The 142,902-nt window shown below is 48.0% G+C and overlaps 4 protein-coding genes across 7 annotated transcripts; 1 reads left to right on the top strand and 3 right to left on the bottom strand.

Annotated features, from left to right (window-relative positions):
- Positions 1–4,325: 4,325 nt before the first annotated feature.
- SCD5 (stearoyl-CoA desaturase 5) lies at positions 4,326–19,707 on the bottom strand. The gene is given in 6 exon segments (XM_059826856.1): positions 4,326–6,058; positions 6,609–6,841; positions 10,390–10,595; positions 16,538–16,668; positions 19,532–19,664; positions 19,666–19,707. Coding segments are annotated over 6 exon segments (936 nt in total). The 3' UTR covers positions 4,326–5,867.
- Positions 19,708–50,512: 30,805 nt separating this feature from the next.
- On the bottom strand, positions 50,513–95,554 carry SEC31A (SEC31 homolog A, COPII coat complex component). Its single transcript, XM_059826841.1, has 28 exons — positions 95,528–95,554; positions 94,771–94,853; positions 94,105–94,228; positions 90,912–91,110; positions 89,479–89,574; positions 87,378–87,518; positions 85,911–86,053; positions 84,855–84,954; positions 83,429–83,590; positions 83,092–83,244; positions 81,409–81,645; positions 80,744–80,818; positions 78,762–78,812; positions 77,887–77,964; positions 75,271–75,346; positions 74,443–74,621; positions 72,402–72,528; positions 71,347–71,492; positions 69,360–69,533; positions 68,623–68,796; positions 65,861–65,953; positions 65,075–65,204; positions 63,720–64,031; positions 58,322–58,380; positions 55,885–56,157; positions 55,366–55,485; positions 52,070–52,141; positions 50,513–51,114 (listed from the first exon to the last, which is right to left on the bottom strand). The coding sequence occupies exons 2-28, from the start codon at positions 94,847–94,849 to the stop codon at positions 50,935–50,937; spliced, it is 3,753 nt and encodes a 1,250-aa protein (XP_059682824.1). The 5' UTR covers positions 94,850–94,853; positions 95,528–95,554; the 3' UTR covers positions 50,513–50,934.
- A 1,100-nt stretch (positions 95,555–96,654) lies between these two features.
- Positions 96,655–102,719, top strand: THAP9 (THAP domain containing 9). Its single transcript, XM_059826742.1, has 5 exons — positions 96,655–96,734; positions 96,830–97,025; positions 97,987–98,248; positions 99,029–99,179; positions 100,722–102,719. The coding sequence occupies exons 1-5, from the start codon at positions 96,655–96,657 to the stop codon at positions 102,682–102,684; spliced, it is 2,652 nt and encodes an 883-aa protein (XP_059682725.1). The 3' UTR covers positions 102,685–102,719.
- A 3,341-nt stretch (positions 102,720–106,060) lies between these two features.
- LIN54 (lin-54 DREAM MuvB core complex component) lies at positions 106,061–131,928 on the bottom strand. Of its 4 annotated transcripts, XM_009817934.2 has the most exons (13): positions 131,200–131,928; positions 125,193–125,313; positions 122,141–122,286; positions 120,458–120,613; positions 117,866–118,082; positions 117,033–117,106; positions 116,681–116,878; positions 114,472–114,563; positions 113,175–113,246; positions 110,660–110,762; positions 110,330–110,467; positions 109,426–109,628; positions 106,061–108,856 (listed from the first exon to the last, which is right to left on the bottom strand). In XM_009817934.2, the coding sequence occupies exons 1-13, from the start codon at positions 131,890–131,892 to the stop codon at positions 108,655–108,657; spliced, it is 2,415 nt and encodes an 804-aa protein (XP_009816236.2). In that variant the 5' UTR covers positions 131,893–131,928; the 3' UTR covers positions 106,061–108,654. The 4 variants fall into 4 exon arrangements, with proteins under 4 accessions (XP_009816236.2, XP_009816237.2, XP_009816239.2 ...); XM_009817935.2 differs by lacking the exon at positions 120,458–120,613 and having other exon boundaries at positions 131,200–131,922; XM_009817937.2 differs by lacking the exon at positions 120,458–120,613 and having other exon boundaries at positions 131,872–131,922.
- Positions 131,929–142,902: the final 10,974 nt, after the last annotated feature.

Below are 142,902 nucleotides of genomic sequence, written 5' to 3'. Positions count from 1 at the left end.
TGAACATCCCCTGGCGCAACTGGAGGCCGTTTCCTCTTGTCCTGTCGCTTGTCACTTGGGAGAAGAGACCAACACCCACCTCCCCACAACCCCCTTTCAGGGAGCTGTAGAGAGCGATGAGGTCTCCCCTCAGCCTCCTCTTCTCCAGACTGAACAACCCCAGCTCCCTCAGCCGCTCCTCATCAGACTTGTGCTCCAGACCCCTCACCAGCTCCGTCGCCCTTCTCTGGACACGCTCCAGCACCTCAATATCCTTTACCTGCTCTGGAGCCCTACTTTTGCTCCCTGCCCTTTTGGCTTTCACCCCGGCTGGGCCATGGCTGGCGCAGGAAGCAGTGGAGCAGCGGCGCAGCTCATGGCGCGAGGCTGCAAACCGTTCCCCTTCCTGGGGCTCGCGTCGGCGGTACCAAAGCCAGCAGGAGGGGATGGGTAGGGTGGCAGCCGGGGCGCAGAGCGGCTGGACAGGCCTGCCAGGGTCAGCTGGCTGCAGATTCACAAAATCAGGGTGGGAATTCTGCTATCATTTTCTCAGAAACAGCCTAAATTAGGGTTTAACTCTCCGGGAAGCGGGACAGCGGGAGGATGTACTCGGTGAACGCAATGCGCTCTATGTGTGAGGGTTGATTTAAACAGCGAAAGCCTCCAAACCATCCTGTGGGCAGCTCTGCCCATGCAGGGGCACCCCTGGCTCCTCCACAAACACAGCGCTTTGCTAGGTTTCAGGGGGTTTGGGGTTTTTTTCCCCCCTATTCCCCCCTGTCTAGTGGGGCTGGCGTTGCTGGGTGTGCGCCCCGGGATGCCGGAGGTTTCGGTTCCCCAGCTGGGCGCCGCTGAGCCAGAGCCATTGCGGGAGCCGGGGCCCGTGTTAGCAAATATCGCCTTTCCCGCTGGGCTCTGCTTTTGGTTTTTCTTTTCATTCTTCTTTTAAAAGAAGTTCTTAAGGGAAATTGCACCTTGATTCCCAGAAGCACCCCAGAAGGTGGTAAAAAGGAGCCCCATAACTCCCTGAGACACCCTTTCTACATAAGGGTACAGCGACAAAACAGTCCAAAATATCGAGGTAATACAAGTCCAGCCTGGCCATGCCTTTGGGGCCACAGTCTGTGAGCTGATACGTCATCAACCCTTAAAAATCCCTCCAAACTGAGAGCCCTCCCAGCTGCAACTACCCCAAACATCGGCTGACCAGAGCCCGTAGGTCCATCACCACGTTTCTAGCCTGGCATGGACTCCCAGGCTCACGTGGACACGGGAGACCTTCCAGAAGACCTTTTTCTTTCCTAGGAGCCTCCCACCCCAAGAGCTGGATGCGATACCTGAAGTCAGGCTGCGTTTCCCATCTGCTGGGCTTATTTCCAGAAAGCCATGTACTGGCTGCCGATTTCCGGGCCCGAAAATTCAGCGACGCCGGCCAGAGGACAGCAGTCGCCTTGCACTTGCAAGCTGCGGAGGGAAATAGGGTTGCAGACATCACCCGGCGTTACGAGGGAAGAGCAGAAGCGGAGGGAGTGGGCAAAAAGCCGCCTCCCACGCCCCAAGCAGCCGCCTCTGCATCCCTGCATCCCCCCAGCAATCCCCCACTTTCACCAGGTATTTTTAAACTGGCTCAGGGATACGGCCACCGGCCCAGGGTGGGCCACGCACCCTTTTCCCACCCCAGGCCCCCCGCGCTAAAGCTCTGCATCCAAGTGCCGAAGGGCTAGGTGAAGTTTTGGTGCTGCCGCGCCGGACCCTGGCACAGCACCTGGCCCGATGGCGCGGAGCAGGACTGCCGCCAGCTCGCCCGCATGCGGTGGCGGGGCTGCCGGGCGGGAGATGGCCCGGCAGGCGTCTGCTCCGCTCGGCTGCTTTTCAGAGACTGCGAACCCTGACGCGTTTCTTCAGTGCCAGCACTCACCCTCTCACCGCAGCCCCTTTCTCCAGGCGTTAAGTCCAGCACCAGCAGGTTTTGCTCATGCTTGTCTCCCACACTGGGAGATTACCCGCGCGCAGCCCAGCCCGTGCGCCTGGCCGTGGCAGAGACGGGGTTAGACGGAGCCTGGAAGCTCCTCTGGAGTCAGCTATCGCAACCCTGGCCTCACGCCACACCCTGACAGCCGTGTTTGTACACAGCCGTGACAATATTTGCATAGCCGAGTACAGGCTGTAAGTCACAGCCGAAATCCTCCTTTAGTGCTTGTGCCAAGTCCCAGGGCAGGTGGAGTGTTGCCTTGAGCCACCCCACGACAGAAAGCGGGTGACCCACTCGGGGGTTTTCTGCCGTGGAAGGAGCACACAACTCCTGAGCCACCACGGCGTTTCCTAAGAGCCCCGCCGGTTCTGGGAAAGAAAAAAAAAAAGTAAAACCGATCCAGCGCCTGCTGCGTGCCAAAGCCGAGAGCCTGGAAACACTCAGCGCAACACTGCGTGGGACAGCGTACAAATAGCTCTTGTTTTCAGTCCTACGTGGTGTTATTCCAGATGGTTCAACATGCCGAGGACAGAGTTAGAGACAACAGAAGATCAGGCACTGTCAAACCATCCGGTCTTAGACAAGTTTGAGTCACCGTACTCTTGGTTTAGCCCAGCCTACAGCCAGCCCCCGCATCGACCGGCCGTCCCTCAGCGCTGCCGCGCTGCTCAGAAGGCGGTAACAGGGACCTCGACCACCAGCTTGGCAGGAGAGGTGCCAAAGTCCACAGAAAGGAGCATGGCTCATGCCTCGGTACCCGCTGTACCGTGGCTCCACGACTTCGCTGCGTCACCGCACGCGGCTGCGGGTGGATCCAGTGGCTGGGGCCCTTCCCGCCTTCCAGGGACCCTACATCTTCTTGGGGAAGGGGAGACCACGCTAGAGAACGTGGCCAAAATGATCTCCAAAACAACATCGGAACAAACAAGCAAGAAATTCAGAACAAGCAAGCAAAAAAATTCAAAACAAACACACAAAAAGATCAAAACAAATAAGCAAAAGAGGAAATGCATGGAAGTACTCCTTGTTTTACCAAAATTCAAGGCATTCTCTTCAAAAAAAAAAAAATCTAGTTTTCCTGCAAAGGCTAACTGGCGCTTTTTGATCGACTCCACCACATGGAGAAGTTCATCTACAGAAACAGGCATTCAGGTAGTACAAGCTCCATGACAAGACATTTGATGGGGCTTTTCCTTTTCTGAATGACGTTTCCTTACTTACTTTCAGTTTTTCAAAACCATAGGTAACTTGCCAATGGTTTCAAAATCTCAGATCCCTGAATCCTACCGGAATTGCTGTTGCTGCTGAAGTCTTATACACGCAGGGGAAAAAAAATAAAACATATTACCTTGTTGTAATTTCAGGTAGTCCAGAGAGGTTCAGGACAGCATGTACCTCTTTGCAGGGCCAGTTATTCTTCTTGTACTGTGTACTTGACAGGAATCAGCTTAAGGAAGTCCAAGTAACAGGAATACAAAAGGGAAAAAAAAAAAAAAAGGATCTAAAGTACGACAAAGATCAACAGGAAGACGCGTCTCTGAGCGCTGCAAAGCGCATTCACTGCCGTTCTCCAGCCAGGAAATCACATCCACGAAATGATGGGAGCACCAGTAAGATGAGGCATTTGCGCATCTTCCCGGCTTCTCTCCTACACTCAAACATCAAGCCCAAACCCACGGCCCACATCATTTTGAAGGCGTGTTCCCAATGATTTTTGCTGCTCTCCAACTGCCCGTCGACCACGCGAAGAAGGACGCAACGGTGTTATCTTTTTAATGAGCAGGTCGGAAACCTTCCGACTCGGGGGCCGGTTTCCACCTCCTCCTGCAGGCACTGTGGTGGGTGGTGGGGAGACGTCTCCTACTCGTGTGCCTGTAATCCCCATCTGTCAAACGGCCCCGACTGCGGATGAATGCACACCAGGACATGACTTGTGGCACACCCAGGTCTTCAAGCACATCTCAGCAGAAACAAGGAGAACTTACAGCAAAATCTAAATAAAATACTTACTATTTTTGGCCAAAGCATTGTCCTGCAGTCACATTGGGCTGATATTTTGCTAGTAAAGTGGGATTTTCACCTGCAGGAACTTGCCACGGTCTGCTTGCAAGCTTAAGTCAGCTTGAATTTTCTTTCCCCCCCCCTCTATCAGCTTGTCCACTAAGCCCAAAGTAATCAAATCTCTTGGTGCCCTTCCGTTTGACAACACTCCTCTTCCACTGACGAAGAAACCACCAATGCTGAGGGGGTAGGTATTTCGGAAACGCTGCACCGCGTGAAGAGCTGGGAATGCCAAGCGCCACACCGCTGGAATTCGGATGTGTGATGCACAAAGCGCTTTGGGAGACGTTTCAAAATAAAACACAGCGGCCAGTCTAACTCGTAACTGTTTATTGTAAATCACTCAAGAGTTTACACATCATTAATGGCAAAGTAACACTGTTAAAACACCTGCTGGATGAAATACAGAATAAAGACAACTTTTATATCATATGGCATCATTTGAAAAAACCAGAAACAGAACAAAAAAGAAACCATTTTAGTATTTTTTTTTTTTTCCAGTTCTAACATCTTTCCTGAAAATATCTGGGCCTGAGCCTCAGTTATCTCGAGATCCCTGCCTTGCCCAGGGCGTGGGGCTGCACAGCTGGGAAATCCGCACTCCCTCTCCCAGGGGCAAGGCGGTGACCTTCTTCATAAATGAAAATCATGCCCTGTATCTTCAAAAGTGCTCCAGTGCCGACAGTACAAAGCCTCTCTCCTGCACTGGCTAACATCTAACACAAAGGGCTACATGTCCCCATTAAGTCCACATGCCTTTTTTTTTTTTTTAAATCTTTTTTCTTTTTTTTTTTTTCTGTTTTTTATTTTTAAACAAGGCAACTGTTAAAATTCAGAAGCTACGTTAACTGTCTTTATATTTTGCTCAGAAACCAATGGATGTTGCATGCAGCTGAAATATCAGTAGACACTCTGACTTAGATAACGGTCGGTTTTCCAAGACCCGCTAGTCAAAGGCAGAAAAAGAAATTAAGAGGCCTCTTGTGCAAAAGGAGCTAAAATATGCATGCATCAATGGCCATGACCAATTAGAATATAACTTAGGTCTCCAAACATTGAAACCGAAGCTTTATTTGGCTTAAGACATGGTTGAGCTTTACCTTTACAAATTACAATGTATATGCGACAACAAAGGAATTATCCCAACATAGCATCAGTTGGTATTTTGGCCCGTAGAGAGACTAATCTTCAACACAAAAGCCTGCTCAGCGATAAATGGTTTTCATATTTAGCAAAGACAGCAGCGCACCGGGTGGCTAACAGGGCTAACGAAAAGAAGAAAGCAGGTTTTCAAGCTAAAGGCTAACTAAAACTAAATTTAGGCCAATTTTTTTCCCTTGGACATGCTGTTTTTCCATCGGTGCTGTTACTGTCCTTTCCATTAGTCTGTAACTGAAACAGCACATTGGGCCCTGCCCCATCGCCTCCGAGAGATGTGTCTCAAAAGCATATCTGATTAATAGCAGAAACAAAAATCTCCCCTAACTGCACTTGGAAAGGGTAGTTAGTTCCTCCAACCTGCCAACGTTTACCACGAACAAGCAAATTACAATGTATTTCAGACATGAACTACAGTGACTAAAATCAAATCTCTCTCCTGTTTAACTAGAATATTAAATAATAGATAACATTTTTATACTTAATAGTCTGAAGTTTGGACATAAGACAGCTAATAAGGAAAAAAAGCTGGGGCTGAATCTGTTCCTGGGGAATTAATTTGGCCCAACCGATCTGAAAAAACTGATTTTACCCAGAGGAAAATAAACCCACCTCAGGCACGGGGGTGCGCACACACCCACCCACCCAGCCACCCACCCACGTGTACGACAGCGCTGGCAGCGCGGAGCGTTACTTCTCAAGCGCTGCCATCTCCAGTCCTTTCCTTGCGAGCCTGGATCATCTCCTTCGGAGCCTGCTTGCGGTCAGTGACCAACCCCAACCAAAACATGAAGTCAATGAACCAGGTGGTGGGGTTGAACTTCAGGCCCAGCTCACTGGCTGAGTAGTCGAACGGGAAGGTGTGGTGGTAGTTGTGGAAACCCTCACCTGAAAAACAGAGAGGGAGTTTAAAGACCACGTGGCCGGCCCGTTTATGAACTTAGGAACACGCTCGAGTGGGACATCCCAACGCCCGTTTCCCAAGTCCTGAACCCAATGCAGGTTGTGCTCCACCCCCGGCTATGGGTGACCTTTGGGGCAGACCCGTAACGGACTCCATTTCAGGGCTTTCCTCCCCGGTAGGAAGGGGAACGTCCCAGCCCTTACGCTCAGGGAAGAAAACCTGCTTCCTTCAAGAGGGGCGATGCACAACCAAGTAAGAAGCAGAGTCGCTTACTTCTGCTGCGCTGTCCCCAGCCGACTGCTGAGAAGAGAGGATTGCTACTGCGAACACATCTCTGCCCAGAGACCACGTAGCATTATTTCAACGTGGGCACCACCAGCAGAACACGGGAGCCTTCCACTAGGATGCGCAAGCTCCAGCCTCCTCCAAGCCCTGGCTCCAAGTGGTGTCCAGTTGCAGGTGCCCAAAGCCCCGACCAGGGTGCAAAAGGATGGGATGTCGCTCTGAGTTTGCAAAGCTCTACCCAGCACTTACCAATGGCTCCCAGAGTGACAAAGGTGTTCTGCCTGGGGTTGATGTACTTGTCGTAAGGGCGGTTGCCGTACATGTGAGCGGCGCTGTTGACCAGCCAGGTGACGTTGAGGGAGATGGTGTACCGGAGGATGGAGGCAAGGAAGTAGGCGTTCCACAAACTCTCGCCCCAGAGGTACCACGGCACAAAGGTTGGGATCACAAAGCACATCAGCACAACCGAACTCTTGTAATACCTGCGGGGAAAGAAAAGGACCCACCATTAGCGTGGTGGGATTGACAGCTGGGGTGAAATGGGGTTGGATCTCTGGAGACATGGCTCTGCCAGAAACCCCTGGCATAAACTGGGCCAGCCCCATAACCGGGGCAGCAGGGAACATTTCAGACATCCACAATCACGACGTAATTCTCCCAAGTGCAATTCAAGATGCCAAGAGAACCTGAAACCCCAAAGCAGCAGGTAACACTGGAGCTAAACAGTAGAGATCCAGTCCCAAAGCAAACCTCCCAATTTGAGCACTTTAAACCCGGGGAAGCACAGAGTTGGCTGCACACCCTGCGCCTACGGTCCGGCTCCGGGACTAGAAAAGCCCAGGGCTTGGCGTGGCATCGGCGGAGCTGTGCGGAAACACCTTCACTGCTGAGAGCCGGCAAAGACTTCCCCCGTGCTCAGATCAGAAGGGAACCTACAGCACAGGGCAGAAGCAGCTCCGTTCTATACCACTGCTGCTGCGCGAGCTCCAGCAGCGACGACAGACCCAAAGCAGCCGCCAAGACACCACGGGCACCCCGCCAAGGGCGAGGAGAAAGATGCATCTTGGCCTGAGGGCCAGGATTTCTGCTGCTTTCCCAGCCCACTGACTGGCACAAGCCCTGCCACTCCTCCCTATGTTGGACAAAATCAGTGTGCAGTGTAAAACGGGGATGAAGCCAAACAGTCGGAGAACAAACGGGAAAGCTTTATAGTACAGCTAAAGCCACATGCCCAGGCAAAGCAGGGAAGAGAGAGCAGAGGATGCAGGGAGCACAGAAGTGAAGAGCAGAAACCATGGCGGGAGAAACAAAGAGAAAAATCATGCTGGGGGAATTAATCCAAGGCACTCCTTGGATTCTCTCCAAGTGGAGAAAGGGAGCAGCTCAGCAAGAAGCGGGGAGGCAAAGCCAAAAGCAACATAGGAAATAATTGACTCTAAATGGAGAACAGGCTAACGGCACTCAGAAGCAGAGAGCAACAAGACAGTGCAGCTTGGGAGCCAGCACAGCGCGTCCCCAGCTCGAGAGGAAACAAGGCCCCGTCTTCCCCGTTGAGCCCCTCCACCTCCCTGGAGCCCAGATTTACTACAGCCCACAGTGACCCCGGGCTATCATCATCAAAGCAAACTCCGACACGGAACCGGAGCGGTAGGCTGAGGTGACAGGATTTTGAAGGGCGCGAAGAGAAAAGAAACACAAAGTAAGACTCATCTTATTTGTGCCCGTATGGCAGGTTTACAACAGACCCCTGCTTTTGTTGAGTTTTCTGGAAGGGATGAGGAAGAACAGAGTTTGGATTTATTAAACAGTTATTAAAACCTTCCATTTGCTGTAAGTTTTTCAGATAGGAAGAACTGTCAATTTGGTTTGACAAAACCAACCAACCAATTTTCAATTAAAATGCACAGAGGATTGGAAAAATGTTAATATTAGCAGTATTTTTGGAAGGAAGAAAGTTTCCATGAACATAGCTGTCATCTATAACACACCAGCTAGTTTTGATCATCTTGTGTATAAAATAAATTCACCTCTTGCCTTACAAGTTCTTTGTTTGATATTTTTTGTTGTTGTTTGGAGGTTGTGCCTCACATGCCGGGCTCCAGGAGATCTGCAGCTCTCCAGCAACACCAACCGTGGTGAAAAGAGAGCATGTCCTCAGCTTTCTCACAGGACTCTATCTTCACCCACCTGAGCCAAGGCTCTCCAAAGGAAACAATCCCCGTTCTTTGCTCCACCAAAGATAACAGATAATTTCCCACTCATCTGACTGACTTCTGAACCAGGCTGTGGATAAGGTTTGCAAACCTCATCAGCTCAAGGCCAAGATTTAAGTAGAGCTGGAGGAGAAAAATATTTTCCAGTCCAGAAACTCCTTCAAAGTTCAAAGCCTCTCCCACTCCAGGAAAATAAAATAAAATATGAAAACAGCTTATCAGGCACCAATTAAAACCCTTCTGTGTGATGCAAGAAGCCCAGACTGAAGTCTTTGATGAAGACGTGAGATCTGACATCCGAACGAGCACCCGACTACATTTCCTCTGTCTCCCTTTGACTGAAACATCCACCCTGGAATGAGAAACCTCCTTACCTGGAGTTCAGGGGAACAAATGCCTCAATACGTGCTTGGGGAACAGCGCTGCTTTCACTACGTGAAAACTTTGGCATGAAGACACTTCACCTGTGAGCCTCTCTTTCACATCACGTGGAGGATTATTGCCCCGTTATTCACCGAGGGTAAATTCTGCTGTCAGTCATGCCTGGAGCAGTACTGTGATTTCACCTGAAGTGACGTGGTTTTCAACTGATTGAGTGGCACCTCATTCACAGCTCACCAGCACCACTAAATTCAGTAAAGCTAACGATCTGGCCTTAAAATGAAACGTGACAAAGAAGGGTTTATTATGAGTCTTAGTGATCTGACCTGCCAGGTTTTCCATGCTGTGAAAAAAACCAACGCTTTGACCTTATAGAAAGGAGAAACCTGAATTTTTCTTCCCAGATAAGGGAAGGTAAACTCCAAAGTCCTAAATCAAAATGCAGAGCAGAGACATTTGCTAAGACGTAATTTCCCTGCAGAAAACATACTTCTTCACCACACAACATTTGCAGGATAACCAAAGCAGCAGAGCCTGCTTTTCATGGGATGCTGTTGTTTTGGAAATGGTAATAACACAACCAAGAGGAGCTGCAGCAAACTACAACGGAGCCTTTGCAAACGGGCGCTGCCGGCTGAGGAACCAGTAAAAGCAACAATACGCGGAGGGCAGTGAATTCCTCAGTCCCGGTGCTCTTCTGATGCAGGGGTAGTTCTGCTAGCGCACGGATTTCTCTAATGCAAAACAGAAACTGATTCCTGGACTCAACCGACTGCTCCCCTCACCCGTAAAACACTCAGAAATGAGCTTACGTGGTTTGCCGAAGTACCTGGACCAAATGCTTGCAGGCAGAGACAGTCTTCTTGTGCCTAAAATACAGGGACTCACACAGAGGACAAAGCATGTTGCTGCATTCCCACCTCTCGCAGAGAGCGTAGCAAACTGAACTAGGTCTGTGCTAATTCTCAAGGGAGGTAATTAATCCTGTGAAGAACGACTTGGGCGAGGAAGCGCTTGGTCTGCGCTGGCCCACAGGTGCCAAAGATGAGTTTGCCGACTGAAACGTGCGCTTCTGCATTAAGGCAGTTAGTGATTGCGGCGATTGCGGCATTTGCTCCAATGATCAAAGCAGAAAGCCAAGATCCCAGCAACTTCTGCTGCGGCTGTTTTTACAGGCCAGCCCTGGCTTTTTGGAAAAGCAGAAGGACAAGGACAGGGCTCACCGCTTGTGCAGCAGAGCCTGCAAGGACAGTTAGCAAGCGTCAGTCGCACGGCAGCAGTGGGGGCCAGAGGGACGGCAGTCCGAATGCCTGCAATCGAGGTGGCAGGGCTATCTCGGGGGAGAAAAGGGAAAGATAAAAATAAGGAACGAGCCACAACCAGGCAGAGGGACCTCTCCACCCCGTCTCGCACGAGGGCCCAGCGCTCCCACTTACTTTCTTTGGAACCTGACGACGGGGTCGTCCAGCAGGTCAGTGAAATCCAGTTTCCTCCCCTTCTCTATGACGTCCCGGTGCTTGCGCACAAACAGCCAGCCGATGTGGGAGAAGAAGAAGCCGCGGCGGGCGTTATGCGGGTCTGCGTCCGTCTCAGAGTACTTGTGGTGCACACGGTGGTCTCTGCTCCACTCGTAGATGTCGTTCTGCACAGAAACCATGGCGGGGTGAGAGGAAAGAGGCCGGGCACTGCTCCAGCACTAACCCCTCCAGCTTCTTCTCCACACAGCAACAGCAACAAGCCCCTCTCTAACGCTCCTCAAAAAAGGTTATCGACTAACGACATCCTAAGGGACCCCAGCTTTGCAGCAGCCAGCCCATCACGCTGCTCCAGTCAGTGCCCACACAGAATGGGACATGCTCTGGGAACCGGTGACGCAGACCAGACACGTCCCAGGGCTGGAGGTGGCTGGAAGCCAACAGCCTCTTGGGAGTTACCATCACCAGTCTGTCCTGGCCCTGTCTCCTCCCTGGGTGTTCGCTGTCTGAGGATGGACACTGGGCTGGAGGGACTAGGTACATACACGTTGACATTGTTATTTTATGACCATGCCACGGGGGAGCTTGCATATTAATTTTCAGGGCACTACTGTGCAGATGCACTCAGTTCTGGCATCCTTTTTTCTAAGCTGGTTGCAGCTGGTTACTACTGACGCCCTCCAGGCACAAACGCAGCGCTGAAAATGGGACAGAGCTTGTGGAACACTACATGTGCCTTTTCCTGACCTGAACAGGGGCTGAACTTGCTCAACCTTTTGCAGGGATGCGTCTTCCACAGTAAAACTGGCACCTCCGTTTAAATTACTGCTCTGCCTGCAGGGACGTGTACAAGAGCAACAGCCTTCCAGTACTTAAAAGGGACCTACAGGAAAGATGGGGAGGGACTCTTCATCAGGGACCATAGTGATAGGACGAGGGGTAGTGGTTTTAAACTGAAAGAAGGTAGATTTAGATTAGGTATTAGGAAGAAACTCCTTACTGTGAGGGTGGTGAGGCACTGGCACAGGTTGCCCAGGGAAGTTGTGATGCCTCAACCCTGGCAGTGTTCAAGGCCAGGTTGGACGGGGCTCTGAGCAACCCGGTCTGGTGGAAGGTGTCCCTGCCCATGGCAGGGGGCTTGGAACTAGATGATCTTTAAGGTTCTTTCCAACCCAAACCATTCTATGATTACGGTATCAAAGGAGATGTGCCTATTTTACAGGAAATAAAGCCTTGCATTTCCAGCCAGGCTGGAAAAAAAGTCTCAGACCCGTAACATCAGCTCAGCATTGGATCCAGATCAGATACAAAGCAAGTTCAGTCCTGTTTCTGCTCAAGCTGTCAGCAGATATGGGTCACTGAAATACCTTATGGCTGTTAAAGGGATTATGTGGATTGCAAGGAGGAAGGGATGGATTGCAATTTCACACTTGGACCCGTAAAGTGAGACTTTCTGAGTTTACTCAGCCGAAGGGATTTCAGCCTCCCAGGTTGCTCTGCAGGATGGACTGGCTATTGGATTAAACTGGTGGCTTTTGCAGGCGTGCCGAGCTATTAGTGCAGGGCACTGTAAGCATGTACACCACTTGCAAAACTCAGGCCATTGCACTCCTCTATGAATTGAATTGCCCAACACCAGCACCAAAACATGGAAATGTTAGTTAATGCCCAGATCCACAACAGTGTGAACTTTAATCAGAGAATGCTTAGGGGAGTGTGCTTTCCTCTGCTATTTCCAGCTTTGCACAGCCAGGCAGGCACCCAAAGGCAGGAAGGGCTTCGGTTACTTTTAGGAACAGCAGTAGCACCCGCAACCACCAACCACAGCGGCTTTGCTCGCAGCGGAACTGAGCAAACCATCTGCGGTGTCTGGGAAGTAACCGCAGCGTGGCAGCCATCGTGGCACTGAATACACCGCAGGACACAGTAAGCACGGGCTATGTGTGTGTGTATGTATGTATATGTATGTATCAACTGTATGCGTCTATATTTTGTGAGACAAAAGCCCTATGCTGAAAGCATCGCAGAAATCATTGCTCTTTCTTTCAGCTGCCAACATTTGAGAGGAAGCACTGAGGCCGCCTGCGCTGCTGAGGGGACTCCAGGAACGACTGCAAAGAGCAGCTAAAGAATCCCGCTCAAACGCCTCCGTGCCTAATTTCAGCCTCGCAAAGACGTTCTCTGCCTGCAAGAGCCCACAAGGGACAAGTGAAGAACAAAAGCCCCGGAAAGATCTCAGCTCCGGTGCACTCAGTTGTGCTCAGCCCCGTACTGTTGTCATGCCATGGCCGCAGCGACGCTGGGAGTGGGCTGGGGACGAGGGGAACACTTTTCTGCAGCACTGACTCATCGGAGCCATCGAGAGGATGCAGTAAAGATCAGCCCCTTACCAGCGCTCCAGTATGTCACACCTTAACTATCCCATTGCACAAGAGAACAAAGTAAACTGAGTGAAGCAAAGGAAGTCACCAAACTCCTCAGTGAGAACAAGGGGAGATCTTTACCTTGCTGCTGTCTGATTTTTTCCTGCAGAGAAATCAAAGGGAATGAAAGCCTCTACACTGCTTCAAGTGGCTTCAGCGGGAATATCCAGAAGACTAGAAAATGCCAAGATGAAGTAATTTAAAAATAAAACAGGGTTATGCAAGAAGCACACCTAGGAAAGGTCCTCCTTCTTGACAAGAAATAAGTTTTCAAGTGAGACTATTGATCAGTATGTCACAAGAGCACTTGATAAAATTATTTGTGGGGCAGTAGATAGCCAGGGCAAAGCGATGATGCTGTGAGAAATTAGCCTGGCTTTCCATACCACAACAAACACCTGCAGGGCTAGCAAAAACCACAGTTCCCCAGATGAAAGGGTTAGGAAGCTGTGAAACAACTGAATTGCATGTAATTAGAAACCACAAAGGCTAAGAGGAAATAAAGGCCAGAGGCCAGAACTGTTGGCAATAAATACACCGAGAACTGGAGCACAGCACGTGTAGATACGCTCCGAGAGTATTAACAGCAGCCATTTTTCAGGAACACATCACTCTTGATCAAGTTTCAGGTAAACGCAGGAGTGAAATCCCTTCCAAAGCAGAGAGCGACAGCATCGTGCTGTGACAGTGATGCAGATGTGAGGTTTCATTAGCAGGTGCCTTAATAAACCTGAAGACCGAAACGTTACAACAAACTGGGCTATGTAACAACCTCAGTGTGCTGACATAAATTTCCATACAGCCACTGTTGCTGTGTGCAAATGCGCACCCGAACCTCACCTGAACAAGACAGCTTTGTTTCACAGAGATTGCCAGGAGCAACAGCACATGGCGGTTAGCAGAGACGACACCGGCACTCCCAGCGGAGTCCCCCAGGGCTCAGTTTTGGGACCGGTCTTGTTTAATACATTTATTGATGACTTGGATGAGGGGATTGAGTGCTCCCTCAGCAAGTTTGCAGACGACACCAAGTTGGGTGGGAGTGTTGATCTGCTGGAGGGTGGGAAGGCTCTGCAGAGGGATCTGGACAGGCTGGATCGGTGGGCTGAGGCCAATTGTATGAGGTTCAACAAGGCCAAGTGCTGGGTCCTGCACTTGGGTCACAACAACCCCCTGCAACGCTGCAGGCTTGGGGACGAGTGGCTGGAAAGCTGCCCAGTGGAAAAGGACCTGGGGGTGTTGATTGACAGCCGGCTGAAGATGAGCCAGCAGTGTGCCCAGGTGGCCAAGAAGGCCAACAGCATCCTGGCCTGGATCAGAAAGAGTGTGGCCAGCAGGAGTAGGGAGGGGATCGTGCCCCTGGACTCGGCGCTGGTGAGGCCGCACCTCGAGTGCTGTGTTCAGTTTTGGGCCCCTCACTCCAAGAAGGACATTGTGGTGCTGGAGCGTGTCCAGAGAAGGGCGACGGAGCTGGTGAGGGGTCTGGAGCCCAAGTCTGATGAGGAGCGGCTGAGGGAGCTGGGGTTGTTCAGTCTGGAGAAGAGGAGGCTGAGGGGAGACCTCATCGCTCTCTACAACTACCTGAAAGGGGGTTGTGGGGAGGTGGGTGTTGGCCTCCTCTCCCAAGTGACAAGTGACAGGACAAGCGGAAACAGCCTCAAGTTGCGCCAGGGGAGGTTCAGGCTGGATATGAGGAAAAATGTCTTTCCTGAGAGAGTGGTGAAGCACTGGACCAGGCTGCCCAGGGAGGTGGTGGAGTCACCATCCCTGGAGGTGTTCAAGGAACGTGTGGACGTGGCACTGTGGGACATGGTTTAGTGGGCATGGTGGGGTTGGGTTGGTGGTTGGACTTGATGATCTTACAGGTCTTTTCCAACCTTAGTGATTCTGATTCAGCTGAAATGCTGAAACCTAAACACTAGTAGATCAAGTAGACCTAAGCCAGGTATTACCTATTTCTGAAACAGAGATGTGACAGCAAGAAGCAGAGTCTTTCAAACTTGTGAGAGCTTCAGTCTAGATGGAGGGAAGAAACACAGCTCAGTGTGCTCCAATCATAAAAAACGCACCAGGGAACAGGGCAAAAACGGCTGCATCTGGTGGGATTTCAGAGAAAGTACAGCATGTCACAGCCCATGCAGCGTCACGTTAGAACTCTTCAGCAGAGTTTCCCCTGCCCTTCAAGAAGTCTAAGTATTTCCTCAATATTCAGCATCCAGGGATACTGTAGGTATCTCCAGTGCTGCCTCTTCCTCCCAAAGCCAGCATGAGGGAGATGGACCTGAAAACTCATTCACTGTCTGCTTGTGGCAGTGAAAACAGCCTTTAGCAGGCAACGGATGTCACGGTAATTAGGAGCAGGCTTCAGACTACTTAAAACTTAGTGTGGGTGATTTGGCCTTTCGTTTTCTTCCCGATACGAAGGGCACAAAGGTGGCATGAAGCTACTTTGAAGTGCTTCCCTGCCTCAGAATCACACCATGTCCTCAGACAGAAGCAGAGATAAGGCCAACGCAGCTGAGAGCAAAATCCATAGCAACAGGGGAGCAGAACGCAATGAAATCCCAACGTGCAGACTCACTGCAACCAGCTCGACACATTCATTTAAATTACTTAAGAAAGATAAGATCGGCTGTAAAACAGGAGGACAGTACCAAGGGTTCTCAAAACGGTTTAACACGCTGAGCAAAGGGCTTGCAAAGCTCTGCAAGGAACTGAGCAGTTGGAATAACGTCCAGAATAAAGGAAGGTTATAGTCAAAATGGACACATTCCTATATTCAAGCGAAAGCATTGTGCTCTTTGTAATGTCTAGAGGGAGTAACAGGATTAATTCTTTCCACCTTAAAAAAAAAGATAAATCAAAGACGATAAATGAACAGTACAGAAGTGGATAAAGGCACTTTTTTCATCTTGTCAAGGTACATGAACAAGAAGTCAACTGAAAGACTGAGGGCAAAAAGCTGAAAACTCAAGGCACAACACACACGCGGTACTCGGTGCCACAAGGGGTTACGGCAGCCAAGCGCGGTAAGTTTAGTGTTAGTACAGGTTCATCTCTCTATTTTGAACAGGCGAAGGAGTAACTAAATTCACACCAAGAAGATCCTGGATCTGGGCTAACTCCCACCACCAGCTGGGTGTTACACAAACATTGTTGAAGTCTAAGTTGCCCATCAGTAAGTACAGAGCTAGTAACACGCTTCTTTGCGAATGTATTTGAATTTTACTGGTGAAAAATGCTGCATAAAGCAGAGATAAATTAAGATTGTGAAAGGATGCCTACTCTCCTCTCGGGGCACGTCAAAATCTCCAGCTGCCTGGATGGACAACGCGACTTGATTACGCAGACGTATTTGCATCAAGTTGGCCCTTGCAAAAAGTTTCCACGTTCTCCTGTGAAGTGTGGGGCCTGACCTGCGCCACAGACAGGCTGCCGGTGTGCTGAGCTCCTGATTTGGGAATGTTCGGCTTGGTTCTTAAGTAATCATTGCTCCTGGACCACCTAATGCATACTGTTGCATGGGTGGTGAGAGGGGCTCTGCATCCCCTGAGCCAGCAAATGTCTATCTGCCAGTATTTTTTTTTTTTTTTTCCCCTCTTGCTGTCTCTAAGCTGAAGGGATCCCTGCACAGGAGAGAAAGCTGCTTGGAGGCCAGGAATCTGGACGGGCAACCACAACCCCACCTGGAAAGCCATGGAGTTAGCTGCAGCCAGAAAGATCCGCAAAGGCAGCTTGGCTTTGTAGGAACGGTGGCTCCACAGGCGATGCGCACCAGCCGTCACGCCCAGGGCCGTCATCAGGAAACAGAAATATGCTGAAAGACACAAAAACAAAACACAGGATGTGCCAGGGGCCAACTGCCATTATTTTTGCTTTCTTTGATGTAAAGATGACCCTCGCCCCTGTCTACCGACGCCTGCAGGGTCACTCAGATGAGGCTGGGCAGCCAGGAGGTGAGGTTCTCAGCCCACCTCTGCCCCGTGGCCCCAGGGACACGTCCTTCCACCTCCCACCCCTCCCTGTTTAGCCAGCGTGTTGCTCAGAAGAGTTCAGCAGCACAGAAGCACCATGCTGTGACGTGTTTACGCAGCGTGCCCCCACCAAGTACAGCGGACTGAAAGTCCATCACTCGTGTCAGAAGAGTAGCAATGACTCTTCTAACAGGACACTGCCAGCCTCCTCCAGACAGGTCTTTGCTCCAGTCCGATCTGTCAGCTAGTTTAAGAGCATCATGTCCCATCCCTAAAGATACGAGCTGTGTCACAGTTTCCACCATAAAAACTTCTCTTATCATCAGGAGCTCATGACTCGGTAAATGTGCCAGGAAGCGGAGCATTCACCATCTCCCTCAGTTTCAGGAGCTGCTTTTCCTTCCCGTAATTAAAAAACCAGCCAAGTAAACTCGTTTTGAGCATTTTTGCAGACTGCCAACACAGCAGGGGAGCAGGCCTGTTCCTTACCACACTGGCTCCAGGCTAGACACGTAGCCCAAGCACGTGCATCCTGCAGTGTAGCCCCCATGCTTAAAATAATACCCCCACCGACCACCAACGGTACATCTCTGGGTCTCCTTTCAGCAGGGGCCATGCTCACGTGTGCTCTGGCCGGTTAACCTCGCCTTTCCAGAGGCGGGGGGAATGGCTGGCTGGGGCAGCTGAACGAGACGGTGGACCCCGGCCGCCTGCTCGAGCCGTGCATCTGTGCACCCATCGCTTCTCCTTCGATGTGCTTGCTGGTTTTGTCTCTAGTGTCTCTGAATTCCTGCATGACGGATGATCCATAGTCTGAGTTGTTTTCACTTGCAACAAAAGAGGAGACTATGGGAAAGGGTTGGAAGAACAGTGCGTTAGAGCTGCTCCTCCTTTTGGAGGAAAATGGGAACAGGTAGAGGAAAGTATTATATACACGACCCAAATAAACTGGACCATTTAGAACTACTCACATTCAAGCTACCCATCTGTCCTGATCTATAGACTCATGTCTCTCTCCCATAGGTGTTGATTTCTCATACTGTGCCTAAAGACTACAGGCTCATTTTACAAGTGGAAAATTAAAACAAAAGTGGATTCAAACAATAAGAATATTACAGGACAACCTCGAATGAGTTTGCGCAATCTGAAGCGATGTGCTGTTTAGCCAGGGCTCCCTGCCACCCTACACACACAGGCATGTTTTGCTTAAAACAGCCTATTTCAAATACCTAAATAGAGTTACTGGAACAAAAAGGGAAAACCCTACCCCTGAAAGGGGGTTTTCTACTTGTGTCTGCACAACAGTCTGTCCAGCGGGGAACCCTGTTAGACATGCAGTGGCTAGAAAGGAATTCACAATCAGCTTTTCCCAGTACGTAAGGTAAACCATCTAGCTTTGCAAAAAGAAAACACAAGTATGTGTATGTAGGTGGCTGTCTGCTGTGTCCCTCTATCAACTCCCAACTCACAGTGCTTGAAATCACAGCATCGAAGAGAAAATAGAATAGAAAAATACTTGGTAAAATAACCGCAACCATATTTCATGTTGATTGTCACCCCTGTGGGCTGAAGGAGTAAATGGACCTTATCCGCTCCACTGGTGGATCCATCGGAAACAGATTTACCCAAACTGTTTCACAGAATCACTAAGGACGGAAAAGACCTGTGAGACCATCAAGGCCAACCGTCAACTAACCCCACCATGCCCACTAAACCATGTCCCGCAGTGCCACGTCCACACGTTCCTTGAACCCCTCCAGGGATGGGGACTCCACCACCTCCCCGGGCAGCCTCTTCCAGTGCTTCACCACTCTCTCAGGAAAGACATTTCTCCTCATATCCAGCCTGAACCTCCCCTGGCGCAACTTGAGGCCATTTCCTCTTGTGCTATCACTTGTCCCTTGGGAGAAGAGACCAACACCCACCTCCCCACAACCCCCTTTCAGGGAGCTGGAGAGAGCGATGAGGTCTCCCCTCAGCCTCCTCTTCTCCAGACTGAACAACCCCAGCTCCCTCAGCCGCTCCTCATCAGACTTGTGCTCCAGACCCCTCACCAGCTTCGCCGCCCTTCTCTGGACACGCTCCAGCACCTCAATGTCCTTCTTGGAGTGAGGGGCCCAAAACTGAACACAGCATTCGAGGTGCGGCCTCACCAGCGCCGAGTCCAGGGGCACGATCCCCTCCCTACTCCTGCTGGCCACACCATTTCTGATCCAGGCCAGGATGCCGTTGGCCTTCTTGGCCACCTGGGCACACTGATGGCTCATCTTCAGCCGGCTGTCGACCAACACCCCCAGGTCCTTTTCCGCCGGGCAGCTTTCCAGCCACTCGTCCCCAAGCCTGCAGTGTTGCAGGGGGTCGTTGTGACCCAAGTGCAGGACCCGGCACTTGGCCTTGTTGAACCTCATACAATTGGCCTGGGCCCATCGATCCAGCCTGTCCAGATCCCTCTGCAGAGCCTTCCGACCCTCCAGCAGATCAACACTCCCACCCAACTTGGTGTCGTCCGCAAACTTACTGAGGGAGCGCTCAATCCCCTCATCCAGATCATCAATAAAGGTATTAAACAAGACCAGCCCCACGTTATGTACACGTCCCAAATTCCTGCCATCTCCTGCACAGCAAACCGAAGCCTTTCTCAAAAAATGCAACAGACAAATGGAGTCAAAAAGATCCTAGTAAAGATGACGCATCTCTAAAACCCGCTTTGGACACCACCACCGAAGAGGCAATTCTCCTTTTCACTAGGCTGCAGTGTTTAAGCTACTCCCAGAAAAGGCTCATCTGTGCAGTTAAGGCCAGTGCGCTGAAGTCTATCGCCAAATTCAGACTTCTGCCTGCTTCCCGACGGGAAGTACAGAAATGAACCGGAAATCACGCATTCTCTCTGCACGTTACTCACAGATTTTGTTGAAGTTGCAGATTACTCTCAGATCAGTAAAAATGCCGACACCACAACTCACACGCCAGCCTCCGCCGCAGCCTTGCGGTTCTTGCACGCGCCTTGTCAGTGCAAGGACTCGGACTTTTGTGAAATTAGGGAAAACCTATCCTGTCATTTTCTGTACGTGACGTTGAGCTGTGCAGAAACAACACTAAATAAGGCCTTCCAAATTGCTCAAATGACTGTAATTGTGGGAACAGATCTGTGACACCCGGAATACTGACATTATCCAGCTAACATAAAAATACTAAGGTTATAGTCCTGAATCATTACAAGAACATATTGTCTGTGGGCTTTATGACTGGTTAACCTCATGCTAGTCACAGGGGCTGAAATCTTCAGCAGTCTCTTTGCTTCCTTAAAGGACAAAGAAGGGCTTTTCTCCCACTTCAAAGCAACAGATCATTGAGTTGACCAAGTGCTTCTCAAGGCATCCATCCATCTTAATCCTGATCGACCGCTTAAAACCAGAATTAAAGGTAAGTGGGTAGAACAAGACACATGCAACATTAAGGTTGATTTTGCTTCCCTTCTCTGTCCAGTGCAAGAAAGAAGCGGAGTGGTAGGTAACATACAGACCACAGGAAATAGCGGCACTGAATACAAGGGATTTATTCCACTTGATGATCCAGCTCTTGCAGAGCTCAGCTTAACAGAGACCCTTTCATTCAGCCTGCTGCACACCACCAGCATTGCAGCAGAACGGACAACAGTATTTTGGGAGTCTGGTGGCTGCCCTAGGGACTACGTGCCACCCTGCGTCCGTACTTTTGAACCGCACCTCCCAGCCCAGGCCCCCTCCCAGCATCATTCCCGATTCACGCTTCCCGGGAAGCCCTGGGTGACAAATAGGAGGAGGATTTATCCGAAACGCTTCTGCAGGAGTCCTGGTGCTGCATAGGCGGCCTCGCAGGCAGCACGTCTCCAGCCATCGACCCAGAGCAGGCAAGCTCAGCCATACTTCAGGACAGGGACCGACTGGTGGTGTGCCCCCACAAAAGGAGGGGGACATTCCTTTTCCAAGGGGCAGCCGGCATGCCGGGCTCTCCCAACGGCCGCAGCCGGGAACAAGCCGGCTCTCGCCTGTGTGGCTCGGCAAGCGGAGAGGCAGAAAGGCCAACCGAGAATGAGCGCCAGACTGAGGAAATGCTCTCAGAGCCCGCCCCGAAACATGCTGACCTGATCAAGTGGGGCTTTGCCGGGGCTTCCTGGGGCCACGACCGCAAGCTCTCTCCATCCTCGGACGCTCTCCAGCCCTCCAGGCACTTGCCAGCCCCGGCCACTACCACAGTGATCCAGTTAGCATGGCTGGGGCTTATACCCACGCAACATGCCTATTTTTTGGCTTTGCAGAGGAGGAGTCGTAACAGCAGGAACTTTCCCGATATAAATCCTGAGGGCTGAAACATCCTCAGAAACAAACAAACAAAATTACTCAGGAGTTTGGTGACCAGAGCAGAAACAAATCCCGTCAGACAAATGCGCTGTACAATGATAGCAGATTTCTGTGGTTCTTAAAGGAATTAGGGCGCCTGAAAATATGACTCAGCCACTAATTCCCAATGTATAAATGGCCACGATGACAAATATTTGCCATGCAAAGATAAGTCTCAAGCTTTCCTTTGCAGAACAAATTATGAACTCAAACCAAAAATCAGTCTATAAACCATTTGGGTTTACATTCATTATGCACAGCTACAGTAACCACCTGAGAAGAGAGCCACTACTTAACTCCCTGGCTCATTTTTGGGGCGTGAGGAGCGCGTGTGTGGGGTGAACATCTCCATGAAACTCAAAAGGATTACACTGGGGAGCAAAGCAGCTCAGTTAATAGCAATTTCCCCTTAGACTGAAAAGTCCCTCTTAGACCTGTAACTAAATGGGTCTCCAAAATAAAGAGTAAAAACCACAGTTACTGCAGAAAAAGGGAAAAAAAAAAAGAAAACCACAAGAAAAATACCAATAAACCACCTGGAATCCAAACAGTTAACGACACAGTTCTTTCTAATTTAGCGAGGTACTTAATGTACAAAGAGGAAGCTGCTAAAATAGCTGGATTCATCTTCTGCATGTTTTAGTGAGCTAACTCTGCGACCGGGCTGACTTCCCAAAGCAAAATCACGCTCGCAAGGAAACGGCGGCAGTTCAAACTCAACCTATAGACTGAAGACGGAGCTGCGCTCTCCATATATATTGGCGTCACACATGGTCCCACACACAAGTACCGGAGACTCGGAATTCAGAGCAGAGATGACCATCTTGTCGAGGAGGAATAAGACACTGCTTTTCCTCCCCTCAACCGGTGCTGCAGGGCTGGCAGGAGCGCAGCTCGGGAGAGGGCTGTGTTGGAGCGTGGCGGAGGAGGTCGTCAGCAACCGTTGATGCTGGATGAGAAGGAAAACCATCAAGCCGGCAGCATCCCCACCTCCCCGAGACGCCCAGCTATGAGGCCAAGAGGCTTTTCCATGGGGCTGTCCTCACCGGGAGGCCAAGCCGACCCCAGCACTGACTGCACAGAGAGGGCTGCTTGTGAAACCAGAGATGCTTGAGGGATAAGGAAGATGGAGCTAGGAGAGGGCTGGGTGAGGACTCGCTAGCCACAAGCCTGGGGATGGAGTACGCAGAGCGGCCGGGCGGGCAGGGCCAGCGTCTAAGAGAGCCAGGGCATGGGATTTCCACCAACGGTACAGGAACCTGAGCAGGAGCTCTGAAGCTCTGACATAAGGTTGTGTCACGCTAATACTAAAGTAAAAGAAAGAAGAAAAAAAAATAGAAAAAAAAATAGTGGAATGAGGACTTCAAGAGGAAAAAAAAGAGAAAGCAAAAGCTAACACAACAGAAAAAGCTGTCTGGAGAGACCTGAGAAACAGAGCAGCCAACGGACAGATCTATGAAAGACAGCGGGTTTAAGGCTGGTACTTCTGGTGTTGTGAAAAGCAAGCTAGAGCTGTGCAGCTCCCAGTTTCACACTAAAGCCAGAGGGAGAGGAGGAAGAACCTTTCAAGCCATTTTCTGGTCGTTTATTCAGTTCTGCCTCACTCATGGGCTGAAGGCAGCACAGAGCGTCCGCTTCACTGAGCCGCTGGCAGGGAGCCACCTGCCTGGCACGGAGCCGAAGGGTGCCGCTGGGCCGGGAACGCATCCCAGCGCCGACTCCACGGCTCTGCGGTCCGCCTTACACCTGCAGTAGGGTTCTCCCGCCTCACACGGACCCAGAAGCAGCTCCTTCTCAGCATCAGCTCCCAATTACCATGTGCAGCATGAGAGTTCAGATCGACTCCGTTAATGCAGACACCCGTATTAGGCACGTGCCATCCTCACGTAGCTCTGCACCTTCTGGGTACTGTGGCATTGCATGATTGCACGACAAAGAGCTCCACAGGTCTGCAGGGCCCTCCTGAGCCTTTACTCCTGCTTCTGCTACTGTAAAATTGTTTCTTTCGAGAATTTACTCAGAACAAGAGCTGAATTATCTTCCCTAGCCCCTAGGATGGCGTGGGAACGCTCCGTGCCGTGCCTGCTGCTCCCCGGAGCAATAGCTAGCTTGGCCTGGATGGGTGGTGGAACCCCAAGTTGACACAGTTTTAGAGGATTTCAGCTGGCTATGGTTTGCCTTGAATCGCTGTCTGCTCAAAGCAATGATTACAGGAGCTTTAAGCTTTGCTCAACCCCACTTTTCTCCCATTTATCTGAACAAGCTGGCTTGGGATGATTCCCTACAAACATAGCCTGCGGACCTCCTTTTACAGTAACGGTCGCAGATGTGCCCGCAGCCGTCCTCAGCTATGCCCATCCAGGTGGCCGCCGCAGCCGGGAGGGTGGCCGCCACAGAGCAGAAAGGCCCAGGAGGTAGCTCTGGTCTCATCATCCCACCAGCCGGATCCTTCAGCACAGGCAACCGGGCTGTAGCGCTGGCAAGAGCCCTCTGCCATGGCCAGAGCTCTACGCCCAACACGCACGGGACAAGCGTCCCCAGCCAACAGCTCTGACTGGCAGCCCAATTAAGACCCAAAACTCGGCAGGGAGGTTTAGGGCTTGCTGCAGGGCTGGGAGAAGTCTGAGACCTGGGTGCAGGTACCTGAAGCAGCAGAGCCTGTGCCAAAAGCTCCGGGCGCCGCACAGCTCAAACACCAAGCCCAGAACTGCCTTGGACTGCACAGTAAACCAGGATGTGTTTCAAAGAAGGATGATTTAATCCGGCAGAGCTGAGGTTTTAAGTGGGTTCCTCCTTGTTTCTCCCTACTCCTTCTCAAGACCTCAAGGCAGAAATTACTCTCAAAGATCGGAATTTTGCTTCCTTCTTCCATTGTCTGGGGCCCCAACAGATCACTGCCCTGGGCAGGGCACACGCTCTCCCCCTGGAGCCCTGCGGAAACGTAAGGGCTGACGAGAGCATTTCCAACCATGAGCTCGCTCGAGGGAGCGCCGTGTAAACAAAACGCATCTGAACGGGAGCAGCGGGAGAGGCGTTTAAGAGAGGGAACAAAGAGGAAGAAGGGGAAGAGAAAACAACAAGTAAGCCTGTGCAAAAGGACAAAAGAGAGAAGCAGTTCACGGGGACAGGGAGAGGATGGGAGAGAAAGAAGAGACACGAGGTTAAACAATGGTGCAAACGGGGAGCCGGCGGGTTGCTAGGCTTCCAAGCACACTGTGCCTGTGCACAGATGCTATTTATGGGAACATGCCAGAATCAATAGGCAGAAGATTTTTATTCAACATCCTTAGTAATGACCTGAAACAAAGGCAAACAGCATATTAATTACAGCTGCGGATGATGCTAAATTTGGAACAGCAGCCAGAGAGCTAAGAAACACAAAAGGATCCATGCAGAAACACGGAAAGTAAGGCTCAAAATAAAGATCCGCCTGGATAGAAAAAGCGAAGTAATGTAGTTCAGGGGGCGATAACTGCAGACAGGGATCCGCAGTGAGGATGAGATGCTTGGGGAAGTGGGAGCCTGCAAGGAGGATCACCAACAGCTCATAAAATATTCTCAGCGTGCAATACGATAAGGCAGCAAGACATCAGTGTGATTTTGAACAGCAGGCACAGAGGTATCATCGCACTGTCAGAGAGAAGCAATGAAAACCTACACCAGGCGAATCATTTAAAAATGGATGGGATGGGAGATCAACAGCATAAAAACATTTGAGCTGTCTTTTTCAGAACAGCTCATTATCCCCATGGCTGGATTTCCAGAAAACCTTTACCACGCCCAGTGCCAAACTCCTCTGAAAACCTGAGTGTCCAAAGGACTGACCTCTTATGAAGATACGGGGAGGTATTGCCACAGTCCGTAGCTACTTCACAGGCATCAGGAAACCATCCTCTGCTCCAAGCGGTTGCTTAAATTGGAGCAGTTCTCTCCCCCAAAAAATTTCAACTCTGTTGTGTGCTGAATATCAAAATTAGAACCTCTTCCGTTTCTGAAACCTGGGACCACATTAGAAACATGACATGTATTTACTGTCTGTGAATCCAGCGGATTCCACATTGCTTTTGACTTTTATCTGGTTATAAAAATAACAAGTCAACCAAAACAAGAAGCTCAACAAGCACTGGGTTCACTCTGCACATCTGAACAGACAATGCTGGCTCCTGAAAGAGAGAAGATGACTGGACATCCTTCTTAGGCACTGATTACAAGGAGACGCTGTGTCAGAGAGCAACTACCCGCATGTTACCAATGTCAAACATAACCTAGTTACACGGAGCAAATCGCAATTATCTCGGAGGGACAAAACACCAGACATAAAAATAGTAGCGGTGAAACAAAATCAACTGCATATTCACAATGGTGCTACTGTCAATACATAAAACATCTTTAAAATACAGAATAATGTCACAGGACCGTTCCCGTGGGGTGGCGACACGCGGAGCCTGGCACCGACTCACGCCCAGTGCCTGCGATCCCTGCCTGCGCAGGGGTGGTGAGGAGAGGAGGGATAGCAGGGCCGGGAGGAGGGAAGGGAATCAGCCCTTGCCGGTCCCACTGCTTGCTCATACATGGCTAAAAACCTCACAGCCCCTTGCAGAAGTAAGGGATTTGGGCACTGCATTCAACCGTAGCAAGGTGACTGCTTTGAATCTGACACAAGCCTGGAGAGCCGTCAACCTCGCAGTTTGGTCTAGGTGAGTTGTACCAAACGCAGATCCCACCACAGCCCCATTTTCCAAACAGACTTTGGGGACTAGGCAAGTTTCGTGATCATTTGAGCTTTTTTGCACGTTACAAAATGCAACAAGTTTTTCTGGTCCTGACGTGGCAAATCACTGACTCAGCTTTAAGTCAAGCGATTGCAAATCTTGGGTCGGCCAGCATGGGGATGTACTGCATCAAGTGCCGGCAGAAACTCCCAGACCACCTCCGTCTCACCAGTACCAACGATGGGGAAAAACACGTCGGGGAAAGTGCTGGTCACTCCAAACAAGACAGATGATGTGCCTTACGAGATCAGAACAGTGGCTCACCTAGCCCAATACTTTTTTCCAACAGGGATAAGAGGAGTTGCTATTCAGAGGAGACAAAAGAAAAAGAAAAAAAAAATTAAAAAAGGGGGAAAAAGACGACACAGCCCAGTTACTGCTGTGCTAGCAGTGCCTGCGCGCTGGTGGACTTCAAGATGTGGCATTTTGCACAGAGTACGTCAAAAGTAATTATCACTGTCCCAGACCTGTTATCACACTCGCTCTTACCAGGAGGGTGACAGATCTTGGATCAAGATAGCCACCAAGGCTCAGGGCCTTGCTTTTATGTCTCGTTCTGAGGACGTCGGCCCCATTTACTCCTGTGCAGGTGCAAAGCGCAGCGCAGCAAGCTCAGAACAAGCTGCACGAGCACCCCTCTCTCCTAGGACTGGCCACCATCACTGACAGCAACAGCCCTAACACGGATTTTGGCAGCTGCTGTTACCGTGGCCTCACGTCAGCAGGTAGGGGACCCCCAGCTGGGGCTGCCAGATCCCTCTTCAGACTGCTGAGCGCTTCCCATCTCCCCACGGCATCCCGCTCAGCAGGGGCTCTGGCAGACAGAAAGATCACAAGCCAGCAAAGAAAGCCAGGAGCACTAACAAGGAAACGTGGACCAGAGAAACATCCAGCGCGCTCACTGCGGTGAATCACAGAATCACTAAGGTTGGAAAAGACCTGTAAGATCATCAAGTCCAACCACTAAAAAAAAAAAAACAAACAAACCACCCACACCACACAACACCATGCCCATCAAGCCATGTCCCACAATGCCATGTCCACACATTCCTTGAATATCTCCAGGGATGGGGACTCCACCACCTCCCTGGGCAGCCTGGTCCAGTGCTTCACCACTCTCTCAGGAAAGACATTTTTCCTCATATCCAGCCTAAACCTCCCCTGGCACAACTTGAGGCCATTTCCTCTTGTCCTGAAACAGAGAAACAGAGTAGAAGAAATCTGCATACTCCAGCCACAAAACTCCACCTCTTGTCGGAGCCCATCTGATCCCTGGTTGCGGTTGCCTTTCTCCCCAGCTCTGTGTCACAGCCTCTGCCCGCGGCCAGCCCCCTGATGCAAAGCCCCGCTCACAACCAACCTGCAAGCGTTATTCTATCACAGAATCACTAAGGTTGGAAAAGACCTGTAAGATCATCAAGCCCAACCACCAACCCAACCCCACCATGCCCACTAAACCATGTCCCACAGTGCCACGTCCACACGTTCCTTGAACCCCTCCAGGGATGGGGACTCCACCACCGCCCTGGGCAGCCTCTTCCAACGCTTCACCACTCTCTCAGGAAAGACATTTTTCCTCATATCCAGCCTGAACCTCCCCTGGCGCAACTTGAGGCCGTTTCCTCTTGTCCTATCACTTGTCCCTTGGGAGAAGAGACCAACACCCCCCTCCCCACAACCCCCTTTCAGGTAGCTGTAGAGAGCGGTAAGGTCTCCCCTCAGCCTCCTCTTCTCCGATACCTCTTATATCCGCCCAGGGAGCCGTTCCTTCAGTGGTGCCTTCGGCCTTCAGTCGCTATCGTGGAAAAACCTTAGCTCTCCTCCTGCCATCGTCTTGAGGACAGCTTCAGAAGCATACAGCACCCTGGTTCTGCTGGAGGTCTCGCTGCTGGGCAATGACGTTCCCAACACCGTTTAGGCTGCGAGCTCCGACGTGCTCCCAGCCTCAGGTGGGAGCGCTTGAAGTTACACTCAGCAAAGGCTTATACATTTTTGCACACACACTTGTGTCTCTAGCAGTTCAAGGATCAGGAGGCAAGATCCCGTGGATACAGGAGGGAGTAATTTCTTAAGACAACGTGAATTCTAGTGACACTAATGGCCGAGAAAGCACATCTTTTGCTTAGGGAAGTAAAATTAACAGACACAAGGGCTGTGCTTCACCTGTAGACATCTGTTACCTCTTCAACAATAGGGCAGCTGAAACCAACTGACCTTAAAAACGCTGTTGCATGATGAAGGTATCTTCTGACATGACGCCGTTTGGTGGAAATACTCTCTCCACAGCTGGAGTAGCCAGCAAAGTCTCAGGCAAACCTCTGTGTGACAAAGCCTGGCAAGAAATTGTCAGCACAGGGCATTTTTTTTTCATCCCTGTATATAAAGGGACACCACAACTTGACTTACTTGTATAACTAACTATTTGAGGATTAAAAATAACAGGGATCGACATGCAACATTTGTCCATTTCCACACCTGCGTTTTACCTCTGCTTATTCATCCAGATCAAAATTGCTTGCTAGGGAATTTTAATAACCGAACGCATAAAACCCAAGGTCTTCCATCAGCCTACAGAAACTGCATGAGAAACACAAACAGCGAGTTGCTCAAGCACAAAGCGAGCATCGCAAAGCTGACAGATCGCCAAAAATATGCAACACTTCTGTATCTTACGGTTAGGAGTTTTTCCTTTCTAAAAATTAAATTATTTCTGCATATCCTGCATCTGCCTTCTCTTCCTCACTTTTGCTGGTTTTGCTGTTATTCAGTGGCAGATTCAGGACTAATGAACCACATCAGCTAGTCTGACCAAACCAGGGAAAGCACTTCCAGTAGCATTGAGTCCATTCCCACCGAAATTCAGGGTAGCGCTGCCATCCATTTCAGTTGCTGCACCATGCTTGGCCTCTCCTGAACGCCTCAGAGATCCTCCACTTCACTACGCACACAGACAGCGGTAGAAGATTCTCTCCTGACTCAACATCAGGGCTCAGACCAAAAATGCAGCCAATAATTTCATGGTGCCTGGTACCACAATGCTTTTTTGTGCTATCATTAGGTAACACCACGTCTTGGGATCTATTTTCTTAAAACGCCGTGTCTGCCCTCAGAAAGGAAAGTTTTCCTACACCAACACTTGGTCCATCCAAACATCTCATTTAAAAATGCCGGATGATGTCACACACCGCATTGGTGGGAGGGCCAGGGCCAACATGCAGCGTTGTTAGATCTGGATTAGATATCAAGTCTCCGGTACACATCTCTACGGCTGTCACCCTCCAGGGCAACCCTGGAGATCTCTTCCTCCACAGTGGAGAGACGTGAGGAGCAGCGACACAGCACTTAACCCACAACATCCTACCAAACGAGCCTCATTTCCTGACCTGGAACTACATTTACTGAAGAGGGTGAAATATTCCACCTTAGTCCCTATATTGCCGCCAAGAAGAAATGCCGAATTAGCGCTCTGGCCCTGGGGTCTCTGGGAAGGAAACACTTCTCTGCTCGCAGACGGAGTCAGTTGGTCAACCCACTGTTCGCTGAGCCCCGCTAACTATCAAAGGCTGGCATCAAAAGCACCTTGGGCTGGATTCAAACTAGCAACTGAGAATTAAAAAGCACCGGCGTGCAGCAGCACCAATTCCCCGAGCCGCCCACCGCGCAGCGCGTGCCAGCTCTCATGGGGAGCCGCGCATCCTGTGAAGACCAAACGTGTGAAATCTCAGGCCAGAAGCGCGTTCATCTAAAATTAGATCTACGCATTCTCTGAGCTACTCTAAATTGAACCAAGAGAGAAAGAGATAAGAGGAAGCACATCAAAGGCAAAGGGGAAGCAGAGTTTTAGAGCTGCAGAGAAGATGAGTTCAGACGAGGACCTTCTCCTGCCCCTCTGTACGGCGGTAGAGGAGCTCCAGGAGAAGCCATCTGTCTCATCCTCTTGGCCCTACCATCACCAGCTCATGAAATCCAGGCTGTCTCTGCCTGGATGCAAATGCCTGCGTACGCATTTTCAGGAACATTCCCCAGAGCCAGCCCTTTTGGCTGAGTATACAAAAGACTTTATTCCGGTTGGAATAGCAGAAACGTTCACATTGACAACTGCAGCCAACATGACATAAATAAAGCCAACAGAGCAATGGAAATCGTGGCTGACAGCAAGTATTCCAGCGAATGCTAAAACTCCCCTAGGAAGCAAATACAGATTCCCAGAACTCACCAGCAACTGAAGATTACCTAAAGGTGCCGAACAATTTATACGTATTTTTAGATCAAAAGAGAAGGCTGGAAGATGCTCTGCTTTCTCTGAAATTTTTGATGCTTGTGTGTAGCCTCTCTCAGCTCAGCCGAATCCTGCGTCATTGCAAAACCATGGGCAGATTTCACTTCTCTCCCAGTGACCTCACTGCTGTCCTCAATCCGCTTGCCGGCTAGGGCTCTGGTGGTTTTTAAGTGCTCTATAAATGCCAAGAAAGAATTACTGCCAATTTTATATCTTTTTTTCAAGGACAGAGCAAAGGAATAGTACAGTTAAGCCGTTAGCACAGCACTCCAGACCCCTGCATTCAGCAGGCAGCTCTGCCTCAAGGAAGAAGGATTAGTTATTTAGCACCCTTGCCCATCACCGGCCAAAGCTCGCCCTGTACGCAGCTGGGTACGGGGCGGAGGAATGGCTTCATCCCGCCGCTCACGCTGTGCACGCTGGCAAGACCACCCCCAAGCACAGAGCCAGGGAACAGCAGCTTCTCGGCTATTAGAAACAAAGACGTGGCATGCTACGTACTTGTGATTTGGGCCAACTGAAAGCTTCCACCTTTGACGACCTCTAGGCCTGGGGCAGAGGAAAGGGCTCAGCAGGGAGCGATCCCCTTCTGAACTGCTGGGCCTCCAGGCACGATCCTCTGAGGAGGCAGCAGCACCTCTGCCCCAGCTCCCCGCTGAGTGGGATGCGTTGCGCAGGACAGACCCTGCTCCGAGCCGGTGCCCTGCCAGGCCAGCCAGCGGCTGCTGAAGCAGAGCTCTGATGGTTTTGACTTCTCAGGACTTCAGACTCTGGACGACGTTGCCATCCCTCTGTATCACTGCATCTCGCCTAGATGCTTTGTGCCTGCTTCACTTGTATGCCGTCAGCTCCTACACCTTTTCCTCCCCTTTCCAAAACCAAACGGAGCTCAGAGAAAAACCTGTTGCAAAAAATGGTCTCTCCCAGTTTTCTCTGCTTCTGGCAGTTTGAGCCTCAGAGCTGGGCTGCAAGCGCTACACCTCATTAAAATTAGAAGGCACAAGCCTCTTGCATCCAGCCGAACATGCGGTAGGCAGGTCGGCTGCCCAAAGCCGTCGGGTTAGAGGACGGTGCCAGGGGAGAGAAGGACACCTTTGTCTCCAGCACAGCGGGCAGGCTGATGCTCTCAGCTCTCTGGGAGCACTCACCGGATGATTGCTCACCATGCTCCCTGAACGACTGCTCACTGCGCCCCTCCAGCCCAAACAGCCCTAGCCCAGCCCGGCTCTGCTCCCGCAGTGAGCTCTGGCACAGGGAGAAGGCCCACACACCCCGTCTCTGCCTCCACCTACCCAGCAAGATGTTTTTCATGTTTCCCCCACCACCACCTGTATATACACTGCATAAGGAGGCTGGCTTTTATCTGCCTGCGCAATAGTGGCCAGGCAGTTTTTGGCCAACTCAAGCACACGAGTCTATCCCTCTGCATCAAAGGTAGGAGTCAAAGCCAACGGAAAGCAAGGAGAGCCTTGCCATGGCTCCTGTGAGGAGGTCTGGCCACACTTGCAGGCCAGCGCCACTGCAGCCCAGTCCAACCGACTGAGCAGCTCAGAATGAAAACGATCATCTGCGACCACCCTTACAACTGATTGCTTCAGTTGACTATAAAGGTCCTATTTTCCATACCTACAGCCACATGCATAACCTCATGGTGCCAGCCAAAAAATTTATTGAAAGGCAAAACCCCTTTTTATACCCTCAATCCCCTATAAAATACAGAGTTTCTGACATTTTTGTAAGACATGCTGCTATTTCCAACCTGCACTGTTAACCAACACCCGTACATCTCCTTTCTCCAGTGCCCTGGTAGTGGCCTTGCCTGAAGGATCACCCAAAGAGAGCAACAGGCACCAAGTGGGAGCCCAGGCCGGCTCTCCCTCCACCCCACATCCCGCCAGGGCTCAGAGAACCTATTTCCAGTCTTTCCCATCAGGGCCCGCTTTTGCTGCTCTGCCCAAGCACTTCTTTACGTGAGCTGCAGCTTTTCTGCATCCCAACTCCTCCCCCTACGTTTACGAAGAACGTGATTAAGCCTCAGAAACACCTCGTCCCACCCTGGCCTCCAGCTTCTCCCCGAGCTCTTGGGTGCCCAGGAGGGCGCAGCGAGCTTGCATGTCCACCCTAGCCCCAGACTGCAGCAGCTGCTGATTAGAGCACAGAATCACTAAGGTTGGAAAAGACCTCTAAGACCATCAAGGCCAACCACCAACCCAACCCCACCATGCCCACTAAACCATGTCCTGCAGTGCCACGTCCACACGTTCCTTGAACACCTCCAGGGATGGGGACTCCACCACCTCCCTGGGCAGCCTCTTCCAATGCTTCACCACTCTCTCAGGAAAGACATTTTTCCTAATATCCAGCCTGAACCTCCCCTGGAGCAACTTGAGGCCATTCCCTCTTGTCCTATCACTTGTCCCTTGGGAGAAGAGACCAACACCCACCTCCCCACAACCCCCTTTCAGGGAGCTGTAGGGAGCGATGAGGTCTTCCCTCAGCCTCCTCTTCTCCAGACTGAACAACCCCAGCTCCCGCAGCCGCTCCTCATCAGACTTGTGCTCCAGACCCCTCACCAGCTCCGTCGCCCTTCTCTGGACACGCTCCAGCACCTCAATGTCCTTCTTGGAGTGAGGGGCCCAAAACTGAACACAGCACTCGAGGTGCGGCCTCACCAGCGCCGAGTCCAGGGGCACGATCCCCTCCCTACTCTTGCTGGCCACACTCTTTCTGATCCAGGCCAGGATGCCGTTGGCCTTCTTGGCCACCTGGGCACACTGCTGGCTCACATTCAGCTGGCTGTTGACCTGCACCCCCAGGTCCTTTTCCGCCAGGCAGCTTTCCAGCCACTTGTCCCCAAGCCTGTAACATTGCATGGGGTTGTTTTGCAGTGCAAACCCCTTCCAGGAGCCTTCTCCCTTGATTCTGAAATGCCACCTAAGGGCCCGGGCAGAAGTCCCTTCACAGATCCAGCTCTTTGGTCAGGACAGGATACGTCCTGTGAACTACTCCAAATGTGGAAGGCAGGGTAGGAGCAGCCAAACGGCTGCAGCTCCTTCCACTGACACAGTGGGATCCCAGGGGAACGTAGGGCATGGCAGTGAGGCTGGGTTGGGGAGGATATGAAACACTCAAAAACACAAAGTCAGCCAAAGAACAGAGCCGAAGAGCCAGGCAAAGAAAGAGTCCAGTCAAAGAAAGAGTCCAGTCAAGAGGAGCTCCCCCATTTGCCAAGGCCAGGTTGTTTTATTCTGAGCCGCTCACAACATCATCTGAGAAGCCAGTGGCCAAAAACGGATTGAAAAAGACCCTCATTTCAGTCTCCCTCCAGAAATCCCCCTCCTCCTGGTGCTGAGGTCCCTGCACAAGAGGGATGGCACGCAGGATCCCTGATGCCAGCATCTGACAAACAGCCCTCCCCTCTCTTTCATATCAGCCTTGCTTTACTTAGCACAGTAATTGCTAATGTTTCAGCTCTCCAGTGGGGCAGCACGTTTTATTGTTAGCCTACACGATAAAAATAAAATCTGATTGCAAGAAATTGCTTGGCTTCGATTATAACATCAGCGTTAATTACAAGTGCAACTGTAATTGCAGGGAGGGAAGGCTGAGTGGCAGCGATGAGGATGCATACTGAGTTCTGGTGGGCGAGCTGATGTTTTCCAGCCCAGCCCTCCCGGGAAAAGAGCAACGCTTTTACCTCCCTCACCGCAGTTGCAGCAATCCCAGACAAGCAAGTCTGCATGGCTCACACTGCTCTGCCTGGTGGCATCTCCTGGAGAAGAGGCATCCGATCTGCTCCCAGCCCCTTGAGACTTCCTCTGATGCTGACACAACTCTCACTGATACGTTCCCGCTACTTGGAGTGAAGTCCGTCCCGACTCATCCATGGAAACTCCTCAGAGCCTGTACACTGCCGTCCCCACCTCCGCACGTAACCCAAGACAAAAAGCTAGAGCCACAAATCTGTTGCCTCCCCAGAGCCGGCCTGCACCAGCCCGGGAGCTGGTGGGCCAGGGCCGGAGGAGGCATCTCATGCTTCTGCGGCCCTTGGCTGGGTTTCGGTGTGTTTGACACAGCCAGCTCTGGGGGTGCCAACAAACCTCCCCTGCTTGTTCCTTCACGGGACTGCTTCAGAGGGTTGCTTCTCCCGACCCCCTGACATTGGGGGGCAGCCCGGACGCCAACAACCCCTGTCAAATTCAGTAGGAGCAGAGACAGGGATTGCTGCCTTTGCTGGATCCAGCTTTTATCTCTGTCCTCATCCCACAGGTCAAAGGGAAAGAGTATTTGAGGTTCTTCTGGTTTGCCTGGAGCGCGGCTCAGAGCAGCCAAGGGCCCAGCAACGATTCGTGCTGGGTGACCGTGTTGGTGTCTGAACAGGAACAGCTTCACTGCTCACCCATTCATGCTGCCCAACCACAAGAACTCGCTGGGAGTGCCTTGAAACCACCTCCCGAAGAGCAGGACCGAAGGGCCATCGCATGCAGCCAGGGCTCAGCACACAGGTGCTCCGTGCCCGCACAGGCATTAGATCTTTTTCTCCGTTCCTTTATCGTGTTGACGGTGATGACGTGACGTGCAGCACGCAAAACAGAGGGAAGCAAACCAGAGCCCACCAATGCATTGGGGACGAGATCGAGACGGGGAACAAAAATACGTACTTACACCTGAACATCGTGAAGTTCACGGAAAAAACCTTCAGGAATCATCTCCAGCAACAGTTAGAACAAGAGAGGAAGGGAAGGGAAAACATCTGACGGGCAGGAGTGTCCTCCACAGCAGAGCATCTCAGAGCGGGATCTGGAAGAGGCGCAGGACCACTCCCCCGTCTGTGCATTGCTAGGTGGAGGGCACGTTCCCCAGGTCTACAGTGGACACAGAGCTCAGACGGTTCCCGAAAGGCTAAGGAACAGCACGTTACAGCTACCCCCAGCTCCAGGGCACTTGTCGTTTTTAAGGCGAGAAGTACTGTTTGAGAAAAGACTCTGTTCCCGTCAGCGATGATGGGAGTTCAGCTCTTGATGCTAGCGGGGAAGGAACAAGTCAAGAACTCGACTATTAGGGGAGACAGCTGTAAAACAACGCTTTCAAACGGGGCAGGGGAAGAAAAGCCAGTCCAAACCCACTCTGGAGATAAGCAGGGCTATTCCCCGGTGCTGACGTGCACCTCAGAGATGCAATTCCCATTCTCAATGTCCACCCCTTCTCCACTCATCTAGTGGACCAGATGCTGTCTTGAACTGCTGAAAGCACGATGGAGCTAGGGGCTGACGGACAAGGCTGGCCTCCTGTACGCCACAGAAACTTCCCAGAGCCGCTCGCGGCCGGGACCGTTCTGTGAGCCGGCAGACAGAAGACTTTTCCTGGGAATCAGGTGAGGTAGGGTCCTTCTGTTCATAAAGCCCTTCCAGCCAAGGTGGCCGCAGCCACCTCCACAGAGGTATGGAAGAGGAAAGCATTCGCTACCTGTTTCCTGATCCAAAACCACACCTACAGAAATCACCTGAGCATAACCACTTTGCAGGACCCGGAGGGTGCTCGTGCCAAAGCAGCAGCGGGAGTGACAGTACGAGAAGTTTTAATCAAATGTCTCCATTTCACACCTATGAAACGGAGACAATATTTCCACTATCCTTCATCTGCAGAGGTCTCAGGTACCGAGTGGAACTTCCTCGGAGCTAAGATTTTTTACTTACAGCCGTCTGTGCGGAGTTTCTAACTCTGTGCATAGAAATCGTTAACTAAAACCAGTTAATAACCAAAAAGCCAGTAGATGGCACTCAAGAATATGCAAGACTTCTGAAATGTGCAAGACCAATAAAACTTGCATCTGCAGTGCACAACAGCAACATGTGTCTCATTACATAGACACGCTACCGGAAGGGCTGAGAAAGAGGTGACGATCTCGGCCGCACAGTAACCCAAAATGCCAAGACCACAAATGGCTTTAATCTCTCTTATCGAAGGGATCCAGGCAGCAGGATTTGGATCCAGAGCCATGCCTGGGAGCAGTTTGCGTTTTGGCGGGGATGCAGCTGGGCAGCATTGCCGCTCCGTCTGCGCTCTCGGCCAGCCAGCGCTGGAGCGCAGGGGAAAGCTGTGGGTAAGCATGGCACAGGGCCCGCCACGGCTGAACACGATCGATCCGGCATTCTCAAGAGCACTAAAACGTCTCCTGAACACTGCTAAAATACCAGCAACAAGCCTCCCCTCCCATATGAGCACCATCAGAGCAAGGCCACCCTCCTCCAGGATCCCAAGCTCTGGCGAGGCGTATCAGCGTGTGAACCACCACCCACTCGGCTATCAGGCAGCTCTGCGAAACACACCCAGACCATCCAGGGTTTCTGGGTGGCCGTGCCTGTGCCAGTTTTTAAAGTTGTTAAAGTACTAGTAATGCTCAGCAGCCTGAAAGAAAAGGTTTTACAGCAGGTAAACGGCTTAATCTTTTGTGGGGTCTTTCTATTTCCTATAACGCATTTGGCTACTTTAAGTGCTTCCTCACTAGCCCTCTGCGAAGGCTAAACAGAACCGTTTTCCAAACAAAATCTGAGACCCTTACAGAACGGAGTCTTTAAGCAGCTATCACGAGCCCATCAGAAAAGACCTGTTAGCAGCAGAAACATCGGGCCCTGCAGCGAAACGTGCCCGTAATTTTCTCTGTCCAGGGATTTCGGAGGTTTTTTTTGCTTTGCTTTCCTAACCCAAACATAACCTCACTGGGACTGCAACAGGATGGAGCCGGCTGGAGCAAAGAGGTTCCTGGTTAAGAAGCATTATTTAATGGCACGTTACAAACTTAGGGGATGAGGCGTGCACAGTTGCCTACCGAGTGGCCTGGGGAAGGAGATGCAGCATGTCCAGCCCGAAAGAAGCCATCGGCAAACCACAGCCGCAGCCCCAGCTGGCCACAAGGACCCCTCGGCACCAGTTTGTTACTGGGGAACCTGCGTGCCTGGCCCGGCCGGCAGCCCCATTATGCCACTCCCTGGTTGCCGGCCCTGCTAACAGCGAGGTGCTCCCCCCCGCCCCGGCTTCGGTTCCCGACGCGAGTCTGCGGAGAATGGCGATCCCTCCCTTCCAAACCTCACTACGGCGGGTGCTAAGCTCCAGGAGCCCAAAGCCCTGCAAAAGCACGTGGACAAAGAGAGGTCTGCAGGGGAAGATCCACGTGCCAGCACCCTGGGGCCTGGGCTGCACCCATGCTCCGGGCTTTGCAGGATGGCTGGTGAACCCTACCAAACCTGCCAGCCGTGCCCTGACAAGACTCAAGGCACGTTTCCTCAACGGTTCCCACCCCTTTCCAAGGCTGGGAACCCAGGGATGCCCCAAAGCAGCAGCTGCCAGCTATGAAACAGCACGGACGCGGACAGCAGAGCACCGAAAGGAAGGAGGGACCATGTTCCGCAAGCCGCCTGACTCTGGATCGAGAGGGAAAGGGCAAGGCAACAGGGTCTTCTCCACATACCCCTGCACCAAACCACAAGCCAGGTTGGAAAAAAGCAAGGCGAGAGGGCTCCCAGTGAGCGCAGTCAGGCTGGCAGAGCAGGGGACATTTCAAAGGCACGGTGCCGGCAGGATCTGCCGGGGCGGCAACACGGCTGTCCACGGGCACAGCCCAGGGCTGCCCGATGCCTCGCACGTATCATCTGCTGCCTCTCAGGTCAAGGCAGTTCCCAGCTCATGGAAAATTTTGGACATGAGTAATTTTATTGTTTTTGTTCAGCTTGGACAGAAACCAAATTCCACAGAGGCACTGGGATGGCCCGGAAAGCCTATGTTTTAACCAGTTTATCGGTACGTCCCTTGAAAGATAACCCAATTCCCGGTGCCCCCTGGGCGAGGTGGCTGCATCATCCAGAACGCTGTTTGTGATCCCTCGTGCAACCCCGGTCCCATCTGGGGTGCGGGAAGCTGTAAAACACGGGCCTCAAGGTGTTAGCGCGGGAGGCGACGGGAACAGGGGAGCGCAGATAATCCTGCGTAAACAACCAGCCGAGCCCTTGCTTGGCAGCATTTTTCCATTGTCTATTATGTACAGCTGGACGAACGTCAATAAATTACCGATGGAAATGAGCCCGGCTGAGCAGGCAGTTGGGCTTGAACAGCTGTTTTCTAGGTGGCACAGCGGCGTTTCAGCTCCGCTTCGCAAGCGGTGGTGAATCAGGGATTACCAACTGCCTTCAGGGGTGGGAAAGAGAAAAGCAAACCCTGTACAGAGGAAGGGAAGCACCCGGTCCGCCCCGGCCGAGAGCCCGCCGAGACATGGATGTCTCAGGGAGGAGAAAGTAAAAAGCCAGGCAGGCAGCGGTGAGTCACGGGAAGGTACCTGCCTCCTGCCAGCCACCACAGAGGTCACACCCAGCACCGGCTGAGCCACTCTCCGCACACTTGCTCCTGCGGCTCACCCACGGGGGAGCACGGGGCAGAGCACCGCATGGGCTTGCATAAGATCACTGGGAAGCATCCCAAGTCCCAGGCAAACTTGGAAGACAAAAAAACCAAACAACGGATGGATGCAACGAGGGCTGCAGCTCCTCCATCCGCACATCTCTGCGCCACCCGACGCTACACCCTTACCCGACACCCAACTTCGCCGCTTGTCTACCCTGAGTCTCTCAGAGGGTCCTCGGATACAGTTCTCCGGCGTGACAGCAAGCTACTTTGTCTGACATATTCTACAGGAGATCCTGTACTTTCACTTTGCCCACCTCCTCTGGGGCGTGGGGGGGGACAGACCCCGCAGCACCCAGCTACGAGAGCAACACGCGGCGTCCAGCTGGCCGGGATCGCTGGAGCCAACGCGCCAGCTCCCTGCTGCGGAGCCCCTGTAAAAACCACCCGGCAAACTCCCGTAAAAACTTTGTGGTCTGCTGTAGGGTGGCTGTTAAAAATAACGACGTCGAGAAACGGGAGGCTCTCGCTTTCAGAAAGAAAGGTATTAAGTTGCAAAGTCGTTGAGACCTGTTTATTATTTAGCATCTGTTTAATTTCAACTAGGAAAAAATACCTCGGAGGATGGAGGGCTGAAATTGGTAATTCAATCCTTCGGCTCCAGCCTGAGGGAGTTTTGTAATTAAGACACAGTGAAATCAGAGATGATTTCAACTTGTCTTCTCGGAAAAGCAAAACAGATAAAAAGAAAGCCACCGGCCCGCACACTACGGGACCTGAAAGGGTTGAAAGCAGACCACAGGCTGCGTGTTGTGGCCACGTGGCTCCCGCAGGCTTCTCCTGGTCTCCCCAACCGTCAAGCTACGGCCAAGGTAAACTATGAAATCAGCCTGAACACGACCAGGAATGGGGAGGGAAGTAGCACTCACAGAAGGAAACTAAGCAAAACACAACCAACCCTCAAACCTCTCCTGGTCGCAAGCAAGCCAGGTACTGGTTCGTGCAAACCGGGCAGCCGGTCAACGCTGGGTCCTCACCAGGGACTCAGAAACAGTTTCGGAACTTGTCAGAGGATAGTAGTTGACAGAAGGGTTCATTTCCCAACTGCAAACAGCCACGGTGGCTACTTCTAAGGGTTTAAGACAGACCGAGTATCAAAAACTGAACCAGTGAAAAACAGATTTAGGAATTGTCTCAAACGGAAGAAATAAACCTGATTTCTAAAGCATTTGGCTGGGGCTTTTTGAGAGTCACCTCAACGCTACTGATGGCAGACCCGAATTCCCTGCCCGTGAGCGCCGTGCAGCCGAGACCCTTCTCTCCTCTATTCGTATGAAGCCACCCCGGGCCGTTACACTCCCCTTCACTCAAAAGCTCCCCAAAGCAGGTCCTTTACCCAAGAAGCTGCAGCAGCCGTAAGCAGCATTCAAGTTTTTATCCTCTTGGCCACCCACATTTACACGACACACGATTGGGCCCGGTGGAAGGCTGACGCCGACACCCGCCATCTATTTGCCTCCCAAACCTCGGGGAAGCCTTGCGCCGTGCTGCCAGGGAGCTCGTCTCCCAGCATCGTTCTTCTGCGGGGAAAAGAGGAGCTCACTGTAGGACGGAAGGAAAGACGCTGCCTTTCGTCTTCTCTTCCCCAAACCCGACCTTTTCACGGCTAGCGGGAAGACGGAGCCGCCTCGCCTCGGGAAGCAGAGCTGGGCTTATCTTCGTGCCGCCTTCCAGCTCTTCCTCGACTTTTCCATCTTCCCTCATGAGGAGATGCGTCACCTTCCCAAGGGAGGAAGGATGGGGCGATCTTCTCCTCCCAAGCGGAGCAGAAAGAGGTGGGTGTTGGTAAAGTAAGGAGAAGAAGCAGCGGAGGGAGGGCGGGCGCCTTCCCCTTCCCCTCCAAACCGAAATACCGGCTGCCCGGCTCTTCTTTTAACTACAACACCGGCTAACGGGAGGGAGAGCGGCTCCTGTTTCTACAGCAACCGCGGGCCCGGCGCGGTATCCCGGGAGAGGCCGGAGCGGGAGACGGGAACAAAAGCGGCGGAGACCGGAGGGCAGCGCGGGGGGGGGGGGGGGGGGGGGGGGGGGGGGCGCTCGGCGCAGCGCCCGCCCGAATCAACAGCGGAGCAAGAGGGAGGGAACGGGAGGCGGCTGCACACACACACACAGACAGACACAGACAGACAGACAGACAGACACACACACAGCCGGTCCCGGCCGCCGGGAAGCCGCCCCCCTCCTCCCGCCGCCCCACTTGCGGCGCGGCCCCGCACTCACCCCAGAGGAGAGTGAGGAGCTGCGCCCGCGGCACCAGGCTGAGGGCGTAGACGGCGCCCAGGTGCAGCAGCCCCATCAACACCACGTTCCGCCAGACGATGGCCTGCCCGCTACCCGCCTCACCGCTCGCAGCCCGCCGGGAGCCGGCCATCTCGCCGGCGGGGCGCTAGGGCAGGCGGCTCCCCGCGCTAGCGCGGCGGGGAGCGGCTAAGGGCGGCCGGCCGCACCGCCGCATCTGTTACCGCCGCCGCCTCACGCCGCCTCCATGGAGCTCCCGCACCGCGGCGGGGGACGGGGCGGCCGTCGGCCCTGCATAGCGACAGCCAATGGCGGCCGCGGACCGCCCCGCCCCGCCCCCGGCCCCGGCCGCGCCGAGGGGCCGCCCCTCAGCACCCGCCCAGCGCCCGCGCCTGAGGGCGGCCCCGCGCCTGAGGGCGGCCCCGCGCCTGAGGGCGGCCCCGCGCCTGAGGGCGGCCCCGCGCCTGAGGGCGGCCCCGCGCCTGAGGGCGGCCCCGCGCCTGAGGGCGGCCCCGCGCCTGAGGGCGGCCGCCGGCGGGACTCCGCGCTTGGTGTCCGGCGGGGTACGGGCCTCCCTCCGCCCTGCCGGCGCCTTTTCGGGCGGCTGCCCTTGGGGAGCGGCGGGCGCCTCTCTGCCGGCGGGTCTGAGGGGGCAAAGGCTCCCGGGGGAGATGGCTGTCAGGGACGGTTAATCTTGGAAGCCCGTGAAGCCGGGGGGGGGGAGATGCCCCCGCTGCCAGAGGAGCAGATACTCGAGAGCTCGCCCATAAAGTTTATCCGACTGGGATTAGCGTTGAAAACCCCAAAACCAAAGGCAGCGAGCTTTCTGCCAGCAGCGCGTACTCGAGCGCGGGGCCTGCCCCGCTCCCTCACGCCATCCCACCAGGGACGGAGCATTGTTTGAGCGTCGAGACGCGGTTTCCCAGGGCCGAGACACGCGGCGGCCTCCCGCTGCGGGAGAGGAAGGGCCTCACGTTACTCGGGGTGCCGGGGTGGGTTAGGGAATGGCGAGTTGGCCCGTGTCGGAAGGGTGACCCGGATCGACGGGAGAGCGGCAGGCAGGCCACAGTTCCCGTTCCTCACGTGCTGCGGGGCAGGGAACACCTCGCACAAGCAGCCTGTGGAGGGTTTAAGTCGCTAGCTGGGCGCTAGACCCCAAGTCCGGATAAAACGTGTGCGCGCGAGGCATTTTGTTCAGCTTTGAACGTTTCTGGGAGAACAGGAGGGAAGGAGGGAGCGGCACAGGCGTGTCGGCAGTCCTCCGCCCCGGCTGGGGCCGGCTCCTCCATGATCTGTAGCCCGTGATGTCTTTCCATCACTGCGCCGGGACCGCAGAAGGGGGTGATTTAAGTTGTGCTGTGCTTTCCTGCTCTGACTTCCCCCTGGTGCCCAAGGTCAACCGTTAGGCTAAGTTCAAGTGTACCTACTACCGATCTAATACATGACTCTCTCTTTCCTTTTAGGACTCTGCCATATGATGTTGGGGGCAGGCAGGAGGGAGGACTCTGTCGTTTAATAACTTTTCCATCTCTCAGTGTCTGAGAGCAGAAAGAAGCCCCCATCCCTTACGCACCGGCTGCTCCCCGGCTGCTGCTGGGCGTGCTACACCATGGGTGAGCCTCGAGCTTACAGGAGCAAACTAGCCCGAGCTCACCTCCGCACACTGCGGCTCACGCGGGTACGCCACCCTGAGTGTTTAATGGAGGAAGATCAGGGCTCGGGGCGAGTGAAACGGGGGTGCTACCAGGCAGCAAGGAAATACGGAGGCCGGGGAGCACGTCTCTTTGGAAAGGCAGGATGAGAGCAGCCGTCCTGACCCGGCTTCTGCAGGCTATTAAAGCATGGCACGGGATAGATGTTAGTCTTGTACGCTCACGCAGATGCAAGCGGAGCTGAAACCTAGCAGCTGCCTTCCACAAACATTCCGGCCACCCTGGCAAGAGACAAACAGACATGGAAACTGCTTGATGAGATTTCCAACTGATTTGAGTCACTGATGAATGCATCCGTGAAGGCTCCCTCTGCCACCAGCGTGCATTAGCGCGACGTTACCTTGGCACGCAATACTCTTAAGTTTCATATCCTACTTTTAGCTCCAGTTCATAGCAGTTTGTTTACACAGTAGCCAATACAGCACAGAAAGCAGGTGAACAAAGATGATGTGGCAAATGCTCTGTTGCACCCTCATGTCCTCTGGGTGCGGGGAGTGCTGATGCTTAGGGTGACAACGTCGGGTATCTTCTGGGAAGGAAAAGGCCTCATGTCCCTGTCCTAGCAAAGCCGGTCGCATGCAGAGAAAGCTTGTCAAGTGCAGCAGCAAAACGGGAAGGGGGGCATCGTCCTGTACCCAGCCCAGCGGCGACCAGAGGTGTCCCTCCTGCTCATGGAGTTGCTGGTCCCGGTGGAGGAGCAGATGAAGCCCAAGCCAGCCCGAAGTCACCCCTTTGAAAGTGTTGTCGTTGCTCGGTGTCATTCTTCATGAGCGGAGCCCATCGCTGTTCCCCCGACCCCAGAAATCACCACTTGGGCAGCAGCGCTTCGGTGACAGCATCAGCATTTCTCCCAGGATCGCTGCAGTGGCTGCAGGCAGCAGCACAGTTTGGGACATGATGCTAGGAAAACATCTCTCTTTTAAAAAGCTACATGGCTACGTGGATCATGAAGTCAGGACTACATGCCGCAGACAAGAGATCTGGACTGCCGGGCTAAGATCTTGCTAGTACCCAGAGACACAAAGAAAAGAGTTTGCAAATCTGACTCCTGTTTCCCTTGGTAAAAAATAATACTGGAAAGCATTCAGTGAGGCAGAATCGCCTAGAGAAGAAACCTGAGGAGCTGCAACCAAAACAGCAACAAACGCAAAAGGAGATCTTCTCAGTAAACACTCCAGGGTTCATGTTTTTAAAAGTGAAGGATGTGCAAGTCTGAAAAAAAATGCCTGGCTGTAGTTTAGAAATCTGGCAACTGCTTGGTTTTGTCTGCTGCACTTAATGGTGAAGATGTACTGACTGCTGACACGCTGGAAATGAGAACTCAAGGCAGTGTTTGGCAAGAAAGGTTACAGCCTCCCCCTCCTCTGCACATCTTGACGTTGCTGGCAGTCCCAGCTGGACTTCCTGCTGTCATGCGTGTCCGTCTGCTCGCTGAGTTTGGCCTCCTCTGCTGCAATAACGCCTTTTCCGTGCAGGTGAAAGAGGCACCTGACATTTAGCTGGGGTCCAGGGTGACCTGTACGCAGCCCTCGGTGCTATCTTATGAACTCGCTAGATTCTACTGAGTCTCACTCTGTTGTCTGTCTCAGCACAGCTCTTGCTTAGATCTCACTGATGGGTGAGAGGACTGGACTACGGGCTCGAACCCGCTCGCAGGCAGCATGCAAGCGCGTGATTCCTCCTGGGACCTGGCTCAAATGCTGCGCCAGGTTGCTTAACAGATAGGCACAGGCTTCGAGGATTGCTTCGGCACACCCTGCGAGTGAGCACACATCCTCTTGCAGCCTCGCCAGCGAGAGAGGGCTCATCCATCATCTGCACTGAGGTGAGAAATGCTGTCCATGACATGAATCTGTGACTATCTCACTGGCAAATTCCTACCGCTGATGGGGACAGGCGTCTCTGTGCCACAAAGGCTTCTTCTGTCTTGCTGGGAGGAAGGAGGTTACAGGTTATTCTCCACCAACACAACTGTGTGTCAGATAACCAATGCAAGAACAAAGGACAAAGACCTAAATCTTGTGGGGCTTCCTATTCCGGTTGAAAACCTCGCGGACTTGCAGGGATCCAGCGCAGCTGCTGGAGTTAGGTACTGCCCCACAGAGAAAGCAGGGTATTATTTCTCGCTTTGCAGAGGGTAGCACCGGGGGATCCACTTAAACCTGCGACCAGACCCTGCCTGTCCTGCTGTGCTCTGCGTGGCAGCGCAGGGGCGGGCAGCAGCGGCCGTCACGGTGATGCCTAAAAGCCTTCCTGCCAAATAACACGGGACCTAGAGGCTCTTTGCCTCACTGAGGTGAGTTAGGCTGGGATGGCACTCTCAAAATGAGGCTGCAAAGGGCTCAAAAGGTGCTGCAATGTCTTAGGTAGGGTGTTACGATTTTTTGTTATTACAAAGGTTTAAGAAACATAGCAAAAAAGGAGCTCTAACATTTCATAGCTCCAGAATTTACTTGTCCTTCCTTAGTTATTTGACCTGAAAGCCCTTTCAGCCTTCAGAAAGCCGCACAAAGGAGTTTGGAGGGAGGCTCTTGCCGGAGTTCAAGCGCGGCATGGCAGGGGGATGGCAGGCAGGCGCCAGCTCACCTCCACCCCGAAATGGCTCCCGGCGCAGCACTGGCCTCCGCTCCTGGTGAGCGATTGCTAGGGACACGGGCCTGGACCCGGGGGAGAGCAGCTTTATGAGTGATATTGGTACAAAACACATTAGTCTGCTGCGCTAATTAATTACTAACGACACCTCCTGAGGCAAGTGAATCAGCAGAGAGTATATAATTAAACCCCAGATTGGTTTTGCTGTATTTTAAACATTCTTCTAGAATTCTCCACCTGGAAGAAAGAAAGAGGGCAGCGATGATGAAAGATCGCGAAGAGTTCATGAGAACAGTGAGTATCGTTTTAATGCTACTGCTGCCATCACATTTCAGCGCAGAGCTATTGAAAATATTGACAAGTGTGGCCTTTTTTTTTTTATCTTGCCATGAAAAATGAAGTAATGACCCTGAAGCATTGTTCAAATGAAGGCCTTAAGTGGTAAAGAAGGAAACAAAGCCTAAAATATCAGAGGGACAAGAAATACGTGCTCAATGTTTATGTATTGAAGTGCTTCTTGTGTACCTGGTGAAGAAGTTGAGCAACAGGTTCCCAAGAAGTATCCCTTGTGCTGTCCAGGCAGGCACGGACGTGCTGGTGAGGTCAGCTGCAGTTTCCTTTTTAGGGTGCTCCTTAATAAATCCTCTCTTAATTAGACTCTCTTCTGGCTAACTTGCAGCTCTAAAGCTCGTAGGAATTTTAATCGGTTTAGCCTCTTTTGAGCGAGGGTTGCATTAAATGTATCTGTACATCCTGCCTGGCCATTTGGTGATGCATCTGTCTGATCTGCAGGACCGGCAGAGGAAACATGGGAATGACCAGCTCAGCATTCAGCGAGTCGAGGCTGGGAGATTACCCTGAGCTTGTCCCATTTAAGATTGGACATGTTGAAACCGTTCCTGGTATCAGCACATTATTTATTACACTCCTCAGTATACTCTGACAGCGGCCTTGGCTCTTGTTCAAGGCTGAGCGACTCGGCTCCGCACCAGGCACCCCGACGGGACGCTCCGCATCCCCTGCAGAGGAGGCGGGATTAGTCGGTGGCAGACGTTTGGCCATATAAGCCTGGTTTTCCCTTTAGCTTTGAGCCGTGCCTAGCTCTATATATGCTGCCCTGTCTTTGCAATGGATGCCTAACATGGCTCAGAACAGTGAAGCCTTATGGGTGCGGAGCCACGTGGGATCGCAGACACGGTGGGGAGGACAGGGGAGGGAAACATCTGACCTAGGGACTCCTTTTTTTCCCCCTCGCAGTCACATCTCCAGCCAGGCTAACGACGCGGTGGGGTATGTGCTGCTGAAGCAAAGGAGCAGCATGGTGGTCAGGGGGAGGATGGAGCTGAGGGGAGCCTGGGGAGAGACGCCATGCCATGCTTCCCAAAACACGCCCCCTCCCCTCCGTAGTTTTGGGGGGAAACAGCTACGGCAGCAGAACCCCCCTCCCTTCTCTCTCAATAGCCCAGTCAGTCTAGCATAGGCTCCCTTCGGGGCAGAGAAAACACGGTTACTCCACCGTAAACCCACATTCCCAATCTGTATGTTAGGGAACCACGTTATCCGAAAGGCACGACACAGAACAAATCCGATGTAAACATTGCACAGGCTAGAAATGCTGCAGTGATTAAAAGACAATCTCCAACATTCATGTCTAATGCTGACCTTGGACTTCTGCCAGCAAAACCAAGGTAAATCCATTACAGAGCTTTACAGGCAGAAAAAGGGTTTCACACTGCCCCGATACATCCCCCCCATTTGCCTCGGCAGCGGGAGAGAACTGCTTTAACACTGCCCTTTCCCACAAACTCTCCTACGGCTGCTTTTGCCTGGATGGCGATAGCTGAAGGAGCAAATACCTCCTCGCAACACCCACGCTGCCGCAGATTACAGCTTGGAATTTCCTTCCATCCCTTTTTCTTATAATTCCGCAGCCTTGGGGGGGGGCTGCAAAGAGGAGTAGCGTGGTTGGTGTTAATGCCATGGCATAAATCTCAATCAGTGAGATCAAAATTAGGCTATTTGGGGCCAAATTTTTTTATCAGCATAAATTGGCAGGGCTTCATTGCCTTCTGTACATGAAGATGGCCATTTGCATTTATAACATCAGATGGGGGGCTAATTGCTTGGCATTCCTTGAAGATACGAACAGACGGCAGCCAACTGATTAACTATTATTATTCATCTCAGCTGCTCTCAGGAGAAGCAGCAGATTTTCGCATCTACGCCTGTTATGTACTTGGGCAGTGCAGTTCTCCGGCCCTGAGCTCCTGAGCACAGCCGAGGTGGAGGACAGCTTTCCTTCCAGCGAGGAGGGTGAGCTTACTCTGTTCCTGACATCCAGTGTCCAGGCCAGCGGTGCAACATCACAGTACCCAAAGATACTATCACCTCAAAAAACCCCAGTGTTTCTCTCTGATCCGGTGGTCTCATTTTTGACCGCTTCAATTTCCAGACCAAGCTTACTGGTGGCCAGCTCGTACCACATTTGTTCTCACGCTAACGCTGCTCTTCACTTCCAATCAATCCGATTCCCTTGTGCTCTTCACTGGGTGAACAAGCAAAGTGTATTTAGTCTCCTCCCGTTGAACAATCTCTTCAGTCCCCGACATCCGCGTGCCTCGCTGAGTCCCTTCTCACTTGGCATCCTCTTCCACATGGATGGAAGGCTCACGAAGGCTCGTGCAATGCCATTAAACCTTCCTTAGCTTTTACAAAGCCACATCCTACTGAGGAGCTGTTCCTAGCTAATCCTCTCAGGTCCTGCGGCTCCTCTTACTCCCAACTTAGGAGCTTCCAATTTACAGCAATGCTTTTGCCCACAGCCCCACACACTGCACCTACCGGAGAGTATCCCCCTTCTGCCACCGCTGTCGGTCGCCCCGGTTGTTACTGCCAGGAACAGCCAGCTTCACACACAAGCTGTGGGCCGTCTGCATGTCCTTCACAAGTGCCGCTTGCCACCACTCCTGCTTCTTGTGCAGGAGTACTCCCGCAAACACTCAGTGAGAGCATATGCAAGGCCGGCTTTTGAATTCCCCCTCTAGTCTTCTCGCAGCACCTCCCATCCGCCAGTTTGGTCCTGAAGAACTGAGATTCACTCTTGCTTTCCTTTCCTTGCTGAACAGTGGATCACAGAAACCTCAGGCCAGCCCAGCACACCTGCTTTTCACCCTACTAAGGTTTTTTTTTATTCCCGTTTACCTTTGGATGCATTTGTTCTTTTAAAATTTGTTCTTTCCCACCTTGAATCAAGACACAAGGGTCTGTGTTTCTCTGGCCAGACCGTGCCCAGTTTGCTCTGAGGGAGGCATCAATACTGAAGTTCAGTGCCGCAGTCCTTTCCCCGTGTGCAGAGATCCCGGGACACTAAGCTGTCCGCATTCTGCTTTTGCTGCAGATGGCAACATTCCTGCTTCCGCGCAGCCCCTTTCCTCCTGCCTTCCCTGTTATCAGGGCCTTGGATTTCATTCCCAGCTTGCAGAAAGCAGTCCCGGGGGAGGAAAGCTGGAGCACACCAAGCTGTTACCATTCACAGAATCACAGGATCATTTAGGTTGGAAAAGACCTTCAAGATCATGAAGTCCAACTGTAAACCTAACCCTGCTAAGTCCACCACTAAACCATGTCCCGCAGTGCCACGTCCACACGTTCCTTGAACACCTCCAGGGATGGTGACTCCACCACCTCCCTGGGCAGCCTGGTCCAGTGCTTCACCACTCTCTCAGGAAAGACATTTTTCCTCATATCCAGCCTGAACCTCCCCTGGCGCAACTTGAGGCTGTTTCCGCTTGTCCTGTCACTTGTCACTTGGGAGAGGAGGCCAACACCCACCTCCCCACAACCCCCTTTCAGGTAGTTGTAGAGAGCGATGAGGTCTCCCCTCAGCCTCCTCTTCTCCAGACTGAACAACCCCAGCTCCCTCAGCCGCTCCTCATCAGACTTGTGCTCCAGACCCCTCACCAGCTCCGTCGCCCTTCTCTGGACACGCTCCAGCACCTCAATGTCCTTCTTGGAGTGAGGGGCCCAAAACTGAACACAGCATTCGAGGTGCGGCCTCACCAGCGCCGAGTCCAGGGGCACGATCCCCTCCCTACTCCTGCTGGCCACACTCTTTCTGATCCAGGCCAGGATGCCGTTGGCCTTCTTGGCCAATTCTCATCTGCATCAGGAGGTTCTGCAAAATATTTACTAGATACTGTGGTCTCAGAAATCAGGAGTGGGGCTGGTGAGCTGAATGTTTTCCCCACTGGGGTAGACTGCCATTTCCTTATTATCCATTGATGGCAGCATTAACTTAGTGTTTTCGATGCGATTCAGCCAATACCAGAGCCTGCTGGGCAAGGAGTTATTATTAAGAGCAGGGATGAATACTGAAGGATACCTGCAAACCTTCCGAATGATGGGAGCAGGATACAACCTAGATGTAGCACAGCTTAGAAACCTACACCCTAGATCAAGGGGAAGAAAATGACTCCAATTGTTTTTTAAACTCTTGAAAGAAAGCAACTCCACATTGATGCTCCATGTTCACTGGTTATAAAAATTTGAGGTCAGAAAATGCTGGAAAGGAAGTAAAATTAAGCTCAGTTTTGCCAGAGGAAGGGAAATGTTTTGCCTGACAAATCTGTAACTCATAATCAGTTTAAGTCACGGAAGTCAGCAAGGATTTGCATTGTTATTCAATATTTCTTGCAGTATTCATTGCCAAATCTACATTCCACAGGCACCAGTATTTTAGGTAGTACTCAAGCAAAACTGCCTTTTTTTTAAAATCTGGACATTTCTTCTAACTGCTGTTCTTCCTAGACATATTTCTATCCACAAGAAACAATTTGCACCTTGTTTGCACACTAAATATCCATGTCTCTGTATGGGTGGCTTAAACCACTCTACGTTATCTCCCCTCTTAGCTTTTAAAAATACACACACATGTGTTCAGAATCCTTGCTAAACCTTTCCTTGAAATGCAAATCTCTCGGTCTAAATGTTGAACAGAGCTTTTAGTGACGAGCGTGGAGAAAAAAAATCCTCATGCTTCGCTTCGGATGCAACAGAAAGCCACCCCACTGTACTCCGGCTGCAAAATCTCTAAGTTGCACTTCATGGAGACACGTTTTAATAAATTAACATTTATTGAAAATATCACATTAGCCTTTATTTTGCTCATTTGCCCCAGTGCAAAATTCAGCTATTTAACATGTAAATTGTAATAACAGAACTGCAAGCAGTTTCATAAAATGAAAGACCAAATACACTTATAATACGATCAGACTCTTTAATCCGGTGGATAAGGAACAGTGGGGTGGAAGGGAATAATCTGTTTTAGGGTCTGATACACAACCTATCTTGTTGTTTTAACATTTATATCTGTTATTAAAAGCCACTGTTTAGCAGTATAACATGCATCTAAAAATTGACAATATGGGGCATCATCCATTAAATATACTATTTGTAGAGAGGAATCATTAGGGATGGGAAAAGGATTAAAATGAAAAGAAAAGCACCAGGGCTCCGCGGCCCTCCTAGAACAAAGTATTTTGCAGGGAGAGTGTAATGCCATTTGTCAGCGCTCTACCGCGACATGCCGTAAGGACTAGCGTTTGGTCCATTTCCTGCACGTTCGCTGTAGAACTGCACTTCTTTGGAAAAGCAACCGTCAAGGCTTTGCAAACGCAGGGTTACTTCAGACGCCCAGCTTATTGGCCTGGGTGAGGACAACTTTCAGAACGGGCATGAAAGCAGAGGTCTCGCTGAAGTTGCTGGTGCTGACTATGTGCGTGTGGATGTTCAGTCCTTCCTGGTAGTTGCGGGTTTCGATGCTCTTCACAATGTTGTGCAAACCGCTAACGATGGTTGGAGAGAGCTGCAAGGAAGCCAGGCAAGGCAGGTCAGCAGGAAAAAAAAAAACTAACCGTGCATACAGTGGTAGAACAACAGAAATCCTGAGCATAACATTTGGCCCTCAGGAAGGCGCAGCAATCCGGTCCCTTCCTTAAGGATAGCCATCTTCAGAGCTGCACCACGCTGGGCACAGTCACTGGCAAGTCCAACAGCAGACTTCAATCAGAACGTACCTTCTCTGCAGTACTGCAAAGCCCTGCAAGCCTTCACTGCCAGCCCCTGGATGCAGCTCCCTGAGGTGGGAGACCTGCTGTGACAGACTGTGGCACATAAACCTACTGAGCTTTCATGCCTTTGGGGTAAAGTTAATTGCTCAGCAAAGATGGCCTGACAGTGACAGGATTAGACCACTCCCATCCTATGGTACTAAGAGATCTAAGCCCAGTCCTTTATTCTGCCACAGACCTCCTGGAAGGCTTTGGAAAAATTACCAGATCTTCAAAAAGTACTTGCACATCTGCCTTCCAGTGAAGTCAGTGAGCCTCCAACATCTAAATCTTCCAGGGTTTTTCTGAGCCCAGGCTGTGTGCGTCTCACATCCTGCTGGGAGTGGGGGAACTTGCTGTGTTGGCTCATTCTGCCAGCAGCTGGGGACAGGGACCCTCCTGAAGCATTCACCCAGTGCCTGCTGCAAGGAGCTCTGCTCTTGAGCTCAGCGCAGTCCCTGCACAGCACTGCAAAGCTCATGACGTGACCCCGAAACACTGTAAAGTCTGCACAGGCACTTGTGGTCAAGCACTCTACCTAGCGATTTCTGGGAAAGGCATGGAAACATCCAATAAATGGATTTAAAGCATGTTTCCAAGGAAAGAATAAGCACCTGCTACGTATTGCAGAGGGGTCCACACCACCAATGAAGTTCTTGGCCATATCTGAAATATTTGTGGAGTGGGAAGGGATGGTAAAACAGAACTTACTGTCTGTTCCCTAAGTTTGTCATATAGAAACTCCAGGCGTTTATTTGCATCATCTAGTTTCCTCTTGGTTTGCTGCAAGAGAAATGAATACATTAAAAACACAGTGATTTTAAGAACACCATACTGACCATTGCAAAGAGGTCCACGCAGTGCATGAAATTCCTTTCTCAACATTTTCCTAACACATCATTTGAATTCTTCGCTCTGTACTTTTCTCCCCCGATTTTGCTAGGAAAGACCACGTGATACTACTGTAGTTCTCCACACGTAACCGCTCCAGTTAGCTACAGAGAATAGTAAACGGTAGAGGTGCGTCCCAAAAGCCACTGGTCATTTGCAAAAACCCACTGGTATAGCTGAAAGTGTCAGAATTCCAAGCTGCATCACAGATTTTTTTCCTATGGTTCACTGGCAAAGCGTAACGACAGCTGGATAAAGTTATTACTGGAATCAAGTATCCAGCAACATCAATGAGAGCTTAAGGGCACATGCAGTCACGGAAGTGTAAGTATGTACAACTCAGTTATCATTTCTGGCAAATCCTAATTATATTTTTCATTATGTGATTTAGTAAAACCAGGAGTTTGTAAGTTTTTACTGTCAAGAGAAAAACTAATAGCCTAACCCAAACTGTCCTTACAGATCCTTTGTGCTTCCACGATTTTATATAGAGTAAATCACCCATTGATGTGTCTGAAATTATTCTGCCACCAAAGGCTCTTAAAAGAAACCCAGTATATTCCGCCTGCAGTGACACAGTAGCTGCTGGAAAAATGCTTTAACCACTTTGTTTTTTTAAACAGCTACAGAAATTGAAGATTTTAATCCAGAATAATAAAACAGTAATAAAGCATCAAGGTTACAATTACAGAAGCACAAAAAAAGGTGGTCAACAGCAGCAGAAATGGCATCAGTGCACAAGAGTAACGGAACCAGTATATATAAATCAGTATGCACCTCAATCCACCTGCACTTAGGACAGTGCCATTTCCCCTGGCAACTGGAAAAGTTTCTCTGGATTAAATACTTGCCCAGAGAAAAAAATAACAAAGCCTACGGGAATTCTCTGGCTCTGGAGTGAAGACAGACTGGTGGCTGCCTGCTGTGCTAGAAATTGGGGAAAGCTGTTCAGACAGCAAAGGGCATAAAGGAGAACACAGCATGCGGATCTCAGGCCACATGTGGAAAACCCCTCAGCAGTAGTTATCACAGAATCACTAAGGTTGGAAAAGACCTGTAAGACCATCAAGGCCAACCCCCAACCCAACCCCACCATGCCCACTAAACCATGTCCCGCAGTGCCACAGCCACACGTTCCTTGAACACCTCCAGGGATGGTGACTCCACCACCTCCCTGGGCAGCCTCTTCCAATGCTTCACCACTCTCTCAGGAAAGAGATTTTTCCTCGTATCCAGCCTGAACCTCCCCTGGCACAACTTGAGGCCATTTCCTCTTGTCCTGTCGCTTGTCCCTTGGGAGAAGAGACCAACACCCACCTCCCCACAACCCCCTTTCAGGGAGCTGTAGAGAGCAATGAGGTCTCCCCTCAGCCTCCTCCTCTCCAGACTGAAGAATGTTGTCAAGGAACTGAGACAAGTAAGGAAGAAGTATCCCAGGAGGAGCAGATAAGAAACTGCCTAATTCTTTCGGACTGGCTAACTCTCTCAGATACGTGACTTCGGAACATTTGCTTCAAAAACCTGTGCAAAGGCACGCATGCTATTTTCATTTTACAGATGGCCAACTAGGGCAAAGAGAAATAGATCGTGTTTAGTAAACAGTAAAACATCTCTCCAGCCAAAGGAAATTAGGTGGAAGAAGTGCAAACAGGTTGTTCTCCTCACTCTTTGCTTCCTGTTCCCATTTTCCCCTTCGGAATGTAACTGAGTAGTGTCTGCGTTTGTTCTGACAATAACTGATGTATACAGTCAGGGCAGTGTCTCTCAGCGGTGCGTGCTGGAAACGCTTGCTCTAAGAAAATCAGAGAGACTTAACAAGAAGCAAGCAAAATGTGTTGGGGCAGAGCAGAAAAGCAATCCCTGGGTGCAGATGTGAACTGAATGCGTTTGCCGTCTTTGTGTGTCTGGGAGAAGGGGCACTCAGAGGAAGAAAAGGTCAAAGGGTCCGTGCAGTATACGACTTCTATCCCTGCGCTCTACCGCCTAACCTTTAAAGAAAGGATTTTGAGCAATGGAATGCTACTGAGGTCTGTCCAAAAAACGGTCTATGGCCTCGAAAAGCTTCTGCAAAGGCGCGCGTGGGTGAGCCCACCCTGAAACTGCTGGGCTGAGACCCACAGGGGAAAGACGGAGCACGTATGTGCAAATGTCAAGTCTGAACTACAGAGCCAGCTGAAATTGTGCAGCGGACATCAGACAGAAGTGACACCGAACGCCCGATATACTCCCACAGCCACAGAGCCCTCAGACAGCTCAACTCCCCGTCGCCGTAACAGAAGCATGAGTCTGTGCTGCTGACCAAGCACTTTCTGCACACAAAGCCCTCTGCACACCAGCAGTCTTTCGTCAGCACCCTTTCAGCATGCGGCAGGCATGAGCTGAACAGTCAGCGTCTGGGCTTTGGGGTAGCATGTTATTTACTGACCACTGGAAATAAATGAGCAGCTTTGAGATGGATGGCTTGTTTACAAAGTACTGACTGCCACAGGAAATGTTTTTCCTATCCAGCTCCAGTGGTCCCGTTAAAGCTCATAACCTTCCAACTTCTCTGCCACCCGTTGTTTCCTTTTGAAATGAATTTGTTACCAGAAATCACAAATCACAGATCAAAATCTGAGGCATGTACTCACGTATGTGAGCCTCAGCTCGAACCTGGCATAATACCAGCTGCTTCCTGCTCTGAATATTACGCAGCAGTTAGGCAAATGTACAGGTGATCACCCGACAGAAGGAAGGACAGCCCTTTCTGAAGGTTTTAGAATTTTTATTTTTTTTTAACCATCAACATCAAAACCTCAACCGTAACCAATCCCAACCCTCCTCCTTAGAAGAGAGCAGCAGAGAGGGCTGCAATGGGTTAATTCCCTGCCCATAAACAGCAGCATCCTGCTCTGCCCAGACTGAGGGCTATAAGGACCAGAGTCAAAGCGCTCTGGCCCCAGATTGCCACATCCTATATGCATATGGCTTTTCTACGCATTGCCTGTGACTGTTTGAAGCAGCCTTTAGAAGGAAAAAAAACTATCTCAGGAGAGGCTGTGACAGCTAGCTGTGCTGCAGGTATCAGCACATTCACCCAGACGCAGGGGTACTCTGGGAACACCGCCAAGACCTACCGGATCGGAGGCAGACAGCAGGCACCTCTGGATAAGGGCTTCAAACGTAGTCTTCAGAATAAGGTGCTCCTCAGGGATGGGCTTCTTGGTAATCTTCTCTGTTGGCAGTGCCTGCACATGCTGAGAAACAGAGAGCAGGTGAGGCTTTTCCAGGTCGCTGCGACCACATGTTGTTTTCAACTAAACCAAGCGGCATTATTAGCCGGCTTGGCACACTTATTTCTTTCCTAGGGGTGTGTGAAGGTGACATTATCAGCATCTGCTGTCGCTCCCTCCGGAGAGCTGTGAAGTTGCAGGAAGCAGCTTGTTGGTCCATGCTGACTAGAGTATTAACTGCGAAGAGGTAGCGTCTAGGTGGAGATTACAGTAGCAGAATGCCAGCATGGTGCAAAGCTAGTGACTAAAAACTCTGCGGTACGCTTCGGAGGCACAAGAAATGCCTGGCCCACAGGATGATCCCAGCCTGCAAGGCTCCGCTGACGTACAAACCAAAACCGTGCGACGCTGGGGCTACATTACCTGGATGGCATTGCCGATTGGGGCCCCAGGGGCTCCCTCCGTGCTGGGTTTGGAAACAGCGGGTGGCATGATGCACGGCCCCAGGGGCTGGGGAGCAGGCGGGTAGCCACCCTGCAGCACCGGCTGCCCTGCGGGGAGGTGCGGAGGCTGGAAGCTGGGTGCACCCGTGACTGGTGCCGGAGCCGGAGGCTGCTGCATCTGAGACTGCGGATCCGCCAGCGGGTTCATGATGGGGGAGGTGATGGGAACTGGGGGCAAGAAGTTATCAGGGACCTGCGGAAAAAACACAAACTGCTTTTACACTGCTGTGGCTGCCACAGGCAGAGCGCAACACCCAGCTCCTACAGACTTCCCAACCCGCAGCGACTGAGAGCGCCGCCAAGCAGAGCGCTGAGCCCCCAGAATATAGAAATAACTGGGGCCAGCAATACAGGATCTGGCTAAACACACCCATTCCTCTGGCTGCAGCTGCACAGTAACAAGTGCCCTGGGGCAGTAGCATCCTCCAGCGTTTCCAGTCCTGTGCGCTCTGCCTGTCCTCCTGCCTGCGCAGGGCAGGAGCGGTCTGCCCAGCCTGCCCCTGGCCACAAGAGCTGAGTACAGCCACCTCAGATCAGAGCCACTCTCCCTCTGCTAAGGGCACAAAACAGAGGTTTGGCAGACCAGCACTAACAGAAGAAGAGTTGCACTAATGAAAACTAACCCACACCTGCATCTATTCTTACTATTGGGTCATTATACTTAGATTTTGTGTCTCAATTTCAAGGGTCCGTTTTTGTCCACGCAGCTAGCGACACGCACCCATAAAGCCTCTGAAAAACCTTTCAAGCTTCTGGAAAACAGGTCTGCGCTAAGACAGATTATGAGTGCATTTCAGATTCATCCCTAAGCATCTGCCAGTCTTTACACAGGGGCATTTCAGAAACATTTGGTAGAGGGAAGAAACAACAAAATGAGCTACTGGCCTCTGCTACGCATCATACCGGAATCCAAACAAAAGAACGAACTCCCATGGGAATGCGCACATTTCTTTGGGCGTGCATGGAAAAAAAGGAAAGATCACAGAACTCTGATTGTTACCCTGAATGAACGATGCCAGAATTAAGCTAGTGGTTTGGGACAGCAAGAAAAATATTCCCAATCCAGCACCAAAGTCAGTTATAAAAGCAATGAATCACAGCAATAAACTTTTGAGTGGTGGATAAGTTCTTAGTTAGGTGGAAAACATTTGCAAATTATGCTGCGGCTCGAAATGCCAGACGGTTCTTCTGTTTTACAATAGCCCATGCGGTGAGTCATTTTATAATATCCTAAAGCACCCCCTCGCACAGTGGACATAAGGGAAACAAACATAGAAACATTTCTGACAGAGGTTTGTTAAATACTCAACAGGGAATGCAACAAACATGACTCCTCATTTAGAAGGGAGTCAACCCTCAAGCCCTGGCTACGGCAGAAATTCTGGCTGTGACACACACACAGAGCGGCAGCAAAAACCCTGTTTGCAGAAGGCTGCTTCTTGAGCCCTCAGGTCCAGCCGCTATTCTCACTGCCAACTTCCCTCCTTCTACCAAAGAGCCCGAAGCCCCGAAAGGCAGCACGCTGGCTGCTGCGCGACAAACGTCCCAGCACCGGGGCAGTCAGGAGCACACAAAGCATCCCCTATCTATCCTCCCAGAGCTTTTTAATCTTGAACCGCAGAGATCAAAACCCAAGGGGTAAGGGAGACTTCTGTCTTCACCTTCACCCAGACCTTATCTTGCCTGCTCCAGCTTTTTTTTTTTTTCTCCCCACTCTTTACACGCTCCAGACTGACTCTTGCTTCCCAAATGCACCAGGCTCAGAGAGGAGATGACAACTGACTGCTGTGGAGAGACGCAAGACTACAGCAGCACCAGGGGATGAAAAGGCTCACGCTGCTCTGTGCCATGTTTCCCCAGTTATTCTGTCTTGCTGCAATCTAAATCTGTTTTACAAAACTACATTGTCTCCATCATGAAAATTGTCTTACTCTCAGCAGATCTCTCAGGGTCAGACCCTTAATCAGAATAAATTGCTTTCAGCTCCAGCAAAGTCAGTAATCTATAACAATTTGCATGGCCTCATCATTTCGCGTTAAGTATCATCTCCTGCAAAACTCATCTGCTTTACTGCAGATGAAAACAGCCCAAGGTATTTTCTTCCCTCAAACCAGGATCAATGTTGTTATTAACAACCACAACTTTAGCAAAAAGCCACCATCTCTTTAGGGGCTTAAATATTTTGAGAGAGATAATGCATATTGGAGAGGAATAAAGGCCATTTCTGCCCACGAAGTACAGCTTTGTTTGCTGCTAAGCCCTTTTTTTCCTTCTCCTGCCAACAAGTTTCCCAGGAGCAGCGTAAGTTACTGCTTTTCAAGCACTCTGTTGTGTCAAGACAGGATTTCCTAGAGTACCTTCTTCTTCTTGGCAGCTCTGTTCAGGGCGGGAGGGTCGTTCCAGCCGTTCTGAGGCCCTGGGACAGAAAGAAAACAGACTCTGAGTACCTCGGAGGAGGGCAGCGATGCCTTCTTGAGCTCGGCTGGGCCAGCTCCCTGCCACGGCTCTAGTGCAGGGCCTTGGCAGAGCCTGCCCTCGCCTGCCTGCTCCTCCGCCCTTCGCTGGGGGCCAGAGCAGCTCCTGCGCCAGCCAGAGCCTCCCAACACCCCAGCCATCAGCTTCTTTGGGCTCTGCGCCCACTGCGCAGGTTTGGCATCTTGACCAACTGTTCTCAAGTTTGACAGAAGCTGGTGGTTTTTTTTTTAAATAATTATCTTTCTCTGCTCTTGCAGGAGAAAAAACTTTGAGCAGACACGCCTTTGAAAAGGCAGGCAGTTGCCTACCATGCCCAAAACATAGCTCTGCTACACAGACTGTATACGTGAAGACAGCTTCAGTTACCCGCGAAAGTTTCTCCATCTATATTGTATGAGAAGAAACGAGAACCAGTTTTGAACTTTTTTCCCCTCCATGATCACCATAACATTATTATAAACATTAATCAGCAGCAGAGATATTCACCATGAGTGAATAAGAACATCATTAAGCTGCATCCATTTCCCAAGAGCTGCTGCTGCAATTGCGTACTGTGATGGATTTACACATGACAGTTAAGACATGTCCCCCAGCAACACAACACAGAAAGAAGAGGCATAAGAAGCAACAGGAGCCTTAAACATTTCAGGCCAGATTCACCCAGCCACCGTGGAGACACAGAAGAGCCATAAAATCAGGCTTCCCCTGCCAGCTACAGCATGTTTATGGGTGCTTTGTGTCCCAAAAGCAGAGCAGAGCTGCTGGAGCAAGGTGGCAAAACCCAGCTTTTTGCACCAAGGGCGATTTGTTTGGAACTGGAAGCAGCACAGAGGATGTCTGAGTGGATATGCTCCAAGTCCAGGGTGTTGTTCTGTACCAACCCTTCTGCTCTTCCAAAAAAGCATGCTCCGTACAGCTGCAAGATTTGGACACCAAAGCTCACGTTAGTGCATTAGAAATAGTTCCCCATCTCATCACGGAGTGCGTGTAATCGGGACCACAGCATTATATCTCAGCATTACCATGGCCTCGCCGAGTGATCAGGATTTATTGCACAAAGCCATAAAAAGCCAACAAAACCAAATCCCTGCTCAATGGACTTTTTCACCACAGTGTTTTTCACTTAGCAGATGACGAATTCACCTTAGACAGCAGAGCTTAATGTCACTGCAGAATTTGCTCAATTTATCTGAAATTTCATTTGCTCCTGAGCTTCTGTTAAGCAAGTTCCACATCCAGAGCAAGTTAAAGGGGTAAATGAAAAACCAATTTAAAACCCCTTTCACATCTGCTTTCTCTTTAACCAAAGGCAGTGCCATCTCCCGACAGCTATGTGCCCCAGGGGCTCCTCTGTTCCTCCCTACCCAGAAAATCCCAGGGTATTTCTGATATGGGAAGTCTAACTTCTGCAGTGCTGATAGTGGCAACACATTAAGAAAATCTCCCAGGCTGTTACTGCTGTTAATTTCCTGGAATAATTTGCTGTAAGAAAGGAAACGCAGCATTTGTTTCTGTGGTTAAAAACTCCAGATACGTTGTTATTGGTTTTAATTAAGGAATTAAAAATTGATTTGATTAAAGTCTAAATGGCAAACAGCATCACACTTAATGTTCTCTGAAGAACGTATGCATTATTGATGTCTGTTCAATTAATTGAATGTAGTGGCTGTAATTATGTTCAGGTTAGGCGGTACCTAGTTCACCTGCGAAGGGAGAGGCCTGGTCTTGAGTTGGTAGGCTTTCTGCAGATAAAATGCAAAGAGAACTAAAAAAAAGGTTTTCTTCGAAAATAATAAAACAATTGGTCTGTATTTTTTTGATTAGCGATTTAGTTACAATAAGCACGAGAAGTCAGGAGAAAAAAAAGCCTAACCTAATTACAATGCCAGCTTAGAGACGAGTCATTTGTCCAAACCACCCCGTGGAATTGCTTTTGTCTGCCTTCCCTGAAAACAAGCCTGTTGCTCTTTCCACGCAGTAAATCAGCGTTTCTAGCTGTTTCTAACAAATGTTAGAGTCCTGGCCCACTTCCTTATCTCTTCCGGTGTTCTCATTTTCTACTCCTCCCAGCCAGTGCAGCCGTCAAACCCCTACTCTTAGCAACAATCTTCTCAGCGTCATTTCACCATTCCAGAAAACTTTTCAGGAGATGCTTAAAGTACTTGACTTCAAGGTGGACGTCACATGTTTTCCTAAATCAAGGCACGCTCTCAACTGCATCCAGCCCAGCAAAAAAAACCCCAACCTATGTTCACACAGCAGCTTTATACCCAAGTGAAAAGACATGTTGCCTGCTCAGACTGAGCAACAGATCCAAAGGGCAAAACACAGAAAGCCAATAAAGCCTTCGCTGTTTCAAAGAGAAGAGGAACGCCAGAGATGAGATACCTCCTGTCCCTGGAGTTGCTCTGATGCGCCTACAGTTCCGGTGCAAACCCTTCCCTTAGATCAGAGTTGCTCTATCACAATTTCAAATCAGGTTCAAGATTCTGAAAATTAAAACCCCCTTGAAAGCAGGTTCAAAGATCTATCACAAAACAAAGTGAGATAGGTTGAAAATGAAATTAGATGTGGGCTTTTCTTCTTTACTGGAGCTCCAAGCACAGCTTAACACACTGATGTTATATGCAATTGCAAAAACCAGGAGATATTTATACAACTGTTTCTTTAAGTGCATCTTTAAATCCAAGCCAGTTCAAAGGTCAGGTGCTTTTCAAGACTTAAAATTTGCGATCTTTTTTTCCTTCCTCCCTTACATTCGCCTTTAAATGAATTGCATTTGCTAAGCGAGACGTTATGTTCCCAGATTAGATCATCACCACACACAAAAGCACACCACTTCAAAGCCAAGATCAGCATCACTATACGCTCTGCACTGGACCATTCGGAGTTACAGGTGAGATCTACTTCTGGCCGCAGATTTCGGTGGTTCTATGGGATCTCACGCCAAGGTGTCCTTCACTAAGCAATGCAGCTACTCTGGAAAATCTGTTGGTGGTTAAGCATATTAAGTATCCACGCTGTCATTTCAGCATTTACAAAGCAAGTTTTTTTTTTCTTCTTGTTTATATGTTTTTTTGAAAGGTGTAACCTAAAAATTTGAAGAGGACAGAGTGTGCTCTTCAGATACCTCTTATCTTTTTTCCATAGTTCCCCAGCCGCAGGCAGCAGTGGCCGGCCAGCAGCCCACGCCCGAGGGGCCTTGGCACCTCACCGTGCCCTGGAGTCCACCTCTGCATTTCAGCCCAAGGCTGGCGTTTGCCCGAGTTTGGGTTCCTGAAGGGTTGACACTTTGTACTTACTGGCTGTCTTCTCACCACAGCTGCTGGGAAAAACACAAGCAGCACCGACAGTTCTCAGGAAGTTTTATAAAAAGCCTAATATGGACAACTTTTAATTTTGAAAGGAAATCTGGCAAGGCAATGCAGATAACGTCTGCTTCAATTCCCGTTATATTAAAATGACATAGGCAAGATGTGTTAGACTACTGTCTATGCGGATTACACAATTCTACAAATCGACCGGTATTGTCATTAATGTCCCTAATTTCTATTGTCCAGAGTACAGAGCTTCACCCGCTCTGAGCACGCCACATGGACTATGTCACTTCACTGTTAACACAAGAAACTTAGCAAGTGACAGATCTGAAGTGCCTGCCAATGACGCGAGTAGTAAAACGGGTAAGAACGAACAATTTTCTTGTTCCTTGCATTTATTTGGAGGTGCAGAAGCTATGCTGTCTGCATTATAATGTGCTGCTTCACATCCCAGGCCTAGAACCCTATCCAACACCTCTTCCTCTGTCCAGTTTAAGAATTCCTTTGGCATAGAGAGACAAGTTTGACATGCTCATAACATGAGGTCAGAAAAGGTCACGGTACAGCATCTCCAAGAACAGAGAGGATGCTGAATCTGGCTGCAGGATGAAGGGAAAAGGCCTCTTCTCCCCTTGCAGCCCCGGCAGCTGCCCTACAACCACTCCTCTTTTTTGACAGAGCAAAAGACCATTTCTCCCCAAGACATGAGTGTGTGACCGAAGGCAATGCCGTGAGAGGTGTGGGCTCCCAGCCCCACGGATGCCAGGAGCACCGACTCATAGGACTGCTGCTGCCAAGACAAAGGCAACACGCCTTTTCTGCAGTGCGTCACCCCTAACAGACTTTTAAAAGAAGAAAGGGAGTCACAGTGACGTCCTTAGGGCCTGTCAGCAGAGTCAGCATCCCTGGAACACCCCTCAAATCCTGCCTAATATTCCCTCCACTCCCTATTTCCCAGATCTGGTCCTCGAGTCTCCAGCTGGACCACCTGGATGTGAAGTATGTTTATGGCCAGGTTTAGAAAATGACCGCTCATATTTCCTGCCCAACCTGACGTATGCAAAGCTGTCGTTTCACAGGCTGCTAAGTGAAGAGACAGGTTTGTTACCACAAGCGAGGTCACTGTCCCACAGCAAACAGTTACATCCAGGCAGTCACGAGGAGACATTAAGCCCCACCTCAGCGCGCGCTCTCTCACCATGCATGCTCAAACGTGCTCTTACGCATCAGCCACACACACATGCTTTTGATTAACATTCAGGAAAGACATGCAAAAGCATTTCTAAATCACTTCCGATTATCTTTTAAGGCATTCACAGCTACAGTAAATCCCATCGCACTACGTGGTTAGGGAAAAAAAAAATGGAAGTGAGCTGATGCCACAGGAAATGCTGTTTGAATTAAATAGGCTGACAATCCCGGGCTTGAAATGCCACTTGCAGACCAGGGACTAATTACATTCGCAAAATTGTTCTGTGAGGAGAATTGGGATCATCTTCTCTGCAGCGATTAGGAAAACTTGCTCATTTTTGTATTTTGCTCTCCAGCAGGTTTTGACACCAGCCTCTTAAAGTTAAAACTGTGCCACCATCTACCCACAGCATATGACAGCCTCATAACAAGACAACGCTGTAGCACGCTGTCTTGGGCAAGACAAAAGCTCTGTGTTTGCAGCAAAGTCTGACTCGCAAGAGAAAGACGACTGCTCACGCTACTCAGCAAATGCTCGCTGCAGCAACACCGCCGTGCATTGCCAGATGCCCAGGGAAGATGACGTGGTTTAGAAATGCTTTGAATTGACCTCTAAGCACAAGCAAACTTTGTACGGAGCATTCACAAGGGAAAGGTGCACATTTAACTGAGTAATAAAGCAAAACCCTCCCCCCCTCCCTGCCTGCCCCCCCGTCCAAGCGCAGACCTGTTCTCTGGGATGCAGGAAGGTCACTGGTTGCAGGCAGAGTACCTGTTGGTCCAGTAGGTAATGCATAAGCCACAGAAGTTGCTGGAGGTCCTGGCCTGCCATGCTGAAAGGATGCGCCAGAAGGAGGAAGAGGGAAGGAAGAGACGGGATTCAGGCTCGTTGGGGAGGGTTGAGGCTGCCCGGGGTACAGCAGGGAGGGCACGGAGTTGGCAGGGGCAGAGGGCAGGTAGGGAGGGGTGGTGTTAGGGGCAGGGTTCGGGTAAGAGGCTGAAGCAGGGACAGCGATAGGCTGCTGAGGCTGATAGAGAGCTGGTCCCCCTGTTCCACAAGAGTACTGCTGTGTGGCCTGATATGCTACAAACAGGGAAAAAAGACATTCAGTCAGTGAGTTCATAACAGAGGAGCAGGTTTCATCTGCCTCTGCTTCCTTCTCCACCTGATTCTCCTCTCTTCCTGCCCCTTCCCCCTCAAACCACTTACCTGCCCAGCCAAATCCTGGCTCCCACAACTCTGCCTGCACTTGCAGGACGGCTCAAAACCTCAGCCTGCCACGGGAAGCGGGGAACCAGAGAAAGGACTGCCTTGGCTGTAAGGACTCCCATTCTCCCCCACAGACTCTCCTGCCCAGAGCCACCGTGCCACTCGGGGTGGGGCTGGGGCATATGGACACTGCTGCTCTGGCTGTTTTCCGGACCACTGCAATCCTCACAGTGCCTCTCCGGGAAGGGAAACCCCTGCCCCAGGCTTGCGCAACGGGAAAGCCTAAGCCAAGGAGGTGAACAGCAGTCTCAGGAAGTGAATGCAAGCTCACAATCTTTCACTGCAGGCCCTGCAGCGTAACTTCACCGCCGCTTCTCTGCCCATCTACACCCATTTTCTCCTCCCTGGTGCCTGTACTTTCAGTCCCCTGCTTTGAGTGTGTCAGTGCTCTGCCTCCTTCCTCACTCACCTCTACTACTGCCCTTGTCTCCTCATCCCCTTTCCCATCTTCCTGAAGTCCCAATGAGAACTGGATGGCCCAGCTGCACACAGACAAGCTGGGTCCCTCTTTGTCAGGCCTCTGCTGCTTCTCCAGAACTCACGCTGGGGGCATTTCGGACCCCAGCACACCCTTGGGAAGGGCCAGCTGAGGAGCGAGCCTAAGAGCCACGGGCAGACACCTTCTCAGCAGAGAAGGCAGTGTCTAACAGAGTGCCTGATGTCTGGAGCCCACCAAGAAACGATAATCCTCAGATGTCATCTCAGGAGCTTTTTCCCCCACCCCAAGAAACACGGGACTGGCTTGGTCTGAACCCTCCCCACCCCAAGGAGGGGACTGGCTATCCCCAAGTAAATGCAGCCTCATCACCTGGCTGGCCCACCTGGGTGGGAGGGAGAGGGGAGCTGCTGCTACTCACTCTGCGGGTACGTTGGCCGGGTCCCTGCTTGCGAGTACATGCTGTAATTGGAAGACGTGGCTTGCTGCGGTGGCATGTTGGGGTTAACGGCACCTGGCATGATAAACCCTGGAGGAGGTGGGTTGTCTCCCTGTAAAAAGAGATCGCAGGAAAAAGAGGAGGAGGAGATAGGATTTAGTCAGCAATGGTAATGCAGCGCTGAAGCAGGACTGTAACAAAATGAGCAGTTCACATTTCAAGGCCCGAAACCGCATTTCCTGGAAGAGCCACCAGCACAGGGGCAAATGCCTCCAACCACCCCAGTGCCTTAGGGCGCCCAGCATAACACTGAAAGCACAGCCTGTATGTGCAGTGACTTCAGCAGCAGCAGAGCAGCACACACCTTGCCGCACAAGGAAGAGGTCCTTGCCAGCGCTGCCTGTTATTCAGGCAGTCCGAGAGCACCCTGCCATCCACAGCTTTCAACTAAACAACTTAAACATTAACTCTGAAGCTTCTAGTCTCCGTGGGAAAGAGGGAAAGGAAAAATATCATCACACTTCAAATATTCCAGTGTGGGGCAAGGAGGCTCAGGTCACACTGAGCTCCCACTCAAGGCTTTCCAGAGCCACTCATGTGGGCGTTGTGGAAAAAAACATAACATGAGACACAGAGGAGCAAAACCAGAGCACACGTGGAAGCTGCTCCTTCTGCCTATCCGTACCAGGCTGCGTCAAGCACGCAGACTACACCAGGGGACATATCGGGGTGGAGCAGGGGCTCAGAGAGGAATAATGAAGGTTATACCTGTGTGTCAGAGGGACAGCCTGCAGGAGGATGGCTGGGAAGGGCAGTAGGAGTTTTGTTACTCCAGGTAGTGACAGTAGGGGCAATTCTAACCTGAATCGAACAAAGAAATACCAATCATGGAAAACAAAACAATAAAAAAGTCTAAAGGGTTTCACAAAACGAGATGCAAAGAAGTGAACACAAAAAGGTTTGCATGCTGGCACTTGTAACAGCCACAAAGTCTCAGAGGAAGAAGGAAAAGTGCATTCAAGACAGACGAAATCACTGTGCACTGGAGCCAAAGTGAATTGCAGAGTGAAGACGAAGCACAGCGGAGACGCAGCTACAACAAGCTGTGGAGCGAGCGCAGTGTTACACGTGCCAGCGAGCCAGGTCTGCCTCTTTCATTACATTTTCTTATTACAGAAGCTACCCCCAGGCTACTGCATGACACCGAGCATCAGTAACCACAGCTGGAAGTCCCAAGCTCATGTTAAATTCAAACATACTGCCTCACACAAGAGCAGTCTGTTTAAATCGAGCTTAAGATTAATTAAAAAATGTTAAAATCTGCTATTCAGCTCTCGCACATGCACAAACATACATCTTAACTGCCTCCCAACCAGTCTCCCACAGCTCCTTTCCTCTATCCTCCTTCTCTGCCACTCCAAAGCCCTTCAGTTCCATACCACTGCTACTACCTTTCCGATGGGACAGAAACCAAGAACCTCCTATGCCTGCGACGTCCCCGTGCAAGGAGAGGGCGTGCCGCCCAGCAGTGGGATGCACAGCTGGGGTCAGGAGCCTGACACCCCATCTGAGCACAGGCAGAGGAGAAGCTGTGGCCCTGAAGTCCCGGCTGGCTCAGCTGGCTTCAGTCTGTTGGTCTCTAACCCGGCGCAGCACTGGGCTAATGGCGCAGTCAGCCGTACAACAACCACTGTTAATGTCCGCATAACTCATCACTGGAGTCATCTAAAAAGACTTCCATCCCCTTTCATGCCTTTTTTTTTTTTAGATTGAAAAGAGGGTTCAAAAACCTATGTTGAAAGGAAACCAAGTTTTAAGTATATGTTGCTATTTGGGACAGCAATTAAACAAAGGCTGCCTCAAGCTTGAACAAGCCCTATGTACACACTTTCTTAAAATGAAGTCAAACAAAACAAGTATCCTAAGACTCAAATATGTCATTTCTTTCCGTTCTGGTTCATCAGCATACTGCTGGGTACCTTTCTGACATGGCACCTGTCCCCTTCAAGCCCTTCCTGCTGAGCATGAGCTCCCTGGAAAGCCCAGAACACAGAGGGTAACTCACTCGCAGTGTGCTCACGGGGTTGTGATACACCCAGCCTTTTATTAATGAGCAGGGCTCACTTAAATAATAGCTTGAGGCATTCCTGAAACAGTGGGAAAAAGAGGGAACTCTGCTTTAAAAAGCATTGCTCAGATCACGCCATCTGGAGGACAGCTGCTATTTTCCACAGCCGAACGGGAAGTACGCAGCATTGCTTCTCAAGGGAATTCATTGGTCACAAGGAGGAAGGTCAAAGACACAGGAAAGAATAGTAGAGTTAATTATTGACAGCAATGCATTTAAAATCATATGCAATGCAGTTAGCAAGGTAATCTTGTATGAAGAGGATTGAAGGCTTTGTCCCTTCTGAAATCTACCTTGTTAACACCCTGGAGAGAAGGCAAAGGCACAGACAATTGTTGACATCAAGAGGGAGAGAACAAAGCCCAACTCCCCCCTACTTTTCAGCCCTTCTTCCCTCCTGCCCCCATTTTTCTGGCAGGCAACACTTGAAGGGCAGCACTGACAGAGACATGCCTCCGCTTGTGCCAATCTCCTCTGTGTAAGGAGAACATCCGCAGCACCAACACAGCTCCGCTCTCAGAAAAGCCCAGGCCCAGAGCCCCTGTGTGGAGCAGGGCCAGATGAGCTCCAGCGCTGTGCTGAGGGATTAGGGACTTGGCGATGCTCTTGAAGCATGCATACAGCCAAGGCTGCTCTCCGCACTACACTCCGGTGATGACCAACGTGGTCTGATGCAGTGTTGTCCTCAGGCTAGAAATAAAACCAGGGCATCTGCCTCCCTCATTTCTCCTCTTCCTCCCTGCACAGCTCCCAGCTCCCTTATTAGTCCCATACTCACCAGGTCTTTCTTCTGGCACAGCTCACTCTCAGCCTAGGCCTGTCTCCCCACTCCTTTCTCCCCACTCCTGTCTCACCCCCTGCTCGTGCTGCCTATGCCCCCTTACGCGTGGCTGGGAAGGCGTTTTCACAGTAGGCTGAACCCACAACTGCCCAAACATGCCCTCAGTTTGCTATTGCCACTGCTCAGCAACTTCTGCAGCCAGCATCAGAGCTGGGGGGGGGAATAATTAGCCCCAGAAGAGGCTGGTGAGCAGCATGAGCAAGGCCCAAGGCCTGCAGGGACGGGATAACATCAGGGACTATGAGAGCAAGCACAGGGAAATCCTGCAGTGCTCTCCCACACAGTCATTCTTGGCACTGAAGCACGTTTTCAAACAAAGGGGGAATACACCTAATCTTCAGAAACAGGCTACCTGACAAGGTGTTTAATGGGTGTTTCCAGGCAAGGAGTAAAGGAGGCATGTGGACTGACTGAAAGGCAGCGCCAATGACTTTCACCACAAGGCTCTCTGTAGACATATGTCATACAGCCCCAACTGAGAGAAAGGAAAGAAATTCCTCTATCCATAACTCTGTAGAACTCAAGCACCATGTCCCTCCCTGACTGCCAAAACCCAGTTACCTGTTGGTAATACTGCTGGGTTGGAGCCTGGGGGCCTTGCATCTGTCCAGCCACAGGGCCAGCTCGTCCTTTGGGCACGGGCTGTCTCTCGTATGGTGCCTTGAGGGCCTCCTGTCCCACTGGGAGCTCCCCTTGGGCTCTGCAAAGCCGGTCCCGTAACAGCATGATGTTTGGCTGCAATCAGAAAAGGACAGTGAAGGAATGTTAACTGCACTGCCTGTCACTCAGTGCATCACACCAAGAGGCTGACTGGCCACACAGTGATGAGCTCTCTCTCAGAAGCCTGCTCTGCTTTATTTGATTGGAATAAGTCTCTTCTGCATGAGACGTGGGGCCATTGGAACTGACGTACGTGTGCCTGCCTCCCATCTTGGGCTGCATCATTCCCAAGCCAGCCTGTCTATGAATAGCAGCTGATGGAAGATGAGAAATCAAAAAGAAAACAACCAACCAAGTGTCAAGGTACATATTTCACTGTGTCTGGCTTGCAGGAGGGACAGCTGCCCCTTTGGCAGCCACTGGCTGCGAGAACAAGGATATGAAACAAAGAGGGAGAAGAACAAGGCCGTGTAGTTCTGCCAGCTCAGCAAGGCCAGCGCAGGGAGAGGGGAAACAGCCTGACCGCCATATCCCGAGGTCCATTTCAAATGGCAGTTCCGCTAGCTAACTGCACCATGCAGAGACCTTTGCTCGAAGTACACCTGTTCACACAGAGAGAGGGAGTAAAAAAACTGTACCTGGTTGGTGTTCACAGGCAGGAAGGTCAAAGCTGCAGCAATGCTGCCCTGGGCAGCCAGGAGGTTGGCATACTGGCTCATCTTCTCGGCTAAAAGGGCCCCCACAGCATTAGGGTCCACAGCCTGGGTGAGCTGCACAGCTTTGCGCAGGATGACGACTTTCTCTATTAAATCCTGGAAGATCAGGGGAAAAAAAACACAAATGAGAACAACGGAGTGAAGGAGGCCCTGGCTAACAACTGTCGTGGAGGGCTGTTTCTCAGGGCAGCCCTGCAGAACCCCTCTCACCCAACGGGAAGCCTAAGCCAAGTGCAGGCTTCCTGGACAGTTACAGCTGCACCTAAGGCACGACTTTACTAGCACGTGAGATGATAGAACAGCAACCAGCAACCGCACACCAAGTGGCTTCTAACAGCAAAACCAGCAGCACATCAGGTAGAGTTCAAAGCCAAAAGAACTGGGTTTATTACACAGATTTCTGGGTCCTCTCAGCACTGAGCATGTCCCTCAAAGAGTATGCTTTCATGAAAATGCCTGGTGAGAGCCATGAGAGCGAACGGAAAACTTCACGCCCATCACCACTACTAGTGCTGGGGTGCCCGCACATTCGTTTGCAGCATCTTAGTACCTCAGTTCTTAACCATCTTAATCAAAAGGATCTAACAAACTCCCTTGGGAGAGTTGTCCATGGTTTTCTGGTTGTTACTGCAAAGATGGTTTTCCTGATATTCACCAGGAATACTCCATTATCTTGCCTTCCTTGCATATCCCCAAATACCAGAGCTGGTCTTGGCTGAGTCTCCTCTGAGTGCTAAGTTACACGAACATTTTCTGGTCAGTTTTCTCATGTTTTTCTTACTCTCACTGTATTATATTGGAAGATACTATAAATATTCATTTGCCAATATTAACATACAAACCCTCTTTAAAAATCCTATAACAGATTTAATGAGAGTGTACCACACACAGGATTTCAACCATACATCAGTAATAAGGAGTGTTTACTGACTGTTCAATAATACATTTTTGTCTTTCTCAACAAAACAGCACTTAAAAAAAGGCAAGTAAAAAAAGTCAAAGATAACCAACAGCTTCTACAAGTTTCAACAATTCCACATCACAGTAAGCAAGGACTCCAACAATATTTTTCAGTTTTAGTGTCTGAGAGAGCAAAGCAGTGCAATCTAAATGCAAATTCAAACCAAAGGTAAATCTGTAAACAAAGCCCTCACAATCAAGAGACTGGAAAATGATTTTGATAATTCAAAACCAGAGAGAGTTAATGCAAAGCAAAAAACTCACATATATTCCAGTTCCTTCAACTAACTAAAGAGACTCACAGCGCTGCCAGGTAACATTACTTTACTACCTTTCTGAAACTGGTCCTTCAAAGGCCCTGAACAGATGAAAGAAACTAAGATTATAGTATAAAATAAATTATTCCGTAATTGCTTCATCGCACTGTCATCAGTCCTATTGCCCCAAGGTATGTGCTACATGCAATATATTTCACTGCTGGAAACCAAACCCTGTATGTGCAACCCCACAGAGAAAACTCTCACAAGAACCTTCTACAGTCTTCTCTCCAGATTTAACTCTAATTTGTTAGATTTCTTCCCCTGAACATCCAAGCCATCTCTTCCAAAAGCAAAAACGTCCAAGTATTCCCCTATTGCAAAAGATGCAAGCGTTCAAGGCCCCTTCTTTACCAAAACACTCTAAGCCCTACAAAGTATCTTTTTACACAAGAAGCATGACTACCCAAAGAACAGAGCAGACACGAGGGCCATCATGCCTCAACACATTTTCCAAAATCATTTATGTGTTATTTCTACAAAAGCTACCCATTCCAGAAGAAAAAAGGCTTGCATCCCGAGATACGCGCAGCTATCAGACAGCATCAAAGCTCTACACTAGATCATTTGATTTAAGTGCCAAATGATTGCAGTGTGTTCCTTCCAACGGCTTTCTTAACAGAATTACCAACCTGAAGGGACAAGGGGCTGTTTCCATCCTGAGCTTTGGTCCAACAAGCAACAAGTTTCTCCACGTTGCCGGCACAAATGTAACAGAGACAAGCCTGTGTCTGCAGGAGGCTGTCCCCCTCGCTCTCCAGTCTGTTACCCAGGAGATCTAGGAAAAATACGAACAAAAAGGATGCTGGTGAATCACTTTGGTGATGCCTCCATCACTGCTGAGGCTGGGGAAGCCTGCAACGCCTGTTGTGTCTCTGCTCAGCACAGTGAGAAGGGATATTGCCTCTGGGCTCTGCTGGTAAGGACACGCTCTGGTGTCCAGCACAAATTATCTCATGGGAGCCCAGGGCACTTCAGGGGCAGTTAATGGCAGCAAAGACTTGTCGAATGCCTGCAAATCTGAGACACATCAGAGGGGACAGTCCAGGGAACTGTGAGCAACAAAGCCGTGGTGCTGCTCTGGGCCGACGTGTGCTGAAGTGAGTCGTACAGCTCCCTAGACACCGCGGCTGGCGACTGAGGGGCACAGGGGTGTCAGGCACACAGCTCTTGGCAATATAACTTCCCTATGGGTTAAACCCAGCGAGCTGTCTGCCACACAGCACACATGAGGGCAGGCACACTCACTGCCTGTGAAAGAGGGCTCCTTCCAAGAAGTCAAAATAGCTCTTGGGAAAGAGTGAAGCGATTCCGAAACATTTCCACCTGTGTCCCATGCACAAACACTCCAAGACACTGGTCCCTTGGCTGAGACACTTGTCACATCAACATCACCATTACCCATCTGGAAACAGTGAGAGCAGGAGCTGTGCACTACACAAGAGATGCCAGGACACAGCTGCTCACAAGGGCCTGGGTTCTGTGCCCAGAAAAATCAGAGAACGTACAGGGAACACAGCACCCCACAGGTTCCTCTCCTCCTCTGCAACAGGACCGAAGAACTATATTATCCATTAAAGAAGCTAGTGAGGCACTACAATAATTTACTGAAAGGAAAACAACCGTGGCAAAAGGTAGTTTTGCTGTAAGTGGAATAAATGACATCCAGCCTGTAAAGTGTCCTTACCACAAAGGGCTGTAAACTCATCTGGCCTGGCATAAGTGAGCACAGCAGCCAAAGCCTCTCTCCAATTCTGCAGATCACAAGACTGCACAATCTCTTTCCAGTTCTTCGTTACCACTGCAGTGATGAGCTAGACCAGAAGGAGAGAGACCACAGTTAACAACTTGGTAGGATTTCCTTGGTTTTTTAGGATACAGTATAATTTGTATCTATTCAAGTGTGCTCATCCCCACTGTATCCAGGGTCACGGGAGATACTGCACTGCAATTCAACAGCTGCACAAGAGTACACTTTATTTCAAAAGGAGTTCAGTGAAAAATCACAAAACAAGCTCAGGTAACACAGACAGGCCAATTATTCTTGCTACAAAACGTGCAAAGGAAAGAATGCACAAATCCCCGCAAGCTAGGATTGCTGGTTTTCAGCACTGTTTTTGCAGACAAAGATAACATACCAAGTATTCAGCTATAAGTCTTCTACACAATGCTCAGCAAGGGGTATGAATTTTGTTTGTCAAACTTTTTCATTCAGCTTTAAGCTCTTGGCCTCAGGCTGACCAGCGAGAGGCAGCTGAAAAGGCTGATCGAAGGAAGAAGCAAGTTGGCAGCAACATCAACCTGAGCTGGCTGCAGCATCCCTACCCTGCATCCATGCACACAAGCTGCTTGTCCACAAGCCCTCAGAATGGAATTCCAGTTTCTTCCGTCTCAAACTCTGCCTCCGGTTATTTTGCTTCAGACAGAAGACAGACTTGGCAGCTGTGCTGCTATTAAGTGAACAAAGCCCTTGTCATGCCAAGACTTCAAGCTCAGAAACAGCTGAACAAGCAGTAAGCGTGCAGTTTGGGACCAGAAAAGATAAAAACACACCTGAACAACAAATGTTAAGTCCTAACTACAAGGTCAATGCTCACTTGTTAGCACAGGCACAGATAACCAGTCAGCTCTCCATAAAAATACCTTTTCCCAAAGGATGAACTACAGTAAAGAAATTTCCCACGCACTACAAAACTCTCCTTCCTCTGATTAGGCGAGAAGCAGGAAAGGAGCTGGGGGTGGGGGAAGAAATCCTACAGTCTTAATACCTGAAATTTTCCTCGTTTCACTCGTCCACTACTAGAAACACAAATTGTTCCTATCTTAAACTGGATCGCAGGCGATGACCAGCAAAATCCCACTTACAGATGCTAGCCTGTGGTGCGGCGTGCCCTAACTCCCCAAGTGACTGCGCTTTACAGCCTTCAGCCCTGCTCCAGGAGAGCACTTAAACACACGCCCATTTTATCAGCTGCCTCCTGCTACTGCATAAAATGCCCTACTTTGACAACTGACTGCTAAAAAGGGACCACCAGCAACTTTCTCCCCCTCCTCTAAAAGCAGCCATCCTTGCCAAACCAATTGTCCTGTGCTCTTTTAAGGCCACTTCTCCCGTTTCATCCTCCTGTTGATAATTTCTCATGTCAGTAGTAAAGAAGAAAGATTTGAACGAGCAGCATCAGCAATCCCTAGCATTGCAAAAAGCTGCAAAGAATAATAACCAGCTGGTCATAACACACTGTCTCTTAGATGAAGGGTGATTGACCTACCCTGGGCGTACTTAGCTCTCTTCTGCGCATGCAGTGAAACGAAGCATTGGCAAAATCTGTTAAGACTGATCACAGGCAGAAATCAACATAATGCTGCTGGCACTGAGCGTGGGTCATGTGCGACTCTTGAAAAATGTGACAAGATAACAGACTGAAATGTGCGCTGCTTAAGGTATTTTTATCAGTGAGAATCTACTACTGGATATGCAACTCAGACACTGGAGACAAGGTAAAAATACTCTTCTTGTGTATTGATATCCAGGTACCATGCCTCTTCTCTCCTTATCAATGTAATAAAAAAGAATAACAGAAATCCTTCTGCTCTGAGATCTTGTGGATAACTTGAATACTTACTAGCTTCTCACAGAAATAAATCCATGAAATGGCAAGAAAACTTTTAAGGTGAAAAAGGGAGTTAAAGGCCTACATGCATGTTGTTTCTTAACTGAAAAAACATACCCTGGTAATTTTGCTCTGCATCTTAGCAAAGTATTTTTCCTGTGTCCTAGAAAGCAGCTCTTGTCCGCCTGCGATGGCCAAGATAATGGCGTCAGCCATGCGGTTATCGTGCAAACAGAGATCTACTGCGCTCTCAAAGTTACCCGTCAGCAAAGCCTGGGTAATCAAACCGTCCACATCTGCAACAAGAGAGGAGTGCATTTTCAAACCATGGCACTAAAGTCACTTAAATATGCAACAGCAGGTGATTCTGTCCAACACCGCGCAAAGTTCTCTGATAACCAGCCTGCTCCAGGCAGGTACTGACAGGGATGCTCAAGTTCATCTTCAGTCTCAGACATGCTACCGTCACAGCCACATCAGGTGTGGCACCGTCAAGCATCACTTACCTTGCCGCAGAGCCAGATGCTAGAGGTCTAAATGACCTCTGAAACAACTACCCTGCATACAGCGCCAGAAACAAAGTCAAACCTAGACAGGGGTCAACGGCTTCTGGGTTATTCAAGATCCCCTGGGATTTTCTGTACAAACAGCAACGTTAGCACTTCATGCCTGATCAGGTGTGTGTTCTTTTATATCAGAAATCACTCGGAGTACCTGCATTTCAGCAATGGGGTATACAACACTTGTATACTTCCCTTCCTTCCCTAAAGAAGCTGCATTTTCAAGTGCCTCGAGACTGCTGTGAAGTTAATGGAGTTAGAGGCAAGTCATGATAATCCTTCACAATCTGTGCAGAAATTGCCTTCTCACTGGAACACCAGTATCAACACCAGGATTTATAAATATCAGCACATACAGTGAAATCAATATTGAGGTTTTTCTTACCTCCACTAACAGAGATGTTAAATGTCTTCTTTGCAGATCCCAAATCTTCAGTTTCTTGTTTGTGGTCCTTCACCCTCTAAGGGAAAGGACAAGTATAATTTTTGAGCTTATGTAAGCACTTGGAATATACACACACATTTAAAAACATGGCTCTTGCATTACAAGTTAAAGATAGACATTCAGACTAGCAGCTGCCTAAGAGATCATTAACTCAGAAGGGAAGAGTATCCCTGTCACTTGTTAGAACACTGTTTCAGCACAGGATAATCAACTTCCCCTGGTGCCTGCACGAAGTCACCTCCTAAGCACACTGAGAAAAGCCTGGGCTTACCAAAGGACCTCCAGTGCACGTAAATGCACCATTATAAAAATCACTGTTCTGAGAGATTAGAGCAGACCATCTTTTAAAACGGATGCCAAACGGAAAAAGCGCTGGAAGCCCCAGATTTCTAAGCACCAGGGAAGGCTTATGCAAGCACAAGTGTGCATACCTAGAGATCACAAATACCAGCAACCGGACACCTGGATCCCCGACTTACGCATACACGCATCCGTGTCCATATATGCACAACCCCCTCAAAGCAAAACAGCCCCAACCACAAAAATCAGAAACCTTCTCCCTTCCCTCCTCTTTCAACTTCAACCCCTGCCAAGAACAGTCTACCATAATGCTATCTAGGTTTCGCTTTGCTCCACTTGGACTTTCAGCTCCTTCTTGAAACATCCTGCACTAGGCATACACCCTAGTTTAATGAAGCAAAACACATGAACACATGCTTATTTTTCAACACAGAAGCCCAGCATGGTCCACACAGACTTATGCGCTTTGCACTCAGTACAGGACTGCTCAGCGGACAGAAGCTGCTTTTTTATAAAACTCCCCCAGGAATTAAGATAGAGAGCATTTCCTGCAAGTATTTGGATTTTGGGATTTCAAACAAAACCTTTCAATAAGAAAAAACCACCACCAAGAGGGAAGTCTCTCTCCACCATCAATTTTCACAGCACAGCCTAAGAAGAGTGCAGAAATAGTCCCAACAAACTGCCTCCTCTGTCATAAGCCAGCGTGCTAGCAGGAGTGCAGTGGGAGTTCAAGAGTCTGCTGAGAACACCCTGCTCATATGCTGATCAGTGAAATTGTACTTCCAAGAGTGAAAAACAAGTATACAGTCGAGCAAGAACAGGCATTTGGGATGGGGAGGTAAGTCTGAAACATGCTTTATGTTTGGCTCATGAAAGGAGGCAGCATCTGGAAAATTATTTTGCCATCAGATAAGGCGTGATGTGTGTTTGGTTATCAGCTGAGAGCATGTTGTGACTATCACAGCAACAATGTGCCCATCAAGTTACTTTATGTATGTGACAGCACTCCCCAATGCATCATCAGTGGCTTCAGGCCCATCTCACAAGTATTTACCACCCATGCTGGTAGGCTAAGGTCACGCTTGGCTGTGAATTCTCTCCTAGAAGAGACATTTCTTATGAAACATCTAATATCTTCATGAGTGCATGCAGCAAAATCCTTACGCAGTCAGATACATGTGTCTGCCACTACAGTGCCTGATGAATTAACATGCAATCAAGCACCTAACCTAAAGAGAGCGCTCTGTTTTGGTGTCCTTAACAGGCCGTTATACGGAGTCAACGAGTGCACCACTCCAACATGCATGAGCCATAAACCACCGATCTCATCTTCACAGGCACCAAGCACAGGTTTGAGCACAGGCAGCATAGGTAGTTTTGGGCTAACAGCTCAAATTCTAACCCAAAAGGAGACTGAGGGAATGGGGGAGAATGAAGCTGGCCTCTTCACACAGCGATACTAGTATTTTCAGTGCTAAAAACCTCACGTGGCAGAGGCTGGATCCTTAGTTCTAATTATAGACCTGTCCCCATATTTAAAACACAGGGCTGAAAACAATGCTGCTCAAACGGACAGAAATGAACAAAAGCTGTAGGATCGCAAAGGCAGATGTGGTGGAGCACAAACTGCCTGGGATAAACCTGGCTGAACTGTTGCAACAGGCATTCGTAAGGCAGCTAGCTACCAAACCCTGATACTTGCTGTTCAGGTGCAAAGGGGATGGATGGCACTGTGAGGTCGGTGGGAGCAAGGCAGAGAACAAACGTTCCCCCTATCCTCCAGTACCACCAACTGCATCTCTGCAAAGGGTTATGCCTAGAAACAGGGCAGTAATAAGCTGACAGCTTGGTAATAATCAACCAGAGGAAGGGAAGGAAGGAATGTGGAAAGGGAGAGGGACAATAAAAAAAAGGAATGCATTAGAATTGTGGCAGCAGATCATTTAGTAGGTGTTAGGGAAATGTCAGAGTGAAAATTATGGCAGAATAAAGTCCTTGAGTCTGGTGCCAACTGGACTGTTACAAAATGAGCTCGTTCTTCATTGCCACCAAAATCTATTCACATGATGTCTGAGGCTGATGAGAAAATCTCAAGCAACTTAAAAAGAGCCCACATTTTACTCATTCTAAGTAACTTCTTGTATTTCCGTATATCCTTAGCACTAGGAAAAGCCAACAAAATAAAATGCTTTTAATAGTAACAAAGTAAATACACAGAAGGTCAACAGGGTTAGTCTGGAGGGCAATAGATACCTCTCCCAAGAACTGCTCCTCTGTAGCCTGGCCTTCGTCCCCCTCATTCGGCACAGATTCATCAGATTCTGTGGGAGCCTTCAGCAGAGAGAAGATGCCATAAAAAAACCAGCAAAAGAGGAAGAAATACTTTGCACTGCAGAGTATAGCCACCTCCCCACCAACTATAGCCAGAACCAGACTGCCCATCACAGAAATGCATTGGCAGTATACACTTGAGTATGACAAACATGGTAGAGGCCCTCCATTTCCTTGCTCTTTGTCATTACACAGTACCTTGTGCTGTTTTCATCTTAGCTGCCCGAAAACATGCAGCAAAACTTTTCTTCCCCATTAGGCAACTACAGATGACATCCAAAACGCCTATGCAGAAAAGCAACGCACTCTCCCATTGTAGACTCAGGCCATTGCAATTACAACAGCCAACGCCTGAACTGTATTTATCACTCTTGCAGGGAAGCGTTACAGGACAAGACTCTCAGTCCTGCTTTTTTTTAAAGCCTGGGGAAGGTGCTGCTCTTGAAACCAGCTGCCCAGCAGCAAGGCTCTGCCCTACCTCACAGGCAGCACAAAGTGTCACAGTGGGCAAGGCACAGGCAGCAAAAGGGAAAGGTGGAAGGACATCACTGAGACCCTGACCTAAAACCCGTGACTGAGAACCCTTCGTTGGGAAAGAGAGGGACATTTGAGTGGAAAAAAGTTGGTGGTTTTTTTAAATAAGTACCTTCTACTGAACGTAGGAACTTGTCATATGCTGGGTTATTTGTGACTTACTTTGGGACAGCTACCAAGCTGAAAGAAAAATTATTCTTACTTTGCACATTACCATGGCGTTATAAAACTAAACGCAGACTCGTACACATGTGTTTGCTTACCTCTCCCAAGTCCCCATCTGCAAGACCCTCTTTGTTCAGAGCGGATGTAATCTAGAAAACAACCAAGATTTAAGTAAGTGCCCTTTTATTTTAGAGAGGTAGACCTCTCACTGATCTCTCAGATTGCAGAACTGGCACACGTAGCTAATATGTTGCTCGCAGAACAGTTAACATGAAACCAAAGCCGTTTCCTCTCCCAGCCTGGCGATGGATTTACTGCTAAGTCCCCTGCACCCCAAGCTCTGATGGAAAGAACAGCTGCTCTATGCCTTTAAACCTTTAATTGTTAACTCAAGGGCCTCAAACCTCACTAGAGCTGCTGGCAACCACAGTAATAAAAATAGTACCAGCGCATGCAGGACAAAACCCTCTGTCTGCTCTGGTTAGGGAAAATGAAGTGGTGACAATCCTTCTGGAGCAGGGAGCCTGTCAGGAAGCTGTGGTTTCAAGCACAGCAGGCATATGGCTGTCGGCTAGGATTTTCCAAGGTACAGAAGAGTTAAAATGCCCAGCTTTTACTGCTTTGCAAAGAAAATAGTGACTCCAGATTCTATTAGGGCCCTCAATTTAATGTATAGAGTTTAGAATATATGCAGAAAATATATTAGTTGGGCATCCGGGAGCCTGGGTTTCCTAATACTGCTAATATTATCTACTGCTTTTAGTATTGCAGGCTTTGTTTTACCCTCATAGGCTGGTTTTCACAAAAAGCTGAGTTCAAATTGCTGGAGATAGTTTTCTCTTCCTTTTTTAATCATTAGTTTACAATAGAAAGGAGAAATCCAGGACTTGACTGTGATGAGAATCACAGGTTTTAAGAGGATAAAACCAAAACACCATGTTCTTAACAGCTTATTCCAAGAAGCCGAAATCTGCGACCCTTTTTTGCTTTCCTTACCCTACCAGTAACATGACAAACAAGTTGTGATTTAGTGAGTTTATCATCTGGGTACCACAAATTTTCAGACAAGCCATCCTGTATTGTTTCTTGACACTAAAAATCACGGATTCAGCTTCAACGTGGAACGCTGCGTTGAGAAACAGCTGCATGAAAACACGGCCTTGTAGCTCCCCCCATCTGCTCCTCAAATACTGAAATAATGGGGTAGGCCCAGCATTTCAGACCACTCCATTCAGCTACGCCCATTTTCCCAGCTTCTCCCCATGCACAGGGCATATCAAACCTAGAGCAACAGCGGCAGTGGGCTCCAGTCTGCATGAGGCTGCTCAGCAGGACCGCTACTAAATTTCAACTGAATTTTCTCATTGAGATCTGCTTTTCAAAAACAGGACTTCTCTTGCTGTGCTTGCTTTTGACTCACACAACAAAAATTTAGAAGCTGAGAACAGACTGCTAGCAAAAACATAATCATGGTAAGTTTGCCCTGGAGGCCATTTAGTTTGTAAGCATAACGACATTTTTATGGAGCCACTCTTTGAAAATAAAACATTAGTTTGATACAATGAAAATGACTTAAACATTCAAATCCACTGAATCAGAACTGAAGAAATACTAGACAGTTCCTGGGTAGGATGACATAGCTGGTAAAAAAACCCAACAAAACAAAGCGCTTGCTGTAAGAGTTCTGAAGTTACTCACAAGTTGTTTATCTAGACAAAATTTAAAGACCAGAAGATTTCTAGTGTCCTTTGGAACAAAGGAATTCCTTAAATAACACAACTACTCAAGTCAGCCATGTTTAAACAGAGGCTCCGGCACCATGGGTAACAGTTGTATTATGGCTATTAGGAGAGCTGCAGCACTGACAAATACCATCTGCTGGGAAACAGACTGAAAATAATGTTGTATAAAAATGTTTATTGTATTGAATAGCCTGTGGATACTGGTAATTGCTCTTCCAGTCCCACAGGTAAATGAGTACTTCAACCATACATGGCATAGTCAACATTTTAGGCTGTACTCGGCAGATACATCCATCAGTACAGCATTTAAGACAAGCACAGCTTCCAGGCACATTTACCTTCTTCCTCAGATCATCCTTCCTGTATCCCAAGAGCTCAAGGTACTTAACACGTGAATCTTCTTCAAAGTTCACCTTTAAAAATGAAAAGTTAAAGAATATATTGCAATTCACAATTTTTCATTTTCTCCCTCACTGGCTTTTTACTTGACTGGCAGAAATTATCCAGTGAGAGCTGGGGACTGTGGAGACTGACTGTAATAAAGAGAACTGAAAAGGTCTTCAGTGTCTTGGGGACCCGAGCAAGTAGGCAAGGCTTGAATCTGGTTATCGTAGGTGAACAATCTGCTTATCTGCTTCACTTGGAAACCTCTAAATGTTCATAGTGAGCACATCTAAAGCCGTCCCCAAAGCTTTATCCCTTCTCACCAGCTCCTTGTACAAAGATGTACTGATGGGGGATGTCAAAAAACACAGGATACCTGCCCCCAAGCCTTGGCTTCTGCCATGATTTCTCACAAACCCTGCAAACACTCCTGGCCCTGAGGACCCCCTCTCTTCTGGTGGGCCACCTCCAACACGGGCTTACGAGCGCTATTCCCACAGCCTACACTTTTAGTTCCCAGCATCTCTTCTGCTAAAACACCATAATGCGCAGAAGGAACCATTTCCACACTGGCTCTCCAAGTCAGTGGGGAACTCCTGAAGCGCTGTTATCCTATTACCTTTAAGAAGGCCCACACGTTTTTCTCAAAGTCAGCCTGGGCCATGTCGATTTTCTTTTGGCAGTAGCTGACAAAGCCTTCGGACTGCACAGCCTCCTGCAGCTGGTTCGAGCGGGCCAGGAACTCCTTCTCTGTAACAACCTGGCTCACGTAGACATGGTGACGCTGCTGCTGCTGCTCGATGCCTGGCTGCTGCTGGGACTTGGCATTCTCAAATGTAACCAGCTTGCCTCCAAACTGGAATTGAGGTACACATGCAGTATGTAAAAATACAAGTACATGCTGGAGTGTATATGAAAGGGTAATACATACACATACGTACGCACATGATTTTATATAATGTATATATGTTTATCATCCAATGGACAAACATTCCTGCAATCAACTCATTGTTTTTTTCTACCACCCCATATTTCTATGTATGTAAGGAGCTTGCTGGATAAGTGGGTGCACATTTAATAAGATTTATGAGCACAGCTACGCCTGTGCTTGTTTTTTCTCAGGCAAAAGACTGACTAGAAGCTGAGAACTAAAGCAGTTGCTCTGTACAGTGCCCAGCATCAATGGAGCATCTCATGATATTGCAATGTAATTACTAAAGAAACCTACGCATCATTAAATAAATGCTCAAACATGACGTCTGCCCTGCTCTTGGCAGGCTGTTTACCAGTTAAAAGCCTACTGTGAGATGGGCAGTAAGTTGTGTCATCATTTGGAGAGAAGTAAAATCAACAGAAGAAAAAAATTAGAAGGGGCTTATAAAGTTATTTTGTTCTATAGCTCAAAGTTAATTTACACAGGCCAGTCCAATAAATGACCAAGCCAGCATTACAAAAAGCAAAAAGCCCAGCCAAGAAAAAGACTGACAGCTGGTTCCTGGAAAACCAGGACAAATAAGGGAATAAACACCATTATAAAAAATGACACATCAGTCAGTGGCTAGGCAACATCACTTCTCTTTGATGGGAGAAAACTGCATTTAATTTGCGCATCAGATCATGAATAAGCAGACATACGATGCTGAAAATTGAGCAGTATTTCAGCAAAGAAATCCATTTCAAGTGGACAGGGATCTCTTCAGGAGATCCCTTAGAAATGGCCCGTGGGTCTAGAATATAAGCCAAAGGTGGAGCCAAAGAGCAGACGACTCTGCTCTCACAAAAAGCCACCCTCTCACCTGGCTCCTCTGCAAATCAACCAGCCATGGAGGAGCCTCACCATGTGCTGCTACAGCAATTCCCGCTACCTTGATCAGAGCTAACCTGAGTATTCTCCACCACAATGGCTCACATAATAGCTTCAAACTGCACTCAAGTCTCAGGTACTTGCCCAGCTTGGTCCCATTCCCCCCTCCCAATCTGTATTTGATTACTCCAAAGCAAGAACTGCACATAAATAAAAGCAAAGCTCTAATCCCAAAACAAAGAAACAAGTGCCTGTCAGCAACACAACACCTCCCTGGTTTTTTTTTCCCAAGCATTTGTCACGCTTTTGCTGGCTTGCTGTCCCAAGCACCAGGTCTGGAACCTGCCACAAGCATCTCCCACCACGTCGACAAACAGGGGAAGTTCTCCCAAGGTGGAATACCACGTTGAACTCCCCTCCTCCTAAAGTGTTTTGCAGGTGCCACCATTATCTCCCTCGCTGCCTGGCCAACCCTGCCCAGCCTTGTCTCCCGCTTACCGAGAACGATGCTCCCACAGGTCGCCGGATCCATTTGGGTGGTTTCTTTAGGGGCAAAACAACACTCTGTGGGGCAGTCTGCTGGGGAAGCTGCAGGGGTGGGAGGGGCTGTCCCGTACCAAATGGATCAAGGTTCCCAAAAGATGATGAAAGCTTTGATAACAAAAGGGGGAAAAAACAAAAGTGACATCTGCAATAAACTAAACGTAAGCATTTATTTGCACCGGATTCGTACTCCTGCAAGCAGGGCTGCAGACAGCCACTGAAGACTTCTCATGAGCCCATGTTTCCCCCTGCCCTTTCGGTCCATGTTCTTAGCTGAAACATTTCTCAATACCTGATCAACTTGCTTCTGCCTCAAGCCATCCGTGCTGCCTCCCATGATGGAATAAACGCTGATCCGCCCGTCAAACGAAGCCGCAGACAAGACAGCGGGGTTCCTGGGACACCACTGGATATCAAAGCACCACTGTGTGTTCGTGGGCAACTCATACAGCACCTGGGCAGCAAAACCAAGTCCAACAAATCGGGGCTTTCATGAAGCACCATGTCCAACAGCAACAGTTCTCCTGCCTACCCTGAGACTTGTCTGCTCTTCTTGCTCCCCAGCAGCCTCCATGTCACCATACACACTAACAGTGGGCAAGCCCTGACAATCACCAAACAGGAGATTATCACACACCACTGCTTAATTTCCTTCTCCTCCTATTAAAACTTCTGTTTAATACACACAGGACAAACTATGCAGGCGGGGTATGTCTGCACTGTCCCACTGCAAGCTGTGAGCTGCTGCTGGTATTCATGCTAGCTCATTCAGAGCTAATCTGGAGACATGTCCAGGCTCCAAAGTACATCTACTTTTGCAGAAAATTGGGAAAGTTAAAACTTGCACTCTGGGCAGACAGCCTCTCTTGCCCTGGAACAGATAAGTCCACCACAGCAGCAGACGTTTAACAATAAACTAGGAGAAACTCAAAGAGCAAAATGCTAACTGCTTCAATGTCTCCCAGAAGACTGTTTTTTGTTTTTAATAAGAACACATAGTATGATTCAACCACATGTAAAACCTGCCTAACAGCACAGGATCCAGCTCAAATAACCATCTACCACCCCACAGCTTTTGCACTTTTGGGATAATGTCTGAATTTTCAAAACGCTTCTCACTCTGTCCTCCAGGATTATTGCCCGCTGCAGGCAAGGAGCCCTCCAGTGTGCCTGAAGCCCTTTTCACGGTCTAGGGGCAAACACTCAAAGTTGTCGGAAAAAAGGATCTGCAGCCCCTATGAAAGGTATCCCCAGGCCCAAAAGGGCAGGGTGGGAACACATTCAAGCAGCTCTCACTGATCTGCCACTATTGTAGTGACCTACAGAATCCTTCTGGTCTGGGTAAAAGTTCTTACACTTACAGAAGGAAAAAGGCAATTGCAACACTAATCCAGCCACATGGGACCCAAACCAAAAGAGTAAGAAATAATGAGTTTAAGTGGGGCCATTTCTGTCCCTTATAATGAGCAGGGACCTTACTACTTGGCAGGAGAGAAGCAGTAAGGACAAACACGTAATAGCGGCAATACTAGGAAGGAATCCTGCACTGCCAGAAGAAGCTCAGAAGGCACCTATATATCAAACACAAGTACACAGGAGAGGGAGAAACATCCCACAGAAGCATCATTCCTAGGAAAGCAAGCATACCAACACCTGCTTTGCATATGCCCCTGTGCCACCTCTGAGAAGAGGTTTTTTACGTGGCATGTGTACAATACCTCGCCCGTGTTAGGGTTGGAGCAGAGAATTTTAGCATCCTTCCCACAGCTAAGTAGCAGTTCCGGATCCGCCATACTCCAAGCAATGGCCAATATACCCCTGCGTGAAAAGTCACAACCAAAAAAAGTTAATGCAAATGCAAAATGGCGATAAATCAAGCATATTTATAAGTCGAGTTTCTACACTAGCTGAGCATTCCACCTCAAAATGCCCTCCCCACTCCTTCCTCTTACAAGAGGAGAAATTTTTCAATGTTATCAGCACTTTATTTATTGAAATAGATGCTTTTTGTTTTCTGCATGAAGAGATATAAAGGTGCAGCCACTGTATCTGAAAATTAAATGCAACAGTCATGCAGGAGAACCTGGACACCAATGTAACAAAATGGTTTGTTCACCTGCAGTATCATTAACATACAGTGTGCAAACCTGTAGGTAAGGTCAGTGACTACGAAGTTTGTCAGCTTCTTTTTATCAGCAGAACCACTGCCAGTAGTTTTGGCAGAAGCCACAACACAGACTTAGCGCTGTTCTCTCTCCTTAAATCTAGCGCTGATTTTGGGCAATAAGGGATGTCTCACAAACAATTGAGGAGGGATGAGAATTGAACAAAATCTTTCCTTGGGCCTGAATTTAAGGCATTTAGGGGACTGAGGGGCAGAGAGACTGTGCATGTCCACATGTAAGGATGTGCCCAGGTGCACCTTCAGTCCATTATTCAGGCAAAATCAACTGCTACTGACTCTTTACACCTCAGCTCCCTCCTCTTGAAAAGCATAGAAACAAACTAGCAACTTCAGTGTTTCAGCTGGATGGCGTTTTTCTTATTTTGGGGCTCGTTCTCTTCAAACCAGCAGGCCCCAAAAAGACAAGTTTTTTAGGGCGTAGGGATGGCTAGTCAGCAAGGCAGCGTATAACACTGCCTGCTGCTGGAATCGCTGCCTTCAACTAAGTGAGCCTTCACAGGGGAACTGAGCAAGAAATGAGATGTCCAAACTGGTACGCGGTCACCAACAGTGCACCACCTCGGAGCAGCAGGCTACATAAAACTCATACCTTGCATGGCTTTCTAGAACACGAAGCGGCGAGGAGGCAAATCTTAGGTCCCACATCTGAATCACAGGCAACCTGTCATCCTCCGAGGCCAAAACCATCTGGGTAGCAACATCAGGGTGCCATGCCAGGCCTGAGCAGTGCATCTGAGGGACAACATTGTGCCACAGTATAAAATAACTAAGCAGCACTAAAGATCAAAAGACAACTGATCTAAATATATCTACATGCATGGTAAAACACTGTTGCGAAGGAATTTGCAGCTGTGTTTCTGGGCATTATTTCTGACTGCATCCAGATTGGGATATTCTCCTCGTTTCTGTGAGTGAGGAGACTTGCAATTAGTTTCCCAAGGTCCTCTCGAAGAGATGACTGTGCTGTCTTACTCACAATCCTATGTTTTAATGTAAGAAAACTGTAAAGCCCTCTGTACAAACCTTTTCCTCTAATATTTTTATTGAAATTTTAATAAAGCCATCATTAGGCAGAGGTTATTGTCACATGAACGTTGTACCACTAGACTATGATTAAGTGATGAAGACAGTCTACTGTGCTGCTGTGTTAGGCAACAAATACATAAAGCATTGAGAGTTACACAGCTTATCGGAGTAAGTGCAGTGACCAAGAAGCTACTTCAGGAGCACCCATTTGTAAACTTTGTTTTGAACTCTTGCTACATCTTCAAAGTTTGCTGTAACAGTATTCCATTTAAAATACACAGAATCATACAAATATGTCACTCTCCACAAGTCCAACAGGCTCTTTTTTACATTGACGCTGCCTGAGGAGTAGGCGCAGTGGTTGTAACTATACCAGGCAGTGTCCCCTGCAACCTGCTCAATGGCAACACTCCTCTGTGGCGCTCCCCACCACACATGCTGCCTTCTCCAAGCTCAGCTGCAGCCTGCTCCCGTTCCCATGTCCAGACGAGCAGAAGCACAGGCCCCCGCTCCATCAGTCACCAGTGTCCGGCCAGGGCTCAGCCCCTGTGCTCATCCCAACTGTGATGCCAAGGATGAAGCCCTCTCTGCCTGAGCAGTAAGTCACAACATCACCTGCTCCGCGAAACTAAGTGTGCTCACCCAGAGCCCATCAGCTGCAACCTCATGTCTCCAGCACACAAAACATGTCATCTCTGAGTAGCTGAATAAAAATCTTTCCATGGTAGCCCTAAGCAGACCAGTAATGGCTTTCTCCAAACTAACTTATCACTCTGATAGGAAATCTGAGTGCCTTGCATTGCTTCAGTCTGCATCTGCCTATTTTGGTTTAAAATGCTGACAATCCCTCTGCATACATGTAGCCTTTTAAGAGAAAGCATTAGATACTTAGCACACCATATAAAACTGTGCCAGGCACCAGTATCTTTATGTCATGTAAGAAGGGGTGCTATGACCTGTCCCCACATGCCAAGTGGCACCCCACACCTCTCCACAAGCACCCGTTGGAGCCGCGCGAGAGCTAACTCACCCGGTTATTGTGGTCACTGACTTTGATGATGGGTTCGTTCTTCCTGAGATCCCACACGGTAGCTCGGCCGCTCGGGCTGGCGGACGCCAGGATGTGCTGGACTTGCCTGTTCCATGCGATGCAGCTGATGTCCTCGAGAGGCTGTCGCACACACAGAACAGCCTGTCACAAGCTTTCCAAATGGAAGGCTCAAAACCTGTTACTTTCAGGACTTGCTAAATGACAAATCTGCAAGGAGACTTAGTCCAGGTACTGTGTGTGTTCTGGTTTCCTATGTACACATGCTGAAGGGTAGAACGCCTGAAAATACCGATTTATAAGCTGCTAGTATTTCTCTAATATCTGCATTTTCTACTTTACACTATGTTACATTAGTCACTTAGTGAAGACTAAGCACAACTGTTTTCAAGAACAGAAAATTACTCCATGAAAGTATATCCAGGTATATGAACTGCCCTTTTGCCTTGGATTATTAGGTTTTGACTTACAAAAACCCCATAAGTTTGCTTGAAGGAATTCTGTGGGTTTTTTTTATTCCCCCCCCAACTGCTTATTTTCAGTCCGAGAATTAAAAGCAATGTTAACCTAGTCCTTGTTGCAGTATTATGTCCAGCTGTCGTTAAGCACATGGACTAAAAGATTTCCCAGCCTAAAAAATTACTGTTAGACATAAAAAATCCTATACGGGGATCTTTAACTCAGGTGATCGTCCTCCAAAATGTCCACACGATAATAAACAGCTCAGACTAAACAAAGCATCCAAACCCACAGAGTTTAAACTAAGAATCATTAAAACTGAAGATTACTTCTCATCCCATTTCTTCACTTTGTTGTCTCCAAATTATCATGCAGTAATAAACCCGTTTTCCAGTAACCACAAACTTCTTGGGCAATTTTGTAACAGCAACAGAAACGTACATGCATTGAGACAACTTCCTCCCATTCTTCTATCTCCTTCACAAGGCACAAAGTACAAAAGGTTATTGTTTTTCCCCGTGGATCTTCTCTAAGAGACATAGGCTAAACACTGGCCCTTAAGCATAGTAATTAAACACTCCCAGAAACCCATGACGGTAACTGCCAAACCTACTGCCTCATCTTCTGACCTCTCAGTAGCTGCTTTTTATCTTCCTATTTTCCTTCAGTCTCTACCTTCACGACCTTCATATTCATGCATGCAGTGAAACATGCAGAGGAAAACAAGAAGACATGTAATGGTTATGGATATTTAAAAAGCAGTGTAACCTGAGAGACTCGGCTTATTACTTGTTGCTTGATAAAATGCAACATTTCTCAGACTAAAGGGATACTTCAGCTTTCCCTGGCCAAATACAATTTTAAAAAAAATAAAATCCCACCCCATTAAGAGATGAATCAACTGCTTGCACATCCAGCCAAAACTGCAGGTCTGTTGTGGATAAATGCGACGGCACGTCCAGGTTTGCTGCATGGGAAGCAGAGCAAACCACTCGTCGTGTGGACCTGTGCGTGCTTGTACTTAGAGGCACAGCCAGGAAACCGCACTCCAGGGGCTAGAAAAGCAGCAGCATCCAGCCACCCTCGTATTGAGCTGGGCAAAAAAGTCACGGCTAGACACAAAGCGTGGCAAAATAGTGCTGTCATGACTGACTTCCTTCCAAAAGCGTTCACTGGAAGTTACCTGCGCTGCTGCTCAGAGAGTACTGTCCTTAAGGACATGGGCCCGTGCCGTATGCTTTGAGTCACAGGCGTGTCACAAGGAGAAAAATAGCTCAAACACCACAGTCTAATAAGCACATTAAGAAAATTAAGTCCCAATAGGAGGCGTATTTTTGTTGGCCTTTGGGAAAGCCACTGGAGAACAACAGGCAGGAACATATTTTTCTTAATTTTGATACGGAGAGATCTGTTGTACCACCCCTTAAGGACTGTATCTAACATTGCCAGAAATGTAGCTCGTGGCTAACTACAATTAACTGCTACCCAAGTTAGACTTCAAAAGGCTTTCCCCCCACCTTGAGACAGCTTTAAAACTGTAGGTTTCAATGAGCTCTCAATGTAGATGACATACATATTTTACGTTAGTCTGCTCTGCAGTATTTAAGAAATACAAATCTGGTACCTGTGTCTTCACTCCTGGTGTCATTGGCGTGGCAAAATTGTTCAAGTCCCAGATATAGATTTCAGACTCATTAGCACCAGAGGCCACCAGATTAGTCTGTAAGACACATTAATAGATGTTAAGAGTATTTTCAGCATCAGCTTTCACAGTCTTAGCTGCTGGGAGACATCGGATCCACAGGACTGTGCCAATTTCTCCTATCAGCTCAGGATATAGCCTTTGGCTCACACAGAGCAGCTTAGGGAAAAAAGCAAGTTTTTTGAGATTGCAGGTAAGACTGAGTCAATTAATAAAATCCATACGCTGCACTAGGCTGGCATGCCAAGACCAAAATTCCTGTTTTGTGGAGTGCTCCTCCAGTGCAGGGCAAACACCCATGAGGAGGCTGCAGGGGCACAGCCACGGACAGGCGAGGGGAAAGCAGTGACACTTCTGGGAGGGGGAGACAAGGACGCTGTGCTGCAGCTATGGCCACTGCAGAGCTTTGCTCTGGGCAGACCACGACACGCAGGGCCAGCTGGAAGGAGCAAAGGAGTATGGCATTTGTGCCGCCGGCAGTGGACGGCACCGCGCCCGCAGTGAGTGCCATCATCCAGAGTAGTTCTGCATCCGGGATGCAAAAGTCCCGGCAGGGCAACATGAGCCGAGGGCACTGAACGTCCTTTGATCACATCCTGCGGCTGGTGACAAGCAAGTCCCGACTTCATAACAGGCAGAAAGGGAAAGGAAGTGATTCAGAGAGGACACAATGAACACAGGGTGGCCTTGCTGAAAGCAAATGTGCAGGGACAGAAGTGCTATTTAGGAAACAAATTCAACTGAATTCTCGCACAGCTGGTGGGGACAAGGAAAAACCAAACCACTGTATCTAGAAGGAAGCAAACACCCATTTGTGATGGAGGAAAGCTTGTCGGTTTTGAGAGCTCTTCTGCTAAAGAGGCCACGTCGCCGTATTTCCTGTTCCGTCTCCTCTTTCCAAGTAACCGTACTTAGAGGTCTTAAAGACGGATCCTACCCAGCCTCCAAAGGGGATACCTAAAATCTGATGCCACCGGAAACATGAGCGAGAGGATGTAAATACTCCCCGTGTGATGAAAACCATATTGGCACAGTACAAGGGAGCTAAAAAAGGGGACTGGCTAAAAACACCACAGAAGACCACCTCTACTTTACATGTACACTGGCCTAAAACACACCACTAAATTAACTACGTAAACTGTCAAGGGGAAGGAATGAACCAGACACCTTAAACTCTTTCATTCCTCATCCTGAAACGCCAGTAACAGGACAGGTTTTTCCTACTAAATACAAACAGACACTCAAACACCAGATTTAGTTCATACTTTTCAGGGGAGGGGAAGGAGACAGAAACATTTAAGGTGACAAGCCACTCATCTATGACGGTATGTGATGAAGAACAGCAGAAAACCAACCTGGAACATGTTGACATCGAGCGCTCTTACTGGTCCCGTGTGCTTGTCTTTCTGGGCAATTATTACTTCAGTGTCTCCAGCTATGATTTTGGCTGGGTCGTACAGAATGACATTTCCGTTTTCACCCCCGGCAATCAGGACTCCGGAGACTCTCTCACCTGAGGTCATGCTGTGCGGTCCCCAGATCAGCTTGTGGTACCTGTAAGACACAGAGGACCCCACACGCTACAACCATCCACCACCAGCTCCGCGTGCACAGATGCACCCCATTTTGCTCACCCCAGCTAAAGCCTCCAGAATGCTGCTAACAGACAGAGCAAACACATCAGAGAAAAGCACTGCCTGCATTTCTCCTTAAGGATGAATCTCTGTACTTATAACCCCTTGTGTCCCAATTCTGCTCCTTATCAAGACACAGGGTCACAACATGCACAACCAATAACCTGGTAACTGATAACATCTTTCATCTCCTGGCTGCAAAATCCGGTAAGTGCTCCAGGCTGCAGGTGATTTGGAGCTCACCTTTGCAAAACAATAGGAGTTAACAAAGAAAGGACTGTAAGCCCATCCAACCGCAGCCTGGGGGTAAACCTCTGCTATTTGTGAGCTACTCGTCATACAAGAAAGTAAAAAGGTGGAACCAGAAAAATTCAAAATCCTTTTCCATATCTGTGCATCTGGCGTTTCATCTGCTGCACTTGAGGCTCAGCAAGTAGTTTATTCACATCACAGACACGTGTCTCTTGGACCACGATCTATTTTCCAGGCTAAATCAAGAGGAATTAAACATACTTCCAGAAAAGAAATATTTTCACACGACTGTGTCCATCTGTAAATACCCAAACTTCCTTCAACTCAGTGAACTTGCTGCATAAGCAAACCAGCATTCCTGTGTATTCAGCCACGCAAAGAATGAATTGCTTCTACATAAAATGACACACTGTCACGTATCAGCTCTTATGCAAGCAGAAAGCTAACCCACATTGACTGGAAGGTGGCAGGGAGTTACGTTAGCATTCACCGTGTTATTATTAATCTCTTCGTTATCTCTGGACAACCTTCAAGTAATTTCTTTAAATCACAGCAACTTCAGCATGATTAAAATACATACTGCAGAAAGCTAGACAAAGAGCGTATGCTGGGTGAGAAATACCATAAAAAGTGCTCAGGCTCCTAGTGCAGTGTTCAGATCACAGTGGGGGTTCAAAGAACGATGCTACATACAGAAACTGGACCGTGATATCAGACAGACCCTTTCCCTGGGTACGATTCTTATACTTCGGCACCTAACTATGCAAGGTTACGAGAAATGGAGTGACCGCAGGGTTGTCTGGGCACTAGTACTACACCACCAGCAAGATTCAACAGGACTTAAGGTAATCCAAAATGAAGACAGAAAACAGCGAGGAACAAAACCCGGAGTTAACCGTGCAATTACTTTCCTCTTGCCCTTTGCTCTTTCCAAGATAAAGTATGGCTCTATAAAAGCAAAACTTTCCTTGAACAAAGCTTGTTGCAGGATTTATCTTTTGCGGGTTTAATCACCGGGACATTTTAATTTGCTGCAAACCAAAAGAAAGCCTGACATATACATGGCTAGCTGGGGCATTTGTTATCTTTAATAAAAAAAATCACCCTTCTTAGTAATGCATTTTCTGGGGCAAAGTCTAATTCTTGTGTTGCTCGCCAAGGGAAGTACTTTGAAAGGAGCACTGCAACCTGGCTATAAGGAGTGTTTTTTGAAATTCAGTAGGCAAATGTCACTTGGCAAGCCTTGAAAAATCTCAGTCATAGTTAAAACAAGGCAGAACAAGGAAATTTTAAAAGATGCAACACCTCATCCTGCTCTCAGCGGGTCAGTAGGACGTGTTAACATCAGCTTTGCCACAGTGCAGGGCATTAAACAGAGACTGTGGCTGTTTCTCACAAGCCTGACATACTAAAACACAGACAACTGCAGGGCGCAGATTGTGAGCCGCCTGCCAACACAATGGCTCTGCCAGCCCCACGAATCATTACAGCAGAACTGACATGGCACAAAGCCCGCAGCCAAACACCTTGTGCTTCCTCCTGCAAAAGCTACTGCAACCGTTATTTACCCAAATCAGGAGAGCATCCCTAAGCAGGGTCACAATCTTATTGCGTGCAAATGCACACACAATTTCAACCCCTCTCAAGTTGTTTACAGGCAACACTTAACCTGTAGAAACCCAGCAAACTGCATTTGGTCATGAACTTTGGGAAACAGTCATAGGTCCTTAGGTCTTGAAGTTACAGCTTTAGCACAGATAATAAAGACTCAAGTCCAATTAATTTCGACTCATGTCAGAGGTGGGAGAGACGGCAATTGCTTCTCCAGAAGTGTCAAATTCTCACTTGAACATACTGGCAAAATGCTGCAATTGCCTGCACCCCCAATCAGCTCGTTTCAGGTCACCAGGGGAAAGAGTGGTTATGCTGACACCGTAGCTGGTATGAAAAAGTCACTGATCCAATCCAATGGCAGTGAAAATCTTCACCTCTTTCTCTATCCACAGAAACATTCTGCACTTCCATCTACATTGTCTGAGTCCACCTACAACGAGCGGCAGCCACTGGACCAGCCACCAGAGAGCTGCTACAAATACTGCCAAGATGGAAATTGGATGCTCTGATGTGAGTATTTCTTTGGACCAGTGCACGGTAAGGAACTAAGAGTTAAGTGGAGTTGTACAGTTGGGAACTTGGCTTCCCAGCTGCAGGGTGAGGTATGATACTACACACACAACGTGACCCCATTTAGTTATGTTACAGGCATCTCCCTGAAATACCTAAACGCAAACAGGATGAGGCAATGTGAAAAGTTGCAACTGCATTTTCATAATTTCACATTTTCTTCTGTTCTCTGGAGAATTCCAGAGACTGCCCAAGATAAATGGTCTGCATACACATTCAAACCTACCAGCCAATATCAGATTTTTTAGGTTTATGTCAGAGCACGAGCTGCTTGCAACTCTAAGTCCAAGCTCGCTGCCTTCACAATGACGCCTCACTGTCCCACATCAGTGGCACTCACGCGCCTTCGTCCTTCAGTGCTGAACTTCTGCTCCTCTCCTCAACAACTGCAGATAAACTTCATGAAACAGCCTTTCCACACGCACCACGTATAACAGTTCCACAGCCATTACTTCTCCCTTACAACCCCACTGCTTACCTGTGAGAGGAGGAGAAGGTGGCGCAGGACTTCATATCCAGCGAAGGGTCCGATAAGTCCAACTCAAATATTTCTAGAGAAGCACTTGTACTGAAGGTTGCATCGAGCTGCTGAGCTGATGTACCTGCAAAGAAGCGTGCTTGGCAGTGAGAAAGCCATGATACACAAAAGAGCAACTGCACAAGCAGCACAAGGAGGGGCATAAAAACATCATCCATGCAAAAAGGGCCCTGAGATGGGGTCAGGTTTCTGTTTCTGTTATTTAGATGTAGTTCCACGTAACTCTCCTCCCCATAGTTCCCCCTTTAGGGGCTTCTTAAGCAGTATGACCAGGAAAAGCTTTGGGCAAGTGCCTCTCTCTCCCTGACAACGCACAGAAAGCGATCAAAGTTACAAACGAGCAGCAAGGGACAGAGAACAAGCGGTTAAGATTGCTGCCACCTTACCCTGGCAGCAAGAAGAGGATGCTTGCTGTCGCTTGCAGAACGCAATGCATGTTTTCACGCACGGCACAACCTGAGAACTCCACTAAAGGCACCGCACCACATACCCCGCTCCAGCCTTCAAGGATGTGAAATAACTCCTACAGCTTTCCATTACGACCACTTCACGGCAGCCACCACACACAGCCTGAGGCCTGCTAGTATGTGCTTCCCAGAGACTCACCTGTGGCCAGGTAAATGGGGTGCTGCTGGGCAGGGCTCCATGCCTGCATGGCAGTACGATCAACTTCCTTCAACTTCATTTCACTAAAAAATAAACCCAAAAAAGATAACGCTTAAATGGAGAAGGGGGAGACGGCACTGCCACGGATTCGGCAGCTGCGTTAGTACTTGGCAGAAGCAACCAGGGCGATCGTTTTCCTAAAGATATCCCGCAGACAGACACCTAAGCCGTTCTCTCCAGAGCACACCCGGGGGAAGGGGAGGAATAATTCTCCGTTAGCAGAAGAACATCGACACGTAGAGGAAACCGATGGGTGCCGAACAGACCGTATAACGCAGGAAAACACGGGCAAAGCTTCAACTGCTCGGAAAAACCCTCTCCTGCGGGTTTTTTTGCCGCAGCTTTCAGCCTTAACCCACGGAACAAACCCCACCCTTCAGAAGACCCTGGCCGCCAAACCCCCTCAGCAGCCAGCCGGGTCAGAGGACGAAAGCCTCCCCCGTCTTCATTTTTGGGTCTTATTTCAACACCCCGGAGCTCCCCCCCCGCTTCGGAAACGCGGTGAACGGCCAACGGGCGCCGGCGCGCGCCCAACCGTTCCCAACGGTACCGGTCCGTTGGGAACGCTCGGGCGCGCGCCGGCCGCCTCGTCGAGCGGCACCTACGTCCCGTTTCTGACAGGAACTGAGGGAAAAAGTAGTGGAAAAAGGTGGAAAACGAAGATTTCCCCCCTCCTCTCCACCGCCCCGGTGCTCACCCGGTCCCGGCCCGCTCCAACGTGGCAGCCGCGGCACCGCCTCTCGCCCGCCGCCCGTTTCCGGGCGCGCCCCGCGTCTTCCGGGCGGCGGAGAGCGGGGCTCCAGCTCCGCCCAGGCGGGCAGGGAGGGCGCGGGGGTGGCGGGAGGGAAGCGGGGTGGGCGGGCGTGCGCGGCCCGCCTCCTTCTTCGGCGTCTCCTCCGGGTTTCCCGGGGCAGCAGCAGCGATCGGCCCTGGGGAAGAGGGAGAGAGGCGTTAGGGGCGGCCGCCCCGCCGGGGTTGAGGGGAACGGGGGGGGGGGGGGGAAGAGCCGCGGTGCCGCCTGTCCTCCTCAGCTCAACGGCAGTAATCACGGCGTTGTCATGATGTGAACAGCAGTGAGGCTCATCATCGGACAGGGGCCAGACCCACGAGCGGGGGGGGACAGCACCGACACGCGGGACTTAGCCGCTCAGCCGCCGCACCCGGCGACCCGCCGGCTTCCACGGCCCGGGCGGCTCGTGGCTGGGGGGCGCATCCGGACGCGGCCCCTGACCCACCTCTCACGGCAACCGGAGCACAGCTCCGCCGCCGCCCGGTTCCGCGGCCGCTCAGCGGGCAGATGCTGTGCCCGGGGCGGGCGCTGCCCTGGCCCCATGGCACGGCCGCGGCTCCCGCCTCTGCGAGGCCGAGCGCCCGCGGACAGCGGCCCCTCCGCCGGGCATCCCTCAGCCGTGCACCGCGGCCCGACCCCCGCCACCGACCCCCGCGCGGCGGGAAAGAGAGGGCCGCCCCCCGGCCCCGCTATATATAGGGACTGGAAGCGCTGCTCCCATTGGTTGCGAGGATCGCCGCTTGTCATTGGCTGCTTCTTCCTCCAGCGCCGCTACCGGTTGGTTCGGGTCTCTTCCCGTTCCCAGCGCCTGCTGCTCTGCTGACGTCACACCGAGGCGGAACTGCAGCACGGCCACAAGAGCGGCGGCGGCCGCCGCGCCCAATGGAGAAGCAGCTCCTGAGGGGCAGGCTCGGGGGTCGCGGCTCGCGAGCCAATGGGAAGGGGGAAGATGGGAGGGCGGGCTGTGGCGACCAATGGGCGGGCGCCGTCCGTGCCGGGGCGGGGCGCGGCGACCGGCCGCGGCGGTGGCGGCCATGACGCGGAGCTGCTCGGCGCTGGGCTGTACCGCCCGCGACAACGGGCGGAGCCGGGAGCGCGGCATCTCCTTCCACCAGTGAGTGCGGCCGCCCCCGCGGCGGCACCCCGGGCCCCGCCGGGGCGGCGGGCAGGGCCTCCCTCCCTCCCTCCCTCCCTCTCCGTCTACCGCAGGTTCCCGGTGGACGCCGCGCAGCGCCGCGAGTGGATCCGCGCCGTGAACCGCGTGGACCCGCGGAGCCGCCAGGCCTGGAGGCCCGGCCCCGGCGCCATCCTCTGCTCGCGGCACTTCGCCGAGGCCGACTTCGAGCGCTACGGGTTGCGGCGGAAGCTGCGGCGGGGGGCCGTGCCCTCCCGCTTCCCCCACCCGGTGCGTGCGGGTAGAGGCCGCGTTCCCCTCTGCCCCCGCAGCCGGACCGGCGTCGGTGTGCGCTGGGCTTCCGACTTGGGCGGGAGGGTTGATCTGCTGGAGGGTGGGAAGGCTCTGCAGAGGGATCTGGACAGGCTGGATCGATGGGCCGAGGCCAATTGTATGAGGTTCAACAAGGCCAAGTGCCGGGTCCTGCACTTGGGTCACAACAACCCCCTGCAACACTGCAGGCTTGGGGACGAGTGGCTGGAAAGCTGCCCGGTGGAAAAGGACCTGGGGGTGCAGGTCAACAGCCGGCTGAATGTGAGCCAGCAGTGTGCCCAGGTGGCCAAGAAGGCCAACGGCATCCTGGCCTGGATCAGAAAGAGTGTGGCCAGCAGGAGTAGGGAGGGGATCGTGCCCCTGGGCTCGGCGCTGGTGAGGCCGCACCTCGAATGCTGTGTTGGGTTTTGGGCCCCTCACTCCAAGAAGGACATTGAGGTGCTGGAGCGTGTCCAGAGAAGGGCGACGGAGCTGGTGAGGGGTCTGGAGCACAAGTCTGATGAGGAGCGGCTGCGGGAGCTGGGGTTGTTCAGTCTGGAGAAGAGGAGGCTGAGGGGAGACCTCATCGCTCTCTACAGCTCCCTGAAAGGGGGTTGTGCGGAGGTGGGTGTTGGTCTCTTCTCCCAAGTGACAAGCGACAGGACAAGAGGAAACGGCCTCACGTTGCTCCAGGGGAGGTTCAGGCTGGATATTAGGAAAAATGTCTTTCCTGAGAGAGTGGTGAAGCATTGGAAGAGGCTGCCCAGGGAGGTGGTGGAGTCCCCATCCCTGGAGGTGTTCAAGGAACGTGTGGCCGTGGCACTGCGGGACATGGTTTAGTGGGCATGGTGGGGTTGGGTTGGTGGTTGGAACTTGATGATCTTACAGGTCTTTTCCAACCGTAGTGATTCTGTGACCTCCTCTCTCCCTTTCCCGCTAGGAGCCGCTGGGCACCGGCCGGAGGAGCGGGTCTGCCGTCGGAGCTCTGAGGCGGCCTCTCCCCAGCCCCCCCGCTGGGGACCACAACTACAGCCTGAAGGGGCGGCAGGCAGCGGGCGCTGCTGGGGCACAGCCGCCACTGGGGACCCCACAGCAGCACCCCACGGCCCGGCCCAGAACGGTGGCGAACATCCTCCGGGAGCTGGCGGAGGAGCAGCAGCTTTCCGAGGAGACCCTGAGTTTGTTGCAGGCCCAGCTTCCAGGTACCGCCGGGGCGTTGGCTAAGGCAGAGCGCGTCAGGGCCGGCGCTCCCTCGCCCCGGTGTTACGGATTTGTTTGACTTGACGATATTGGTAATCCCTGCCTGTCAGACTCCTAGGTCCAATGCTATAGCGAGAAGGCTTTGCGATCTGTAGGTCCGGAATGCAACAATCCATCCTGCGAAGAATTAAAATCTCCCCGAAAAATTCGATGGTTTGAGGCTGGCTACAGCGCTCAGGTCAGACCTGGAACCGAGGCTGTTAAACGAAACCGTGCCACCGTTCAGCTGACGGATGACTCAAGAATACAGTATATTTAACTAGAAAACCCCTGTCTTTCGTGCTGTCCAGAAGCAAACTGTGTTAAAATTAATAGCAGAACCTGAAGAAGCCATTTCAAATTGCAGAGTCAACCGTTAGCTAATGGCTCCTCTCCTGTTACATCAATTTTTAAGCAGCACCCACACATAAGACACAGTCTTTACTCAGAACTGTGGAATGACACGAGATAGGAAAGAGGGGGAGGACGTGCTGGGGACTCGGCCCCAGACAGTGTGGTAGGGCACACGCTCCCCGGCCACAGCCCGTCCCCAGGAAGAGGTGAGGCACGGTGACGGTGTTGCTCAGCTGTGCGCTTCACACCCGGCTTCGGGACTACGCGGTTCCAGAGGCCGCCCTGTTGCCTCATGTTCTGCAGTGTGTTTGTATCATGCATCCCTCTGTTACCAGCTCTTTATTTGCTTCGCTAAAGCTGACCTCTTCTGTTTTTTTTTTTTTAAGCAGATTTGCCTTGTGAGTTGCACAGCTGGAGGCAGATGGCAGAATACTCAGCAGAAATGAAGCAATTTGCTTGTATTCTCCACCTCTACCATATTAAGGCCTATGATTATCTACGGAAGATTTTTCCCCTCCCTCATCCTTACAGCCTGACAAAGCAAGTTTTTATTTATTCATTCATTCATTCTGAATGTATTTCCAGGTACTCACGTAGAAATAAGTGTAACAGATCCATCCTGAAAACATTGGTGGTAGTTTTTCCCTGCTTTGTTTTAGTAACAGAAGCAGAGTGGGAAGCATATATCAAGAAATATTGATACCCCTCATCTCAGAGAGCTGGTATGTGCACATGCATGCGGGTCACAGCATGAGAATAACACATTCCTCACATGAACGATTTTAGAGTAAGTGGAGTTTGCTGATTATTCCCAGACGAGTACGGGTGTGAGAAAAGCTGTATTTCAGGGCCTCAGCTGCTGTGGGGTCTCTACGTGTTTTACTGTTCGCTGGGGAGGAAGGAGGAATACAAAGAAGCAGAGGTGTTTTACCACGCTGGACCATGCTCCTGCCCCGTGACGTGCAGCGTAGACTTGTGAGAGGGGAGGGATGAGCCAAATAGCAGAAGGAAAGGCAAATACGAGTAAGGTCATCTAAAAAGAAGCAGGAGGTGGCAGTGTTAAGGGAGCACCTGCAGTACTCCACCAACAGCCTGATGAGAGATGGGCAGGAATAAGTGTCAGTAGAGGAAATCAAAACCAATAGGACTATACATGGAAAACTTTGGGACTGTTCTCTGGAAAAGGGAGAAGTCAAGAAGGGAACATGACAAAATGAAGGACTGCATAAAGCAGTTAGACTAGAGCTTTGGTTTTTCTCACCTTGCCCCACAAGGACTCTGGGAAGTTAGCGGATCTTGACAAGTATCTGTTTCAAAAGTTAGAGAAGGGAGATATTTCTGTGTCACATAACTCAGTTGTGTAACCCATTGCAAGTAGTTACGTAGGCTCAGAATTTACTACCTGAAGTGCTATCAGACCCCTTAACAAGGAGTGAAGTTGTAACAGGGCACAAAACAAACGCTGAGGAAACTCTCCCCGTACAGGTTTTGAGTCTCAGACTCCTGGAGTGCAGTTGGAGGACGCCCAGCAGATACACACATTGTCCATGCCAGCCTGGGCGGGGGGTTCACACAGCTTCCTCCAGAAAATCTGCTCACAGGGGTGCCAGGAGGCAGCGGATGGAGTGTGTATTGAGGAGAGTAGCATTCCACATGAGCTGCTGAGGCTTTCACATCTTCCAAACTGGATTAAGATGTACAGTGTGGAGAAAGCCAGCCGGGAAGGAGAGCAGCCCGGTGTTGCTGGCCCTCTGCAGAGCCTGACTGGCACTTCTGTGTTTCGTTTAATTTTTTTTTTTTTCCTGTTGTCCTGATCTCCTGTATGTTGGATAGGCAGGGAGCTGCTTTGTTACTTTCCTCCACGGTCAGTACTTTTGCTTGGCTTCCCATCACTAGGGTGTGAGATGCAAAACTCAGACTATGCATAAAGAAAGGCAGGGCTGCTTGCTTTATATGCTGTGTCTTAGCCTGCTCTGCAGCTCCGGACATGGCTGACCATGTCCCAAAGTGGTAAAAGTGCTGACTGTTGCTTCAGTTTTCTCAGAATCACATCTCCTAATCGCATCCTCCCTTTTTTTCCAGTTGGCTGTCTCATAACGAGGCTGCTGCAGGCTTCAGCAACGACATTTTTCTCCGCCTTCAGGAGAAGGTGGAGAGAGGGGAACAGGCCTACCGCTGTTGTGCCCTGATGGTACAAGACATGTCCCTGCAGAAGCAGCAGGAGTGGGACCCGCAGACCCAGCGCCTGACAGGCTTTGTTGACTTGGGAGCAGGCGTTCTTGATGCTGATGAAGCTCCGCTAGCCTCAGAAGCAATAATCCTCATGGCAGTCGGCATCTCAAGTCCCTGGACAGCTCCACTTGGCTACTTCTTCGTGAACAGCATGACCGGCCACTTGCTTGCTCAGCTGCTTCGTCAGACCATCAATAAGCTGAACAACATTGGCATTACAGTGCTGGCTGTGACATCAGGTGCCTCTGCTTGTGGTGCTGAGACCGCCAGAGCTCTGGGGATCAGGATAGATCCCGATAGGATTCAGTGCACTTTCCAGCATCCGCCCGGCTCTGCTCACAGCATCGCGTACTTCTTCGACACTTGCCATGCACTCCAGCTGATCAGGAATGCTCTGCAGTGCTTCCAGAAGATAGAGTGGCTCAGTGACACCGTGCGGTGGCAGCATGTGGTGGAGCTGGCGACTTTGCGGGAGCAGAGGGTATTAGAGCCACGCAGTCCCAAATCAGGTGGACCTGGGAGTGAGGAGAGTTACCACCTGAAGGTCAACCTTGCTACCCTGTTGTTCAGCGAGGGTGTTGCTGATGCGCTGGAACACCTCCAGAAGCTGGGCCTAGCCTCATTCCAGAACTGCAGCGGTACTGTCAAGTTTGTGCGTTTGATGAGCAGTCTGTGTGACGTGTTTCATGGCAGAGGACCCTATGGAAGGGGACTGAAGGGGCCTTTGCTAGCTGGGAATTACACCAAAATAAGTCAGCTCTTTAACGAGGCCAAGAGCTTCTTCGTCACCTTAATGGACTCTATGGGGAGATACGTTATTAAGAGCAAACGCAAACTAGGATTTCTGAGTTTCTTGCTCAACGCCGAAAGCCTCAAGTGGCTTTACACCCACTACGCCTCTCCAGAAGGCACTCCTTCCCACCACCTCCTGACCCACGCCTTCAGCCTCGACCCGCTGGAGCTGTTCCTCAGGGCCCTCCAGCAAGCCTGCGGCGGCACCGGGAGCCCCACCTGCACTGTGTTCCAAGCCGCTTATCACAAACTGCTGGCCAGCTGCAGCCTGGCACCAGGCTCGCCACACAGCGGTGGCTCGGGCGGTATGAGCTCCTTGGACATAGCCCTGTCTCGTAGGAGAGATCTGACCCTTGGCAGCGTTCGTGCTCAGTATAACCCAGCGTGCAGGAGGACACTGGCAAGAGAGTACCTGTGTTGTGCAGGCCTTCTTTTGCGCGACTCTGCACTGAGTAACGCGCTGACAGACCTATCACTGCATGCACAGAGCGTCACCTGCACCGCGGGCTTCGTTGCTGAGCAATTAGCCTCTGACTTGCAATGTGAGGCTTGTCTCGCTTCCCTCTTTGAGTCAGATGAGAGCAGGCGAGGATGCGGGTCAGTGCTCTACATAAAAAAGTTAGGTGGAGTGAGTTTGCCCTCGGCAAGTGTGTACCACATAACAAGGGTTTCGGAACAAGTCCTAAACCGGTATGGCAAAGGAGGAGATGGCAACAAAAACATGAAGCTATGGCATTTGTCTCTAGAACAGAAAGTTTTCCAGGAGCTTCTGGGAGAAAGTCCCCTCTTCCCCACCCTCACGACCCATTTATTTGATGGGGAGTTGTGCGTCAACAATCACTACACAATCTTAGTAAAGGAAATAACGCGACGATACTTAAACATCAGAACAAACCATGCCAAACACCTGAACTTGAAATACCATTGTGGAAGGCACAGACTGAAAAGACTGAAGGGAAAACATTTGTTTCCATCACCATTGGGTAGCTGTCAGTCAAGCCAAACCCACGCGGGGTCATGAGTACTCATTGTTGTTCCGAGGATGGCTGTCCCCCACTGAAGCTCGGTGATGGCCAGATCTAGGCAACACAGGCAAGGAAATGATGTGATGTCTTCCCATGATTTGGCCGGCAAAACTGGTGGTGATCAGTTGGGCCACTGCAAACCATCTGATCAGAGTTTGGCTGAGCAAAGCAAGGAAGTTCATCTGATCCTGTGTTCCATTTAGCAATCCTGCAAAGCAGCCACATATTTCGTGAGACTCACACGGCGGGTCAGGATGAGCCATGGTTGCTTAAGATGCCTGGGAAAGCGGTGGGGGACACTGCAGAGTGTCCCCCGGAGGTGCTGGGTGGCTTAGTGCTGTGAGCGCTTTTGCCAGGATAAAAATTGATCCATCTTCCACGCAGTTGTGGGGGGCGATCGTGTGCTGGCAATTTGATTTCACCAAAGCAGATCTGCTTTAAAAAAGCTGGAGGCAAGAAAGCTTGCAGAGCTTTTACTTAAAAAGGACAATAAAGATGTGAATAGAAAATGGCATTCAAGTTGTACCCAAGCTCTAGTCTCCACTCTTACATGTCTCATCAAACAGCTAAACAAGCTGCTGAAGTCTAGATTCCCTGGAGGGGGGACTACAATATCAAACTGCACCCCTAAAGCCCCATGTTTTACAAGTGAGGCAGTGGATACTAAGCAGAGAGGCTGTTGTCCGTGAAGGTGAGACGGCAGCGCTGAGGCTGTCACCAGGCTGTCATGCCCAGCAGCACCCAGGGTACCGACACCCTCCTCTCTGGGCAGGAGTCCCAGGCACCAGCATACAGGTGTGCTGCAGCAGGGCGAGCATTTCAGGTCCCATTACGTGGCCCCATCGGGTCACCCACTCAACTGTGCCACGTGGCCCCATCCTGCCAGAGCTGGCGTGTGTCCTGCAGCTCAGGGAACAAGGCAGTCACCTTCTCAGATGTTGTTTCCACTGATTACTTGAATCACAGATTTGATGCCGTCAAGTAGGACAGGCTTCTTCAGTCAGTTCATTTCCGTGGCAAGGAAGCCGCCTTGGTATGCAATGCTTTACCTGGAATAGCGAAGTTTGGCGTAACGGTTGCTAAATGGCTTCCCTTTGCCATGCAGAACAGCAGTTGCATCCAATAGAGATGGAACGCAAGTATTTCCCACAAAACTCTGGCTGTTCAGTTACTTTCAAGCTGCATGTTGGAGATGGGATGAAAAATGGTGATCCGCCGCGTGCCAGGGCAGGAATGATATTCAAGGTGCCATTCTGCCTACTAGTGACTTGACAAAACTGTCCCTCGTTGGTTTGGGTTCTTCCTCCTCTCCTTAGTTCTACTCACTTATGGTGGGAGCAGAGCTGCTGCATTCAATTCCTCAAGCTCTGAGAGCAGCAGCACCACAGAACTTCATGCATTCTCTGCTGGGAGTAGCAAACCAAAGCCTCTAGACATTTTTTTCCAGTCCAATTACCTATGCAAAAAGCCGTGTTGAAGCTGCCACTGCCATGGAACCATCCCAGCTACAAGAGACTCTGCAGGAAACTACTTCCCTCCCATATATGTGGGATTTTTAGGACAACTGGCAAAATGCTGCTGAAATCCCAGCGGTAGATTGGTTGCGCTCACTTAATGTTGCAACATTTGTATTGCCTAAACCTCCAGCCCCAATATGAGCTGAGCTGTAGGAACAGGCACTTCCTTGCTGTGCATTTTTTCGGCTGGACATAAGCCTGCTGCTGCTTCCTGTTTACATCTGAGGGAGCTTGTCTTGCTCAATTCATACTGAGCCTCCTCCCCAACGAACGAGCTCCTGGCCGCAGGGGTGAAGTTGTGAACATGGCAGGCGTGCTGCGCACAGGGCTTCCCCACCTCTGAATTTCTCAAGGGTGACCTGAGCCGGAGACCACTGCGCAGATAGGCTGACGTCGGGCTCTCCGCATTCCCGTGGCTGACCTGCCCGCGCCCGTGACCACCGCAGTTCACACATCCTTCCGTAATTCACTGAAATATTGATGACAGAGGTTTTCAAGAAATGTGGGGGAAGTTTTACAGGGCTTGGTAGGATGACGTCTGAGCAAAAGCACATTATTAGAAACAAGTGTGGCAGTTATAATATTGGATAGCTTTGTTAATTAGGTAAGAAAGCTTGACGGTTGTTATAGGAACCCTGTACCAATTGCCATTATTTTCCAGAAATGCTTTCCAGACCTGCTGTTGCCCACCACAGATACTGCTGGCTGTACTCACACCGCCGGAACTGTCAGGTTTCAGGGGAATTTTTCAGCATTCGGAACTCCACAATCATGACCAAGTGATTTTCTGCACCACTCCTTTTCCCACAGTGCCTTTTGGACACTGCTTTCTCTTCCCAGCAATTCCTTGCTCAGATGTTCACCATCTCTCTCTGAAACACCCACTCTTGCTAGCACCCTTCCCTCCATGAGGTCTGTACAAACCCACCCCTAATCACAATCATCACTTTGAGCACATCATTCCTTTTCTCAGTCCTCTACTGCAGCCTAAGGTAACCGACAGCCTTCTCTCGTGGCAGCTGGTGCGCTACTGGGGAAAAAGCTCAGTCCAGTAACATCTTTCATTTGCTCAACATCCTAACAACGCACCTAAGACTCCCTGAGCGTTGATCGTATACTACCTTTACCAAGCTGAACGTAGAAATTGGATGGACAAAAATAAACCCAGGTTTTACTTTGCAGAAACAAACCACAAGCTCTCTTCACTGACTTGTATTCCGTAATGCAAGTGAGCAATATAGCTTTGCAAGAGCTGCTCACAAACCTCCTCCCCAAGAGAGACGTAAAGAGACACAAATGCAACAAGAAGACAGTGCGCTGCATCCTGCTAACAAGCAGTCTAAGGCTCTCGACAAAGCTTTGCCTCAAAGAGCTGCCCGCGGTCCTCAGCGAGCTCTGCGTAGCACCCCGCTGTCTTCAAGGATGCTGCAGAATGGCCTGGCACGTCTTTCCGCTCAGCCTGAGCCCAACTCTTACCCAGCTGGTGCACGTGAAGAAACTATGCTTTCTCATGGAAGAGTTTAAAAGAAATAGAGAAATTAATCACGTGGGCTCAACTACCTGGTGCTGGCTTGGTTGACACATTGTGGCCCTTTTATGAACTGTGCCACAATGTGCCACGAATTGCTATGCGTGACGGTACGCCAGTAACCAAGGGTTTATCTCTGGTAGGATTTGGTCTCATACCAAAAATCCAAGCCAGTACTTACATCAGAAGTGGGCCTAATGTTAGCAGATTTATTTTGATATTTCAGTGGAAATTGTCTGTGTATATTTGTAAGTGCTGAAGGAAAGGAGTGCAGAAAAGATCGTATTTACAGAATAGTATAAATGTTTATTTTTCTTTGTGATTTATCTGACTGTTTTATTTGTACAATATAGAAAAGTGTATTCTTTGAATAGGTCTAGTAAATATAAATTTAATTTTTCTACTTTCAGGTGTAAACAGAACTAGAAAGTGAACCCTTGCCCCATTCCCAATTATTTTTATGTAATGGATGAACTTGACTGTAAATCTTGTCCAGCAGTTTGATGCAAATGGCTAAGGAAGTACAAAAACCAATCCACACATTCTACACCAGGGAGAGGGGAGAGAGGAATCCAAGCTTAATATTTGAGAAAGCTTGTTTAAAACAAAATAGAAGAACTAAGAGCATTGATTGCACCTTCAAAGTCTTTACAAGCAAAATATTCTCAAGCAATGCCATCATACATAATTACAACTGTAATCTAAATTTCACAAGTGTTTTTGCACACTGTATATAAATACACATCACAAAAGGTGCAATTTAGAGTAAGACACAGAATATATACAAAATTAACATGGATTGAAGTCTAAACAAAAGAAGGCATATTGCAATCTGTTTGAAAAATAACGTAAGTAGGTATTACTTTATTCACTTACACTAATTTACATTTATACAAATCTTACCGGACATACTATATTAGGTGACTAGAGGTAAATGGAGTATCTGCACTATCTACATGTAAAGTTACTGCACTGATTTTTTTAAGTAAATCCAAGTCCTAATTATGAAAAAAAATGGCATTTACTTACACAAGAGGTGCATTCCCTTTTCGGCGATTCGCACAAATATACTTGCTATTTATGCTCAGGGAGATGTTAATAGCAGACAGGACCCTTCAGACGCTGACTGGCAGGTCAGACCTTGTCTGCAGTGGCCACTCAACAGGCCTGTCACCGCTGCTGGCTGCCTCCCAGGCCCTTCGTGCCCCTGAGGCATTGGGAGGAGGCACCAGAGAAGGGTCAAAGAGAAAGGGCCTTCTGCTCAGGGCACAGGACCGTGGGGTGAAGACAGGAGTGGAAGCATCCTCCCATCCTATTGCCATCACACATGTAGGCACTTAGCTCTGCTGCTGGTTTGCCTGACCCCTGCCTTTCCCCAGCCTGGCCCTGCTAGAAAACCCAGAGGAAGAGCTCTGCTGCACTTCTCTGTATTTACAGTTTTACACGAGGAATACAAAATCCCTTTTGGAAAAACCTAGCTGGTTCAGGCTGCAGTGAGACAGGTAATAAAAATGCCTGTGATTAAACATGGTTATTGACGTTCAGGGTAGGTAAGTAACCTACCAGGTTAATTTTGCAAATGTGTTCCACTATCAAAAATGTGATCTGAGATTGCCTGTAACAAATACTGAAAAAAATCCTCTGCCCTAGTCTATACACAGATATAGTTGATTCCCCCTGCCCCCCTGCTTTGTGTAAAAGGATCCACGCGTCTGTTTTGGTGGCAATCCTGATTCTGTGCTAGCATCCTCTCTGATCACGGCTCTCACAGTCATTCCAAACAACACTAAAAAAACCTTATGCTAAGTAAATCACCAACATACAGAGAAGCAGCATCCTGAAGACCCACAACCAGGCTGAACATGATCCCTACCTGCGTTTGCAAGTCAATTCGGATGCAGATTGTCTTGAGTCCTCATTAAGACAACTGTGGTTCCACCGTCTCCTGTGACCTCAGCTTCTCAGACTTAAAACACTTTTCCAGGGTTACAGCTCGATCCTAGAAAACACAACGGACTGCACAGCCCGACCTCCAGCGAGGGATCAGGCTGCCACAGACCTCTGAAAAACCAAGCTTCACCTAAGCAACAGCATCCATCTGCTGCGCACTTAGGTAACACTGTACACTGGGCAGACAGTCCGGCATTGTGGCATGGCTGCTCTTCCTCACTTCTGAGAACAGGCCACTGTCTTAGCCTTCAAGTTCCAGCTTAAGAAACATCTGAGCTCTCAGCCACATTCCTATCAAAAAACTCCCATTAATTCCATTCCGCCTCTAAACTCCTTGGGCCCCGCTCCAGCAAGATTCTCCACCACTTGCCCAATGCTAAATCTGCAAGCGACCCCTCCGTATTACTGCCTGTATATTTCACAGCGCTCCGCGCACTAAAGGAACATGCTGTGTCACGTCCTAAATACAAGTACTACCTTCCATTTAGATGCTGTTTTTACACACTTCCTTTCACAACTATCTTGGATACACTGATACCTCCTTATTACAGGCCTGTCCCCAAAAGCGTCACCTGGCTGTTGACATCACCTGTGTTTTCCCGTATGCACAAAGTGATGCAACTCCATACACTGTAAATAATATATATTATAATAATTTATATATGCCCTTCAGGCAGTTATTCTGGGGGAAGGGAAGAACACATCTAATTTTTAAGAAACCCAAGGTAAAAGCTGTACATCAGGAAGAATAATTGACCTTTAGGCATTGTCTTAAGTAGAAGAGGATTTAGCTAAGATTTAAAAGGCTCTACATGTCATTATAAAAGATTTTCTTGTTTCAATCTTATGCAGATCAATTTACAACAAGCACCAAATTAACAAATATTATTAAATCCTCTATGCCAAACCAAAGTGTCCCTGTGCCTTAAGTGTTCTGTTCAGTCCGCTTCATTGTGGCTCATGTGCACGAGTCAGCAGTTCATGGCACAAGGTTCACTTTTGGACTTTCCTGCAGAGTTAATAACTCTCATTAAACAGCGTCCAAACTCCTCCAGGATCATGCGCTCTGCTGCAGCTTTTGACTTGCCCATCTTTTCCGCTTGCTCTGCCTGAGCGAGAAGGCATTCGCAGGTTGCATCAGCTACCTCCTTTGTTACAAACGTAAAGGGCAGCCTGAAACAAAGAAAGAGCCACTCACTCTCAGCAAAAACACACCATGCACCTAACTCCAGGGCTGGGCGGCTTTTTAGTACAAGGACTGATGAGATTTCATCCGTCCCATTGCTTCCAAGAGCCTTTAGACAACCACCAGGGAGTGAATAAGCCACAGTTACAGTCAAATGAACCGGTGGGGTCGTTGTGCTTTGGTGCCTGCCTCCATTGATGTACATTTTGAAATAGACTTTGAAATGCCCAGGTACGTAGAACAATTCTCCAGCTTTGACTATAAGGGCAGCTCAAGGATGACATCCTCTCAGTAAATGGGATACTTGTACTTTCTGTGAGCACAGGGGCAACTATGAGAAGACAACGCTTAGTTACGTGCTTGAACACAGCTAAGCTCGGCATACCCTACGTTCCACAGAAAGCACGGTTGCGTGAACAAAAAGCTCCATTCACCTGAGTGCTCCTGCTTCTACAGCTTACACAGGTAACATTCAAAGATGACAGGGACATACCTGTCACACACATCAGAAAAAGCATGTTAGAAGCAACTCAAACAGGGCGCTGCATTAACTTACTTCCCACCACCACTGCTGAGTGCCGGTGTTGGCCTTGTCAGCAGATCCGAGATCTGGGAAGATAACTTGGTCTTCGCAGCGGTCTGCTGCTGGACCCTAACTTCTGCAGCATCTGCTAAATGCATCAATGTCTTTCGCTCTGGGCTTTCTTCAAAATTTTTACAGCCAATGCATTTGCATATGGAAGAACACATGATTTTTGCCTGAAAGAAACAAAACATGAGAAACCTGTTGCAACCTTGACTCCCTTTGTGACAAGCCACAACGAAAAGGAGATCTTGTTTTAATCTCTTCTCAATTAGCCACTAGAAGAAACCCCCAAGTAGTAGTTTTCTCTCTAAATTCTCACCTCAAACTGAGATGCCTTCCCACAATGTATACGTGAATCAAATGCAAATCAATAGTTTTCCCACTCATCCCTCTCTTCACCAACCTACTGTTTCCGGTGGAATTTAGGCGGTTGAGCTATGAGAGAGGTCAGTCTGCCACTGTCCCTACATCCACAGACCGATCAGTAAGCTGACACAGCAACAACTTTTGCTTTTGTGTTCCACAGATGTGTTCTATCCCAGAGCATCTGTGGGATGCCGCTTCTACTCCTCCTAGGGACTTGGTGCAGTACATTTCTTAAGGAAATGCTGCTCTTCAGGAAAGGACAAATCCAAGCCTGAGTCCAAAGTTGCTATATGGTTTAAAATTAAACTTATACAACAGAAGCGATCAGTTTAGCCATATACATGGCCTTCTACGTGCAAACTGCTGGAAGAAGAGGTAACATTATAGCAATAGAAAAAAGAACAGAAGAGAAAACATTATAGCAATACAAAGAAGAGACAAAGCAAATCAGAGAAGCCACAGCACTAAAGGGAAAAAACCAGTATCTTTAAGATGAGATGTTTCATACCTCATAACATTCGCAGTAGTTTTTGAGACATCCCGAGCGTTTACAGTTACACCCTTTGCTGTGTCTCCGATCCGATTCTCCTTCCTTTCCTTTCCCTATTTTGGGCTTGAAGGCTTCAGGGTTTCTGTCAAGGCAGGCCTGTCAATGCAGACCCAAAGGGTCAGTCACTGCATGCAGGGAGTAGAGTTTAGAGGTGCAATAAAAGAACTTAAGCCTTGCACATGTGGAAGGAGATCAGGGCATTACACACCCACTCTGCCCCGCGCCGTAGCTGCAGAAGACACAAGCTAAACGGCTTTCATCCCGGGGGCAGGGGAAGAGGCCCCTCACCTTTATTGCTTTTTGCCTATCATTTTCATGGTCCAGGTTGTTGTAACAATTTGTACAGTTGCAGTTATTGCAGAATTCACCGTTTGCAAAACAATCACAATACCTGAAACAGAAGATGCAGAAGGCATTTGTAAACGTGATCATTACACTGGCATTAGTACTGATGGCAGTAGCAGAAGTTCCTAGCGTGGCGATATGCACGCGCACCAATAAGGCTAAGGGTCACCCTATGCTCGACTCCACGGGTACAAGTGGCATCAACCCCATTGCAAGGCCTAAACCCTCTAGCGCAGGTCTAGATGCTGTCTAAAGATACAGGTATAGCTCAAGGGTGTCCGTCTGAGCTGATGCTCACATAGCACAGGTCCCCAGAGTAGCAAGAGAAGCTCATGAGACGTTTCTAGGGCGACTCCTGGGTGGCTGACCCACATATTGAGGGCCATCCTGCTGCAGCCACCTCATAGCCAGTTCATGTCAGCCTTCAGGAGCTCTCATACAGCTGAAACAAAGGCAAGCGATTGGAGCGCCAACCAACAGGCAAACTGACTAACAACAAGCAACGAGCCTTTTTTTAGTTTTGCCCATAAGCTCTTTGCAGCTGTGAACTGAGGCAGAGTTCGCCAAAGCAGGGATGGAAGAATAGAAAAGGAATAATAAGTGGCATGCCTCGTAGGTTTTGAGGCACAGGTAACTAGGGAAAGCATCTGAATGAAGATAAAGCTGTAGTTATCAGAGACATTTTAAAGGGACAAGTGTGCGAATAAAAACAGCAAAAAAACATTGACAGGTAAAGCCAATCACATTGCCATGTCTCTTATGTACCTCTGCTACCTCCCACCAAAACCAAGATCTCGCCACCCCACAGATCTGATACGTGGATGCACCACATTCATCCCCAGCTCAAACATGGCTTTGGGCCACGACAAACTCCGGCACGTTTCAGCGCTTCCAGTACCACCTCCAGCTGTAGCTGATGGAAACTGCTGATCCTCTTCAGTTGCTTTTCAAATCCTGCTGGGAGCGTACGTTCATTTTTAGGAGCCTAAACCCCTTGCGAAACTGGCTTCCTGTGGCTTGCCCAGGGTAATGCTACAAGAACTAGATTAGGGTTGCCCTGGAGTCCTCTACAACCCCTTCATCTGGTTGAATTGCATTTTGGTGATTTTTACCGTCCTGAATGGTCCCAGGGACAAACTAAATCAAAAGCTTTAACAACCTGTTTACAACCCCTTTCTGACCTGTTTAGAATTCAGTAGTGGAATGGTCCTGGTTTCCAAAACAAATAGCGCCAGCATCAGCCCAGAGCATCAGTGAGCAAGTAACTTGGAGTTCTCTTCTTTGTAGAACAGGCTATGTGCCTACCTTCAACATTCATTTGGGAAAAAGCAACTGCCCTTCCAGATGGGATAAAGTTCTACTAGTGAGAAAGCACCTTTGCCAGAGTGAATTAGCCATTTGCTCTGCACTGATGCCTAGTCACTTAAAGATATAATTACAGTAATTTACAAGAAAGTTTTGTTTCCAAATAGCATTCTGGAGGTACAAAGCATCACCAGCGATGCCATTATTCTTCCAGAATTTCTAGAGCATTCAGGCACCAAAGACTAAAGTGGAAAACCCTAAGCATCTAACGTACATTTAGCACGATGAAGTCAGTCACGTATGTTGTAAAACATCTGAAAAAAAACAGCTACACATCTTCCTGTTTACCATGTCTTCTGTGCAATGGACCATTTTGAGGCTAGGAAGCACGGGCACCCTCCCCACGTAGAGGTGGGGTGCATTACACGAAAAGAAACCTGAAAAGTTTAAACACACTTCTTAACTTGGGTTCAGATACCGTTGCATCACTTTCCCTTTGAGTAGCACACCACCGATTTCCTCTTCATTGTCCAGGATTCAGGGAACCACAGATTAATTTCAGTATGTCCTGTTACTGTCCCAAAATCAGTAAGCTGGCTTTGCCTCAAGTTAAAGAAACTTAGCATCTCCTCAGCTTAAAATGCTTTTATGTCAAATTCTTACAAAGGCTGAATGGCATAGCAAAATATTTCATGAGGATGAGCAAGATTCAGACCTATCAGTGAAGAGTCACTTGTCTATTCAGTCATTTCAGAAAAGATACACAGCCCAATTTTTCTGAAGTACTTGATGCAGCATGGGACTACTGATATGCTTCATCAAAGTATAGTAGACGGCCACTGATGGTATCGTGGGATGTCATTTCACTCATAGCAACAACACCATGACTACAGCTGCTGCGTGGAACTGGTTCCACCATGCAACAGGGCTGCGAAGTTAGGAATTTATAAAATGTTAGAGTCCATATAGCTCACAGGAGTCGCAAAATTACACAGACACCGCAACATCTCCATCAATATCAACGGCAACCTTAAATTAGTGTCTAGACATAACATTTCTGACATACTTAAAAACATTATATTCTGATACTTGGCATAAACTTGTGATGTCAAAAATAAGGCTTAAGAAAAACCCAAACCCAAGCTGTACTTACAGTTTCAAACATAGAGACTTAGTACAATTACAAGGCTTCCTGGGGCGGTTTGCAGATTCAGAAGGAATTATTCTGTGGGGGGAAAAAAGTGCATTTATATACACGTACACTGTTTTATCAGTTTCTTCCTATTTTATATTCAAGTAAATAGCTCATAATAAAAACTTAGGAAAAAATCTTTATATTCCCCTTGCAGTAGGTTTTTGGCTGACTGCGTTTAACTATTATATATAGTGCCTCTATATAGTGCCTTTCCAACCCAGAAAGAGCCAGGTTATTTACTGCAAATCTGGCTGCATGCCTAAAGTAGAAATGAGGCTTAAAGCTAGAGGAAACATCATAACTGAGAACTGGAATCAGGGAGAACTTCCCCAGGACCCCTTTACCCCTTAGATCCCTCCAAGGTTCACACAACATGATTGTGCCTTTGCTTTTGATCTAGTTGGAATTTAAAAAAAAAAAAAAATAAAAGGAGCTCCGGAATAATGGGAAAGGAAGCCAAAACATGGTATTCAGTTTATAAATAAATTTTATATCAGACACAGTCTTTAACGGCTCTTAAAACTCAGATTTTGTGTCACTAATCGCTTTTGATGATTCGTTCCGTCCCCATCCAGCAATTTTTGGACGTAATACCAGGGAGATTAAATCAAACCCATTCATTTGAATAGCTGCATCTGGATTTGGGATTAGTTTGCATCAGTTGAGGTTGCAGCAACAAAAAGCACCTTAGCGTTTACAATTTCCAGCAGATAATAACACAAAAGGACACTGCGGAACAGCTAAGCCTGCTGGATCGGCAAAGGAAAAATAATACATGTTAGTCCTTATTTTCATCCTTAAAGGAAAAATACAGGACTGAAAAACAACAAAGCCTCGTATCAGGATCCATTTTAGGCTTTAGTTCCATTTTGCTGTTTGGCTGGATTTCTGCATGTGCTAAGCATCTAGCTCTTTTCTCGTTCAGCACCTCTTTCCAGCAATGTCGAGAAATAGTTGAGGTCTGTAGCTCCCAGCTGCTGGTGCAAAATTAAGAATGAGCAACAGGGAGCTTTCAGGTCAACTTCCTGCTACACAAGCTCAAAAAACAGAAAGGAAAACACAGCTTTGAGCAAGAGACTGGCTCAATTGTCAGGCAGATCCACGTCCTTTAGTCAGAGGTAATAACCACAGTATACTTGATTTTCTTGGAAAAACCCCCAAACCAAACTTGGACACCTCAGCTCCCACCCTTCCTTATAATGGGACTGAAAGAAGACGCTCATTCAGCAACCTTTTTTTTTTGCTAAACACTCACCCATTGAATGGCAGCCGTGCTTGGGACTGGATACTCGATGTCCCTGTAAAGCCAGTGTTGCTTGCTATAGATACATATGATGACTGTTGTAGCTAACAAAACAAAAAGGTTAATGCGTAAAATAAAAGAAATTAAAGTATATACAAGAGGATGTGTAGCTAGGCTTTTCAATCACACAGAATCACAGAATCGTTAAGGTTGGAAAAGACCTGTAAGACCATCAAGTCCAACCCCCAACCCAACCCCACCATGCCCACTAAACCATGTCCCGCAGTGCCACGTCCACACGTTCCTTGAACCCCTCCAGGGATGGGGACTCCACCACCTCCCTGGGCAGCCTGGTCCAGTGCTTCACCACTCTCTCAGTACAGAAATTTTTCCTAATATTCAGTCTAAACCTCCCCTGGCGCAACTTGAGGCCATTTCCTCTTGTCCTGTCGTGACAAGAGACATTAGCTTTCCAGTTATTGTTATAAAAATAATATGCTTGTAAGCACAGTTTTAGACATTTGTAGAACTTGGACCAGGCAGCAACCTCCTGCATCCATATTTAGCATAAAAACATTACTTTAGATGGTATTTTTGTTCTCTATTACAGTATCTACAGCCATAAATATAACACAGAGACTACACACAGAAATGTGCAGACCATAAACAGTTTCAGCTCCTAAAAATGTGCTCATTTTCCCCTTTCTTTTCCTAAGCAACCCTGCCCCTAATAAAGCAGGATTGCTTCCCGCACAAATTACTTTAGTAGCTTCCTTAATTTATAGGCCACTTACTATGGAATTAAATAAAAGCAAGTAAAAGGATTTACATTCTAACTTCTCTGCATACCTGGACTCACAGTTTGTTTTTCACATTAAAAAACCAAAACCTCATAAGAACCTGCCAAACGACACTGTTTTGGGCTACCTTCTTCTGTATTACCTACGCGCAGCCATTTCCTCCTGCTGGGACAGGTTCTGAAGACAGATTGGCACCTAACAAGATATGGACCTACTGGGGCCAGGCCAAAGGGGACAGATTGTGTCCGGAACAGAAAACCTCTGAGGAGAGGTCCAACCAATGGCATTAGTTAGTTTAAGGTAAGATTTGTGGAAGTGGACTGGAAGGACACAGTAAGAGTCTTCAGGATCAAACTGCAGCTGTGACAAAACCAGACGGGAACCAGAAACGAGGTTGGTACCAGTAATGCCATGAGCTGACAGAGTCCTTGTTTGTGCAGACTGGCTGGTCAGCCTTCAGCAGCAGGTTTCATTTATTCTCCTTTTCATTCTGAATATCGGTCAGATCTTGGCAAAGAGCAAAAAACTAATGCCTAGACCTAGTTTGCTGTGACCGGTACCCCCTGACACCTGGTAACGTGGTTAACGTAACTAACACCATTTTATAATGCAAGCAGCCATTCTCTGTGACCGGGTCACATATTCGTTCCCTTTCCCCTCATCATCAGGCCCTGAAGATCCTGTGAACCAAGCAGACAAACCAAAGCAATTTCTTCTTCCCCTCGCTGCTGGCCTCAAGATTCCTGGGCACCAGCCTGACTACTTATTCCCTTACTGGCCGTGAAGGTCTCAGGCACCCGGACACCCAGGTGGTGGGATGACCCTGTCACAGAAAAGGGAAGCGTAACAGCACACAGAGCACTGTCTATAAAATCAAGCAGTTACAAGTCCTAACTAGGGAACTTGGACCGGAACCGCTGCTGGACAGTGAGACCCGTGACCCCGCGGTGGCCAGGGACACCTCCACTGACATCTGTTTCCTCCGAGGATTGAGTGAGTGACTCGTATTCTTTTCTATGATTTTCGAGTCTAGATTATGATTGTTATATTGATAAAGGAAAGCACGTATTAAGATCTGATCAAATCTGCAGAGGTTCTAGGTGATGAGAAACTGTAAGTTAAGTTGTATTATAAATTCTGTACTACGCTGCTTATAAAATTGTACTACACTGATTCTACTTATAGAAATCCTGTGCTATTCCGATTATAAATTCTATGCTAATCAAAAAATCCTGTTAAGAAAATAAAGCTTTAACTGCAACTACGATTTAGTGCTGTCATCATTCTGCCAAGGATCCCTAAAAGAAATTAACTGTCCCCTTAGTATCAGGTGACAGCTGGGGAGGAAGAACCTTTAAGAGGAAGGCAGTATGTTCCACAACAGCACTATTTCCTAATTTATCTCTGGGTTAACACCGTACCTGTGTGACATACTGAGCTGGAAGGACTGCATACCCGACGTTTCCTGTGCCAGGTGCTGGTGCCAGTACGGTGCCCGGTGGGAGGTTGGTGAGGTTGGGCTGTATCTGTGGCAGTGGAGTGGCTGGCATAATGAGTCTTTGTTGGGGCTGACTAGTAGTAACTATCTGGGAAGTTGGGGTGATCGGTTTGGGCACCACCTGGAGAGAAAAAGGTCTTTACGAAATCATTGTTTTGTTGGTTCAGAATGCACTTTTATTCATAGAACGTGTCATTACAGTGCTGAAACCAGACTTTTTTTTTCCCCATCAAGACAAAATAAGTGAAGGAATATGCCTTTTACGTTTAGCTCACCTGTTTCACAGTCTGCGCTGGCACTATGGGAACAGACATCCGCACCGGGGTCGCGTTCACCACCACTGGCTTCGCTAGTGTCAAGAAACAACATCACATTAACGCACATTATTCACTCAAAGTCCACAGTTCAGTCCTCCAGACTTTCACATGCGCATAACGGAAAGGTACTTAATACTGTAACTATGTGCTGAGATTAATTAACCAAACTCATGGCACGTAACACTTATGTCTAAAGAACACCTTTGTAAACAGGTATTTAGCACAAGAGTGCGTGCACCCGTTTCACAGCAATGGCTTTAAAACCAGCTTGGGTGCAGAGCTCCTCTGGACACTGGATTTCCCTTGGCAAGAGGAGAATACAAAAACCACAGATTGGTTTGAAATCTTTTACTCCATCGCAGCTCTGGAAAGCATGGACACACAAAGCAGCAGAAACATCCAGTGCTTCTAAAGCATTTTACATGGAAGGATCTTCATGATGCAGGAGCTCTGGCAATATGTTTGTGGGCTGTACTGGCTTCACTCTTTTCATACAGAGGATCTGGGACTTGCCACAAGTCACCCACAATGCTGGTAAACTAGGCAAAAGCAACCTAAAATGCTCCAAGGATTCAGGCCCAACTACAGAGCGATTTGACACAGAGGAGCATTTCCACATACAAACCAGAGGAACAGTAGAATATGAAATTTATAGGAGTCCACCACAAAACCAAGTACATCTGGCAGTCTTGATAGATCTCTATTATGTACTCATTTTAATCCTTACAAAATGAACAAGAAAAAAACCAAGAAAAACTTACTTCAGACAATACATTAGCATCAGCACTTACCCTGTTGAAGAGGCTGCGTATTCGTACTGGGATTTTGACTGGCCGATTGGGTTGAACTATTTGCTGTTGTGGCAGTAACGAGTCTGACATAATGGAACTTGCTTCCAGGTACCTGAATCTGCTGAACGTTGGGTGCAGTTGCCAAGGGAATAATTGTCTTAAATTGAGATGTACCCACTCCTCCTACAGTAATGGTCTGCACTGCCGATTTCACAGCCTGTTGAGCCAATACAGACAGCACAAAGTTACTTGTACAAAGGCAGAAAGAACATCAGTGTGTTTCTTTCTCAATTTGTTAGCGAGCAACTCTTTAATCCATTCGTATCCTTGAGAAGCAAGTCAGTTATGCCCATTTTTGCTTTCCAAAGTAAAACAGATGCAAAGAGATTAAATGCCTCTCCACAGCTCTGAGCAAACTCGGTTCTATTTTCAATGCTCTACACTAAACACCAGAGTAAACTAATATTTACATGAGTAGGGTGACTCAGTCCACTTCCCCACATACAATGTCTGCCAAGAACACTTCAGGTGACTACAGAGAACATTGCTCAGTTTGTATTCAAAATCAAGCAACAAACAAACCTAGAAATATTCCTACTAATAAAAACACATGGTAAGAACTTGCAGAACTCTTCGTGCTGGACTGTGGCATGATTTATCTCTGTGTGTACAGATATGTCCTGTTAAGACAGTTCGCGATTAATACACAGAAATCACTGTGCAGCCCTTGAGAAGGAAATGGAACAGAGTCCATAAACTGACAGCTGAAGACATGAGAAAGAGAGCACAAGCTGAGAAATGAAAGAAGCAAGAACAATGAAGAGTGGGAAAACAATTTATTAAGAAAAAAGCAAAAAGGGGCAAGAAAGGGAGTTCAGCAGACCTGTGCTACCTCACAGGTGGAATAACGGTACATCTGGAATTTGCAAGACTTCATCCTTCCAGTTTTTCCTCAAACTACAAACTGGTACCAAGCGTTTACTTTATTTATACACATTCGTAAGTCTACCGGTTTGAAAACAGCCTCTTTTTCCAGCCTTGCTGACAACCTCAAACTTTGGTTTATTCCTCCTTTTTCTCCTTCCGTCTAACTATTTTTTGAGCTCAGCTTTTTATTCTCAGTATTCTTTCAATATCGATATTAAATCTATCATTGTCCTTGGCATTAAGTTTTAGTATTTGTATCATTGTCCTTGGCATTAAATTTTAGTATTAAATTTGGTTGATAGTATGATGTGACTTCTTACTAGAACATTTTCCCAGCTCCTCAGCTTTCAGCAACTACACAAATGAAATCTCAGTTTGCACGTATTTCACTGGAAATAAGCCCAGTCTTTTAAAAGAAGGTGTTTTCTCAGGAATTTTTTTTTTTAATATACTGAAACCTCAACAACACAGAGCAATTAAAAATAAGCACTATCTGCAAGCACAATCACAGCCTAAGTGTTATCACAGGGAGACCAGCATGGGCAAAGTTCCCTCTAGCACACAAATTAGTGGCTGCCATCCAAGGACAACTGCGAAAATTGTAAAATTCAAGTGACAGTTCTTCTAAGGGCATGTTCTTGAGCCCAGTGAAGACAAGTGAAACCCTTGTGTCAGATAGCTCTGGACCAGAACTCAGTATGTGTACCACACAGCCATCTCTGTTTTGTCACTTAGGGTGCTTGCATTAGAGTGACTTAACCTTTTAACAACTGTTTCAAATAGACAATTTCGCCAGTTTTACTCTGAAAAAAGAAAAAAAAAAAAATCAAGTCATGCTGGTGTCCACGTCCCCATATCAGCATGCCAATTATCACCTGTATCGGTAAGATGAGACTGGCAAAATCTGTCCGAGTCTCTCGTCTCGTGCTGTACATGCAACTGTTTCCACACCCTGCTATATGCACTCTGGTTATTTACAGTCAAACACATCCCTTCATATTTACCAAAACAGGAATACAGACATTAAGATACAAAAAGATTCACCTAAGATTACAAAAGAGGAAAAAATTAAAGAACTGCAGTTTGTAAGAAAGGTCAGTTTTGTCTTGTCATTCATTAAGACAAATCAATTTATCAAAACTATTATGGAAAACCCTGATATTTTTCTAGAAATAAGACCCAGGAAATTTATTAATTTCTAATTCTGTAGGTCTCGGACCATGGTGTCTTGCTTACGCAGACCTCTACCACAAGAATATGAACTCCATTGTTGCAAATGTCAGAAACACCCGGAAAGCAGCCCTAGTCAGTGGCATAGAAACACTGGTAGAAGAGAGAACCACCCAAAGAACTCTTCCTCGTGTCATAGGGAGCCTCTCAGGTGACTTGGGAGATTCACTATACAGAGATGAGAACTTGCACCAAGGGCTTTCCAGGTTGGAAAGCTGCTTTCTAACAGCATGCCCTTGCATGGGCTTGCAACGGTTTGCCGCCCTCGATTGAAGAAGCGCGTGCTCCTCGGGGCAATGCTTTTGCCAATTCTTAAGCAAACACCATTACAAGAACACCTTGGGACTGACCACTGCCAATTTGCGGTTCAACACTCCAGTTTCCCGCAAGCGATGAGACAGAAACGCTAGAAGACAAAGGAAAGTCAGTCTGTACCTGGGCGGTTGTGTGGTTGACTATAGCCTTCCCAGGGGAGGAGGGCGCTGACTGCTGCACTGTGAGGATCTGCTGTCCTAACGCTACATTCAGTGGGACGCCCACCGTCTTCTGGGGGGAGTTGGGAGGCTGGGAGGCCACTGACACCACTGTTAGCTGCTTGGCAAAACAAAGAAGCAGTTTAAATCTCTGCGCAGGATACAAGACCCTGTACATATACATTCCCCTCCTCATGAAAGTACAGTTCTCCACCAGGACAAAAAGCTCTTCTTGTGAACAAGGGCGCTGTATTTAATCGCAACTCACACAGGTCCCACCATGCACGTAGACACGTTAGAAACGTCAAGGTTTCCAGCACCAAAAGGCCCCTGCAGAAAGCTAGTACTGCTTCTGTTTTTCGGTTTGGTTTTTTTTGTTGGTTTAAGGAAACTAGCCTACTGAAGCCTGGGCATTGTCAGGATGGATTCTCTGAATAACAGCCTTATAATCAGTACCATGACTATTTAATCATAAATGGAAATTTTAAAGGAGAGCTGTGGAAAGGAAAAAAAAAAAAAATCTCATCTTACACTATTGATTCAGCCAAAGTATAAGAACATCAGTATTTTCAAATCTACTTTCCAGATTCCCATAGAGATCCAGTCTTCTGACCTCATTTCTGCAGAGTGCACTGTTTGAAGACTCTATTCTATATAGCCACACCCCTCCCAAGGTCGGTTTTCTTGTTCTAAACTTCCTTCTTTATGTTTTAAGAAAATTGCCCATTTTTGAAACCATTTGCTTTTAAAAGATACTTAGAATTACTTATCCACAGTAAATTCAAGGTGTAACCCTAAGGAGTCTTTTCACCCTCACTTGTTAATTTTGATTCTAGATTTATGGTTTTTTTACTTCTTCCTGATGTTGCTTCCCTCACTAGTAATTCTCAAACACAAGTCCTTCACTCCATTTGTACAACATTACATAGCTAAACCACGGCCAAACTAAGAGAATTCTTTACTCTTTGGCTAGTTTTTATACATGATATTTCGTTTGCATGCACTATGCATCTTGTCCCTCCCCGCCCCGACTCTTCCTTTCTCCAGCAATATTCCTCTTCTCACAACAATTTTATCAAGCCTAAAATAGAAGCGTCACCGGGATACTCATCTGTAACACAGCTTACGATGGATGAGTTACCTTTTCTACCTATTGCCCACCTGTGCCCATCTCCAGCTCTGTATTTGTCAAGGACCATTGCAAATCTCATTTACTTTAGATGTTATTAGGGAAGGCTAAATTATCTATGCAATAGCAGGCAATGGTTAATAAGTGCTAACCTATTAACATCATTGAGGTCTCCTCTTAAACAGCCTGTTGACTTTTTATGAAGGCATTAAAAAAATACTGTTTGAGCACTGGGCTAAGAGAGAACAGCTGCTCTTGGAATGGATGCTTAGGGAACGGCAAGAAACGGCAAGAGTGGGAAACTAATGCAGTAATGCATATTTACTTAAAACCACAGTAAAGGAGCTAATTGCAAATAAAAAATCTAGCTTAGGCCACTACCACAGAGCATCATGACGCGCAGTGGAGACTTTGGAGCAGCGGGATCATAAACAGCTTGTAGCAAAGACACAGAGAGCTCCGTTCAGACCACTGGGCAGGAGGGATAGAAGGCTGCGGCCAGAATCAGGTCCTTACCTTATTAGGGGATTTGAGTGGTGAGATAGCGATTTTATTCGGCGTCTGCTGTGTTGTTGTACTCAGAGATGATCCAATGACTCCGCTCTCAGAGATCGTTATTGTCTTTGGTGGTGTTCCTGGAGCAGACTGTGAAAGAACCCTACCTATAAACAATGAAGATATCATCAGCTCAAGTTATCCCTGTTTACATTAATTTTTAAAGCAAAGTTTTCTCTGCATATCGTGCAGATCCCGACTTCTGAGAGCGTATTACCTGGTAGGAAGGACATGGGCATTCTTTAAGTTAGATTTAGCAACAAAGAAAATAATTGGCATTATTGCAAGTAAGAAGACAGTTCATTTGGGCTTAAAAAAGCCAAAATGTACATTGAGCTTTTTGTGATATTCAGCTGAAAATTCTTTAAAGCCAAGACAGCATCCTGAGGCGCACAGCCCTCCAATACACCTGCGCTGCGCACAAACACCCAGCCAGCTGGCAGTTCCCTAGGAACTCCCTGGGCTTCTGCCAACGTACAGAGAAACCGAGCATCTGTCAGGGGCTACTTCTTTTTAAAACCTCAGCCATCAGAAACGAGCTGTGTTACAGTGACCAAGAAAAAGGTGTTTGGTCTGTCTACGCTCAACTCTAAGGTTTGGTTTTTTTGTTCTTCTCTGTGTTGGTGGTTGGTTTTTTTTCACTGCCTAACAGAATATATGACACTGCCGTGAAAACATGGGTGGGGGTGTAACTCTATACACTATCTGCTTTTATAACAGCAAAAAAGGTTAAACATCAAAACCAGCAGCTCCAAATCATGAAGTCAGTCTTAGCAATACTGCAAAACTCCCAGAGTGGAAAACAGATTTTTTTTTTCTTTTTTTTTTCCCCGTACATTTAAGTTTCTTTCCAAAGACTGCTTGACCACTGAGCTTTCCGCTGCTGCACTTTGGCTCAGACTCATTTCTGTCATAACTTCTGTCATCCATTCTCTTGTACTACATTTATTAAAATAAGAAACACACACCAGCATAACTTTTCCATTCAGAACCAACCAGTGGCATGACAATTAAGTCAACTGGAACTAACAAGAGAAAGCATCATCCTCATGGAAAGCTGCCTTCCTCCGAGGTCTACGTGCTCTAAAATAACCTTCACTTTTGTGCAGCCTAAGTAACAGCGCAGATAGTTGCCAGCAGCTGCTAAAGCCACAATGCAACCCGAAAAATGTCAGAGTCTGGGGGTATTTTACCATCTACAGTATTCAATGCTTTGAGTTTGTTTTTTCCTGGTGACAGCTTTCCCTTTCTCACTACATCCCCTCTGCGCCCCTTGGCATCAGCTTCCTAAACAGAATCTGGCTGCTTGTATTGACAAGTCTTTCAAACTTACAACTTCCACCTCAGTTTGCATAAATTCCCAGGCAATTAAAAATATTTATCAGATTCATAAAAACACACAAACAAAAATCAAAACACAACACGCAAATGTTATACCTTCCCCAAAATGATGCCAGCCTCTCAAAGCTGGCAAGCTGTGCTGGCTGTTTGGGATGGCGAGAGGAAAGGCAGATGTTTGAAAAGATTTCCCTCGCAATTAGAGGAGCATCTTCACGCCCCAGTGATGCTTCTCTCACAGGCTCAGGGACAAGTACTGTTGATTTTCCAACACGTTGATTTAAAAGCTGGAAGTTTGTTTATTTTGTAAGGTATCTGCTTGTCAATGTTATGACAGTAGGCTTTGATTTGGACATTTCCCTTCATTCTGGAGGCAGCAAACTTAAAAACATGCTCGTTAGTATTATTTTTGTTGTGGTTCCTTATTGTTTACCAATTTTTATGTATTGCCAGCTGTAATGCAGCTTCAAGTGGCTCATTTTAGGGTATTTAATGTTTTTGGGTTGGGGTTTTTCTGTTTGTTGTTGTTTTTTAAAAACACATAAACAGCTTAATTCAGATCTTTATAAACATAATGAAGCAATTTTCTTATTCACAGGTCTGTACATTTTGTAGGGAATTGTTTGAGAAAGGGGAAAAACTGGGGAGCGGGATGGGGAATCTCTTCTTCCCCTGAAACACAAGTCGGGCTTCAGGGTGCAGGCAGCCTGACAACTCAAGGAAAAGATTACGTTTCAGTTATGTGCCATTCACCCGTATTCAAAACTCTGATAGATACAAGAGAGCTGCATTCTTTTTAAAACCAGCTCAAGTCCCAGTTCTGTACAGGCTTAACAAATCCGTTTAAATATGTGGAAAAGAGTTTAGGCCTACTTGGGTTGGTCAATCTGGAAGCGGTTGAAGACATCCTTCAAAGCTCTGATGAAGACTCTGGCTTCCTACATTTGGCCTTCAGAGATAATTTACATGTCTCAGATGTCATCTGCATACACGCAATGATGTGTTTAGCAAGGGACACATCAGTCCCACTGCCATAACAAACAAATGATTACGCTGTTTTTTTTTTTTTTAAAAACAACACAAATATAGATTTGTTTTCCAAAGAGACAAACCATTTCTTATTTGCCTTAATTACTTTCTTAGACTCTTCTGCGATGCTTATTTTTGAAGTAGGTGAGCAACTTAACAGAAACAACACAGCTTTATTCACTTTTTTCTTCCACCCAAACATTTTTTCTGTTATTTGCATGTATTACATTTAAGTCCAACTATAAGCAGATTAGAGTAATACAAGAGCATGTGTCTCCTTCCCCCCGTGTGTTTATATAATGTATCTACAAATATTTTCTGTTTATTGAGCAGCCTTTTCTCTGGTTGTGAGGAATTTTTTTCTCCTCCCCAAATTCCAGACAGTAAAAGCATCTTACAGTAAAAGCAAAATGATCAAACTCTACAATCACAAAGGTAATTCTGAACGAGCAAAGTGTAAAGGTAGCAACAACTGCATTTATCTGCTTCTACACACAAAATCATCTGGGTTTTTTTTTCCCAATTGCTTGAGGTACTTCAACAGAAATGACAGTAAAATCATCGAGACAGAAAAATTTCTACCATCACCATCTCTTTGAACAGCCTTTAAAAAATGGCAAAGCAAAACACGTCAAAGTAGTACAACCTGCAATGACCGGTGACACTTGAGTGGTCTGCCCTGTAACAGCTTTGCTATTGATTGGTTTTGCAAAGATCAGCTTGGTGATCACCGGGCCAGAAGTTGGGGTTCGGGTCTTCTTCGCAATCTGCAAGACGGAGGAAAAAAGAGCTGAAGTAACCTGGCGCATTTTGGATCTAAATTATTGTATTGTTAAGTATATTAGTAAATAAAAAGGGCAATACTCGCACACAAAATTAGAAGAATAATTGCTTATCTTGCATTTCACCTCCGTTTCTCACTATGGAGAGAACTGGGATATCATCCATACCACTTTAGAAAACCAGCCACCAAAGCAGGATAGCCAAATCCCTTACAGCTTCTTCGTAAGAGATCTCTCTATGCAAACATACCTCATCTTCAAGATGCTGAAATTATTTATTTCTTACATGCCATTGGTCTATATAAAAATGTTAAAATTAAATGCACATCTCTCAATATTTGAAGCTTTAAAAAAAAGTTACTTCTTTTTCAGCCAACCAGGACAAAAACTTGTTCCTCAAGTGATTTAAATGTGACAATTATTACTGCTCTGAAACATCTCTTGACCTATTCTGACACGGCAGCACACTTTTATCCTGCAAATGGGGAAACAGCCTTCTGCAACAGTTCTCAAGAAGTTTTGGGTACTCTCTAGCCAAGAACAAATCAGTTGGCTACATCCAGGTCCCAGGGGGTCTTTTTTTCCTTCTGTGATCCATTCTCCTGAACCACAGCTGGACCAGGAACATGGACAAGCAATTCGATGAGACAGATAACTTCAACTTGAAATCTTTATAAGCAGGGGTTTATAGTCTTAAAAGTCTTAAACAAGACTTTTTCCCCTTTTCCACACTGACAGAAGTTAACTACCAGATGCATTTATCCTAATAGTTTCCATACACCGGCATCCATCCGGTGAATAGTTCAATTAAGAGGCTGACTTCTTTCAAAGACTATTTTAACCTGTTGACTGCAACGGCTGCCTGTAGATGCGAACTATCGCTAGGATCTTCCCTGAGTCCAAGCGAGCACACTGGAAGGCACTACTGAAGCCTTTACACTTTCCCACCCCGCAGGTCAGGCCCATACTGCCTCTCCTCCCAGCCACATCCCACGGGCACCAGCCACATCCCACGGGCACCAGCCACCAACTCCAGCAGCATCAGAGAGGCACGGCTTTGGCATCCATGTGGGGAGCCGCTACTCGAAGGAGCAGAACCACCTTTGTTACCCAAGCGGCTAACGGGAGAAATCTCACTGATGTGCAAAGATACAGAGACGACAGCTACTTTTAACAGCCTGAGAAAGTTGTGAGTGCTTAAATGAAGCAATTGAGTAGGCTGGATGTTACAAAACCCTATTTCTAGAGTTTGCTGACTGTACACTAGAGTAACGCTAAAACATTCGAAGTATACAGTTGCACAAAACAAATTCCCCAGCCGCCCCGCAAAGAGCACGTCTGAGGCTGTTTTGGCTCCCAGCAGCACATGGCCGGGGAAGCCGGAGCTCCTCCCTGCTATGGCGCTGGAGCCCTCCAGCCTCCCATGGAAAGCAAACGCCGCCTCTGCGTGCCCGAGATGTGCCCAGCCAAGGGAAGCCGACAACGAGCAGCTCTGACACCGGGCAGTGTCAGAAAACAGATGTCATTTACAGGAAGCCATGTGCTGCTCCACAGTTACAGTACAAGTGTTCCTCAGAGGAAACCTCCACCTCAGACCATTGGCAGGTGAAGGTCAAAAATATGCCCAAATATGCTGCACCCAGGCCATGTTAGCTACTTTATAGGTGGCATACAAAAGTTAAGGCTTAAAATGAAACAGAGAAGAAAAAAACCCGCTCATTTTGAAGATACGTCAACTAAACCCGTGAAACATAAGTTGTTTGAAGAAGGAAGCTTTAGTCACAGCCCTGTTTACAAATTTAACTCAAAGCCATTTTAACATTTCAAGTATTCAGTTCTCTTAGCACATACATACCTGATAGATGAGCAGGCATTTTATCAGTAAATTTTTTTGTAAATTTGCACACATTTCAGTTTCTGATTAATCCCCCACATTTCATCTGCTTGATTTGAGATTTCCGTTCTGCTGAAATTAATCTTACCCTGCAATAAGGTATTACTGTAACTCAACCGCTATTGCTTTTACTCTCCGAAGCGAGGGCAAAGTCTGGCTCGGGATGTGATCAACAGCCAACAGGAACAGCCAGCTCTGGACAACAGCAGTCGTTTCCCAGTAACAGGCAATAGATGTGCTTAAATGACTTGCATGAATACGTGTAAGATACTAGCTACCCGTTAACATGAAGTATTTCAGAAAAAACTTAAAAATCCCCAAAACAATAGCTGGACAACAAGTAGCCCTGCTTCCCTCAGACTCAACTTGTACCTTTGATGATCTTAAAGGTCTTTTACAACCTAAACGATTCTATGATTCTATATCCTCCTCAGATAAATTCCCCCCTGCTTTTTGGGTGAACTGTTTGTCTACGAAGAAGGCGGTCTAACAAAAGAGTGAATCCCCTCAGGGCTTGGGAAACATGGCAAAACTCAAGCGTGGTTGGTTATAGGTGAGGAACAGCCCTTGGCCCCCAAGTGCAGGCAGCGCACTCCTGCCCTTACTTGCTGCCAAGAGAGCCTTCCCGAGGTTCTTGCCGCTGGAGCTGATAACCCCAGCCACGTGCGAGAGCCTTCTAGGCATCAGTGGGGAACTCGCTACCCATTTCAGTAGAGACTGGAAAAGCCAGAGGAAATAATGAAGATGACAGACTGCCCCTTCGATGCTTCAGAAAAAGCAAGTTCTCCGGAGCCCTCTGCCATTGCCTGTACCAATCACAAGAAGCTTAACATGATTCCTCTGCCTATGTAAGCTAAGCATGCTCTCTACACGTTACTTTGAATTAGACTGCAAAAATATTTCCTGGGGCAACAAGCTCTTCCATAAGAAAATTATTATATTTACAAGCACACATGAACCTTCTTCCCCCTACAGAAGTGAAGAGATTTATCTGCAAGCATCTTTAGTTAAAGGATCAATTTGTGTCTTCTGAAGCACTCTTCACTAAACAAGATGAACTAGCAAGTTTCCACAGTCAGACTTTGTTTTCAGCTGTCAAACCGTGTTCTAGTCATACAGAAAAAGGCACGTGCATACCTCGCATTTACTGCCGGATTGAATACCCACATAGTCAGCTACCACAAAGGAGCTAACATACTATAAATCCACTTCCTAGATGACCTCATGGGAACTTGTCCATGTAGCCACACCCTATGTAATTTATATTTGGCATAATATGAAAAAAAAAATCAGGGACTCTAGAAATAGAAGAGGAAAACAGTGTACTTCAGAGAAGATGAAGAAACTGAGCTAGGAATGGGAGTTTCTATGAGGTTAGGGAGCGCACGAGGTCACTTTTCCATGATGACACGAAGCCACAATGACAGCTTAGCAGTTGTCTTGCCACAGTAGCAACGATGTTATGGACATGTAGATTTAACTGCTGAAACGCAGAGCCAGTTACCACATCAAGACAAGTTCAAGTTAGACTAGCTTAGTGACAGCAACGGCAACTGGTCTGGACATCTGCTCGAGAGTCATCTGTAAGGCCGAACTCCTGCTTTATGCGCTTGGACTGAAGTAGTACACCAGCAGGCACATCATTGTTTTTAAGCCTGTAACGCAGGCAGGAGCCACCAGCTGAAAGCAGATGCACTTGCCCAGTATTTTGTCCACACACCCAGGGCAGTGGTTTCAACTAAATCAGGACAAGCTGCCAAGGGACAGTAATAAACCTTTGGATATAGATGAAGCCCAAGGTTCTGCCACATTTTACACCTCACAGCCTCATACTTCTAAAATTATTATCAGAGAGAGCGCCAGATTCCAAGGAACATCTTGCTCAACTTCATCAATTATGCCTTTTCTCAAGTGCTGAGATTTCAAATGTCACAATTACATTACAGCAAGGCTAATCGAGTTTCTCTAATGACCTGCAAAGCCCCTACGACAGCGAGGATGTAAGGAGAACTGAGGAGAGCTCTTTGTCATCTAATCTGTTACCAATTCACTTTTCAGCACCAAGTCGAACTGCTGTGCTGCCTTGCATCTGAAATACCTGATTCACGAAGCCCCAAGAGATAAGTTACACAAGACCCTTGGGAGGCAGGGAGGCATTCACAGCTTCCTTCTCCACTCACTGAAAGGTTAAGAGGCTTGTTCAGGGTGATGGGATAAACGCATGACTTCATTTTCTAAGCCAGGGACTCAAGGCGTGGGTTACCTCCCCTGTCATTCACGATAGGATAGACCACGAATCTCTCGCCTAGCCTCCTATATCCCTCTGGTACTTCAGTAATTTCCTACAGGGAAAAAGCACTGTCTGGGAAGTGCTAATGTAACCACCTTCCCTGCAGTATCGGGTACTTATAACCAACTGAACATTGCCTTCTTGCTTTTCATTTCTACTTCCTCCTCTCCTTATCGGAAAAAAGCAATGTCAGCTGTTAACAGTTCAATCTGTTTTGCAAATGGAAGCAAAGGTTTAATAAGAGATACCACAATGAAACAAATTTACTTTAGACAGCAATTAATTAGATTTACAAATGGATGCAAGCCCATTTGTAACAGCTTCTGTTAAGGAACCTGTAGAATTCCTAGTGACAAACAGCAGAGGTCAATCGCCAAGTCACTGTATTTCAGTCACTGATGGCACAGGTCATCTCATGGAAGCAAAAGCACATCACACCTAAGTCATTCTCCTCAGTTTCCAGTAGCTGTCACTTGGCAGTGAGTAACTGAAGCCAAGTAATAGGAACCGATCCACTCAAACATTTCTATGCTGAGTTAAGAGCAGAGGCTTTTTGGAAAGCTATAATGACAACCGTAATCATCAATGATCAAGGTACAAAAATAAAAGTCACTTAAGAAAACTGATATATTTCAAACAGCCGTTATTAAACATGTTTTCCACAGGTATGATGTTGCAACAAAAAAGGAGAAAGCAGAAATTGGTGCAGGGATCATCTGCAGCTTTAAAACAAACCACCTTGAGAGTTGTTCACATCCGCTTGACATGAAATACTAGTTGGGGAACTTACCATTCGGCTAATAACATGCTTAGAAGTTCGCCATTTTTCATGTGCAGCAAATTATTTTTTATTAGCATATTTAGAGTTTAATTTCTCATTTCATTTAGACTGTAAAATAAATATTTTTCCATCATAACCTGCATTGAGTTCTACCTTCCCTCCACTTTCATGCAGTCTTATTTCTGCCTCACTGCCAGCTAGAACTGCCTCACTGCCAGAACATTCAGTTCTGCCATATACCAGATGAAAATCAGACCCTTTGGGTCATAACCCAAGTCTTTTCAACCCATTTTCAGATCCCAGCAGATTCTCTGTGGTTTCAAATATCTCAAGATCCATGCCAGAGATCAGGAACAAGACCTTGAAGTGTCCAGCTTACAATAGCATCTAGTCTATCAGTATCTATTAACAAGCTTAACTAGATTTGAGGCAGACAAGATATACCTTTCTGTTCTTTTTCAAATGCTGGAAGGTTTTTTCAGAGAGTTTATTTAAGCAAACTAAACATAATAGGCAGAAGCTACTCTTTCATAAAGGAGTAAAGCAGCGTACACTTTGAATAAAGAACAACAGGCATATAGAGTTCAATTCAGTCTTCCTGAAAGCATGTAGAATTTATTTTTATACAATGAAAATAAAGGGAAAATTCTCTTCAATTTACTGAATTTTAATAGCTCACTTTCTCTGAAGCAAATCCTAAGTTTTTAGACAGTAGCTAGAGGTAAAGGGCATAAAATGGTAAATGCATCCACAGATGAAAGCATGGGCTAAAAGCAGCATCGTATTTTTTAATACACGGCATAAATGCAAAGGCTGAAAGCAACCGTGTGTCAGTCAGTGAAGGAAATGGACAATTGCAGCAACAAAATTGGTTTTAAGATGTTTCATCAGCATAACTCACTTTACCTGTACTGTTTTTAATTGCTGGGTCTGCAAAACAGAAGGCTGGGCCGCAGTGTTTATCAGCTGACTTCCTTGCGTCAAAGCTGAGACACCAACAACAGGTTTCACTTCTGACCGACCTCCAATAACAACTTTGATCTGCTGGCTTTGTACCTTGGAGTCTCCACCTTGGGCTGGGGACGTGGCCTTCTGCGCCTGCGGGAGTTGGCTGTGGGGTAATGCTAAAACAATCGGTTGGCCAGACTTGCCCAAAGTTGTTACAATTAGCTTTTGCCCATCCGGTTTAATACTCTGATTGCCTATTTTAATATCGGCGGTCTTGTTCAGAATAATTTGATTGGCTGATATAGTGACGGGGGTCTGAGCACCAAGTTTATGGAGGCCACTTGGAAAGGTAGGCTTTACTACTGCATTCACATCAGTTTTTGGGGTTGTGGCGTTCACTGTCGCGTCGCCTGAGTGATTGCTGGGTGCAGTAACCGATTCTGTGGTGACTGCGGCCGTCGTCGTAGCTGAGGACTCGCTGGTGGAGCTTATGTTCACTATTTCTTCCAGTTCTGTTTCCATGGGAATAGAATCTCCCATCGGCGATGACACGATAACTGCCTCGATGCTGTCGTCTTCCACCAGAGTTATACCGGTGTCCATTATTTCCTCAGGGAGCAAGCTGTTGACTTCTGCTGAAACCACCTCCATTTTAGCAGTTGTGGCAGTGATGACTGGAGCAGGTACTGCAATAATATTTAAAAAAGTTATCGGCTTCCAGAAAACATACACTTTCAAAGTTTTATGAGTAATATTAGCAAAGAAGAAAATATAGTAGCAGAATTTTTTTTCAGACTGAAGGTATTGTGCATGCACAGGAGGGATATCGTGAAAAAAATAGTTACCAAAACACATTAAGCTGAATTTACTCTCAGTAAGAAATTACATCAAACCTCTTCAACATCATCCACTGAAGTGAAATCAAGGCACTGACTCGCTGTGGATTACCAGCCCACTCTTGACAACACAGGACACAAAGGAACAGTGTTTCCCCCCCCAAGATACAGGCACCTCGTTCACAGACATTTAAGCTTACTGAAAAATAAAGCAAGAGTTAAAGAGCTTTAAAAATCCAACAGATGATAATGGCTTTTCTTATACATGTCAACACTGATTAGCAGGTTATCTTGCCTCAAGAGACTTGTTATTCATACCAGATGTAACAGGGGTTCATTTTTGCCAAATCCTCATTTTGGAAATCTCAGAAAAACAAACAGCTGTCTAGTGACAGGCTTGAACAACTCCACAAGCTCCTTCAACAGCCCACCTACCCCAGGACCAAGCCAAAGCCCTGCTCTTCCAAGATGAACAGATAATTCCTCTATGCTGGCTGTGAAAAGAGCAGCTCAGTATTTTTTTTTCCCCTCAGTACTCACAAGAAAATACAATGCCCAAATTCATGATTAATTTGAAATGTGTTCTAAACACACACAAAAAAGAACACTCCATCTGAAAGAAAACAGAATTTAAGCTGACTAGTAAGAGTGACCAATTTAGATAAAAAACCTACAGTGAGGTTCAAAGCCAGAGTCACTTCCCACTTGAGAAACCTTAAAGGCATTGCTGGAAATGGTCACATCTACCATTCCCACTAAAACTGTATCACTGTCAGAGGCTGAAAACAGATCAGCTTAAGAAGTCATTTTCCCCACCTGCTGACCCCATTGGCATGCTTGGGCACTGGACGGGTGAGCACACTGCCTGGGTATGTGTACACACTCTCAAATACTCATTACAAGCTCAAGAGGAGAGGATCGTTGCAAATTCAGTTTCCTACTTGCGAGGAAAAGCAGAGCTGAGTTATTCATACGAAGCGACATTTATAATCAAGGAACCGTGCCACTAAAAACACTGACCAAATGCCGAGGTGACATCGATTCCTCCAGAGTCATTGTGGTTCCATTTTGCACAGCAGCTAACTACAGCACAGCTGCATTTCACCCTCGAGGTAGAAGGATGGGGAAAAAAACCCTGCTATAATCTACCTAGTTTCCATTCCGAGCTCAGGAGCCTGTGCCGGAGCAGTCCACAGCCTTCCCGATCGAGAAGGGTGCCATCCTGATTCCCCTCACCTCCGGTGTACAAGCCGTATCAAACTGCCGTGATACTCAAGAAGCCCGAGCTGTGAAAGAACTCGTTCAGATGACCGACGGTCAAACTCACACACGGCTCACTTATTGGCAGGCATTTAAAGATACAAAGTTATCTGATGTCACTGCCAGAAATACCTCCTTTGGAAAGCATTTCTCCCAAAGTAATGCCAGCACAGCTTGCAGTGATGCCAGCCATGGTAGCTAGCGCTAGACAAAACAGCTTACTCCTAAGGACACATTAGTAATAGTATTGCATCGCTGTCTTAAAGTCAAATTGGTTAACTGGGTACGAGATTACACAAAAATAGGAATACTAAAAGCAGACTGTTTCAGCATATGTTAAGGCCACTAGCTCTCCCGCCGAGCTGTGTCGCTTTATCGTCTCCTCATCAACCTCTAAGGGCTTGTGTCTTAGATCTTACAACTTCAAACTATTACGGACAAAAAACCCCCCCCATCATCCTGTTCTGTACTGACAAGCACAAGGGGCTTGGATCCAGAAGTTAGACTCCTAGGGTCAACCACGATCCAAAAAAATGATTGCTTCCATGTTTGAAAAGGAGGGAATCCTCTAAATCAGGCAGTGGAAAAATCAGATTCCGTAATGTGAAATAATTTTAAATTATTTGCTTTTGGTTTGCATTTGTATGTATTATTCCCTAAAAAAAAGGTAATTCTTAGCATCTTTTAACAGTATGACCATAAAGTATTTACATATATTTAAATAGTTATACAGTTCAACAGTTATTTATATTCTTCATTCTTACCATCTGGTTAAGTTACAAAGCAGCAAACGCTTATTAAATACCTATATCTTGTTGAAAGGATATTTTATTAAAATGCACAGAGTCAGGGTTTTAAACAGTGTTCTGACTTCAAACCAACCGCTTGCAAGTCAGAATGCAGAAGGAAAAGAAATACATTACATCAAGTCTGGAATCAGAAACCGACAAGTTAAAAGAAAAGAAACATTACACGTCATTACGGGATTAACAGCTTACGGCCATCACATGGGAAGATTTTACAGTTATTAGGTCTCATCATTTCACAGTGGGCTTCCATTAACGTATACAGGCTAGTGTCATCAACACCAGCAAGACAAGAACCACAACACAACCCGCTTGTTCTCTTTCTTCATTGCTTATTGGATATGACCGAAATAGATACATGAAACCCAACAATTAAAATCTCATCCTAGCTACATGAGAGGCTGCTGGCGTCAAAGGCAGCTTCAACATCCCAGCAGATTTTACTTCTAGGTATTTAGCCAGGATTTCTCAACAGTTCAGCTGTTTATTTTGTTCTAATGCTTTTATACCAAACACACGCTGTTTCCATTTTTCCAGCTCCTCTGCTGAAGTGATTTCCAACAGGAAAAGCATACCAACGTCTTTTAAGATCCTAACAGCTTTGAGATCTTCAAGACAGGGTAGAGAATTATTTTAACTATTTAAAAAGACTTGAAAGCTTCCTTCGCTTCAGCAATGATGCTTTGAGTCACTTAATAATGCAAGACCTGCACCTACACCCCCCAGAAAAGATGCATCAGTAAGTGTTTACACTTCTTTAGCTCAAAACCTGAAGAAAAAACAATCAAAACCAAGGAAGCGGATAAGCGCACTATCAGACTGGGGAACTCGACAAAAATTCTAGGATCCAATTACTAACTAGATAATTTTGGCCTACAAAATAATGGCCATACAACTAAATTAAAAGCTCAAGAAGAATTTCACGTAATGAAGATTTGTTTAGAAAAAGACCATCCTAGCATAGCCCAGGACACCCAACCAGCCAAACACATATCAAAAAATTAGGGACTAAGGCACATAGTCAAAGTCTTGGAGCAATCACTTTGAGAAATGCCGAGTATCACTAGGAGGAGGACAGGGACAAAAGCTCAGCTTGAGTGAACCACCTCTGATCATCTTACCCATAGCACAGACCTCTATACTTGACATTCACAAAGAATTGGCAGACATTTAAAGGTACAAAGTTATCTGATGTCACTGCCAGAAATACATTTTTATATATATTTATACATATAAATATATAAAAAAAAATGTCGTAAAGGAGATTTAGAAGGTAGAGGATAAAGAATGCCTTCATTGTTGGCAAAAATACAGAACGGTGTCTGACAGGTACCTGTGAACTTTGATCTATTTCTTCCTTTTCTGTCACTAGTATGTCAGTGAAGAAACTTTCTTTAGAAAACCTGAAGAAACTAACACTGTTAAAGTGTTGAGATCGATTATATCAACACCTTTGTTGACAGAACATGCAAAGCAGCCATACTAAACAGGAAAATCAAAAGAATCAATAGAATAAAGCACGCTGATCTGCAAACAAGTAAACAAAATGCAAGATATAACAATGCCTGTATTTTATAATAACTAACTGCATCTTATTACATCTCCAGAAACGCCCCCATGTCACTAAGGTAAGAATAGCTAACCTTCCAGTCTGCGGCCATGAGCAGTTTGAGCGCAGGACTTACGTGAGGCTATGTTACAAAATCATCGGCGAGGCTATATACTGCAAGGAAGACTGTTCAGAAATTCAGATTACTCAGAAATAAGGCTGCTGAAACCAACTTTACAGGATGTCCTGGGATGGTGCTGCATGTTCGCAAGGTCATCGCAATGAAGCGGCAGACCAAGGGACTCGTCACCGTTTGTGGCCCGTTAGCGGTCCCCTTCCCGTTCTCTTCTCAGTACACAGCACAGGTCTGCTGGCACTTGTAGCGGCCGGCAACCGATGACCCCCCTCCTCCTTTCCTCTTTTCGCAGAAACACGTGAACATTGCTGATACAGACCACAAGCACACAGTACAGAAGGCACCCGATTGTAGAAAGCACCTTGTAGTGCGTTTTGGAAAAAAACAGTTGGCCTGTGGTTTGATTTCGGATCATAGCGGCAAGTACTTGCGCGTAGGTAAAGGAACCTTTCCTATGAAAGCTGAGCTTAGGATAGAACTAGCTGAGGATCTCACTAGCGCGGTGAGATCATTCCGGCCAAGGGTGCTTGACCATATGACACTGCCGGTCACCTTAATTGCAATTGTAAGTTTGATTTGTATTGCCATCGTTTTAATTATGATAAAGTATTTCTATACTTTTATTCATGAGCATCTGAATAGAGTTAGGTCTCGCATAGTCTCTATTCATGACTGAATCTATACAGATGCTGAATAAATTGTGTTTAAGTCAGCAATCCTGATGTTTGATTGGATTACTTTTCTTTTTCTGGGGGCCCAGTGGACACTTCTCTTATCTCTTATTCTCAAACATCGTTTTGTAGGCACTGGTTTGGTATTGCACATACTTCTGCCTGACTCTCTAAAATGGGTGTAAGGTAGCCGAAGAGGAGTGGAAGTATGGGGCCGAGGTTATTGAGCGATAACCTGGATCTGTCTCTGCAGCAGCCTGAACCTTAATCAACGCACAACCCCTCCGAATAGTCGGGTTATGACAGCTCTCAGCCATGGGAAGACTCTGGTATAACTTGACAGGTTTAAGAACATTGGCCAGACCTGTCCTAAGTCATTTGCAATGTTAATTTTAAACTAAATTCTGAAGTGTCACTTTCAGCAAAAAATAGGGAAATCAAATCAGGTGCTCATACAAAAGCTGTTACTATCTCAAAGTGCAAAAAGCCTCACCCCAAAATCAAAAGCTTCATAAATGCATTAAGCCCAACATAGCCCCTAAAATAGCAGGGATTCTCTCCGCATCAGTAAAACTGTTGCTGTGTGCTAAGCAAATGCTAACTGCAACCAAGTATCTTTGCCAGATAGAGCAGCTAGTAGTTCTTTACAGCTGGGACAGATGCACACACTTAGGCTTGGCGTTACTGAGAGCCAGCAAGGGCAAATACTTTCAAGTTCCTGAGCTAGGAACTGCAAAAACCCTTAAAATGAAGTATGAAGAGGAACGATCAATAGATCAAATGTGAAAGAAGAAAGATCATAGAATCATTTCGGTTCGAAAAGACCTTTAAGATCATCAAGTCCAACCGTTACCCTAACTCTGATGAAACACCACAAAAAATCCCTACCCTCAAGAGGTCACCACTGGGGTGACTGTCCAGAAAACAAATCACATGGACATGTCTAGCATATGTGAGACTAGTTACTACATCACTAACCACGAGAAGATGGAAATATTCGTTATTATAATTTTCTTCCTGAGGAATGTAACACAGGATACAGTTTTGCAGCTCCCGGAAAACAGAAAAATCAGAATCCTTGCATTAAGGGACTCAGGAGCGTCTCCACACACCCTTGGTGCCGCAGAAGGACAAGTCTTTTCCGAAGATCGATAAAGTTAAGATGACATTATTAGCTTTTGAGAGAATCAGGGCGTATGCCTAATAATTTGCAAAGTGGAAGGGAGAACACCAATAGTTGCAGTACCTCTCAAGGGATTTACTAAGCTGGATTGAGGGGGAATGAGGCTGGAGACTAGGGTCAGATGAATGGCAGAAAAGTAATAGTGGACAACCTAACAAGTGTTCGCTTGAAGTCCAATGGACTCTGAACACAAATGCGGGTGGGCAAAGCAAAAGAATACAGTATCACCAGTTAGGCAGTACAAAAGGGGTAACATTTGGCATTTCCCGTGCCAAGACAAAAGTGTGACAACACCATCACTTCTCTTTCAAATAAAGGTGGAGCAGGGGACTGTCGGCCAGCTATGGCTCAGATTTGGGGATTTTAAAACTCAAAAATCTCACAATATTTATATGAAGTTGTATTCATAAAATCAGCATATTTCTCTCAACTAGTAAAGGTTTAAAAACTTCATTTATTTCATTCCTAAATCCACTCGTTAGAACAAGGGCAACAGCAGGAGGAAGTAGGGGAAATACAGAATGGATCCTTGATGATTTTTCTGAGAAGCGTAAGATGCTGTCAGCCACATGCTATCATGGTGCTTAAATGCTTTTCAAATTCTTCGGCTTCTGCTTATCTGCCCTCTCCAATAATGGCGATATGTAAACTCCAGAAGGCTGCTGAGCTGAAAAAAATCCATTTTTTTTGATCTTAATACTCAGAGATTAAGCAGTTTAACATTACCAGGCCTCGAGCAGTTGGAGGCTGCCACAAAAGAGAGACCCAAGTACGATCCAGCGGGAACACTGCAGTAGCAATTCATTCACCTGCTCCTATTCCCCTTCCTAATCTTCCAGCTCTTGGGATGGAGGGAAAAAACCACACCTTGCAATTATTCAACCATGGTACAGTTACTAAGCTCTCCATGCTGTTATCATTGACATATAACACTACAAAATATTGACAAGGACAGTTCAAACACAATGAGCCAAAAAACCCACAGAGGAGAAAGCAGAAGATGGTCTTTGGGTAGACATGCTGTAAAAAAAAAAATTATCTTTTACTTAAGTTTTCAAAAATTTGTGTCTATTGTCTCCCAAACAGAGATGTTTTTACCAGCATATTGATATGAAATACACTGCCTTCACCACAAAAATCTTTAGCTGATCATACCCAAAGCTTTAGAAGCGATGCACGCAACATAACCTCATCTTCTTCCTTCACCACAACCACTGTTACAAACACACTTTAAGACTCAGCTATCCTGTGACCTGTAGCTGTTTTCTTCACATCAAAATTAATTCTCACATAGAAGGAATCACAGCATGCTACCACAGAAATTAGATTACACGCACCGAGTACAAAAGCAATTTTTACAATCAAACTAACAAAGACCTTAGATGTAGTACGTAACCAAAAAAACTCCATGCGTCACAGAAAACCTTTCAGGCAAAACAGAAGCTAGAGAGAAGGAGGAAAAAAGACACAACTAAGTTTTTGATGAAAGCAGAATATCACACAAATTGTAAATGGTCGAATTACATTACACGTACATGTGAGTGTATTGCTTGCTAGAAAACCAGCATTTTAAATACACTCAGATGTCTAACTCTGGATTGAACAACCCCCTTTTCACCAAAAGAAAATATTACATTGCCCAAATGTACCATCAATTACCAAACAAGCTTAGTAAGGAAGAACTTTCTAGCCATTGCGAGGTACTGAGTAGCATTACTGAAAAAAAAACCAAACCACAACAAAACTCCAAGCACTTACCCAGAATCATTAGTACCTAAAAAACTAAACCACTTAAAGGTCGAATTACTTTCCCATGCATGGCTCACAGCTGTTACCTAGCTCTCTCATGCTAGTTAAATGTCCATTAAGGGGGCAAACCCATACCGTTTTACTAATATTAGTCTGCGTTTCAAGCCATGTCTACATTTCATATTTGCATCGATATCCATCTATCTCATAATCATCAGTCGACACTTTCAGCGTTTGCTATTTGTGGCTCACAGCAAGCTGAAAACTTAGACTTCCATGTCGTTCTGAAGATGCACCAGGATCAGCAAGCTGATGATAAATCTGCTTCTTGCGAACTACTTAGTGCCCTTGAAGGGTCTAATCCCCACTGGTGCTAAGTAAATTCCAGAGTGCGCTGAAGAGCAAAGGCATGACTATTATGTGAACGCTGCCTGCCGATCTAACAGAGCAATGTTCTGCAGAAGTAAAAGAACATCGACATGTGTGTATTTTTCAAATGACCAGCGTGTCCAGGCTAAGAAGGCAGAAATAGAGAAGTAATTAGGACAGCCATTGATGCTCTGATTACCAACAAACGCATGCTGTTGGCCACAGAAAGAGATTCCATAAACATCTGTACATCCTCCTTTTCTCTTAAAAAGGAGTGTTGAAGGTCCCTATACCAAGGTAAGGTTGAAGTCTTAAACCCTGCTTGTTTAGCACACACCTTACTTACAGCAACTTTCCAGGAAAGAACTGGAAATAACATTCATTGCAGCAGAACACTTCAGAGCAGTTCAGTTTGCTTTCTGTAATGGCAAACAACGTTCTACTTTCAAGCAGAGTTTCATGCAAACTAAAAATAAACCAGAAACTAACAATCACAACATTTCCCTTCACCCTTCCCTTGGTTTGCGTGCCAGTTTCAGTAATTTTCACAACATACCCTAGCACAAAAGCTGAAAACCAAAACTACACAGGTGTTCTTATGATCATTAAACATATCCTGAAGGTGTTCACTGCCATGAACAATCCAATATTTGGGTTTGTAGATTCCAGGGCCTTTACATTTAATGAAGCGTTTCTAACCTTATGTTCTATGCAAACTTTGTGGTGAGACCGAAAGAAATAACCCCTAAAAATAACTTCAAATTATTTTATTTTCTGCAGTGTTTAGGAGGCCAAAATTAAAGGATTAAGAATCTGAAGTTAAAATTAATATATATGTAGTGAACTTAGCCTGACTGAAAAAAAACCTTAACAATGTGAAGAGCAATTATCACTTGGCCCAAGAAATGCAGGACTTTGATCTTTCAAATATAGCTTGAAATAAAGGTCTTGCCTTCCAAATTCCGGATGCCTCTTGAATGTGGGGCTACAGAAGAATTCAGAAGACACAGCAATATCGCACCAAGAACACTCTTAAAAACAACAAGCATGAAAACTGCCATCATAGGCTTGATATCAAGTTCCCCACAGACTTTTCACAGGCGTTATCATATTGGGCACCTTTTAAGATTGGGCTTGCTGCCAGCAATTTCAGCAAGAGTGCATTTTAGTGCAGTATTTATGAGCAAAGGTTCATCGCAACAGAATTGTAACCTACCAGTTTTGTTGAGACTTTGCAAATCAGGAAGCGCAACGATTATGCGGTACATTGCATGTATACTTCAGCAGCGTCGCCCAGTCAGAAGGTACAATATCTGAAGTTCATTCTAACCGAAACAAAACACACATGCACCACTGATTTCAGCGGGGTATTTCATTTCCAAAAATACGCTAACAAGGCACAGAAAAGCATTTTGTCCTAAAAACTTAATTCCTTACGCATCTTATGCAACCATATGATTCTTTGCAAAGTTAGAAGAACGCAGAGATGAAAACCAGATAAAAATCCAACACCATAATCTGCAATGCTTTCAGGCTAGCGCTGTCAAGATTTGGACAGCAGTGAAAGCTGTTACGGCCACTATTGCTTTTTAAAATTACCCTAGAAATCTAAGTTGGCTTTCTTCATTTTTGATTCCAATGGAACATTGAAAGAAAAGCAAAAATAGCTCAAGAAACAGTGATTTGCTAGAAAACATGCTTCTAGCTGCACATCTACCAGCCTTAAACACGACAACAGTTAACAAGTACAGAATATATTTACTTGCAGAAGGTCTGAGCTGAAGATAAATAGCTCGCCTGCAGGCAAACTGTGACTTGGTTCAGATGCCAAAAAACGCTATTACCCCCTCCGTCCCACTTTAATCTCTAGATAAAGCAACTCCGTACTCCTTTTGGGGAAAACATATTTAAATAACCAGGATTGTGCAATAGCTGACTGGCTTTTGTGGAATGAAATGCCATGTTAAGATTTTGAGTCAAGAGATCAATTCAATAGGAGAAATGAGAATTTCAGTGAAATGTTTGTCTCTGCTCCAGAACCACGTGGGCCACTTTAGATGCAGGCTTCTCAGACCTCTGAAGTCTCATTTATCGTAACACAAAATGTTGAAGAGCTTTCTGAAACACAAACTGATAAGTTTCATTAGGTGCATTTAAGAAAACCAACAGTTAAACTTTTGGATAAACACCTCAAAAAAAAAGAAATCTCACAGACAGGACTAGCCAGAGAGAAGCATTTCAGTGATTAGGACCACACATTATCTCTTACAACCTTTGCTTTCAATATCCTGAAAGCGATACAGAGATACTTACTGTATCTTACTCCATCCTTTATTCCAGACAGCATACCAAGGCCACCTGGAAGGAAGCGTTCTCTGCATACACCCCACCGTGCTGCTCAACATATCCCTTTCTGTCCTTACAGGACACCCTTCCCAATTTGACTTCCATGGCAAAAGTGCTCTACCACCAGTTGGACAAGGCACCACTACACTGTCCGAGTTGAAACGGATCCAAAAGGTTTATCTCATTCTCAGAATTAGTAAGAGAAGAAACAATTATACGCAAAGCCTTAAGTGTGTTTCTCCATGGAAAAAGCTGTTTTCTTTTATCTTGCAGGATCATCTAGCTCACAGCTTCCCTCTTCACTACATCTAAGACAACGTTGTATACATAAAAGAAGCTTTTGCCAACTGTCAATTTGTAATTTTGGGCATCGGAGATGCAGTGTTGTTATATGACAGGACATCGAACCTGAGCTGCAGGCCTTGGCAAGTTATCTGCTGTGACTCAGCTGCCCCAGTCGATCGCTCCACTGTGTTAAAGCGCCTCATACCCACAATGAGCTGGACTCACCTGAATCAGGAACTTACCTCAGTAAGTTCCCCCAGAATCCAGCTCAGGACATGCACCCAAACAGCTCTGTGTCAAATTTACAGTCTATCAAAACCAACTGAGCCGCAGCAATATAACTTGTAAGTGACTATGGGCTGAGTTTGTGCAAAATTGTGTAGCACCCGCATTGTTGAGGGTAGTCTAGGTTCTTATTATCTGGACAACTAAGAGATAACTCTCTTTCACGGACAAAGCTTCTTTTGCAGC

The sequence above is a fragment of the Gavia stellata genome, chromosome 19 (genome assembly GCF_030936135.1).
Source record: "Gavia stellata isolate bGavSte3 chromosome 19, bGavSte3.hap2, whole genome shotgun sequence".
In the NCBI taxonomy this organism is placed as follows: domain Eukaryota; kingdom Metazoa; phylum Chordata; class Aves; order Gaviiformes; family Gaviidae; genus Gavia; species Gavia stellata.
The sequence above is the reverse complement of the archived record's forward strand: the minus strand, read 5'-3'. Positions and strand labels throughout refer to the sequence as shown.

Excerpts from the sequence above, each read along its gene's own strand:
- THAP9 (XM_059826742.1), top strand. The coding sequence starts at position 96,655 with ATGACGCGGAGCTGCTCGGCGCTGGGCTGTACCGCCCGCGACAACGGG. Across the intron at positions 97,026-97,986 it reads CCTCCCGCTTCCCCCACCCG|GAGCCGCTGGGCACCGGCCG; the intron begins GTGCGTGCGGGT and ends CTTTCCCGCTAG. Across the intron at positions 98,249-99,028 it reads GTTGCAGGCCCAGCTTCCAG|ATTTGCCTTGTGAGTTGCAC; the intron begins GTACCGCCGGGG and ends TTTTTTAAGCAG.
- SEC31A (XM_059826841.1), bottom strand. The coding sequence starts at position 94,849 with ATGAAGTTGAAGGAAGTTGATCGTACTGCCATGCAGGCATGGAGCCCT. Across the intron at positions 81,646-83,091 it reads CTGTGGGAGCATCGTTCTCG|TTTGGAGGCAAGCTGGTTAC; the intron begins GTAAGCGGGAGA and ends CCTCAATTCCAG. Across the intron at positions 80,819-81,408 it reads ACGTGTGGGCCTTCTTAAAG|GTGAACTTTGAAGAAGATTC; the intron begins GTAATAGGATAA and ends TCATTTTTAAAG.
- LIN54 (XM_009817934.2), bottom strand. The coding sequence starts at position 131,892 with ATGGAGGTGGTTTCAGCAGAAGTCAACAGCTTGCTCCCTGAGGAAATA. Across the intron at positions 110,468-110,659 it reads ATAGGCAAAAAGCAATAAAG|GCCTGCCTTGACAGAAACCC; the intron begins GTGAGGGGCCTC and ends CTGCATTGACAG. Across the intron at positions 108,857-109,425 it reads CTCAGCAGTGGTGGTGGGAA|GCTGCCCTTTACGTTTGTAA; the intron begins GTAAGTTAATGC and ends TCTTTGTTTCAG.